This window comes from Ochotona princeps, chromosome 28 (assembly GCF_030435755.1).
Source record: "Ochotona princeps isolate mOchPri1 chromosome 28, mOchPri1.hap1, whole genome shotgun sequence".
Lineage (NCBI taxonomy): Eukaryota > Metazoa > Chordata > Mammalia > Lagomorpha > Ochotonidae > Ochotona > Ochotona princeps.
The window spans coordinates 25,711,686-25,855,864 of NC_080859.1; the positions used below are offsets into that span (position 1 = coordinate 25,711,686).

The 144,179-nt window shown below is 47.8% G+C and overlaps 4 protein-coding genes and 6 pseudogenes across 4 annotated transcripts; 7 read left to right on the forward strand and 3 right to left on the reverse strand.

The window, feature by feature from the left end:
- The first annotated feature begins 6,988 nt into the window (after nucleotides 1-6,988).
- LOC131478169 (olfactory receptor 7A10-like) lies at nucleotides 6,989-7,957 on the forward strand. The gene has a single exon (XM_058656219.1). The coding sequence runs from the start codon at nucleotides 6,989-6,991 to the stop codon at nucleotides 7,955-7,957; it is 969 nt and encodes a 322-aa protein (XP_058512202.1).
- Nucleotides 7,958-13,587: 5,630 nt separating this feature from the next.
- LOC131478170 (olfactory receptor 7A10-like) lies at nucleotides 13,588-16,724 on the reverse strand (annotated as a pseudogene).
- A 1,496-nt stretch (nucleotides 16,725-18,220) lies between these two features.
- Nucleotides 18,221-19,161, forward strand: LOC101520450 (olfactory receptor 7E24-like; annotated as a pseudogene).
- Nucleotides 19,162-19,665: 504 nt separating this feature from the next.
- LOC131478171 (olfactory receptor 7E178-like) lies at nucleotides 19,666-29,175 on the forward strand. Its single transcript, XM_058656220.1, has 3 exons — nucleotides 19,666-19,776; nucleotides 20,015-20,076; nucleotides 28,083-29,175. Exons 1-3 carry the CDS (start codon nucleotides 19,666-19,668, stop codon nucleotides 29,173-29,175), a joined length of 1,266 nt encoding a protein of 421 aa, XP_058512203.1.
- A 5,858-nt stretch (nucleotides 29,176-35,033) lies between these two features.
- On the forward strand, nucleotides 35,034-40,857 carry LOC131478201 (olfactory receptor 7E178-like). The gene is made up of 2 exons (XM_058656346.1): nucleotides 35,034-35,050; nucleotides 39,933-40,857. Exons 1-2 carry the CDS (start codon nucleotides 35,034-35,036, stop codon nucleotides 40,855-40,857), a joined length of 942 nt encoding a protein of 313 aa, XP_058512329.1.
- A 12,663-nt stretch (nucleotides 40,858-53,520) lies between these two features.
- Nucleotides 53,521-54,513, forward strand: LOC131478172 (putative gustatory receptor clone PTE01). Its single transcript, XM_058656221.1, has one exon. The coding sequence runs from the start codon at nucleotides 53,521-53,523 to the stop codon at nucleotides 54,511-54,513; it is 993 nt and encodes a 330-aa protein (XP_058512204.1).
- A 526-nt stretch (nucleotides 54,514-55,039) lies between these two features.
- Nucleotides 55,040-81,148, forward strand: LOC131478173 (splicing regulator ARVCF-like; annotated as a pseudogene).
- A 260-nt stretch (nucleotides 81,149-81,408) lies between these two features.
- Nucleotides 81,409-82,633, reverse strand: LOC131478174 (catechol O-methyltransferase-like; annotated as a pseudogene).
- An 8,510-nt stretch (nucleotides 82,634-91,143) lies between these two features.
- LOC131478176 (catechol O-methyltransferase-like) lies at nucleotides 91,144-93,152 on the forward strand (annotated as a pseudogene).
- A 1,722-nt stretch (nucleotides 93,153-94,874) lies between these two features.
- LOC101516557 (splicing regulator ARVCF-like) lies at nucleotides 94,875-103,395 on the reverse strand (annotated as a pseudogene).
- Nucleotides 103,396-144,179: the final 40,784 nt, after the last annotated feature.

Genomic DNA, 144,179 nt, shown 5'->3' on the forward strand with positions numbered 1-144,179 from the left:
CACAAACAAACAGATACAAGATTCATCTCTGTCTCTTCTTTCTGTAAATATGATCTGTGTTTCCAATAAAATTTTAAAAAATCTTTTTTAAAGGTGCATTGGTGAACATGGGTCAGGAGGAAGAATATACTTGGAAGTATCACTACAGTGAGGTTCAAGAAATCTGCTATTTTACACAAATAAGAGTTTTTTTTTTAAGTATAGCCCATACACAAAAACCATTCTGCAAAATCAGTGCAATGGACCTAAAATAGTCTTTGGATCAGTCATGAACTGCAATATGTAAACTTTCAAAATTAAATGTTGAATTTTCAGTTCTTCATCCTCTGTGGAGTATTTAGTTTGAATGATGAGCAACCACTAACATGTGAAAAACATTAAATATATTTAATATTATTAAAATGTATTAAATATATTAATATTTTAATATATTTAATAATAGTTTTAGTAAACAATGAAACTTCCCATGGTGCCCTTCATCACTCCCTCACTCTCAAAATCCCTCCAACTTGGTTTTCTTACTCCACTGTGATAGTCACACTGAAAGTTGAGACTGGTGGTTCAGGTTGGAAGCTATTCCAGGAAAAAAATAATTCTTCAAATCTTTCTTGATTATGCAGAAGAGAATCACAATGATAACCTATGTTAATGCAGGTACAACCAAGAAGCATGCAAGTCCAGGTAGCCATGAGTGCTACCAAAACACACCAGATCCAATGCCAAACACAAGAAGCAGGGGACTCCTTGTCATGTCCTCCTTGCTGTTGGCATTGATCACTGTATCAGTAAGCAATTTCAGGGTAATGGGCCAGCAGAAAACCAACATTACCGGGGTAAGGAATGTCTGTCTAATAGGTGTATAAGACCAGACAGAGCTTTAGTTATGGCTCTGTGTGAGGACTACAGGTGGGATTTGAAAGTAGACACACTTAACACGACAGGAACCCTGTCTCCACCACACACCCATGATGGGTGATGCCAGGGATATATCAAGATTAGCTTCTCTATCCTAGATTTGGGGGGAAGTGTAGTAGGCCTGTGATACGGTATTAGGAGATTTTGTTTTCAGAGGCAAAAGCACCCACAGGATATGAAATCATGAGATTGGATTTGCCTAATTTTTATGTTGGCATCTTGGGAATAAGAACACTGACAGGACTAAAGTTGCCTTGTTATGCAGAACAGCATCCCATGTGATAATGATGTGCCCATGGGCTGAAGTCCCAGGGGGAATCATGGCTGATGAGCATGAATAACGAGCCATGCACAGCTCTCCTGCCAGCAACTGCTGTCAGGAATCTTGGCTGTCTGGGATTTGGTTGTGTCCAGATCAGGGAGAGATTCTCATTCTCTTCCTGCTGCCTTGATTGAGGAAAGTGTTCACGTCTCCTTGTGGAAGCTCCCACAAATGTTTGTATTTCCACTTAAAGACCTGCCTCTTTGAGACCCCTCCAGGTAAGTCTGAAAGTCCAGCAGAAGCTACAGGAAAAGCTCAGACAATGACAGCCAAGACTATTCACCTGTGGCCACCTGAGAGTCACACTCTGCTAGACTTGGGCCAAGAGAGGGCAGGATGCAGGGAGGCCTGCTTGCCTGCATCAGCGTCTCAGTGAAGTGCTTGTGCCTGAGGATGAAAAGGCAAGTATTAACACAACTCAGCAAGGCAAGCTCACTGTGGACAAGGAAGTAAATGTAACCAAAGCTTGTGGGAACAGGGAATGGGACAGGTCAAAGGGTAGAGGTGTTTCCGAGGACTTGTGCAATGAAGAGCTGTAGAAGCAGGGTGTTGGGTGTGGAGGGCTGTCCAGGGATATGGAAGCAGGTCATTTTTATCTGTGAGATGAGCCTAAGTGATTATGCTCTTAGGTTAATAAGAAAAATCCAGAACAAGACAAACCCTAGCTGCAGAAGCAGTTCCTGTGTCACATGCACTATAGCCTCTTCACTCGTGTGGGAATTTCCCACTCGTGTGGGAATTTCATACAACCAAAATAGCTAATGGGCAAAATCGGGTGCACTCATGAACTTCACCACACATTTCTCAGAGGTGTTCAAAAGTTTATGGAAAAAGCAATATTATGGAACAATGAGACTGTGGATTAAAAAATAACATGTGCTCTTAATTCCATTCTCTGTGAATGATTGAGTACATTTTCATTTTCTTAGATCTGCAGCAGAAGATATTTATGGGTCGGTGAGACACTGCCTGAATTGCAGTTATCTGGGTATGTATGTATGTTTCTGATTGGTGTTTGTGTTTCTGCTACTTGTTGGTGCTTCTGATCTAGTGATGACATCTATTTTTTTTTTATTAACAACAAGTTGGGATTTTAATTAGATGTATTTTACCACAAAGTGAAATAAAATGTAATCAATGTAATACACTTTTTTAATTTTTAATTTTATTTTTATATATTTTTTATTAATTATTTTGCATTATGTGACAGTTTCATAGGCTCTGGGAATCTCCCCACCCCTCCCCATGCCCCTCCCCCCTGGTGGATTCCTCCACCTTGATGCAGTATTACAGTTCAAATTCAATCAAGTTTCTTTTCTTGCAAACGTATACCAAGCATAGAGTCCAGCTACTTATTGTCCAGATGGGTTCAACAGTTTCTTGGGGATACCATTTCTGGTCCGAAGTTAGAGCTGGTAGAATATCATCCCAGTCAGTTAAGAGTCCCAATATAACATCAACAGCAATTTGCAATATTATGGAATTGACATGGTTTTGAGTAACCAGTATGTTTAAAAAAAAAAAAAAAAAAGCAAGTCCTAACCACAACCTATGATTAACTCATTGACATTTCAATTTTAGTTTATATACAGGACCGGCTGCTATATACCTTCAAATGGCTATAAGGTACCATTCAGCTGTCTCGTGTCTATTTCATTTTAGTATTAAGCCATTTGTTGTATTGAAGTATAATTTTGCTGATCTTGACAGATTTTAGGATAATCTAGACTGGCTTGTAACTCTAACAAGATATTTGTCGACATTTAAGGTGCAGAACATTTTTTTTCTTTTTTTGGGGGGAGGGGTGTGCAGGAAAATCCTCAACACCATGGTGAGGAGTGACTAATCTTTGTGTCCCACCCAGCGAGGCATGAGCCAATCCATGCCAGGTCTTTCCTGATGATATCTATTTTGAAAAGTATGTCACTTAAACCTTCATTCTGAAGGCACCTGTTATCATTTGACTGAATATCATGTTTATATTTCATAAGCATGTTTGAATCCTACTATTCATTTATGATGTGAATCTATACTGTTAGACATTATTTCCTTTCACCATTTTATCTACTTTAAATCTTCAAAAAGTAGGAGAATAGGATTGAGCATGGGAGCAATGGTAGCATGTCACTGTGCTCATAAAACTGTGTATATGAAATGCATAAGATTCCATTTCTTTGTATAAAATGAAGCTCAAAGTTGTTAAAAAACTTAAAATTTAAAAAAGTTTTAAAAAATGAATTATAGGGCCCGGCGGCGTGGCCTAGCGGCTAAAGTCCTCGCCTTGAAAGCCCCGGGATCCCATATGGGCGCCGGTTCTAATCCCGGCAGCTCCACTTCCCATCCAGCTCCCTGCTTGTGGCCTGGGAAAGCAGTTGAGGACGGCCCAATGCATTGGGACACTGCACCCTTGTGGGAGACCTGGAAGAGGTTCCAGGTTCCCGGCATCGGATCTGCGCGCATCGGCCCGTTGCGGTTCACTTGGGGAGTGAATCATCGGACGGAAGATCTTCCTCTCTGTCTCTCCTCCTCTGTGTATATCTGGCTGTAATAAAAATGAATAAATCTTAAAAAAAAATGAATTATAACTGCCCCCACTAGGAGGAAACCAAAAACTCAAAAAACCCACCTTCACTGCTGTGTAAAACACCCATCCCTTTCATAGTGTATTTTTTTTTAAGAATTACATTGCATTATGTGACACAGTTTCATAGGCTCTGGGATTCCCCCAACCCCTCCCCGTGCCCTCCCCCCATGGTGGGTCCCTCCAGCTTGTTGCAGTATTACAGTTCAAATTCAGTCAAGATTCTTTCATTGCAAGCATATAGCAAGCATAGAGTCCAGCATCTTATTGTCCAGATACATTCAACAATTTCTTGGGGAGTGTTTTAAAAAGACTCTCTCTGTCCAATGCACATAATCATGTACTTTCTATACAAATACATGAAAATAATCCTTTACACAGCATGAGTTCTTGTCAAAGTCAGGAGGGTTTATTCACTGGAAGATCTTATCTGTGTCTTTCTATATGCTCACCTACATTCATTTTCACTGTAACATCTTCTTTTCTACATTTTGAAACATGTTTTGCCTTTATTTGTCTAACAGAATGAGTGACAGGGAGAAAGTGAGTGCCTCCGTTCAGTCCAACAGCCAGGGTTTGGCCAGGCTGAAGCCAGGAGCCAGGAACTCCATCTGTATCTCCCATGTGGAGGACAGGGATCTAAGCACTGGGGTCAGCTTCCGCTGCCTTCCCAGGAGCCAGGAACTCCATGTGGGTCTCCGCTGTGCATGGCAAGGATGTATGGACTGGGGTCAGCTTCTGCTGCCTTCCCAGGGGCATCCCCAGAGCTGATCTGCAGCAGAACAACTGGGACTCAAACTGAAGCTCTGGTAAGGGATGCCAGCCTTGTCAAAGGCGCTTAGCTTATCACAGACATAATATGTGAGGGGCGGACCCACACAGTTTCTCCAGTTAGAGAGACAACCGTGCTAGACCTTACGAAATATTTCAAACTTTGCTATCTAAATCGTGACACTATTTTTCTATGAAATCAATTTTGTCTTGAATACTCTCCCTTAAATCCTCATTTTATGTTTGTTGTTATGAACCCCACCTGATGTGAGATAATATCCTTGATGTAAAGAAAGAATATTATATATGCATAGAATATCTACATAGGAAGGGAATATTAAATATTTGAAAATTTGTTCAATCTCAAAATATTTTTAAATTAATACTTTTAAAATAAATGAAGCTTGTAAGGAGTTTAAAATAAATAGTCATATTATTAAAAGACAATTATTGATGAAGACAATTATGACATTGAATCTGCTTCATGCCAGAATACTCCATGTCACATATTTTGTTATCAGATAGTCACTAACTGATTTATGAATGTGTGGTTATGTTTAGCTGTTGCTATGCAGTTCATGTCCAAGACTTTCTTTTGTTTAAATCATTTTTGGAGAATATTAATGATTTGATTTTTTTCTCCTGTTCTTGGCACTTCCTTACTCGAATCTGTTTCTATGCTATGCACCCCTATACACTGGACCATGTCAGGATTGAAAGAGAAACAGAACAGGTAAGGTGGCTGCTCATTTGGCCCTTGCAACAGCAAAGGGAATACACTACATGATTTTAAAAAAAAGCCTGAAACATAATGTTTCGAGGGACACATCCAAAGGAGAATGTTATTTCATGTAAAATCAATAGTTACTTTTGAAACAAATGTGTGTAAGAGACTGTGTGTGTTGGAGAAAGATGAAAACTAGGACCAGAGAGTGCTCAATGGGTTTGTGAGACAAGAGACAAAAACCTCAAAATAACAGAATAAAATATCACATCCCTGAAAAAGACAATAAAGGGCTTCCCTCAGCAGCTCCTCACTAATGATGCGACTGGAATGGGTAGAGCGTACTGCTACATGAAGAAGACCATGGCATTCACTACATTCTCATTGGCTTGAAGGAGATGGTAGAAAAACAAGAGTAAGAGACAGTGTGAATTTCCACTAATTTCCTGATGCTCCCACATGCCTTGTGTTTACATGCATAGTACTGTGTGTGTGTGTGTGTGTGTGTGTGTGTGTGTGTATGTGCACATCTGTGGAGGTGGTTAGCAGTGACAGTAACATAAAAAGTGTACCTAGGTTCAACACACAGTCTCGTGCTGGCACTGGTTCAAGGTCATGATTACTGACTTTCTCATGCTGAAAAACCCAAACTGTGCTTTGAAAACTGTTTCACAAGCTTGCTATTTCTCTCACTTGTGGGTAGTTGGCAGTGAGCCATGGATCCCACAGGGCTGTTCAATCCCCAACTATCGATACATGCTACTAAAGCTGTGTTCAGAAACTCATCTCTTATCAGTGTATTTTTGACTTCATCACACTTTTAGGTTAAGATGGGTATATTTTAAGTCAAGAGCACCTGTGTCCTCAAATATCACACACAATAGAGTAGCCAAAACACACAAGTGCAGGTGGAAATAAAGCAGCACCGTTTTTACTTCAAGGGGGGATAAATGTAGTGACATGGGACAGGACTCCCTGCACCTTGAAGTGTCAGGGGGATGAGCCTACTGCCTCCCTTAGTATTGTCTGACTCCTCTTTCTGCATGTCACTATTGCTCATTCCTGTTGTCAGCATCCTCCACAGCGGCTTTGGCCATCTGAAACGAGCCCTCCACAGGGACATTGCATGGCCTGTGTCCCTTGCCAGACACATCATTTCCCAGATGAGGTTGTGCACCTACTAAATGTTCATTGAAATCTTGATCTTTGTCCAAATGCCACATTGTTTACTGGGTTTTTATGCACCTGAGATATGAGTAGTACAACCCCATCTACCCCTCATGTGTTTTTAAAGCTTGTTGCCTTGTTTGCCAGCATACATGCATCAGCATGATGTGATGTGTTGCCTGATTTGTCTTTGCTTACATTTAGTCTTCAAGTCTTCACTGTTAGGGAGGTTTGTTTCTCAGGGCTGCTCACACTGTTGAAATGGTGTGTGAAACATGCTGAGTGGTCAATATTCATTTTCAAGTGCATGAAGGAATCTCATTGTAGCTGCAGGGTGCACAGCCTCATGAGAAAGTGAGGCATATTGGAGAGGACTTCCTTACACTGAGACTTGGGAAATTCTGGAGGGATCCAGACTGATATGAAAAACACAAATGATGGTGTTTCTGCAGGGTAACTATCATTCACTTCTGTCCTGTTTTCTATTCTTTGGAAGTCACATTGGCCAATGGAACCAAGGAACCATACATGGCCTGTGGAATTCCTTCTCCTGGGATTCTCAGAGGACCCAGCAGTGCAGCCTCTCATCTTTGGGCTCTTTCTCTCCATGTACCTGGTCACTGTCAGTGGGAACCTGCTCATCATCCTGGCCATCCTCTCAGACTCTCACCTCCACACACCCATGTATTTCTTCCTGGCCAACCTATCCTTGGTGGACATCGGCTTCACTACCACCACCGTCCCCAAGATACTGGTGAACATCCAGACACAGAGTCAAGCCATCACCTATGCAGGCTGCCTCACACAGATGTTTTTCTTCATAATCTTTGGAGGGCTGGAAAATTTTTTTCTCACCATGATGGCCTATGACAGGTTTGTGGCCATCTGTCACCCCCTGCAGTACACGATCATCATGAATCCCCAGCTCTGTGTGCAGCTCGTTTTATTGTGTTGGACCATCGGCGTCTTGCATGCTTTGTTACACAGCTTGTTGGTGCTGAGGCTGAGCTTCTGCACACACAAGGAAATCCCTCACTTTTTCTGTGAGTTGAATCAGGTGGTCCAAAGAGCCTGTTCTGACACCTTTCTCAATGACCTCATGATGGATTTTGCAGCAGTCCTGCTGTTCTGTGGTCCGTTGGCTGGGATCCTGTACTCCTACTACAAGATCACCTCCTCCGTCCGTGCCATCTCGTCAACTCAGGGCAAGTATAAAGCCTTTTCCACCTGTGCCTCTCACCTTTCTGTTGTCTCCCTATTTTATGGCACAAGCATAGGTGTGTACCTCAGTGCCAGTGCTGCCCCAAGTTCAGCCTCAACTGCAGAAGCCTCAGTGATGTACACAGTGGTCACCCCTATGCTGAATCCCTTCATCTACAGCCTGAGGAATAACGATATCCAGAGAGCTGTGAAAATACCTCTAAGGCTTATCTTCCAAGGGCCAAGTGCAAGTCATACCCACGAATCAGATCTATAAACCTCAGAGCTTGCAGAAGTGCAAGTGAGATCTCCTCTTTCCCCTTCTTGTTTCCTGCAGTTTCACTCCATTTCCACAACTGTATATTTGTTGCTTCTCTTCTGAGGTATTCAGTTCTCTTGGATTTTCACACTTCTCTCCTTGACCATTTTCCACTTTCCCAAGGTCATTTTGAGCTTAACATCAAACCACCTTGATTTCCTTTCTGTGTCATAAAATGATATGTTGTACTTCTCCTATAGTATTAAACTTCATTCACCACATAGGGTGTTTCTGGTAGTCTACATAGCATGAGGGTAGTTCTATACATTCCTGGAGTAATGCAGTTAGAGATACAGTCAAGCATTCACAACCTGTGATGTGGCACAAAAAGTAAAGCCAGAGCCTGACATGAAGATTAAATCTTACTTGCAAGCCCCAGGGTCCATATGGGTTCCAGTTTGTGTTCCAGCTGATCCACTTCCAATCCTGCTCTGTGGTTACAGCCTTGGAAAGCAGCAGAGGATGGCCCAAATCCTTGAGATGCTGCACCAATGGAAGAGACTCAGAAGAATCCTCTGGCTCCTTGGTTTGGATTGGCTCAGCTCTGGCCATTGTGGTCATTTGGGGGAATCAACGAGAGTATGGAAGATTTATCTCCACATTGCTTCTTCTCTTTGTAAATCTGACCTGCCTTCCCAACTAAACTAAATAAATCTTTTTTAAAGAAAGGTCAAGCCCCTGCTGCATAATTCCAGAGTAGTGTTCAGAGTTCTTCTTTGAGTCTCGGTTATTCTCCTTCTCATTTGGTTCCCTACTAAAACGCATGGGAAAGCAACAGAGGATGGAACTACTCCACACATGGGAGTTCTGGATGCCATGTCAAGTCTCTAGGTTCATCTTGGAGAAGGCGCAGCCTTTGCAGCCATTGGGTAATAACCCAATTAATGGAAACATTCTATCTCTCTCTCTCTCTCTGCATGGAGTAAAAATAAACTTATTTCTTATTTCCCTGTTAACTCTCCTTTCTGTTACCTTCTCGGCACACTCACATGTCTTACAGCAGTCCATGACGCATCATTCGATTAGACCATGGTCATATGAAGCTCCGTCTCTCCAGTGTCTCCTTTGCAACCGGGCTCAGTGTTGTCAGGCATTCTTTGCTGACCAAATATGCATGTGGAATGTTGTGTGCAGTGGAGGTTGGATTTTCCCGATAGACTCCTTATGGCTTCAGAGTTAGGGTCTCCCCACAACAAAGCAACATTTTTCTTCATCCATGGAATTACTAGAGAATATTAATTCCTACTCACTTGGGTGGCTGAGGCCCAGCATGATAAGAAGCGCTCATCAACTGGGTCACTCCTTGGTGACTGCAGGTGCTGAGCCTATGCCACATGCTGATGCCGGGAGCTGAGATTTGAATCTGGGTCTCACATGTGAGTGACATGAAGCCTATAACCCCTCACTTGGTGTCTCCCAGGGTGTGCATTAGCAAGATGCTGGGATTAGGTGTGGGAGTGGAGCACATAGTCCAACCCAGGTTCTCTGAAATTTGAGAGAAGCATGGTCTAAAGTGTTATATCATATTTATTTGAAAGTGAGAGTTATGTAGAGGGAAGGAGAGAGGAGATAGAGAGAGAGAAAGAGAGAGAGAGAACCCTGTATCCTCTTGTTTATTCCCCCAAAAGGTTACAGTGATGGGAATTGAGCAAATCTGAAACTAGGAGCCAGGAGCTTCATCCAGGTCTCTCTCATGTGGGAGGCAATCACCTGAGCCCTTGAGTTTCCACTCTGTGCATTCCAGAGTACCCACAGCAGAGATGACAAATTCTAAGTGGAGGGTAGACATGAACCCAAGCATTCCAATGTGGTATTAAGACAAGACAAGGGGTGTCTTCCCTACTGTGACTCAGAGCACCTGATTCAGTGGAGGTATTTAACTAATGTGAGTAGCCTGCCAGTTGCCTGCAGAGGAAATGTGGTTTTGGCAGCATCTATCTACTCACAGAATTGCAGACACTTGGGATGTGTCAGTGGGCAGAATGATTTGGAGTTGAACTTTATATTATTCCAGGGCATCACTTTTCTGTTTTGATTTAAGCTTCTAGTGCATCCTACACATAGGACTCTTCCCATCACCTAAAGCAATAAAAGAAGAATCTCCTCTCTTTTTAAAATTTTCTATAAGCACTTCAACACAGGTGAGTCCAATGGCACATTTTCTACTGCATCCTCAGTATTTCACAAGAGCCAGGATAGCTGTAGGACAGGACAGACTAGGCTGGAGCAACTGTCAGTTCACATGAGAGCCAGGTCTGGGGCTGGGCTAGGTTGTGTTAGGATGGAGCACCCCTGCATGAGCCAGAATGTGTGCCAGCAAATTGAGCTAGCTGCAGTACCTACAAGTGAGAATCAGGATAGGGACAGGCATGTCAGTCTGGGTAGCACCACCACTAGCAAACACATTATCAATTGCTGGGAGAGAGCCTGGTAGGGGAACCTGGAGAATTTGCCTGTTGGGCTGCAGTTCCTGTGATGAGTGTGAGAGCTGTTCCTGGGAGCAGGCTTGACACAATTGGCATACATATGAGCTAGATTTGAGAGCAGCCTGACAGGGTTAGTCCACAGCAAACACTACTACAACTGATAGCCAGGAAAGGTGGAGTTCTGGCAATGTCTGGTGGGTTCTCGTCAGATGAGTTTGTTGTCCACCCTGTCATGGCTTCTCACCACCCCAAGTTCTCCATGTAAACCAGTGGGTGTTCTAGTCCCATAGTGGCAAGTTACTTCATAATCTATGCTGAAATCCAGGTCTTTTTTCACTGTGGTTGGTGTTGTGGCCCATCTTCACATGGCCCATCCTTTCCTGACACTCGTGGACAGCTACTGTGGTCTATCCCAGCCAGTTATTCTTCCTCACACCAGCTTTGACATGGACCAGCAGGCAGTGCGTGTTGCATTTTGTCCCAGACCAGGCCTCCTATGTGGGGAGGTGCCTTGGCCTGATCCAGACATGCCTTCTGATTTTCCTGTATAAACCATTCTATCTCACCTCTTTTCCTACAAGTGCAGTGGTTCATCTTTGGAAGACCCTGAAAGTCATTCCTTTCTGTCAAATTTGCCCTCATTCACTCCCACTCCAATGTGTTCCCTGACCCTTTCTCCAGGGAAGATTAAGTCCCTGTTTCCTGGGGACTATGGTGATGTGTCCCAGCTGAAAGTTCCCCACTTTCTCCACTTATCATTTAAAAAAGAAGAAAGGAAGATAAAAGAATAAGCAAATCTGCTGGCATAGTATGATAGTTAACACAGATTGCCCACCAGCTACTAGCTACTCTTCTCCCAGCACTGTCATAGTTGCCTAGGGACAAGGCAGCCTAGGCAATTATGCTCCATGTCTGGGGGGTATGGCTTCTCCTCTTAGCCCCTCACCCCCCAGAACAGAAAGGAGAAATAGAAAACCTGAAAATAAAGATCACATGCACTTTTCCCTAACCTTTGTCTTACCCAAATCTGATCAACAATGTTAACATTATGTAAAATAAATTATTTACATCATTACAAATTATTTACTTTACAAATAAAGTAAATTATTTGCAACAACAAAGCTATAAACAGAATAGCTTTCATGTATTTTATAAATAAAAATCTAATAATTTTGTCATACATTCCTGCGTCAATCTCCCCTTTCTTCATTGTTTCTTGCAATGTTTATAGTAATTAATTTCAACTATATGATCAGAGTCTTAACGACAAATAAAAAGCAGAAAGACTATTGCTGTAAAGGAGTATAGGTAAGGGTTAATAAAATAATCAAATAACAAGATGCCAATTTCATTGTTTCTTAAATTTTCTTAGTGATGATGTTTACATAGTTGAACAGGGTGGGAAGGGTCCAGGATCAGGGAGTAATGGGTGAGACTCTAGTTTACATATTTTCTTCTTCTTCTCCCTGTAGATGGAAGAGAGAGGCTTACAAGAGGAGACACCATGCCCAGCTTCCAAACCACCATATTGTCCTGGGGATTGGGGAACTGCCACCCAGTGTCATCCCAGGGTCCACTCTGTGGAGTATTTTCTGAGGCTTCTGTTCATGTGTTTTTGGTACTTCTGAGATGTTGTTTGCATTGCCGCTCCGAGGATGAGGAAATCTTTCTGAGTTCGATTTGCTCTCATAGTCCACCTCTGAGTCTCCTTTTGTCCAGAAATTTGCTATCAAGTTGCACTGGAGTAGTTGATCAATTTATTCTTCCCTCTATCCTCAGCAAAGCATTGGGTGCTGTGAACCAGCCCTGCCCTGCGCAACAAATGGTCAGGCCTCACATATTACAGGGGGAGCTGCAGTCCAGTCCCAGAGACCTCCAATGACCACCACAGGACTGGCCCTCAGCTCTGGTTTCTGTGCCTGCCAGCATGTGTAATGGAGTGCTCACCAGTTTCATTCCTATATACTGTGTTTCTTGTTATGTAATCCGTATTAGCTCTCACATATAAGAAAAGAATAAAATATGTGTCTCATTGATGTGGCTGGAATAAAACATCCAAGCCTTTTACTATATTGCTTCTTAAATATATGTTGTCTGAAAAATAAACTAGTAAGCTAAGATGGAGAACATCAAATAGTGTCATATGATATTATCTGAGACAAAATTGTATCATGAGAAAAGTGGGTATTCCAATTCTGCACACTTAACTTCAGGCAATTCAAGGAGCATATGTAATTGTTATTCTAATTAAAATTCCATTTATAGGCATCTATTGCACATATAAAATGAAATACCACACAGGATTAAAAGAACAAACTGTTATCTTTCTTGCAATAAATTTGGAACAACTGGAGAATATTATGCATACTCAAACAGGCCAAACCACATAAAGACATATTTGTATGGTAGTTAAAAGAGAATACAGAAATTATAGACATGAAATATAAAAAAACATCCTATACAATGTAAAGATACACATGGAATTAAAAGTTATTTAGCACATAGAATTCACCTCCCCAACTTCCATTTCTCCAAGAAATATTTCAGTCTTGTATTTCTTTTTTTTTCTTTTTTTTTTTTTTAAAGATTTATTCATTTTATTATAGCCAGATATACACAGAGGGGGAGAGACAGAGAGGAAGATCTTCCGTCCGATGATTCACTCCCCAAGTGAGCCGCAACGGACCGATGCGCGCCGATCCGATGCCGGGAACCTGGAACCTCCTCCGGGTCTCCCACAAGGGTGCAGTGTCCCAATGCATTGGGCCGTCCTCAACTGCTTTCCCAGGCCACAAGCAGGGAGCTGGATGGGAAGTGGAGCTGCCGGGATTAGAACCGGCGCCCATATGGGATCCCGGGGCTTTCAAGGCGAGGACTTTAGCCGCTAGACCACGCCGCCGGGCCCTCAGTCTTGTATTTCTTGAGCAAAGTTGATACTAAGTGTCAGAAAAAAGGAATACTCAGGAAGAAATTGTGAGTGTCCAGAGATAACATACAGTTCAATGCAATGGTTTGGTCATTTGCAGAGTACCCAGAGCAATTGAGTATTATAAAAAATAAAGTCAAGACAGTGAACAAACTAAGCACGCTCTGTTTCCTCTTTTGGTAAAAACATCACAGTGTCTTAGCCTGAGAGTTGAGACATGAAGTCACTGACACTGTTCAGACCCAACACTGTGCATTCCACTTTGCTTTATAGATAAAAAGCCTTTTCATAGCCCTCTTCATGTCTGTGTTCCTCAGGCTGTAGATGAAGGGATTCAGCATGGGGGTGACCACTGTGTACATCACCAAGGCTGCTGCAATTGAGACTGAACTTGGGGCAGCACTGGCACACCTATGCTTGTGCCATAAAATAGGAAGACAGCAGAAAGGTGAGAGGCACAGGTGGAAAAGGCTTTATACTTGTTCTGAACTGACGAGATGGCATGGATGGAGGAGATGATCTTATAGTAGGAGTACAGGATCTCAGCCAGGGAAACAACCAACAATACCTCAGCAATATACATGATGAGGTCATTGAGAAAGGTGTCAGAACAGGCTGTTTGGACCACCTGATTCAACTCACAGAAAAAGTGAGGGATTTCCTTGTGTGTGCAGAAGCTTAGCCTCAGCACCAGTAAGCTCTGCATAATGGCATTCAGGACACCAAGGGTCCAGCACACCAGAACCAGCTGTACCCAGAGCTGGGAGTTCATGATGATTGTGTAGTGCAGGGGGTGACAGATGGCCACAAACTGGTCATAGGCCATCATGGTCAGGAATAAAATTTCTAATCCTATGAAGAATATAAAAAAGTACATCTGTGTGTAGGAGATAGAGGGCTGATTTCCAGAATATACAAATATCTCCAGAGAAATCAAAACACCAGAACAAACAAACTGCTCAAGAAATGGGCACGGGAAATGGGCAGACATTTCACAAAAGAACAAACCCAAATGGCAAACAAGCATATGAAAAAATGTTCAAGTTCCCTGGCAATAAGGGAAATCCAAATGAAGACAACAATGAGGTACCACCTAACTCCAGTAAGGATGGCACACATACATAATACCACCAACACTTGCTGGCAAGGCTGTGGGGAAAAGGGAACCCTTCTCCACTGCTGGTGGGACTGCAGACTTATACAACCTCTATGGGAATCAGTTTGGCGAATACTCAAACAACTGAAAATCAACATACCATATGATCCAGCAATAGCACTCTTAGGGATATATCCAAAACATCTCCTACACAAGAAACCAACACGCACGCCTGTGTTCATAGCAGCACAACCTACAATCGCAAAAACCTGGAAGCAACCAAAATGCCCATCAATAGAAGACTGGATAAGAAAGCTATGGTTCATCTACTCTATGGAATACTACTCAGCTATTAAAAAAAAACAAAATGCAGTTCTTTGTGGTCAAATGGGCCCGACTGGAATCCATCATGCTAAGAGAAATGAACCAATCCCAAAAGGTTAAATACCACATGTTTGCCTTACTCTGAGATGAAAAGATGACAACTTGGAAGATAGTACCTGTATATTGTAATAATAGTGCAATCTCTAACAACCTGTATCCAATGCAATAAGATAACACGATATAATCTATAAACCAACAATTAATGTCAGAATACTTAAGATCTACATCGAAAAACTGTAAAACCTACTATACCCTCAGCACGCTATGTTAACCTGTAATGGGGAGGGAGTGCAGGGAAATCTTTCAGGACCATAAAAAGAGTGAGGAAAAAGTACAATATAGCCTATCAAGATCAAATCTGGTAATTCATAGACAACAGACTCAAAGTGGCACTAAACAACAATAAAACTACTATACCAATGCATGAGGGGGGAATCGGGTGCGATCTTGACAACCTCTTAATAGGAGGTCATGTGCATGGAGCAGGGGGCACTCCAGAGTGGAGCAGGTGGTAAGGAGGAAGCTTGGATCCCAACCACGAAGACTCCCAGACCTTCACCACAAACTATTAATACGAGCAACAAGGACTATATCCCAACTGCCAAGGAGGCCACAGGGAATTGGATGCCCTCGAAGGCTGAGTACTCTGAGGTCACCCACCCCCAACCGGAGCTTCCGCAGGGGATGGAAGAAGTCCAAACACTACCGTGCAGAAACCAACGTCATCGGAAAGACGACCAGAAGCCCTGAGCGGTCCACAGAAACAGAAGAACAATAAATGTCCTTCTGGACCAGGGAGGAGAGCTTTCTCTGGTCCGAGCCTGGCTCCACCTCTGGACCCCAGCCCTCCCTCGCAATGACCATCGGGATTGCTTCGAAAACCCCTTACAGCAAACAATCATACAAACTAAAAAAAAACCCCAAATAAATAGACAAACAACAAAATGTAGAGCTTAAAATCTGACAGGAAAGAGCTGGCGTGGATTGGCTCATGCCTCGCTGGGTCGGACACAGAGATTAGTTACTCCTCACCATGGTGTTGAGGATTTTTCTGCACACGCACCCCCCCAAAAAAAATGTTCTGCACCTTAAATGTCGACAAATATCTTGTTAGAGTTACAAGCCAGTCTAGATTATCCTAAAATCTGTCAAGATCAGCAAAATTATACTTCAACACAACAAATGGCTTAATACTAAAATGAAATAGACACGAGACAGCTGAATGGTGCCTTATAGCCATTTTAAGGTATATAGCAGTCGGTTCTGTATATAAACTAAAATCGAAATGTCAATGAGTTAATCATAGGTTGTGGTTAGGACTTGCTTCTTTTTTTTTTTTTTTTTAACATACTGGTTACTCAAAACCATGTCAATTCCATAATATTGCAAATTGCTGTTGATGTTATATTGGGACTCTTAATTGACTGGGATGATATTCTACCAGCTCTAACTTCAGACCAGAAATGGTCTCCCCAAGAAACTGTTCAACCCATCTGGACAATAAGTAGCTGGACTCTAGGCTTGGTATATGTTTGCAAGGAAAGAATCTTGATTGAATTTGAACTGTAATACTGCATCAAGGTGGAGGAATCCACCAGGGGGGAGGGGCATGGGGAAGGGTGGGGAGATTCCCAGAGCCTATGAAACTGTCACATAATGCAAAATAATTAATAAAAAAATAAAAAAGTACATCTGTGTGATGCAGCCTACATAGCTGATGGCTTGGCTGGGCATCTGGATGTTCACCAGCATCTTGGGGATGGTGGTAGAGGTGAAGCAGACATCCACCAAAGACAGGTTGGAGAGGAAGAAGTACATGGGTGTATGGAGGTGTGGGTCTGAGAAGATGGTGAGGACAATGAGTAGGTTCCCAATGACACAGATCACATACATGGAGGGGAACAAACCAAATATAATAGGCTGCAGTGCTGGGTCCTCTGAGAATCCCAGGAGAAGGAATTCTGAAAGCTGAGTTTGGTTTCTAAGTTTCACGTGGTTTAGATCAGTACCAGGGAGAAGTAGTTGAACCTGAATCATATGCATATGGCTGATGAGAATAAGTTTTAAGCAGTCTCAAAGAGCAGGGTTCTGTAAGCAGGAATAGTGCGGTTTGAGGAAGTTGGATCATTTGTGAGTCTTTCCCTCAAGCCTGAAGGAGAGAGACAATGAGTCCTAGCATTATTTTTGTGCAAAAATAAACCTGGAAATATTATGAACGAGAGCCGAGTCAATTGTCCCATGGACACCAATTTTAAAAATATTTCATATATCAAAACTATAGTTGTACAGTTTGTTTTGAATTCTGTTTTTGTTTTCCAGATGGCAAGTGGATGGGAATTTGTCAGCATTCTGCCATATTGTGACATGTGCAGTTTATCGGTTCAGACATCTATTACATAAAGTCAAATTGGAAAATGCTTGCTGATCTATTTCTTTTTAAATGTGACTTATTGTAATTCATTATTTAAAGTGCTTAAATCCTTTTCTTGATGTAAAAGATCATGTAGATTGGAATTTGGAAGGATGAAGGACATGTGAGTCTAAGGATAATGAAATAACCACTTTCCAATCATCCTTTGTGCTGATCATTCTCTGTACCATTTAAAATGTCCATCTTTTCCTTTTAAAATCTTAGCCGTTCACTTGAAAGACTTTAAGGTATAAAAAGTTCAACAGGTCAGTAAATTTCAAAGAAAATGAGCATTTGGATCAAAAAAAGAGAAAAATGATAGAGATTTTAGAATTTTTATTTTTTTTTACAATTGAGTAAAAATGGGAAAAAATAATTTTAATATGAATGCGTTGTTGCTCCAATCATTGGTTTTAGAGGTCTTGTTAGTTTAGCGTGTGTGCAGAGTCCATTTCCTACATTGTTGCACAAATACCTTGTATTTTTATCATGAATTCCCTTCTAATCAAAGATAGGTTGTTTAAAACACATTCCTACAAATAAATGGAAAAGGAAATAGCTGTGTGCATTTGACTGTGAGCAATGTCATGTTACATATTTTGGCTGTCTCTAAAGCAGGTGTATGTAGAATGTAGATGGAAGGAGGTGAATATCGCAGAAACCAATTATGAAGTGTGCAGGTGATTGACTTTGCCACTATTGAGATTGATGGCAGAGGTGGTAAGCTCACCAACTGTGAAATGAAAGTAGGGGGAGCTTGAAAACTTGAGAGAAGAGCACACCTCTCAGAATCATCAATTTCAAAGTCATGTTGCACCAGGAAAACTTTTAATGCCATTTATTTGAACAATCTTAGACTTAACCATGAGCTACATACATGATGTGCTGAATAGAAAAGATGTAAATTTTCCATGTGACTGATTTTCCTTAAACAAAATTATTTTCTCTCCTTAAAAGGTTCCCAGGCTATATTGAAATGCAAAATCTCACACTTGTCTCAGAATTCCATCTCATGGGCTTCTCAGAAGATCCAGACCTGAGCCCCTCCTGGGGCTGTTCCTCTCCACGTACCTGGTCTCCATGCTTGGGAACATGCTCCTCATCCTGGCTGTCACCTCAAACCCTAATCTGCACACACCCATGTACTTCTTCCTGTATAGCCTATCCTTGGAGGACCTGGGTTTCATCTCCACCACAGTTCCCAAGATAATTGTGGACATCGAGACACATAACACAGTCATCTCCTATGCTGGCTGCCTGACTCAGATGTCTGTGTTTGTCCTCTTTGCTTGCATGGATAATTTGCTCCTGACAGTGATGGCCTATGACCGGTTTGTTTCCATCTGTCACCCCCTGCATTACCAGGTCATCATGAACCCCCGCCGCTGTGGCTTCTTAGTTTCACTGTCCTTTGTGGCCAGCCGTTTGGATGCCCTGGTGCACAGTTTGATGATCTTACAAGTTACCTGCTTCAAGGGAGTGGAGATTTCTAATTTCTTCTGTGATTCTTCTCAACTTCTCAGTCTTTCATGTTTTGCCACATTCAGCAGTGACATAGGTATATATCTTGTTGCCATCATATATGGCTTTGTCCCTATATCAGGGATCCTCTTCTCTTACTCTAAAATTGTCTCTTCAATTCTGAGGGTCCCATCATCAGGTGGAAGGTACAAAGCCTTCTCCACCTGTGGCTCACACCTGACAGTGGTTTGTTTATTTTATGGAACATCGCTTGGAGTATATTTTAGTTCAACTTTCTCACATTCTACCACGAAGTGTGCCTTGGCTTCAATGGTGCACACAGTGATCACCCCCATGCTGAACCCCTTTATCTACAGCCTGAGGAACAGCGACATCAAGAAGGCCATACAGAGTGTCTTCAGCAAAATAGTCAAATCCCCGTCTTTTGCCACGCATTAAGACTTGGTGGGAAAAAGCAGCAGACCTAAACATTGGATCTCCGAAATCTCCTTCCTAAATACCTGATATGTGAGCTTCTTGTTCTCTCCACATTTGTTTCTAAATATTGCTACATTTAATGTAGATTAGTATGGATTTCAAATATATCTTTACAACTGTTTTCCCAAATCCTGTTCAGCTATGGACTTGTCTGTAGTTTATTATTTCTAAGCCAGACATACTGGACAGGGGCCAACTTATTTTGTTAGATTTGTTGAAGTTGTATATCTTTTCATAATGTGCAGTCTACACTTTGAATCTAGCTTAATCTGTAGTTGCTTTCACGGTGGAACCATACACTGATCCTTTTACAGGGAACCACCCCTGGAGGCTAAACAAATCTGAGGTCTGGGTCCAATCACAAGACAATCTGATTTCTTCAAACTGAAAACTGAGATGAGAACGTTGCAGGAAGTTTAAGCAAGTGCTGAAAACGGACAGGTTTTTCCAATTTTAGTGCACGTGATGAATCAGCTTCACCTCATTGCAGCCAGCATTGTTCTTCCGGGCAATTTGATGATCCTTTTATTTGGTGATAGGCTTTTGGATTTCTTGGAGTTGCTGAGCTTTTTGAATGTACGTCTTGCAAGTTTCAGAAGTTTGAAATTGCACTCTTTGCTTCTTCAAGATAGTTCTCTGTCTCTTACTCTCTCTTTAGCCTTATTGCGGATTGGAGCAGAGGAGTGTGGATACCAGGTAGCACTCTCAAGTGGGACTCAGGCATGCCAAGTAGGGACCATGCCAAGGTGCTCTCCCTGTCGGCCTTTGTTGTTGATGGAAATAACACTAATTTTTGTAAAATTTACTTTAACAGCTAAGATCTAAAGCTATGGTCCCAGCATATCCCTGCAAAAAGTATCTCATTTTTGTCATAAGGTATGTGATCACTGAGTACTGGGAAGAGATGACCAAATTTTAGTATTTCTGGCTGACAGTGGTGCACTCTGTATGGAATTTCCAATATCATTTAAACACTGAATTCACACACAGAAAGAGAATGTGGTCAGGATGCTTGTGCCTAGCCTGGGTTGTTAGGCCTTCCTGCACGGTGGGTGCCAGATCTGTGAGCCCTGGGGATGGGGAGGTTTGGCGTGGCATGGTGGCCTTGATCCTTGAACCCACTTATGTGATTGGTGCTAGGGCTCTGAGTCCTGTGGGCGGGGTAGGGTATATCCAGTGAGTTCCAGGTTGCCTGGCCTTGGTCCTTGAGCCTGCCTGTTCAGTGGGTGCTAGGTCCATGAGTTCTGTTTGTGGGGGAGGGTATGTATATCCAATGAGCTCCAGGTTGCCCGACCCTGGTCCTTGAGCCTGCCTGTGCAGTGAATGCTGGGTTCATAAGCCCTCAGTGTTGGGGGTCCTCCAGTGCCCAGGTCACCTGGCCCAGGTGCTGAGCCTTCCTGTGAGGTAGATGCCTGGTCTAGGAGCCCTGGGTGTAGGGTGTTCGGAGAGGCCCATGTCTCTTGACCTGGGTCTTTGGCCCTGTATATTAAAGTTTAATCTACTCAGTGGAGGATATGGCAGTCCACTGGAGCCTGCAGAGGACATCTGGTGCCATAGCAGAAGAAGGACAGCAGAGCAAAATGGACATCTGCCCCAGCCAATGATAATGCAAGAATCTGGGTGAATGGAGATCCTAAGATCAATTGCGTCAGGCAACGGACGTTGAGAGAGTTCCCTCATCCTTCTAACGGCTATCAAAAACATTTGGGCAGAAATCTTGGACCGTGTGCCACATTGGGACACCAGGTTGGTGCTGAGTGGGTGGTCCCCAAGCCCAGGTATTGGGGCAGTTGGAGGTTGGGCATGGCTTCACCCCTTATCTTCTCCCTTCCCCCAGATAATAGGAAGAAGCAATGGAAAAAGTGATCGCACCCATTTTCTCCTAATCAACAATGTAAACAACATTTATTTAAAAGAAGGAAGTGCCATTAATTTTAATGTGACTGTACTTTGTTAAGAGACAAAATGTGTAAGTGAATATTCACTCAAATCAATAAAATGCCATAAGTGCTTTTGAAAAGAAATAAAAAGCTGTGTTTATAGACTAATGAGATGAGAAAAACTGAAAGCGATACTGGATATTTTGGACCAGAAATGTAACCTCTTGATTTTATGATGATTCCAATGCATTGTCACACATAAAAGTCACATATAGAGTTGAAGTTGAAATCCAAAGTTTGAGTTTTAAGCCAAGATCCTGTGTTTGAAAGTCAGCAGCAAGGGAGCACAGGTGAGATACCTTCTGTCTAGAACACAGGGACACTTCCCCATTCCCTCATCTGTCATTGTCAGCCAGTCCTCAGAGACTGGGACACTCTGGACCTACTGGCTAATGAGGAGCTCTGGGTACTGAGCCCCCAGGGTCTTCCAAGTGTAAACAATGAGCCAGCACCTTCAGACCTTGACTTTGCCAGTGGAAATCTGGCAGCTCTGTGCTAAGATAAATACCCCTTTGTGCACCTGCTGGTCAGTAGATCTCCTCTGCAGTCCAGAAAGTTGGAAGATGCCGCTGGGATGTTAGGAGCATCTTTACTTATCATCAAGAAGAAAATGACAGTTGTGAGGTACAAAGGGAGAGGGAATGTTTTAGCTGATGAAGTTGTGAAATTTCATGACCTTGGGTCTCATCACTGTCTCAGTGATGTCACTCTGTCTTGTTCTTTCCTTGACATCAAAATCTTCCCACTGACGCCTCTCTCAGGACAGTGGCAACTGAGCCTGTGTGAACTTCCTTCGCATTCCCAAACATAATCATGATGGTGGTGACGAGGGTGCCAGGAACTCTAGCACCATAAACATTCGCAAGCAGTCTCTAAACTGCTTCATCCTTCTACCGAATACTTCCAAGAGCATTCTTGTATGAGGTAGTCGGGTGGAAGACGAGTTGGACTGCAGACACTGTTGAAGCATGGTCACCTGCCCCCCCACCTACACCTACACCTGACCCTGAGCAATCATTTCTCATTCCTTTCCTCTAGGGAGAGACATTCTGCTCACTGTGCCCTCTATTTGGTTTCTCTGTAGACGACAGTGGGCACCAGCCAGAGTTTAAAGCAGATCTCACTGAAAAAGCTGGCACAGGGTCACATAGAGTCTAGTTCTGTCTTAATCTCATTCTAAGATTTCACCTCAGCTTTCAACTTTTTGTAAGATTTATTTATTTATTTATTTTTATTGGAAAGTCAGATATACAGAGAGGAGGAGGGATAGAGAAGAAGATCCTTAGCCTCATGATTCACTCCCCAAGTGACTGCAATGGCCGGAGCTGAGCCGATATGAAGCCAGGAGCGCGGAGCCTCTTCCAGGTCTCCCAGGCAGGTGCAGGGTCCCAAGGCTTTGGGTCGTCTTCCACTGCTTTCCCAGGCCACAAGCAGGGAGCTGGATGGGAGGTGTGGCTGCCCGGATTAGAACCAGGTCTATATGGGATCCCAGTGCATGCAAAGTGAGGACCTTAGCCGCTAGGTTACTGCACTGGGCGCAGCCTTTAACTTCTTGCACACCTCTTGTAATCACTTCATGTGAAAAAGAAGCATGAATCCTAGCAGTTAGATTCCAATTCTGCTGCAGAAAATTCAGTGAGATTAACAACCAACCCAGATGAATTGATGCTGTGACCTACGGAGCTTTGCTGGAGACTTATGGATGATTTGGGGAGAGTGGAGACCTCTGATGTAACAGGGACAGAGACAATGTCATTTTGAACGAGGTCCGCTGCATGGGCCACACCCATTCAGTGAAGTGGATTCTTATGGTCTGAGAGTATGCAGTCTCAGGTAGGAATATCAATTCTGCAGGGACATATCAACTTCTGGTCATCAATGCACCTTTCTTAGAAAATTTTTGCTGGTAAAATCAAAAATTGATATAATAAAATTGAGATTTTCTTCTTTATATTTCAACTGAATCTTCACACAATTCATTGATAGGCAACTTTCTAACACTGCTTTCTGGTTGCTCTAAGGGCACTTGTTGTCCCTGCCACTGTATGAGAAAGCTTCAAAATGTTCGTGGAAAACAGAAGGAGAATTTTGAGTTAATTCTGATGCAAACAATTTGTTTTTTAAATCCAAGTACAGTCTTTTCGTTCTATATATTTTCCACTTAGGAAAATTTTATACCAAACTATTTTTGGTATTAAATAAACTTATACCTTCATTTCTTCCAGAACCATTTTTAGAGTAAAATTGTTTCCTCATAAATGTGTATTTTGAGGAAGAACGACCCCCTCTGCAGAGCTCCTGAACTGCATGTGTTTCTTACACAGAGGAGGCATCTAAGGACTCTGTGTCACACACTGAGCAGAGCCGTTATTTGCTCATGGTAACTGGCCATGTCCACTGTGGCTCAGTCCTTGATTCTTTTCAGGAACTTTGCCTGGAATCAGAGATGCATGGGAATATGGGACTAGCATGGGCTGGGGTCTCTGAGAAGGACTTAGGGTCCTGTAACTTCTCTGAGAAGGACTTAGGGTCCTGTAACTTCACTGTATGGAGAAGTCTACAGCATGTGACTCCTTTCTGATGAGGATTGAGAAATGATGGCAGAGATATTCACAGAGACAGAAGAGGCAGATGACTCCCCTGCGGTTATAGAGTTGGGCATCATCGCGACTTCCAATCCCCTTTGACAGCAGCTTTCATGAGAAACATGCTCCATGACAAAAATCTATGTTTTTAAAAACTCAGAGCAACAAGATGTTCAAGTTCTAATTTTCCCTGGATGCTAAGCCTGTCACAGATAGGGACTGTTAGTCCTTCTATCCAGAACATAATGCAATCACATAGAGGTAGGAATTTACATGTATGTATGTATGTATGTATGCATGCATGTATGTATTCTCAGTAAATGATACAGAAGTAGAATGTTGATCTGACATCCTTCTTACCACAGTGGCTCCTCCAGGAAGCTAAATGAAATTAACAGTCCCCTCACAACACAAGATTGCCTAGTGAGTTTTCATGATAGGATGGCTACCAGTTACTATGCTATGAGATATTTGATAGTCTAGCAAATAAAATAAAATCATAGAGCAAATAGTGATTGCTTCTTGCTCAGGACAGCAAAGACGGCTAGTAAATAGTAAGACTATGTGTCAACTACTTTTGCCACTAAAAACAATTTGATTAATGTATCTTTGAGAAATCTTTATTTCTGAGACATAGAGAGGAACAGTAATTTTTTTTTAAGATTTATTTTTATTACAAAGTCAGATATACAGAGAGGAGACACAGAGAGGAAGATCTTCCGTCCGATGATTCACTCCGCAAGTGAGCCGCAATGGGCCGGTGCTGCGCCGATCCGATGCCGGGAACCAGGAACCTCTTCCACGTCTCCCACAAGGGTGCAGGGTCCCAATGCATTGGGCCATCCTTGACTGCTTTCCCAGGCCACAAGCAGGGAGCTGGATGGGAAGTGGAGCTGCTGGGATTAGAACCGGCGCCCATATGGGATCCCGGGGCGTTCAAGGCGTGGACTTTAGCCGCTAGGCCACGCCGCCAGGCCCGGAACAGTAATTTTGATCACAGTAATAGACAACAAGTCCAATGAGGGTCTCTCAGTTGATGATGGGACTGTTGAAGCACCTAAAGGTAAAGTGTACACTGAGAGAAAGACTTCAAAGGTCAACGCACACTCATGGGGTGAGCAGCAGTAAGTGTAGCGCACCCCGTAAAAGCACTTAGAACTCATTTTGTGCAACTTGTAAAGAAAACTATTTAGTGCTCTTACATCAATACTGACACAAGGGGTGTATAGTGTGATGCCGTGGGTTCAACCTTAGTTTCAGAAGACAGCATCCCATGTCACATTGTCGGATTCAAGTCTCAACTGCTCCATTTTTGATCCAATTCCTGTTCATATGCACTGGCGGAGACACCATGTTTTGGCTTTTGCTTTCAGTCTGCCACAGTCCCTTGGTTTGTGAACAGTGTAGGGAGTTAACCAGTGCAAAGAGGATGGCTCTTTCTCCTTAGCTGTGAAGAAAAAATGAGAAAGCAATGAACATAATAAAGCACCTTAATTGTCGACAAATGTCTTGTTAGAGTTACAAGTCAGTCTAGATTACCCTAAAATCTGCCAAGATCAGCAAAATTATACTTCAACACAACAAATGGCTTAATACTAAAATGAAATAGACACGAGACAGCTGAATGGTACCTTATAGCCATTTTAAGGTATATAGCAGTCGGTTCTGTATATAAAACTAAAACTGAAATGTCAATGGGCTAATCATAGGTTGTGGTTAAGAATTTGCTTTTTGTTGTTGTTGTTTGTAACACACTGGTTACTCACAACCATGTCAATTCCATAATGTTGCAAATTGCTGTTGATGTTATGTCAGGACTCTTGGTTGAATGGGATGATATTCTGCCAGCTCTAACAACGGACCAGAAATGGTCTCCCCAAGAGACTGTTGAACCCATCTGGACAATAAATAGCTGGACTTTATACTTGGTATATGTTTACAAGGAAAGAATCTTGATTGAATTTGAACTGTAATACTGCATCAAGGTGGAGGAAGCCATCAGGGGGGAGGGGCGTGGGGGGGGATTCCCAGAGCCTGTGAAACTGTAACATAATGCAAAATAATTAATAAAAAAAAAAATCTACAGCTCCATCCTACAATAACTCCCTAAGGTCCATAATCACTGCTTACTTACAGTTGAAGAAACTACTTGCTGTATTTATATTTCATATTTCATGTTTCTGAGATTCTTTGTTTTGCAATTTTTCTTTTACTCCATCATACTCTGAACTATTACTATGAAAAACTAGAGTTGCCTTTGGGCTGCCAAAGTTAGAGAACTGCAATCCATGGATCAGGAGGGATGACATGAAGCACAGAACATTTGGAACTCCATTCTGGATTTGGACCTTCTCTAATTTATGTATGTATAAGAGGGTTAATCATAAAACTGTTTCTCCATAAAAGAGATGAAAAGATGAAATAGCTAAAAAAATTGGAAAATACAGCTCTTACAGCCCAGATAATATGTGAAGATCATGCAGAGCGCTTTAAAGTTTTCATTCATGATTAAAAATCCAGACATTTCTCAGGCCACTATTTCTAAGTAATTGAGTCACAGAATGCTGTAAGGTAACATTTGTGATCTGTGTTTTCATGTGGTTATCTGCAGCTAACGAAACCATATAGGACACAATTTGACAGGCTCTCAAGGAGAGATGTTATATATGAAATGATTTCTTTTTACGTCTTTTTATTAGTATCAGAACAGGTTTTCTGGATCCTATAGGAACATTTCAAGAACACAATTCCACTTACTTCACTCGCCTGCTTCCCCTGACGCACACTGCCTCCCCTCAACAGTATGTGCAAGTCATGACTTTAATCTACTGTATTCCCAGGTTGCATTGGACACTAATCATAACATTTAACATGTAAGACTCAAGAACATGGCCACATCACATTTCCACTTGGCACAAACATAGGCACAAAATGATCATTCTATCCTAAAATGACCATTTCTTTCCTGCACTTTTTTGCATGCTCTACATTAACTGCCACATGACAGATTAAAATGCCTCCTCCTACATGTTTTGTTTTCTAGCTCTGGTTTAGGATCCAACCTCCTGCCAGTGCAGACTGTGTAAGGCAGGGATGATGGCACACACGTTTTGTTCATGCTACCGATGTTGGAGACCTCAATTAAGTTCCAGCTACCAGCCTCTGTGTTGGTCATGACACCAACAACACAGGCATTTGGGAGGAAGGGCTTCTCCTCTTCCCTGACTCTCAAAGGAAAAGAGATAATACAGGGACTTTAGAAAACTGAGAATGACAAGATCCTAACAAAAACAAACAAAACAAACAAAACTCAAACCACAGTATTTTCCTATCCGAAAGAATCAGCTTTAGTGCTTCAATAACACAACCCTAGCTTTTGTAAGAGTTACAAAGAGTCTGAATCAAGCAAACCATTCTCATTGCTGAGAAAAAAATAAAAATAAATCATATTGTTCTCAATTACGTTGAAGTAAAATGTTGCTAACTTTAAAGACAGAAAGGTCACTTTTTACTGTTTTGTTGATAGAGTTGGGTGCATTTGAGTCAGTTTGATGTCATGTTAGGATTAATGTTTTTGGACATTTAATATTATTCAGATGAGTGTCACTAGAGCAGGGGTATATAGAAGGTTTATCGAAAGAGGTTGATGTTGTAGAAACCAGTTGTGTAAGAGAAGCAGGTGAATGGGTTTGCACTGTTGAGACAGATGGCAGAAGTTATACGGTCACCAACCTTGGAACTGAGGTGGTGTTCTTGAAAATGTGGGAATAAACCGTATCTCCAGAAATCATGAATTTCAAAATAATATAGACCAAAAAGACTTTTAATGAAATTTATCCTATCAACCCATGTGTTAGATCCATGATGTCCTAAGCTGAAATTATGTACAGTTTCCATGTGACTGTTAGTATGGTTCAGCTGGCTAACAGCACCCCAAGGTACTTCTAGGGCTAAGATGCAAGTTGGTAGATTGTGACACCTGAAGTGTTTTAAAATCCTTGGCTGTTGGGTGTTTTCTTTTTATTAATATTTTGCATTATGTGACAGTTTCATAGGCTCTGGGAATCCCCCCACCTCTCCCCCTCCCCTCCCCCTGGTGGATTCCTCCACCTTGATGCAGCATTACAGTTCAAATTCAATCAAGATTCTTTCCTTGCAAACATATACCAAGCATGGAGTCCAGCTACTTATTGTCCAGATGGGTTGAACAGTTTCTTGGGGAGACCATTTCTGGTCCGAAGTCAGAGCTGGTATAATATCATCACAGTCAATTAAGAGTCCCAATATAACATCAACAGCAATTTGCAATGTTATGGAATTGACATGGTTTAATGAGAAATTGAAACCCCTGGCTTAGGCCATTGGGTGCTGTAGTTCCTGGAGTGTGGCAGGAGCTGCCGTTGCAAAGCTTGGATAATACAGGCTCATCCTACACTTTTGTCCAGTGTGATCTCTCGCTGTATGCCCATGTGCCTGCTTTCTCTGAAACTAACAATATTTCCTTTTACACAAGGCCCCCAGGCTATATTGAAAGCCAAAATCTCACACCTGTCTCAGAATTTCATCTCATCGGCTTCGCAGACAGCGCTGAACTCAGACGGTCCCTCCTCTTAGGGCTGTTCCTCTCCATGTACCTGGTCACGGTGCTCGGGAACCTGCTCATCATCCTGGCTGTCACCTCTGACTCCCACCTGCACACACCCATGTACTTCTTCCTCTGCAACCTGTCCTTGGCTGATGCAGGGCTCACCTCCACCACAGTTCCCAAGATGATTGTGGGCATCCTCACTCACAGCACAGTCATCTCCTATGCTGGCTGCCTGACTCAGATGTTTGTGTATCTCCTCTTTGCTTGTATGGATGACTTTCTTCTGACAGTGATGGCCTATGACCGGTTTGTCGCCATCTGTCATCCCCTGCATTACCAGGTCATCATGAACTCTCGTTGCTGTGGCATCCTCATTTTGGTGTCCTTTGTGGCCAGTCTTTTGGATTCCCTGCTCCATAATTTGATCGTCTTACAAAGCTCCTGCTTCAAGGGAGTGGAAATTGCTAATTTCTTCTGTGACCCATCTCAGCTTCTCAACCTTACTTGCTCTGACACCTTCAGCAGTGACATAGTCACATACATTGTAAGCATCATGTATGGCTTCCTCCCTATGTCCGGCATCCTCTTCTCTTACTATAAAATTGTGGCCTCCATTCTGAGAATCCCATCTCCAGGTGGCAGGTACAAAACATTCTCCACCTGTGGCTCTCACCTGACAGTCGTTTGCTTATTTTATGGGGCAGGTCTTGGTGTGTATCTCAGTTCTGCTTTCTCACTTTCTGCTGGAAAGGGTGCCTTGGCCTCAGTGGTGTACACCGTGGTCACCCCCATGCTCAATCCCTTTATCTACAGCCTCAGGAACAAGGAAATCCAGAGAGCTATGCTCATGCTCTTCAAATGAATCAATTCATCCCAGTCCTTTTGCCACACATTTGGACTTGGTAGGGACAAGCAGCAGACCTAAACATTAGTTCTTCATAAATTAACCTCCTTAAGCTCTTCATATGTGATGCCCTTGGTTTCCCCATATTTGTGTCTGAAGATTGCTTCTTTTGGTTTGTTTTAACGTAGAGTATTATGTTTTTCTTTTTAAATATGTTTCCTCATCTGCTCTCCTGAGACTCGTTTACCTATAGTCTTCTCTGTGCTTTATTTCTCCAACAGGCATCCTGTTGGACAAGTGACCAACTTATTTTTTTAGATCTTTTACCACTCCATAATTCATATGTCTGTTCCACACACATTTTGAATCTATCCAACTTAAATTATACATGCTTTTAGGGTGGAACCATAACAGTGTGCCTTTTTCAGGAACCACCACTGGTGATTTAACAAATCTCAGGCATGGGGCTCCTCCCAAAAGATTCTGGTTTCTTCAAAACTTTTTGAAGACTGAGATGAGCATTTTTCAGGAACTCTGAGGATTTGCTGGAAACTCCGACAGTTTTTCAGGAGCTTTACCTCATGTGATGAGTCACTTTTCCCACACTGCTGCCAGGACTCTTTTTTTTTTTTCTCTGACTTGGAACAATCTGATTATCATTTGCTTTGGTGATTAACTTTTATTTGGATTTACTTTAATGGAAGTTTGTTGAGCTTTTTGAGTATATATATCTGCTTCCTCATTCAAATTCTGAAGGTTTTGAATTTCACTTTGTGGCTTCCAGGTGGCTCTATGCCTGGCACCCACCCTCAGCCAGCAGGCTGCTGGAAGTTTCAACCCCCAGACCCAAGGTCGCCTCCTCTCCAATCTCCTCCACCATCAATGATGGCAGTGTGTGGGGCCCGGGCCCACCCAGCTGTCCAGACCTCCCCCTTCAGTGTGCTCACCATAAAGGGAGCAGCCTCTGGAACTCGGGCAGGCCCAGCGACAGCTCACCACATGTACACCATGGCTGGAATCAGGACTCTGAGCATGGAGATGCCCTGACCTGGCACCCACCAGCAGCCAGCAGGCCGCTGGAAGTTGCAACCCCCAAACCCCCAGACCCAAGGTCGCCAACTCCTCCAATCCCCTCCACTCCGTAATGATTGCTTCTCAATTTTCTGCTAATTTAAAACTATCCTGAAACAATATGTTAAACATAAATATATAAATGCTAGTGAATAAATTGTTTGAAAAGCCAAAAATTGGCTGACTCTGTATTTTACCTATATAGCTCGCTATTGAACACTCTATGAAAAGTTCTTATATTCTTTTTTGCCAAAAAATGTTTCTATTTATTGTTGATGCTATCCTTGTTTATTCTCCTTTTGTTGCTGCATTTTTCCTGATGACATAGTTAGATTGTGCCATCTTTAAGCTTATTGACCATCTTTTTCTTATAATTCTTTTTATTTTTGAGGACTTTTACATAATTGATTAGGGAGGTAAGGGTCAAGGGCTACAAGAAGTGGATGAGACATTTTTCCACATTTTCTTTTTTTCTTCCCTTGTATGTAGGGGAAGGGATAGAAAAGGAGAGAAGCCACACACAGTCTCCCAAATGCCTCTGTATCTCTGTGGGGGACAGACACCAGAAACTACCCCAAGGTCTCCAATGTGGGGCACTCACTGAGGGTCCTGCCCAACAGGTTTTGATAGTTAAATAGTTTTGCATTACTGCCGATCTCACCACTCCAAGCATGATGAAATCTATTCAGAATCCACCAGCTGACATATTCCAACTTAGAGTCTCCTTTGGCCCAGATAGTTACCGCCAACACTTTGCTATGGCAGTTGATCAATTTCTTCTGTCCTCTGACCTCTGCTGTGGCACAATGTGTTCTCTGCAGACTACAATGAACTGCCATGTCCTCCATGCGCACCTGGATATGCTGTCCAGTGCTCCATGTAAGGCCCAGCAGGCCCAGCTCTGACACATGCATTCCATGGTCAGAGCATAGAAACGACTATTTCCTCCATGGCTGGGGTTCTGAGTGCAGCAATTCAGTTGGGGGAAACCCCATTGAAACTTCGTCTGAGTTGATCCCAGAGTTGATTCTTGTGTGTGCTTGCCAAGAGAGGGTCCAGCACAGTCCATTGCCCCAATCAGCTTAAGTACATGCTGGTGGCTGCAATTGCTGTGTCAGTTCTGTCTCCATCCTGTGTTTCATACAAACCAATGGGTGTTGCAGCCCAGCCAGATCCTGCCCACCACACATTTGGCTCTCATGCAAACCAGTCAGAACAACCTGCATTAACCCACACCAGACATGCCTCCTGTCCTGGATCCCATGCTTGCCAGTTCGTACAGCAGACTAGACCAGTCTGTCCCACAGCCCATTCTGCTCTCACACATATCAATGGGCATTGAAGTCTAGTTCAGCCCAACCAGCCCCACTCTCCAGCCCACAAACATCTACCAGTGGGTGCCACACTCTCTGTCTACCCAGGCCTGCCCCAGTCTTGTTTCTCATGCTCACCAGTTGCAGTGGCAACCCAAGAGTGAGGTGCCCACTGTACCCCTCCTGGGCCCACCACCATTCCCGTATCTTGCACTCTCCAAGTGGTTCTGCAGTTTGACTTGAAAGAATTTGCCCCTCTTCAGGCTGGGGGCATCTCAGGCCAGAGTGTCTCTTGTCTGGATCCCTGATGCCAGCTACTGCGTGCACATGGTGAGCTGTCCCAGGGCCTGCCTGAGCTCTGGGGGCTGCTCCCTTTGAGGTGAGCACGCCGAGAGGGGGAGTCTCTGGGGCTGGGGTGGGCACTGGGCTCACCCACCACCATCATTGGGTGGGGGTTGGGATTGAGGAAGGGCATGACCTTGGGCCTGGGGGCTGGAACTTCCAGCAACCTGCCAGCCACCCGGCCAGGAGCTCTGGAGTTTTGGTTATTTGAATAGCTGCTTAGGTAGCTTAAGGTTGAACCCACTGTGTTTCTGGGATGTGAATCAATCCTAAAGGCTCCCAATGACAGTAACTATTCCTTTGAAGAACTTGTAATCACTGAATAATGCTGAGCACCGAACACCAGTCTATGCAAAAGCTAAGACTCGGGGCTTGTCTAGCAGAATCATATCCTATTACCTGACATGATGATGGATCAGGACACAGGTCATATTAGGCAGGGCCATGACATTAACTAGCACTTGAGAACCATATCCGGGGATAGATTCTGTGAGGGGAGGATGGGCCAAACCCTGCGATAATTCTAGCCCCACTGGTTAGCTCAAGAGTTGGGGTGATGATGGACTAAGCTAGGTGTGACCAAGGAGCCTGCCATCAATCACAGGTAAAGGAACCCACAACAGTCTGGACTGGTCAAGGCAGCAGCACCCAAATGTGCATCCTGAATAGGGTGTGAGGTAGGCTGGGCTGCAATGTTCATCAGTTCATACAAGACCAAATGGAAGGCCAGACTGTGCGGGACACTGGCCTAAAACCCAATGGCATGTATGAGAACTCATTCTGGGATTGAATCAAGTGGAGGAACTTGGGAAACTTACCTGGCGAGTCATAGCTCCGCAGGTGAACATGTGGTCCAGACCTGGGGGTCGGACAAGCTGGGCAAAATAGCTCCAATGGCTGGCTAATATGTCAATTGGTAATGGAATGCGGAGTACTGGGTAGGACTGAGCAAACCTTACCCCACAAGCGAAACTAGAAACCAGGATGCTGAATAGGTCATGCTGAGCTAGGCTCTCACACCTACTGGTCTGCATGAGCCAGGGATGCTAAGCCACAATGTCTAAGGCAGAGGCCAGGACAGGTGAGGGGCTGAGCCAAGCTAAGACAGAGCAACTGCTGGCATGGGCGTGATGTATGACTGGGAACAGGCCCGGTTGGCAGGTAAGGGGACACCCTAACTGGGTTGAGGTTCCCACCAAGCGGAGCATGGGCTGGAATAGGGGCTCTCTTATGATCAGGATACAGTTGTAGTCTCCCCTGGCACAAGTGTAGACTGGGACTGGACGCACCAAGCCGAGCCAGACTCCAACACTGTCTGGTGCTGTGGAGGACCAAGGTAGATGTGGGATGGACTAGGCTAGGTCTCGACCCCTACTGAGCTATGTGTGAGCTGTATGTGGGTATGGACAAACTGTGGCTGGGCTGAAACATCCAACAGCAAGAACAAGTTTGGGTTGAAGGCCAGTCAGGAAAAGCCACTGTCCCTGCTAGAACAGGAGGTGAACTGAGTGGGGCAGGCTCATGGACCTACTGGTATGCGCAAAATCTGGCATTAGGAGAGGTTCTGATGGAGGAGCCTGGGCAACTCCTCTGGCAGGACACAGAGCTGGCACGTAAGCGCAAGAAGCATGATAGAAAACAGCCCAGAACAGGCCATGGAAAGTGTCCCACTGACACACATTTGGCATGGATTGGGGGCAGACCAGGCTGAATCAGTTCATGTTATCCACTGGCAAATCCGAGCACCAGAACAAAGTGTGGGTTGAGCGAGGTTTGGTCGCGACAAAAACCAGTGCACATTATGAAATGCCAGGGTGAGGTTACCTGTACCAGATGTGACTACAGCTCCCAACAAGCACGCGTTTGAACCAGGAAGGGAAGGAGCAGAGCTGGCAGGGGGAATATTGGGGGTTCCCTTGCTGGACAGCTACTCCGACTGGAGAGCATGAGCTGGGACGGGGGCAGACCAGACTAAGCAGGGCCACAACACCTGTGCGCCTCATGTGGACTAGATGAGGGAAAAGCCAGGCTGGGCTGATTGATCCTACTGGTGCAAACAAAATTAGAGTGGGGGACGGTTGTTTGGGCTTAGCCACAGCATCAGCTGGCAGAAGCTGGCAATGGGGGCTAATTCTGCCAAGTCAAACCACAGATCCTCCTGGACAGTGCATAATCCAGGAGTGGGAGAGGGCTGGAAGGGAAATTGTGGGCTCCTCCCTCATCGGTTACAACCCCCACGGGAGGACACAAAAACTAGGCCAAGGGCTGGTGTGGCTAGACAGAGGCACCCAACAATATCCATGAGGGCTGGATAGTTGAGCTGGTTAGATGGAACTAAGCTTTAATACCCATTGACATGTACGAGAGCCAAATGGGATTTGAGACAGACTGAGCTAGTCTGCTACACATACTGGCAAACCAGGGTGGGGTAGGCCAGGTGGGGATTATTGTGGGTCACTCCGACAAGGCTGCAGGCTGCAGATCCCACTGATTTATGCGAGGACTGAGTATTTGCTGGGCAGAACCAGGCTGGACTGCAACACCCATTGGTTCCAGTGGAAGTCGGGGCTGAAAACAGAACCAACCCAGCAATGGCAACCACCAGCTCATCGGGACAATGGGCTGTGCTGGGCCCTGTATTTGTTCATACATACAAGAATCTGGACTGGGAACACCTCAGACAAAGTTTCTTTTGAGATCCCCCAATTGAAGCGCTGGACTTGGAACCCTAACCAAGAAAAAACAGAAGAAAGAACAAGTCAAACAGCCACCACAGGTATATGTTGGCAGCGAAATACTGGGCAAGCAGAGATTCTATGAAGGACTATGTCAATCAGTGGATTCTTCAGTGACCCAATCATGCTTGGAATGGCGAGATTGGCAGCGATTCACAACTGGTGAACTATCAAAACCACTTGAGCAAGACCCTTGGAGCATGCCCCACACCAGGGACCTGGGGTGGGTGGGAAACTGGGTGGGGCTTCTCCCTCAACATCCCTCTTTACCTCAGCTACATGAAGGAAACAATATGGAAACAATAGTCTTGCCCATTTTCCTATAGCTCTTAATCCCTTTTACCCTAATTAACTATGAAAAGATTGCCAAAAATATAATAAAAAAGGAAAAAAAGAATTTGCCCCTCATGCCAGTATGTGCCAGTTAAAACTGTGACAATGCCCAACCAAACCACACCCACTCTGAATTATGCAGACACCAGTAGGAACAGTTAATCCAGCCTGACTTTCCCCTGATCAAGCCTACATGAGGCCAACAAGTGTGGTAGCTCTGCTCAGCCTGGTCTGCCCCCAATATGCACCAAATGTATGCCATTGGGTACCATTACCTGGCCTGGTCAGGGCTGCTCCCTATTGTGGTGCTTGCGCTCACCTGCAGGGATTATGTCCCAAGAGAGGGGTTCCTGAAGCTCTTCCATCAGAACCTCTCCCAATGTCAGATCTCATACCCATTGGTGGGTCCATGGGACAGTCCTACCTACTTAGTCTACCACCTGTCCTAGCAGGAACATTAGCATTTCCTAACTGGCCTTCACCCATTCTGGTTTTTACTATGGGGTGCTACAGCCCAGCCAAGCCTGATCCACAGCTAAACACAGCTCACACATGGCTCAGCAGGGACATAGACCCAGCCCAGTCTATCCTACACCTACCTTGGTTCTTAGGAGCACCAGTAGCTGGGGGATTCAGACACCTGCACCTCTGCCCAGACTTTAAGATGGTTTTTTTCAGTCTGGTTTTTGAAAATAAAATATCTCTACATATCTAAACAGAGTTAGGCACTTTATTTCTGGAGATGAAATCCATTCCTTTAACTTTCCTTATTCCCAAACATCCGTATAGTCCTTATAGTCTCTGCTTAGGAATGAAAAAAAAAAAACTTTCCATTTTCTGAGTAGATTTCACACAGGGAAAGACCCTCACCAAGGGGAAAACCCTCAACACAGATATACAAAATTTGATCCACAGTGACTACAAGCAAACACATAGCAGCAAAGTGAATAACACAGAAAAAAATGTGTAGATTTCTGGATGAACTATCAGAGTCAGGATGACAGAGGAACCCTAGAAATAAGAAATAAGACACAAGAAATAAGAAATAAGAAATAAGAAATAAGAAATAAGACACAAACTGAATGAGTAAGACACACACACCTAAAAATAAAACCCAGGAGTGAGTGGCTTCGCTGACATATTCCACCGGATTTTTAATGAACTTACTACCAATAATTTTTAAATTATCTTTTTTAAAAAGGAAAAGTACTGGATCCCCCCAAAATTCCTTTTATGAGACCATCATCACCTTACTACCAAAAACCAGAGAAATGGACAGCAAAGAGAACCATCAATCAATACCCCTGAGGAACATAGATGCAAAAATTCCCAACAACACCACCAAAATAGGAAGCAAGATTCCTACCACACATCTTACACAAAAAGGAACTAAAAATTGATCATTTTGTGTCCGACACCATCAAATTACTAGCAGGAAACATCTAGAAGGAAAAAAAAATACTAGAAGGCAAAAAAAATACTAGAAGGCAAACAAGAAGGAAACATTAAGGATACTGTTGCCAAGACACAGGCAGCAGGCAAAACTTTTGAGAAGTTCCCAGAAGCAAAGAGAATTAAAGTTAATAACAAGAAGTACAGATGAGGTTTTCCTCTGGAAAGGTTCCAGATACACTTGGTCTCCATTCCCTCTTCACCACTATCACCCAGTCCTTAGAGACTGGGATACTCCAGACCTATGAGCTAATGAGGAGCTCTGAGCACTGAGCCCAAAATATCCTCCAAATGTAAATAATGAGCCAGCACCTTTGGACCTGGACTGGCATTCCGTTCTATGATAACTACCACAGTGAGCCCCTGCACGAGGAGGGCCTGGCCTGAATGTGTCTAATCTCAAGACCTGAGCCATGAATGTGAGGCACCACTGCATGAGGGGAAGAAGTGGAGTAATGGAGTCCTCATCCTGGACCATGCCTCAGCTGAGACTCACTGCAGCCCGGTAGGTCCTGAGAGAGGCTGTTAGAGAGCTCTGGGGATGTCAACAGCATTGTTTTCTCACAGGATGAAAATTTGTAGTTGTGTTACACAGAGGGAAAGCAACCAACACACAATGTCTTGGCTGTTTGTAGTTCTCCAAACAGGCCTGAATAATGTCAAAGTTTTTCTTTCCTCTGTCATCCACAAATCCTCCCATTGGGAGGAAGGCAGCAGCAAACTATGTCTGCAAACACAAGCTTGATCATAAAGATGAGCATGCCAGGAACCAAGACATCATGAAACATGGCTCTGTGATTTCAACAGTTTCCTCCATTGCTCTACATCATGTCAAGTTGTATTTGCACACTTCATCCTTTTCTAGAAGACAAGTTCAAAATTGGTGTTAGGTAGAAGGAGAGGAAGCCACATGTGGACCAGGGGATTGGACTCCAGTCCACGTGGCCAGTCTTGACCTCCAGGAACCCAAGCAATTGTTTCAGACTTCTGTCTTTTCAGGAAGAGTATCCCTGTTCACTGTGCTCTTTCTGGTCCTTCATGGTGCTCCTCAGTGGGAGCAGGAAGTCAAAGATCACAGAACAAGCACAGGGTAGTTCAGGGATGATCTCCCTCTTGTGCTTTCTCAAAGGTTTCACTTCAGCCTTCTGTTTCCTACACTCCTGTAACCACCCCACTGAATCTCCTCTTGCTCCCACTCCCAAAATCTGACACCTGCGCTGGGGTGTCAGATTCCACTCTCACTGTAGGAGCTGGAAAGAGCTTGACAATGGATCCCAAATGTACCTGATGTTTTGATCTGCTGTCTGATAACTGGGAAAGAATGGACATCCTTAATGCAACAGACACAGGAAAATTATACTTTTTTGCATCCTGCCCACTGCACTGTTAATCTCTGTGCTGTGTTGGTGTGGAAGGTCTTCTTGGAATTCTTGACACTAGCCATTGTCATCCACGTTGACTCATTGATGAAATCACATGAAGTGGAGAATGAATTGAAAATAGCAGCTGCCTATGTGGTCTATAAATAATAACAAATGGATCCAAGGTGGACAACACACATTTTAGGCAATGTTATTATTAATTCTTTTTTTTACATCACACAACTGAAATAATCCCTGCCCAGATATTATACTTTCCTATTACTATAGCAGAATTTGGTGCTTTTGTTTTTACAAGAGAGGAATTCAAAGCTGACAGAGACGCAACCTAAAGGATGTGAGATTATTTTGGATTCAACTTTTTTTTATCAATCCATGAACAAACTTTTGATAAGATATCATTTGTATAATTACAAAATCATAGATCCCAATTATTTTTCTGGTGTTGAAATGACTTCATACTTAAAATTCAATTCATCCTAAAACCATGGAGAGTATAAATATACCCTTATAAACATCATCCTAAAACCATGGAGAGTATAAATATACCCTTATAAACATGCATATTCTGATTGTACGGATGCTGTGTTGCACAGAGAAGACATGACAAGTCTCTGTTCCATGTTGAACAAACATTTCTCAGGCTCAGAATAATAACTGACTGTGATGTATGTGACTGCAGCACACCTGGGGCTTTCCTAGTTTTACTTGCACCCTTCTCGGGAATGCACAACAACTCAAGACAATGTGACAACATCACCTTGTGTCTCACGAAGGACACAGAAGTGTTAACATCTACAACAATGCTTTTGTTTTGGTCATTCAGAAACAATGGCAGGAACTGTTTTAGACATGGCCTAACCACAGAAGGAGTGTGCGGTGGGAATCATTTTGCCTGCGATGAGACATTGTAGTGTTAGGCATCACTGCAGCTTCCAGTACTTTGGATCATGGTGTTTTTTTCAATCGAATCGTGTGATTTCCACAAGGATGAAAATCTGTATTAAAAAAAAATAACAAAATGATAATATTAATAAAAATAACCGATGAGGCAAGATATTGAGGTTTCAGACATTCCCTGGATGTTTTACTGTTTTAGAAATGACCATTCCTCTGTTCATAGCCAGTGGAGAATACAAGCATGAACATAAAGAGGTGGAGAGAGTCATACACATTTGATTGAACAACTTTAATGAAAATTGGAAGTTCCTCAAAGACAAGGATAGTAGTTACATATTGAATGATTGTTAAAAGGCATACGTTAAGACACCCACCTCCCACACACAGGAGTGCCTTGATTCATATCTAGGTCTGGGTCTGACTCCAAGTTCCTGCTAATGCAGATGCTGGTAGGACACAGGGATGACTCAGGTTCTTGGATTTCTGCAACATCTGTGGCATTCCTGGATGGCATGCCAAGTCCCAGTTCCATTTAGGTCCAACCACAGACAAGGCAGCTTTGGGGAAGTGTACCAGTAAGTGAGAGCATTTGAGTGAGAGCTTCCATATGCGTAGCAGGAAAGTCAGAAAACAAAGAAGGATTAAGCTTTATTCATCACAATGGCCAAAATATTTCTTGATTGTGAGCTTGCAGCTTTCATTCTGTGTTTAGAAAATAGAATATTTTAGCAGAGAACTTATAAACAGCCCATGTAAAAGCCATGTGTGTGCTCTTAAAATCAAAGTAGATCCATCTGTTAATTAGAACACTTTATTTCCTACAGAGAAAGGAGCTATCTATTCTTTCTTCTTTAAAGGGCTCTTTGCATTTGCCGAGGATGGTCTTGTTTGGTCTAATGCTCTTGGTATTCTGAGACTTCTTAGCAGAGTGTTTGCATAGCATGTGTGACAAAGGAAGTGAAAACACAGCAACCATTCATGAGAATTCTACAAAGATAGAGGTTGTTACCACTGAGGGAAATGGCAGATACAGTTGTGGCCCCAAATGGTTAACACGAGATGGGTCTTCAGATTATCCCATACAACAAAACGGATGGACTTCAAACCAGATTACGCTAAAACAAACACATTTTTAATCCCATATTCCATAATGCTTTGGAAGAACACTTCTATTGCAACCATGACTGTTTCATTAAAAATGTATACAGTTCTATTTTCTCTTCCAGAAGGAGTCCAAGTGGTTCTAAAAGCCAAAATCTCACACATGTTGTCTCAGAATTCCATCTATTGGGCTTCTCCGAGGATCCAGAGATGCAGCCCCTCCTCCTGGGACTGTTCCTCTCCATGTACCTGGTTACAGTGCTCGGGAACCTGCTCATCATCCTGGCTGTCACCTCAGACTCTCACCTGCACACCCCCATGTACTTCTTCCTCTGCAACCTGTCCTTGGCTGACGTGGGGTTCACTTCCACCACAGTTCCCAAGATGATTGTGGGCATCCTCACCCACAGCACAGTCATCTCATATGCTGGCTGCCTGACTCAGATGTCATTCTTCATCATTTTTGGCATCATGGATGACTTCCTTCTGACAGTGATGGCCTATGATCGGTATGTTGCCATCTGTCACCCCCTGCATTATCAGGTCATCATGAACCCCCACTGCTGTGGCCTCCTCATTTTGGTGTGCTTTGTGGTGAGCCTTTTGAATTTTCTGCTGCACAATGTGATAGTATTACCGGTTGCATGCTTCAAGGGAGTGGAAGTTTCCAATTTCTTCTGTGACCCTTCACAACTTCTAAACATTATTTGTTCTGACACAGTCACCCATGACATGGTCATGTACAGTGTCTGTATCCTATATGGCCTCGTCCCTATGTCAGGAATCCTCTTCTCATACTATAAAATATTTTCCTCCATTCTGAGGGCCCCATCTCCAGGTGGCAGGTACAAAGCCTTCTCCACCTGTGGCTCTCACCTGACAGTGGTTTGCTTATTTTATGGAACAGCCCTTGGTGTGTATCTCAGTTCATCCTTCTCACTTTCTCCCAGGAGGTGTGCAGTGGCCTCAGTGGTGTACACTGTGGTCACCCCCATGCTTAATCCCTTTATCTACAGCCTGAGGAACAGGGACATGAAGAAGGCCATGAGGAGGCTCCTCACCAAGGAAGTCTAACCTCAGTCCTTCTGTCTTCCTCTTGGGTTGTAGAAGGATTAAGGATTTGGGTCTAAAAAAACCTTACCTCTCTGATCACATCATACATGAAGCCATCATGGCTTTGTTTTCTGCACATTTTTTTAAAGATTTTTTTTATTTTTATTGGAAAATATATAGAGAAGAGGAGAAACAGAGGAACAGATCTTCCACCTGATGATTCACTCCCCACACAGCCACAATGGCTGGAGCTGTTCTGATCCAAAGCCAGGAGCCAGGAGCTTCTTCCAGGTCTCCAATGTGGGTGCAGGGTCCAAATGCTTTGGGACGTCCTCCACTGCTTTCCCAGGCTGCAAGCAGAGAGCTGGATGGGAAGGGAGGATTAGAATCAGCGCCTATATGGGATCTCGGCACGTCAAAGGTGAGGACTTTACCTGCTAGACTATGGCACCAGGCCCTGTTCTCTGCACATTTTATGTTTAAATGTTGCCTCATTGGTCATTTTTCTTCAATGGATACTCTTAAATACCTTTTGTATTGCATAGCCACTGTGTGCCTGAATCCTGTCATAACTATGGAGCCTTCTGTGCTTTGTGATGGATGATCCACCCATCACAGACAGATGATCAGCTTCTGGTTTTCATCCTGAAGGTCCCCATGCTTTGTTTGATTTCTCTGTACCCCATGCGCATTTGTGTTGGTCTCACTTACTGTGAGAGCTTTCTAGGAGGATGCACATCCCTGCTCTTATGTGGGAACAACTGAGGAGCTTGCAAAGCTGCATCCTGGCTCTCACCACCAGATATTCGGATCTTGCACTTGTGTGAAGATTGAGAGATGGGTTTATAGGGTGCCTCAGTGAATGCCGAGAACTCGGCTGCCCACCTTTTGTTTTCGGGGGGGGGGGGATGATTTCCAGTACTGAGGCATCACTTTTCCCTTGCAGCTTTCGGGGTTCTCTCACTGTGACTATGCACAGCTTGATTATCCCGTATCTTGGGGCTTCTCACTAGATGTATTACAATTATTGCTCGGGGAGCTCCTTGAAGGTACATGACCACACCTTCTTCTAATTGCTGAAGTTTCCCATTGTTATCATTCTTTCTTTTTTTTAATTATTTATTTTTTTAGTTCATTAATTACATTGTATTATATGACACAGTTACATAGGTACTTGGGTTCTCCCCACCCCTCCCAAACCCTCCTCCCATGGTGGATTCCTCCACCTTGTTGCATAACCACAGCTCAAGTTCAGTTGAGATTCCCCCATTGCAAGCGTATGCCAAACATAGAGTCCAGCATCTTATTGTCTAGTCAAGTTCAACGGCTTCTTAGGTATACACTCTCTGGTCTGAAGACAGAGCCAGCAGAGTATCATCCCAGTCAATTAAAAGCTCCAACATACCATCAGCAAAAATTTACATCATTGTGGAATTAATTGACATAGTAATGAGTAACCAATATGTTAAAAGTAAATTCCAGTTCCTAGCCACCTTCTGTGACCACCTCATTGACATTTCAATTTTAGTTTATACACAACATATAACATGTTATACATAACATCATATCATCTTAAATTAAGGCAAACATGTGGTATTTAACCTTTTGGGATTGGCTCATTTCCCTCAGCATTATGGTTTCCAGTTTGGCCCATTTGTCCACAAAGAACTGCATTTTGGTTTTTTTAATAGCTGAGTAGTATTCCATGGAGTAGATGAACCATAGCTTTCTTATCCAATCCTCTGCTGATGGGCATTTTGGTTGTTTCCATGTTTTTGCAATTACTGATTGTGCTGCTATGAACATAGGAGTGCATGTTGGCGAGGTTGCAGGGAAAAGGGAACCCTACTCCACTGCTGGTGGGGCTGCAGGCTGGTACAGCCTCTATGGAAATCAGTATGGAGAATATTCAAACAACTCAAATTCAACATACCGTATGATCCAGCAATAGCACTCCTAGGAATATATCATTCTTTCTTTAGATTAGCTCTCAGACTGTCTTTCTTTTCTTTTTATTTCCCTCTTTTTTAGTGTAGAACTCCTAAAATGTGTATATTAGACTGATTATGGTAGTCTATAATACCTCTGATTCCCTTCTCTTGATCCTTTTTCAGCTGTCCCTTTGATTTCATAGCTTCGATTAAAGAACAAACCTCAGTCTGAATACAGCATATTGATTATTAAAGGACGAGAGAAAGAGAGGTATTCAACCTTTGGAATAAAAGTAATCATATTTTGTGATTTCAATCATTGTGACACAGTTAATGGGGAAATGGGTGAAGAATATATGCTGCTCTTTGTATTGTTAATTCACAATTTTTCTTGTGTAAATTTAAACCTATTCTGAAATAAAATGTTTCAAAGTAAACTCAATTTAAAAAATGACAGGTTGGTACAAGTGTAATGCCCTAGTAGCCAAGTCCTCACCTTGTTACCGCTGGGTTACCATATGGGCACCAGTTAATTTTCTTAGCTACTCCACTTCCCATCCAGCTTCCTGCTTGTGGCTTGGGAAAGCAGTTGAGGATGGCCCAAAGCCCAGGACCTTGAACCTGCATGGGAGACCTGGAAGAAGCTCCTACGTCCTTGCTTTGGATCAAATCAGCACTGGCTTTTGCAGCCATTTGGGAGTGAATCAGCAGATGGAAGATCTTTCTCTTTCCTTCTCTCTGTAAATCTGCCTTCTAATACAAATAAATCATGTAAAAAGCATTCTTTATTCTCCTTGACTGTCTCCAATTGAGCCATTTATTAAATATTTCAAAAAATTTTTATATTATTCAGCTACAATATTTCTGTTTGCTAGTTTAAGCTTTTAGGTCTCTTTATTTTATCAAAAATTTGCTACTGCATTATTTCCCAATTACTCTAAGTTTCTATCTTTGGTGTTACCAGGTTGGGCATCTTTAAGTGGTTATCTTGAGTTGTGGGATAATCAAACAACTCCTCTTCCTTAAGAAAAATGTAATAAATTCTGTCTGGAGATATAAAGTGTTTCTTTGATGGTGTCATATTTCCTTGTTCCAATGCATTCATTTGCTTTCCATTAATATTTGAACATTCATCAAAAATCCTTGTCAAAGTCCTTTGTATAAAAATCATATGACTGGCTAGAGACTGCGTGGGACAGCCAGTTCTTCCCTGGGCTTCAGGGTGTAGGATTTTTGCAGTTGAAGAGGTAGTGCTTATTCTCAGGAGTTCATCTCATTCTCCTCCTAATGTCTTCCTCTGAGAGTGTGATTATATGCCTGTCCCGTTTCTCAGCAGGCCTGATCAGCTAAACACCCAGCATGGTCATCACCATTAGTGCTTCGAGGAAGGCAAATCATTTGTAGGTTTCCCAGAAAGCCCTGAGTACGAGACAGATTGTTAGATGAACTTTTCCACCACATCCTCTCCCTTCCATGAGATGCACTAGCAGTTGAAACTGATCTCCTCCTTCTGCCATGCTCTTTCTGGGACCAAAAGTGCTTGGTGGGAAAAAAAAAAAGCAAAAAATGCATTTTGATACAGTTCTTGGCTTTGCCCTCACCTAGGCCACATGCAATCTTTTCACTGGTCATTTTTCACAAAGGCAAATTGTAGCTAAGCACAACCTCCATGGGGGAAATGAAGACCTGGAGTTTCCTATTCCATTGCTTCGCTGACATCACTATGACTTACAGTATACTTCATTAAAGAATCAGTGATCTGATATACACATGGAAATATCTAAATAAAATACATTCTCATGTGAAATGAACACTTGCTTGAGCAAAGATCAGAGAGCACTTCACTGGGAGCTTCTGATGAATGGTTACACATGTTTGTGACATCAGATAGATTCTGTGGAACCAAACCATGGTTACTCTTTTGGACTCTGTGACCACAGTAACAGCATTGATCAGCAGGGCAGAAACTCAGCAGATACACCACACAGAGATGTGTGCAGCCAACTGGCAGTTCTGCCATGAACTCTGGCTGAGAGTTTGATGGCTGTATGGCTTGTATGATATGCTGGCAAAAAGATGGGTATTCACATAATTTTGTGTGCTTGCAAACCAAAATCAAGAGTCCTTAGTGCCTGGAGTGCTGAAGAACTATTGTGGAAAATGTTGGCCTATACATTCAGTTTATAAGATGTTGGTCCCTAAGGTAAGCATTTGATGCACAAATAAGATGCTATTTGGGATGCTGGAATCATGTATTTTGATGGTTAGTTTTGAGTCTTAGCTGTGCTTCCAATTTCTACTTCTTGCTACTGTGTATCCTGGGATGCCGCAGATGATGGCTCAAGTGTTACTGTCCCTTCCAGCTACATGGGAGCATCCTGGCTGAGTTCTTAGTTCCCAGCTTCACCTGGCTCAGCATTCAGCAGCTATTGTGTGCGTTGGGGGAATGAGCCAGTCCTTTGGCCTTTCTGTCCTCATCTGTATTTGATTTTCAAGAAAAATAGTAATTTTTAAATAAAACTGCTGGTTCCAGTATTCCAGACAGAGTTGTACCTATGTCTTCCATTCCCAGAGCTGGTTATTTTCCTAACAGTCCAGAGGAGAAAGCCATAGCCTTCATTGCTCCTGGGCATGAGATAGCCATAGAAACGCACACCCCAGCCATGCCCAGCAAGAAGGTTTCCCAGCCTAGCAGGTTTTGTGGGATACAGTCTATGCAAATGGCACTGTAGAAAGCAAAGTTTCCTCATGTCCAGGACCAGCAGGAGAGTTGGGGTCCTTATAGTGACTTAATAAAAAATCTCAGTGCAAAAAAAAATTGTAAAACCTTGCTTTCTGGAGGGAATTCTAGAACAATCAGTAAGAATTCCACATTCCTTTAAAAGTTTTTGTTGGAGAATAGTTAAACAGCTCATATTATTTACTGAATCCCAAGGCTAAATGAAGATATTCTTATGTACATAGAGGCTTTCAAAAGTATCAGGAAATTCTAAATTTTTAAAAAAATTAACCCTGTTTTTCTGTTAGCTCTCCATGAACATATCTTAAAAATAGGACGCTGGATTCTCTGTCATCGCTTATACCTGTAATGTCAGGACACACTGATATAGCAGAATGATGGACTTATGACTAAATGAGAAGGACTACACTATTGCAAACTCATGGTGAAAATTAGTGGGTGGGTGAGCTCGGCATTGTGGGAGAGAAGGGAACCCCCGAAACCTATGTAACTTTATCATGTCATTGAAAGCAATAAAAATTTTAAAGGATAAAAAAGAGCACATATGAGGGCTTAATCATTAAATCTACCACCATAAATCTAGCAATCCTAATGGAACTGCATTGTATTTTGGTTGGCCAAAACATTCCAAGTGTTTGAGTCCCTTCACCCACAAGAAAAATCCTGAAGAAGCTCTTGCCTTGAGAATGTGGACTTGTACATCCTAGAAAAATGTAGCCATTTCTGGAGTGAGCAATGGATGAACGATCTCTGTTTCTCTCATGCGCCCCACCATACTACCACCTCTCTCTGTAACTCCATTCTGACTTGATATAATAGACAAATATTAACTATTATTAGCCCATGTATATATGTTTTCAGAATGCTTCTATCAAGGGCAGGCATTTAACGCCATTATTACCGTGCCTCTTGGGATGTTTGAATCCCATATACAGGATTCTGGTTGCAGTACCCGATCTGCTTGTAATCTCCACTTGAAGCTAATGTACTCCTTGGAAAGCAGCAGAAATTGGCTACAATATTTGGGTCTATTCCTTCTGTGTGGAAAACCCAGGTTCTGTTCTCAACATTGGCTCTGGCCTCGCCATCACCTCTGGTTGGGGTCTTTGGTGTGTGGTCCAGCAGATGGCATCTGTGAAATAAAACAATCTAAGAAGGCTGGTTTTATGTTAAAATCTTTGCTTAGTGGAGTGCTAAGCCTGTGATTGGGAAGGGAAACAAAAAGAGATGCAGTGTAAAAATTAAATTAAAAAGAAGGGTGATAGTGGATGTGGAACGTGGACATAGCACAGGTCAGTGGGAATCAACACTATGCCTGTAAATGTATTTTCTAAGTATGTTTTCTTTATGTAAACAAGCTGTTAGAAGGGAAATATGAAGGAGGAGGGAGAGGAGAAATCTGCTATTGCGTTGTGGTAATATTTCACAACTGTGTGTCCATTCTCAAGCTCATGGAATTTGGGAGGCCAAGACCTCCTGTGTGTCTTCTCAACAGTCCCAGAGTGAGAGCCCCAGGTCTCATTGATCACAGAGCATGCACACAGATGGGCCTTCCTTTCCAAGGGAGGTTCTTGCTATGGACAACCATCCCAGTGAGTTTTGTTGGACCCTGAGGCTGAAGGAGGGTGAGTGGAAGCATTAGAGGTCAGCAGGATAGTGGAGATAAATTGTTTCATGTGGAAACCAACAGGTGGTGGAGAGAATTCATTCCTTTCACTCTGGTTCATGCAGAGCAAGTCAGGATATTTACAACACACTTTATAATAGGAACAGCTGAATGATTTTATGTGCATGAAGTCTTTCATATATCAAGGCAAATGCATATCATGATGTTTTCTTTTATTACACTTTCTACAAACTTTTAAAATAAACACATACTACTACTATCGCATGGATGTCAACTATAAGATAAACACTTACGTAAACAGTTTGTTAAGAGACACAACTTACAAGTGGAAATCTATTCAAGTTATTAACAAGCCATATGCTGCTCAGAAATCAACTTCTAATGCAAGCAAGTGCTTTGAAAACAAAACAAACAGAAAATGGCTGTGTGTTGAGTCTGGAAATTTGAGAGAAATTCAAAATGGTATTGTGTTCTTGGGATAGAACATCTAATTCTCTTTCGATTTCATGATTAATCCAATGCATTCACACACACACACACACACACACACACACACACACACACACACGTCCCAGATTGAGTTGAAACTGAAATCCAAAGTTTGAGTTTTAAGCCAAGATGCTGCATTTGCAAGTCAGCAGCAAAGGAGCCTAGGTGAGATGCCTTGTGTCTAGGTCCCAGGGACAATGGCTTTCCACATTCCCTCTTCTAACACTATCAGCCAGTCCTCAGAGACTGGGACACTCTGTACCTACTGGCTAATGAGGAGCTCTGGGCACTGAGCCACCAGCGTCTTCCAAGTGTAAATAATGAGCCAGCACCTTCAGACGTTAACTTTGCCAGTGGAAATCCGGCAGCTTCTTTCTATGATAAACACCCCTGTGAGCACCTGCAGGAGGAGGACATGTTGTGACTCTGTCTCTTCTTCAGTCCAGAGACAAAGATGGGAGGCACCACTTCCTGAAGGGAAGAAGAGGAGCAGCAGAGCCCTCTCAGGGTTACGCCTCACGTGCTTCCTGGTAAATTCTCAGGGAGACAGCAAATGGGTTTGGATGGATCTGTGGAATGTCAGGTGTATTGCTTTGTCATCAACAGGAAGAAAAATCACAGTTGTAAGGACAAAGGGGAGGGATTGCTTTAGCTCGTGAAGTTGTACCGACTTGGTTCTCATCAGTGTCTCAAAGATCTCATTCTGAGATTTTTTTTTCTTTCCTTCCCACTGGCATTTTTTAAAATATTCATTTATTCATTAATTACATTGTATTACATGACACAATTTCATAGGTACTGGGATTCCCCCCCTTCACCCCAAACCCTTCCCCCATGGTGAATTCCTTCACCTTGATGCATAACCACAGCTCAAGTTCCGTTGAGATTCCCTAATTAAAAGCTCACACCATACAGAGTCCAGCATCCCGCTTGTCCAGTTCAAGTTCAACGGCCTCTTAGGGAGGCCCTCTCAGGTTTGAAGGCAGAGCCAGCAGAACGTCACCTCAATCAATTAGAAGCTCCAACATATCTTCAGCAACAGTCCAGGTATGATGAGGTTGGTGCAGAGTCCACTGATTGACATAGTCCATCTTAGAGTTTCCCCTTGTCCAGTTTTCCGCTGGAAGCATATAGCTGAGGTGATTGATTGATCTACTCCATTTTCCATCTTTTCTTGGTTAATGCTTTGATTCCTCCATTTTGTTCAGGGGAATCCCCTAAGAAACTTTGAGGCATTCCCAGTCCAGGCTCCTACATGTACTACTAGTAAGCACAGTGCCCACCACCGTCCATCACTCCAATCAGCTGGTGGTTTTAACCCCTGGGTTGGTTCTATTCTGAGCCCAGACCTCCATTGGAACCAATGAGTATCGCAGCTCTCCCCGGCTCTGCCCATCACACTCTCGTCCCTCACCTAAACCAGTGGGAGGTGTGCTGGTCGGGTGTTGCATTCCCTACTGGCACAGGCCATTTCACCTTGGCATTTTGTGTTTTGTACTGTTTTTTTTTTTTTTTTTGCAACCAAACCTGGCCAGGCCCCCACAGTTTCAGCGCTTGGGCTTGCCAGTGGATGACGTGAACTGACTCGGCCTGGTCTGCCCCAACCTGAGCCAAGTGTACCCACTGGCATTTTCTTAATGACGGTAGCAACTGAGGCTGTATAAACTTCATTCGAATTCCAAAACATAACCGTGAGAATTATGATGAGGCTTTGAGTAATCAGTTTGTGAATTACACTGCCTTATCCTACCATTAATGCTTCAGGGCACAGAAAACATATTCTTTTACTTTGTGTAGAGGAGAAGAGCTCAGCACTTTTGGGTAACTTTCTTGTATCAGGTGGTCAGTTTGAAGGTGAAGCCACTTCTGAAGCAGGTAGTGGGTCCCAGACCCTATTGTAGCATGGCCACCCTACCCTTCTTGTGTCCCAGGGAAACTTTTCAGGAATCTTTCCTTTGGGAAGAGACCTGTTGCTCATTGTGCCCTCTCCTCTGGTTTGCTGGTAGACCACAGTGGGCGGCAGCCAGTGAATCATGACCAAGTTCAAAGCTAACATCACAGAAAGGGCAATCACAGGGTCATACAGGGACAGCCTTCTCTTGACCCTCTATAGGATTTCACTTCAGCCTTCAACTCCTTGCACACCTCCTGAAATCGCTCCGCTTCATGTGAAAAAGTAACACGAATTTGAGGTGTTAGATTCCAATTCTACTGCAGAAAATGCAGGGAGATTAACAAAGGAGCTCAGAGGTACCTGATGTGACCTGTTGGAACTCTGTTAGAAATGTTCTGATGATTGGGCCAAGCAGAGATCACTAATACAGCAGCCCCAGGGACAATGTCTTTTGGAAGTAGGTCTACTCAACTGACCACTCTTATTCTGTGGAGTGGGTTCTCAGGATCTGTGACAGTGGGCACTGCCAGCTAGCAAAACTGATGCCTCAGTGGCCACACTGCTTTGAGTAATGAATGACCTTGTCAAGAAAGATTGCTCTTTGTAACAGATAACTCAAAGATGCAGAAAATATGCTCTAGCTATTGTGATTAGGAGTTTAAAATTCATCTTCATAACATTAATTGAAATATAACCTGGTTAACACTATGCATTCCTATGTATGTACTGGTGCATCTTACTCCGGCCACTGTCTGAGAGAACTTCAAATGTTCACAGACAACAGGAGCAGTTGTTAGGTAATTCTGGTATAAATGTTTTTTTAAATCTACATTCAAACTTTTATAATATTTCCTTTCCACATATAGTTATACTGAAAATAGTTACACCAAGAATGATTTTTGTATTAAATGAAATACACTTTCATCATTCCCAAAGCACTTTTAAGCCAGAGCATGTCCTCACAAATGTGTACTCTGTGTGTTGGGGAAGAGTGACTGTCTCTCACTCCTGCATGTGTGCTTACACAAAGGAGGCATCCAGCGACTATGTCCATACGGAACCAAATGGTTCATGCCTCACGGTAACTGGCCCTAGCCACTGTGGCTTCCACACATTTGCTGCTGTCTTGCCAGTAGCTTAATCCCTTCCAGGAATTTGATGGAATCAGAGATGCATGGGAATATTGGAAGAACATGGGCTGGTGACGCTGAGCAGGACATGAAGCTCCGGTAACTTCACTGATTGGAGTCTACAGCCTAACTCTTCTTGAGGAGTACTGAAAAACGAAGGCAGAGATATTCAGGTGTGCAATAAAAGAAACGAAAGAGGCAGATGTTCTACCTGAGTGAGACATGTCATAAAATTGGGCATCATTGCAGCTTCCAGTCTGCTTTGACCATGGCTTTCATGACAAACTTGCTCTGTCTGTGACAAAATCTATATTTAAAAAATAATAAAAACCACAAGATGTGTGAGTTACAGCTTCTCCCTGATTCTAAGCCTGTGACAGACACGAGATGCTCTGTGTATTTCCAGAAGATGATGACATTACAGAGATGTGGCAAGATTGGCATGCATGTGCGTATCCTAGGTGAATGATCCATGAGTAGCATGCTGATCTCCTTATACCTTTCTCACCACACTGGTTCCGCCATTTGGCAAAATGAAGTCAATATTCCCCTCTCAAGTGAGTTCTCATGAAACGACTGCTACCAAACATTCCACTGCGAGATAATGATTGTTTATCTTAAATGATAGAGAAAGCAGTGATCACTTTTTCCTAGGACAGCAAATACAGCTGGTGTATAGCAAGACGGCATTTTGCAACTAAAAACAATTTCATGAATGATCTTAAAGAAATTTTCATATGTGAGACATGGAGAGGGGAACAGAAATTATGAAGACGTGGTCATAGTGATAGACAAGGCAAATGATGCCCTCCCATTCAGTGATGGGACAGATCAACTGTTTAAATGAGGCTCCAGTGCCTGAGAGAAAGAATGAAAACCAAATGTCAGTGCATACTCCGGCATTTAGCAGTAGTATGTGCAGCACACTTCTTAAAAGGACTATGAACACATTTTCTGTAGCTTGTAAGGAAAACTTTCAGTGCTCTGACATCAGTGCTGACATAAGGGGTGTGTGTCGTGCTGCTATGGATTAGAGCTCAACTTGGGAGATTGCATCCTATGTCACAGTGCCTGTGGCTGCTTGATTATCCCACCCCTGATCCATTCCTATTCTTGTGCACCTTGGCATACACCAGATGTTATTACAAGACATGAGTTCCTGCCATCACGTGGGAGACTTGGCTGCAGGCTGATGTTTCTGGCTTCAGATTTCACCTTGACATGATTAGATATTATGGGCATTTGAGGGAGTGAACCAGTAGATAGAAAATGGCTATTTCTTTCTACCTTTGTAAGAATAATGGACAAGTGGGCCCGGCGGCGTGGCCTAGTGGCTAAAGTCCTCGCCTTGAACGCGCCGGGATCCCATATGGGCGCCAGTTCTAATCCCGGCAGCTCCACTTCCCATCCAGCTCCCTGCTTGTGTCCTGGGAAAGCAGTTGAGGACGGCCCAATGCTTTGGGACTCTGCACCCGTGTGGGAGACCTGGAAGAGGTTCCTGGTTCCTGGCATCGGATCAGTCTGTTGCGGCTCACTTGGGGAGTGAAACAATGGACGGAAGATCTTCCTCTCTGTCTCTCCTCCTCTCTCTGTATATCTGACTTTGTAATAAAAATAAATCTTTAAAAAACAAAAAAAGAATAATGGACAAGTGGTGAAAATAATATAAGATTTACAGGAACTACCTATAATAGCCCCTAAGGTCCATAATTATTGTTCTCCTACAGATGAAGAAATTGCTTGAGTGTGTTTTATGTTATTTGATTTGACGGGCTCTAAAGCTATTATATGCAAAATGACTTATTTTTAAATCTTATGTAAATTTTTCAGTAAAGGGATTTTTTTTTTCATTCTATAGGTATACTTCAAGACAATCCCACATCCTTCTACATTCACAGGATTAATTTGCCACTAATCATAATATTCAACATGGGAAATGCAAGATGATGGCAAGACCTCTTATCAATGAGCATATAAAGAAAGGCTAAAAAAGGAATCCTCGTGTTCCAAGGTGACCCTTTCATTCCTACACATTCTGTGTGCTCTAGATTAGCTGCCACATGGCAGGGAAAACCTATGTGGGTTAGCATGCCTTTTGCTTTCAAGTGGTGGCTAGTGACAGCCTCCTGCCAGGGCTGAGTGTGAGAGGCAGTGAGGATGGTTGCAAACATGCTACCCATATTGGAGACTGGGGTTAAGTTCCTGCTCCCAGCCTCTGTGCTGGGCCTGACAGGGACACTGTAAGCATTTGGTGGAGTCTTCTAGAGGCTAACTCTCAAAAAAAGAACATGGAAGGACTTCGAATAAAAAGATGACACAATGCTGAAAAAAGTAACATAGTCCTATCAAGAACAATCAAGTTTTATGCTTTGATAATGCAATCCTAGCTTTTTAAAGCGTATGTATAAATATTCTATGTCAAGATGATCATTATCAATGATTTTTTTCACTATATATGATGCTGTCATGCAGATGGAAAGGGCACTTCCTATTGCTGTTAACATCCTTGGGTGCATTTCGCTTTGATCAATGGCATGCTAAACCTAACATTCTTATCTTTTAATATTTTTCAGCCAAGCGTTCTAAAACAGGGGCACATAGAATATCAACAGGAGGAGGTGAATATCACAGAAATCAGTTCTGAGGGGTTGCATGTGACTGAGTTTGTGGATGTTGAGCTGGAAATGAGAAGTTGTATGGTCAACAAACATGGAAAAGAGGTGGGTGTCTTGAAAACCTGGGGAAAAAGCATCTCAAAAATTCATGAAATTCAATAGTAATATTGAGTCCAAATCTTTTCCTTTAATTCTATTTATTCTACCAAATTTTAGAGTTGCCCATGTGTTCTATAATTGAAACACAGAACTGAGAAAATGTACAATTCCCATGAGCCTAATTATCCTAAGACTAACACTATTTTCTATTACACACAGTTCCCAGGTTATGCTAAAAGCCAAAATCTCACAAGTGTCTCAGAATTCCACCTCATGGGCTTCTCCGAGGAACCAGAGCTGCAGCCACTCCTCTTAGGGCTGTTCCTCTCCATGTACCTGGTCACAGTGCTCGGGAACCTGCTCATCATCCTGGTTGTCACCTCAGACTCCCACCTGCACACACCCATGTACTTCTTCCTCTGCAACCTGTCCTTGGCTGATGTGGGTGTCATCTCCACTACGGTTCCCAAGATGATTGTGGGCAACCTCACCCACAGCACAGACATATCCTATGCTGGCTGCCTCACTCAGATGTCTTCGTTTCTCCTCTTTGGATGCATGGATGATTTGCTACTGACAGTGATGGCCTATGATCGGTATGTTGCCATCTGTCATCCACTGCATTACCAGGTCATCATGAATTCCCACCGCTGTGGTATCCTACTTTTGCTGTCATTTGTGGCCGGCCTTTCTGAATCCCAGCTCCACAATTTGATCGTCTTACAAAGCTCCTGCTTCAAGGGAGTGGAAATTGCTAATTTCTTCTGTGACCCATCTCAGCTTCTCAACCTTACTTGCTCTGACACCTTCAGCAGTGACATAGTCACTTATATTGTTAGTATCATATATGGTTTCCTCCCTATGTCAGGCATCCTCTTCTCTTACTATAAAATTGCATCCTCCATTCTGAGAATCCCATCTCCAGGTGGCAGGTACAAAACATTCTCCACCTGTGGCTCTCACCTGACAGTCGTTTGCTTATTTTATGGGGCAGGTCTTGGTGTATATCTCAGTTCAGCTTCCTCACTTTCTGCTGGAAAGGATGCCTTGGCCTCAGTGGTGTACACCGTGGTCACCCCCATGCTCAATCCCTTTATCTACAGCCTCAGGAACAAGGAAATCCAGAGAGCTATGCGCATGCTCTTCAAATGAATCAATTCATCCAGGCCCTTTTGCCACACATTTGGACTTGGTAGGGACAAGCAGCAGACCTAAACATTAGTTCTTCATAAATTAACCTCCTTAAACTCTTGATATGTGATGCCCTTGGTTTCCCCATATTTGTGTCTGAAGATTGCTTCTTTTGGTATGTTTTAACGTAGAGTATTACAGTTTTTTGTTAATAAGTCTCTGCAACCGCTCTCCTGAGACTCGTTTACCTATAGACTTCTCCGTGCTTTATTTCTCAAGCAGGCATCCTGTTGGACAAGTGATCAACTTATTTTTTTAGATCTTTTACCTCTCCATAATACATAGGTATGTTGCACACACACAGTTTGAATCTATCTAATTTAATTGGTACATGCTTTTAGGGTGCAACCACAACAAGTGTGCCTTTTTCAGGAACCACCATTGGTGATTTAACAAATCTCAGGCATGGGGCTCCTCCCAAAAGATTCTGATTTCTTCAAACTTTTTGAAGACTGAGATCAGCTCGGGGATCCCAGATATTGTTCCAATGACATTAGATCCTGTGAGGAAGGATCTGGGCATCGTCCTTCCCATGCGGGAGATCCAAAAGGAAGTGGACGACCTCAGAGTTCTTGGCCTACAAGGTCAGTCCAAATCCCCGTGGTCTCCTTGGCAGTTGGGATATAGCCCTTCCATCCAAACAAAGTCAACCTGAGTATAGTACATTAACGTGGATATTCTTATAAGTGTTTCATGTTTAAAAACTAGTGGAAGATGGGTGTGGTTCATGGAGACAGATATTAACAAGGGATATACTAGTAAAATGAGACAGGACAGTATAGGTAACCTTTGTATTACTGCTTCACATTTTTACTGCAAATTTAGAAGTAAAGTGAAAACACATGTTAAAAATAAATATATAAATGCCAGTGAATAAATATTTTGAAAAGACAAAAATTGGCTGGCTTTGTATTTTACCTATAGCTTGCTACCTAACACTCTGAAAAGTTCTACTTTAGCTATATTCATTTTTGCCAAAAAATGTTTCTATGTATAGTTTATGCTATCTTTCTTTATTCTCGTTTTGTTCCTGCATTTTTCCTGATTGCATAATTCAATTGTGCCATCTTTAAGCCTATCGACCATTTTTTAATAATTATTTTTATTTTTGATGACTTTTACATAATTGATTAGGGTGATAAGGGTCAACGGCTACAAGAAGTGGATGAAACATGTTTCCACATATCTTTTCTTCTTTCCTTGTATGTAGGGGAAGGGAGGAGACAAGGAGAATAGCCACACCCAGTCTCCCAAATGCCTCTGTACCCTGGAGTGGGGGACAGCCACCAGAAACTACCCCAAGGTCCCCAATGCGGGCACTCTCTAACGGTCATGCTCAACAGGTTTTGATAGTTGAATAGTTTCGAATTACTGCCGATATTGTCACTCCAAGTATGATGAAACCTATTCAGAATCCACCAGTTGGCATATTCCCACTTAGAGTCTCCATTGGCCCAGATAGTCACTGCCAACACTTTGCTATGGTAGTTGATCAATTTCTTCTGTCCTCTGTCCTCTGTTGTGGCACAATGTGTTCTCTGCAGACTACAATGAACTGCCATGTCCTCCATGTACACTGAGATATGCTGTCCAGTGTTCCATGTAATCACTGAGCAGGCCCAACTCTGACACATGCATTCCATGGCCAGATCATAGAAATGACTATCACCTCCATGGTTGGGTTCTGAGTCCAGCAATTCAGTTGGGGGAATCCCCATAGAAACTTCTTCTGAGTTGATCCCAGAGCTGATTCTCATGAGTGTTTTATCCAAGACACAATCCAGCACAGTCCAACACCAAAATAGGCTTAAGTACACACTGGTGGTTGCAATTGCTGTGTCAGTTCTGTCTCCATCCTGTGTTTCATACAAACCAATGAGTGTTGCAGCCCAGCCAGATCCTGCCCACTACACATCTGGCTTTCATGCAAACAAGTCAGAATGACCTGCATTAACCCCCACAAGGCCCACCCTCTGTCCTGGATCCCATGCTTGCCAGTTCGTACAGCAGACTAGACCAGTCTGTCCCACAGCCCATTCAGTTCTCATACATGTCAATGGGCATTGAAGTCTAGTTCAGCCCAACCAGCCCCACTCTCCAGCCCTCAAACATCTACCAGTGGGTGCCACTCTCTGTCTAGCCAGGCCTGCCTCGGTCTTGTTTCTCATGCTCACCAGTTGCAGTGACAACCCAAGAGTGAGGTGCCCACTGTATCCTTCCTGGGCCCACCACCATTCCCATATCTTGCACTCTCCAGGTGGTTCTGCGGTTTAACTTGACAGAATTTGCCCCTTGTGCCAATATCTGCCAGTTGATGCTGTGACAAAGCCCTACCAATCCACACCCACTTTGAATTATGCATGCTTCAGTAGGAACAGTCAATCCAGCTTGACTTTCCCCTGATCCAGCTCACATGAGAACAACTGCTGTTGTAACTCTGCTCAGCCTGGTCTGCATTCAACATGCACCAAATGTATGCCAGTGGGTACCATTACCTGGCCTGGTCAGGGCTGCTCCCTATTGTGGTTCTTGCACTCACCTGTAGGGATTATATCCCAAGAGAGTAGTTCCTGAAGCTCCTCCATCAGAACCTCTCCCAATGTCAGATCTCATACCCATTGGTGGGTCCATGGGACAGTCCTACCTACTTATTCTACCAATTGTCCTAACAGGAACATTAGCATTTCCTGACTGGCCTTCACCCATTATGGTTTTTACTATAGGATGCTACAGCCCAGCCAAGCCTGGTCCACAACCAGACACAGATCACACATGGCTCAGCAGGGGCAGAGACCCAGCCCAGCCTATGCTACGCCTACCTTGGTTCTTAGGAGCACCATTGGCTGGGAGATTCAGATACCTGCTGGGGCACTGAAGGGTCTACTAACCTTCAGAGAGCCTGAGCGAAGGCAAACCCTAGGCTCCCGTGCTGCTGGGGACCTGTAGGCGAGTTCTGCCCAGCCCCTATGCTAATTGGGGTGTCAGGTTCTCACACAGTTTCAGTTTCCAGAGAATTCTGCTGGGGAAGGTGGAGCACAAGCCGGATCAGGCTCTGTGTGACTCTCTGAGGAAGCCAGTTCTTCGGGGCCCTTTATCCTAGCTGTCCCTGCCTCGCTGGAATCCTATGAGTCCCCGAGTCACCAGCACTGGTGCAAAGACACTTCCAAGGCAGGTCCCGCCCGAGGATGGTCAGCCTGGAGCCTGGGGCAAATTCGCCTCTTGGTCGCTAGAAACTCCCGGGGGGGGGGGTGGTACGAGCAGATCGGGCTGAGGAAGGAGCCCCTAGTTCACACTCCACTGAAGCCTCTGTCCCTCCTGCAGATTATTGCTGTTGCTTGTGGGGATATTCACAAAAGGCAAACTGTCCAGCTCGTTCTGCCTCCTCTGGGTCGGCTGGGTTTCCCACTTGTGCTTCCCCTGCCTGGGGCGACTCACCACATTTGGAGTGGGTCACTGTGTTCCCTGCTTTCTTTCTCTGGATTCCTTCCAAGTTACACGATTCTTCCTGGTTGCTCCATGTTCAGGAAGATTTGCCTCAGCTAGCTGAGCCAGCATAGTAGGCACGGCGAATGTCCGAGCAAAAAGCACCGACACACGGAGACCATGATCATGTTACAAGTGTTGGGAGCCGTCTTCCCAAAGCCTCTTTATTACCATATTATATCCTCTTCCCCCCAAGCCCATTAACAGGACAATAGGACGCCAATGAGTCTGCAAAGGCCAGGTGCTACTGTTGTAGGCACGATTCCTGAGTGCTCAGCTAAAGGAATGTAAATCAACTCCTCAGTCCACAACAGATTCCCTCTTCTGTATTAAAGCAGACTTGAATGCGCCTGTCTTAGGTTGTGGACTCTCAGGTTTTCAGCCTTACCCGTCATCGGGAATCTCCGTAGCATGACAGAGCCCCTGTCTTAGGTGGGTCCATTCCCGGTCCATCTTACCCGTCACTGGCTGCTATTCAATGCGTTGTCTGCTGCAGCTGCTCAAACAATACTTGAGCAGGCTGGCAACCCTGTTCCATGGCTAGGAGTGAATATCAGCTCAGTAGCAATGAGCAAACAGTAGTTCCCGGGCTTGGGAAAACAAAGCACTACACAGGTGAAACATACATAAAAGGCACATTGGGAGAAAAGAGGCCATGATCTTAGGAGTAACTTAGCTCAATAACAATGAGCAGACAGCAGTTCCCAGGCTTGGGAAAACATTTTGCACTTGCACAGATGATACACCAGAAATGCATACAATACAACAGAAAGGCATACAATGGGGTACAGGAGGCCTAGACCAAATCTAACAGCATCTGCTATTTCTTTTCCAGGAAACCAACCCGCAGTCACAGCGTAAGCATGCCCACCTGCTCATGTTCATCAGTAAAGTCCTTTGTTCCATAACTCTGGCAGTTTGTTCTGTGACCTTGTTCACTGTCACCACGGTAGCTGGTCGTGGCGGATGTTGATGTACTGGCTATGATGGTCGCCGTTATGCCAAAGTCTCTTTTATTCTTTATCAGGCCAACATAAGCCTCTCCATCAGTCCCCATAGGCACAGGCAGGATTCAGGGCAGCTGCAGGATAATAACAGAATCACAATTGCCATTCCAGCATACTGTCAGGGTGTACTGGAACTTGGTGTCATTCCTTTCAGAGGCATCTCCTGTACTTAAGAGAGAAGCATAGGGATAACACAAACAAACACAAGCTTCAAATTCAATGAGCTAAGGTTCACTCACAAGAGCGAGTCCTCAAGATCCTCTGCCATAGTGGCGGGAGGAAAAACAAGAGAGAAAAGCCTGTGTTCGTGGTGGGAAGACCATTTTTTAAAGTTTCCTCTCAAAGCTTTTTCTCCAAAAACAAAGAAAATTCCTGGTATCCAAGGTACCTGGCCTTGGGACAAAAGGCCAGAAAGGTGTCACTGGCCAACTTTTTTGGTCCCTTTCAAATGATAAAGAGGCCAATCTGAAGCCCTCCCCCTAAACAATGGCTGGAGACAGAAATGGGCTGAGGCTTCAGGTGGGGAATAGATATGTAAATGTCACCCTTGTCTGTTGGGGAAGTAAGTACCTCATAAGATAAGCATTTGTCCTGGGACAGACATGCTCTGGTGAATCCAAGACGAGGTGGGGAAAATATAAACAAAACAAAAGAAGTTCCAAATCAAAGCATGGATGGATATTTAGAAAGGCTCAATACTTCCTCCCCCATCCCACATGGCTCTCAGAGAACAAAGTCCAAAGCCACCGATAAACTTTGGCTTTGCCATCAGTCAGGGAACACGCTGCAGAACAGCAAAAATACTGTTATACTTATGTAATACATAAAGGCTTGTCCCGTCTATCTTCCAACTCAAATGCCATCATCTTGGCCAGTATCCGAGCTTTCACAAGACTCAGCAGCAGAAGCTTGCCGGACAAGCCTCTCAGGAATCCACCTCGGACCATTTTCATTTTCTGGGAAAACACAAACTGATCGGGCCCGGCGGCGTGGCCTAGCGGCTAAAGTCCTCGCCTTGAACGCCCCAGGATCCCATATGGGCGCCGGTTCTAATCCCGGCAGCTCCACTTCCCATCCAGCTCCCTGCTTGTGGCCTGGGAAAGCAGCCGAGGACGGCCCAAGGCTTTGGGACCCTGCACCAGCGTGGGAGACGTGGAAGAGGCTCCTGGTTCCCTGCTTCGGATCGGCGCGCACCAGCCGTTGCGGCTCACTTGGGGAGTGAAACAATGGACGGAAGATCTTCCTCTCTGTCTCTCCTCCTCTCCGTATATCCAGCTTTCCAATAACAATAAAAATCTTTAAAACAAACAAACAAACAAACAAACAAAAACACAAACTGATTCTCGCCCCCAAATGAGGACGGGATCTGGGCCTAGCCACTTACCAGTCAAGGGGTCCTTCCACATAACATAACCCTTCTGCTTCTGAGACGGATTCCAATGACGATCTGCAGCAGACTGTCCTTCAGCATCCAATGTTAGAAAATTTAAAATAAATAATACAAGATTCAAATGATCTCGGGGAGTGCTATATTCCCCCTTTTTGGTTTTAATAAGGTAATCCTTAATAGTACGGTTGGCACGTTCCACAATACTTTGTCCTTGAGGATTATAAGGAATACCTGTAATTAGTTGTATATGGTGGGAGGCAGCAAAATCATGAAACTTGCTGCTAGTATAGCAAGGACCATTATCAGTTTTGATAACTTTAGGAGTTCCCAAGATGGAAAAACATGCATAGCAATGGGCTAGAGTATGTCTGACTTGTTCTCCTGTTTGAGGAGTAGCTAAAATAAATCCAGAACAAGTATCGATAGTGACATGCACATACTTTAGTGTCCCAAACTCTGGGATGTGTGTCATGTCCATTTGCCAGACATGATTGGGCAACAGTCCTCGGGGATTAACACCATAATGAGGAACAGGCAAAAACTGAGGGCACCATTGCTTCACGATGGTTCTGGCTTGTTCCTTAGTCAGACTAAAGTGCAAACAAAGCGTGTTAGAATTCAAGTGAAATCTAGCATGTGCCTTTTGAGCTTCTTCAAGAGCTGAGGCCACTAATTTGGTGGCTGAATCTGCAGCCGCATTTCCTGAAGTCAAGGGCCCAGGTAAACCTGTATGGGCTCGAATATGAGTCACAAAGAATTTATCTTTGCGGGCCCAAATACAGGCCTGAATTTTAGCAAATAGAGATGCTGCTGTAGAGTGGGAAGAAATTTGGCCCACAGTCTCCAGCACAGGAATGGAAAGGGCAACATATCCACTATCAGAATACAAATTAAAGGGCAGCTCCGTTTGCAGCTTTGTGGAAGATCTGGTAGTGGCTCAGCTCAGACTCGGTAGCAGGCTCCAGTCTCTCAGCCTCAGGTCTTCCCCAAATGAATCAACAGGAGTCAAATTTCGATGCAAACACACAAGTGTGGTTTATTCCAACTCAAGTTTTGGCCTCCAACTGTCACCGATGCAAAGGTCCTTGGTTAAAAGAGCCTGGAGGTAGAAAATCACAGGATTCTTATACAATTCAGGGGAATTCCACAGTCACACTTATGATTGGTTAACTATATCTCAGCCAGTCAGAATTGTAACTATCAATCCCTCATTTACATAGTCTTATCTCTTCAGAGAGACCTTGCCTTAAGGTCACCTTGCCTTAAGGTCACCCAGGTTAACCAGATGGAGTCTCTTAAGTTAATTGGAATTCTGAGGTCTTTCATTCTTTTTCAAAGGAGAGACAGAAAGATATTCTACCTGGGTGTTTTTCTTCAGGCCATGGAGCTGAAATAACTGGTGGCTTCCTTTCATGGGATCCAGGGCCTGGAACTTGCAATGGGGGTTGTTGGAAAGGGTTTGGAAACTCATGCATGTATTTGGGTCCCAGGCTAGTACATGTACCAGAGGACCAGGTCTGGAGTCCAGTGCATGAGCTTGGATCCTGGTGGGCAGACAGAGATCCAGGCCAGCATGCCACCCAACTGGAAGATGGAGCTTGGCAAGCCCATGCACTTCCAGGTATGGGGACTGTGGATTTCTCAGGGAAAGAGTTATAGGGATGTTTGGGAAGAAAACTGTTGATGGAATACTTTACAAGTGAGCATGGCTTCTGGGAGACTTCCACCAATAAGGCCACTGTATTTGCGGGTAAGTGAGGGGGCTGAGAATGGGCAGTTCTGAGGAGGGTACTGGAGGACCCTTTTGGGTCAGACCAGTGCAGCTGTCCATGCATGTCCACCTACCACTACCACTATCAATGGTTGCACATAAAGCTAGGGCTGGAGGGCCTGCCTGGCAGGGCTTGACCACAGTACCTGCCCGTGAGTGTTGGAGCATGGGGTGGAACACATTAGGTTGGACCATGACTCTAACCAGCACACGAGAAAACAGGTTATGTGGGGGATATGTGGGCTCATCCCTGTGGGACTGCAATACCTGCTGGTTTATATGAGAACGGGAGATGGTGATGGTTCAAATTAGGCATGACCATGGAACTCAACACTTATGGGTATTGTGATTGCGAACAACCTGGGTTGGTTCAGGCTGCACCACCTGTACGCACACACAGGAATAGGGTGTGAGGCAGACTGGGCTGCAATATCCATCAGTGCACACGAAGGCTGTGACTAGCAGGTAGACTCCACTGGGAAAGGGCCTTGCACATGATGGTATGTGCGAGATCTGGGTCTGGGAATGGACCTGGTGGGGAAACTCCTCAGGTGGGCTATATCTCCTTCTGATGAGCATGAGATTTGGGGCTGAATGTGGGCCAGACCAGGTCAAGGATCCTGCATTTGTTCGTAGATATGTGGGTTGGTTTGGGGAGCAGACCAGGCGAGGCAAGATGAAACTGTAGCACACAGTGGTATTTGTGGGAGCCAGGGTTGTGGGAGGGTAACCATGCCATACAAGACTATCACACCTACCAGTCTGCATGAAAGCTAGAGGTCGGGGCAGGCTGGACAGGTCTAGGCTACAGCATCTGCCAGTGACAGCTGGGGTGGGGGCAGGCTGGTCAGGTCATAGCATCTCATGGCAAAGACAGGGGTTAGGCCATGGCAGGGTGGATTGAAGAAATCACTGGCATACGTGAAGACCTGTGGCTAGGAGCAGGCTGTGTTGGGAGCTGAGGGGACACCTTGGCTGGGCTTCAATTCCTGCTTGTGAGCATGAAGGCTGGGGTAGAGTGGTGAACTGGGCTGGACATGGCTTTAGGATCCCTTGACATGGATGTGGATTGGCTCTGGGTGTGCCAGAATGAGCTAGGCTTCAGCACCTGCTAGTGATTGCAAGAGCCAGGGTGAATGTAGGACAGGCTAGAATAGATCTCAGCACTTGCTAACCCACATGAGAGCTGGGTCTGGGAGTGGGCCAGGCATGGCTAGGTTGTAGCACACAATGGTAAGAGCAGGAATGGGTATACACCAGTTTGGCAGGGCCACTGTAGTTGCCAGGACAGGCTAGGCCAAGATCTCACCAGTGTGTGTGACATCTGTGACTAGGAGGTGGCCTGATAGAGAAGCTTGGGGAACTCCTCTGTTAGGATGCAGTCCCTGCTTGTGAGTGCAACAACTGAGCCTAGACCAGGCCAGGTTATCATACCTGCTAATACATATATACATGTAGGCCAGGCTGAGCATTTTATAGCATTCACTGGCAGATGTGAGAACCAGGACAGGGTGCAGGAGAGGTTGGGTTGGGCCACAACACCAGTCAGTTCACATTAGTGCTATGACTGGGAGCTGGTTGGGCTGGACTATACTGTAGCACCCACCAGTAGGAGCTGGATTTGGGGACAGGCAGAGCTGAGGGAGGATGCAGCATCCACTGGCAAATGATGAGGTGAGGTAGACTATGTCAGGATGGGCCATGGCACCCACCAGCACACACAACACTCTGGGAAAGGGGAAAGCCCAGTAGGGGCCTTCAGAGGAATTTATGCTGGTCAATACTCCTGCTGGTGAGTATGAGAGCTGGGACTGGGGGCAGATCAGGGTGAGTAGGACTACAACACCCATCAGTCTGCATATAGCCGGGTTAGAGGGAGAGCCAGGCTGGGTTTAATGACTGTATCTACTGGTACATACATCAGCCATAGTAAATGCAAACTGGCTGGGGTTTGAGGAACATTGCTGGGAAATGCTAGGACTGCTGGCAAGTTCTGTTAGGCTTGACTGCAGAACAAAGTGGAAAGTGGAAAGTGCAAGATCCGGGGCTGAGAGTGGACCTAGTAGAGAAACTGTGGGCATGCCTCTGCTGGGCTGCAGTTCCCACTGGTGAGCAGAAGAACTAGGGCTGGGAGTTGGCCTGACTGGACGAGGCAGTAGCACCCACTAGCATAAGTATGGGCTGGATAGTGGAGTCAGTTGGGCTGAGCTAGGCTGAGCTAGGCTGCAGTACCCATGGGTGTGTACGAGAGCTGAATGGGATGCGGGACAGACTAGACCAGTCTGCTGTACATTCTGGCATATGCAGGAACCAGGGCTGGTGGAAGGCCTGGTGGAGTTGATTATGCATTGCTCTGACTGGGCTGCATTTCCAGCTTATGTGCATGAGGTGAGTAGCACTGCGCTGGGCTATAGCATTCATTGGTTTGCATATGAGATGGGGCTGGAGACAGAACTGTCTAAGTGACTGCAACCACCATTGAGATGTGGGTGACAGACTAAGCCAGACCTCCTACTGGCTTCACACACAGGGTGTCTGGAGTCACCTCAGATGAGGTTTCTGTGGGGATCCCACGCAACTGAACCACTGGACTCAAAATCCAACCATAGGGTTAATTGCAGGAGTTGTGGTCTGACCATAGAGTGCAAATGTCAGAACTAGGCAACCTCAGTATCTGAAATCTGTGCAGTGGACAGCTTGCCAAAATGCATATGGAGCACACGACAGGTCACTGAGGCCTGAAGAGGACATTTAATACCATGGAGGGCAGAACAAAATGGACAACAGTCCTGGCCAACCTTCAACAGCAAGTATCTGGGAGACTGGAGACTCTGTGGTGGACTATGTTAGCCAATGGACTTTGGAAAAATTTCCTCAACCTTGGAGCAATGAAATCAATAGCATCTCAGAATTATCAAAGTCACTTAAGCAGTACCCTCAGAACATGCTTCACATCAGGGAGCCTGGGATGACATTGGGTGGATGTCCTCCCATCCCCAGGTGCTGATGTGGTTAGGATGCTTGCTATGGCTTCTCCCCTTCTAACCCTGTTTCCCCCAGACACAGGAAGAATAGAAAGGAAGATTGAAAGCAGTTGTTTCATCCACTTTCCCCCGTTCCTTGACTCTCCTCACCCTAGCTGGTGGTCCACATGGGCATACGTTCTTCTCAGCTATGTGAACATCATCATCATCAAAAAAGAGCAAAGAAAAAAATACATAAAAAGATCTTCCATTTGCTGTTTTACTTCCCAACTGGTTGCAACAAGCATAGCTAAGCCAGTCTGAAGCCAGAAGCCAGGAGCTTCTTCCTGGTCTCTCACAAGGATGCAGGGACCCAAGGTTTTGGGCCTTCCTCCGCTGCTTTCCTAGGCCATAAGTGGGAGCTAGATGGGACGTGGAGCAGCTGGGACACAAACTGGAACCCGTATGGGATTTTGGTACTTGCAATGGGAAGATTAGCCAATTGAATCATTGCACTTGGCCCTTATCATTTTGTGTTTAGGCCATGTGTTTAGCATGGCATATAGACAAGGTTTGCCTAACTATAAATTACAAACATCTCCTACAGTGGTGTTCTGGGAGTTTTTTACCTGGAATTTTTCCATCAATGCTTATGACTTATTTTATCTTATTAATCTATATAAATGACTCAGGTGTGTTAGCTTTTCTTCATTATGAAGAATGCCTGAGGCAGGCCATCAATACAAAGGGAAAAAGGTTATTTTGGCTGGCTAGGACCACCACTGTGTACCTGAGAAAACAGGGTGAGAATGAGCATTATTGCTTTGTTAAAGTTGATCTGATGGAGTAGTTCTCCACCCTTAAGCCAGTACAAAATTAGCTGAACATTTTAGATGGTGTTTTTCTTCAAACTGGAAAACCTCTTTTAATCTTGTTTGCTGAAGTTTAAAACCAGAAATGTACAGTGGGTTTTATTAAAAGCTTTTACCACATCTCTTGAGGCAATAGTTTTTTCTGGTGGAATCATTGTAATAAATAACATTAATTTATGGATGTTAACTTAGACTTTGTGTTTTGGAGATAAGCTCCATTTACTAAATGAGCTATTTTGAAACATTTTATTACAGCAACACATACACAATCACACACAAATGCCCATATCTAAAACATTTACCATTTTAACCATTTTAAATATTTAAGCAATTCAGTGACACGAGTCCAATTTAGTCTATTTACAATTTTCTGTATCTATTACTCCTATCTGGTTTCAGAACTTTTCCATCATCTGAAACAGAAACTGCATGTATTAAGTAACTTTGCCTTTTCTCATGATTAGTAATATAAGATGTCTTCTCATAGCTTTATTGTATATGTGTATTTCTTTATTGGTGAGTTGTCTATTTTAAATCCTTCACCTAATTTTCAATTATGTTTAATGCTACTATGGGTGAGTCACAACAGACCTTTATATGCTCTGAATATTAACTCCCTGGTGAAACATGTGATTTGCAAGTGCTTTCTCCTGCTCTGTGTGCCTGTTGGTAGTTGTAATGGTTGACTACATGGGTCAATGTGACTGGTTAATGGAGTGTCTAGACATTCCATCAAGCATTCTGCTGGGTGTGAGGTTATTTCTGGGTGAGACTTATAGTTGAACTAGCAGTTTGAGGAAAGAAGCCTGCTCTCTGTAACATGAATGAACCTCAATCAACAGAAAAAGTGAATGGAAAAGACTAAGAAAGATCTCTGTCTCATCTTGCAAGGTGCAGGCAGAAAAACTGATTCCAAACACTGAGAGGAACTAGGTACTCCAGAAGCCTGATGTAAGGTTAGATTACAAACACCAACCTCAAGGCAAGGAAGTCAAGAAAGTAGGAACTCCAGGACTAGTGAACCCTGTCTCTGGGCAATGATCAGGTAGCCCCTGCCTGCTCTGTATTCTAGAAAGGACACACACAAGAAGAGCTGCTCTGCTGCCAAACCCACGGTCGAACAGAAGAGGATTCTTGTTATTGCCACAGAGCCAGTGAAGAGGGACAAGAAAAGTGCTACACATGGCTGACCATAATGCCTAGAGATTGGCCTGCTGAAGGTGTTGAGCCATGGTGAGAGGAAGCTGCAGGCCAGCATCATCCCTCCTGGGGATTACAGAGACCAGAGGATGGGTCTGCTGGTACAGCCCAGCTGAGACAGGCAGCATGTGACCCCATCTGTATCCCATGTTCCTCTGCATAGAACCCAACTGTTATCATCTCTTCAATGCAAATGGATGTGTCACGGAGACATCTCCTCAATGCAAATGGATGCCAGTCATTCAGAAATCTCCAAACATCTCCTCAGTGTTTACCCTAGCAAGTGGCTTCAGATACCCATCAGGAAAGTCGGATCTGCGAAAGTCGGATCTGCGACAGAGCAACATGAGATTACAGTGCAGCACTAGGTTGATTCTAAAGCTGTGGGTTCAGATTTCACCAGAACCAAAGCTATTGCGTTGTTCTAGGGCTAGCTGTAGTTTAATTTTGTTCTAACAGATGGAATTTTCCTCACTCATTAGTTAGTATTTTAATCTTAATGAAAACCTAATGTATATGCAGCACAGTAGAAACTCCTACCCAGTTACCTTCACAAAGAAACTGAGAAAACTTTTTGGGCCCAGAGTCGGCCAGTTTTTGAAGTAGAATTTGAAGTATTGCCTCTCCTGGGTTTGATCCATTGGAATGGGAGTAGAATTACACCGCTGGGTGTCCTTGGCTTTCACCTTGTTGAGCAAATATCTTGACAGTTCAGCCTCCATAACTTTATGAGCCAATTCATAACTTTATGATCCAGTAGTAACTATTTTCCTGTCTCCGTCACTGCCTGCTTCTTTTTTTCCTCTCACTTTTCTCTCTCTCATTTTCTCTTTTCCCCCTCCATCCCTAACCTACTCCATTAATATTTCTAAGTGTCTTCAAAATTTGGAGAAAATGTGCATTATGGAACTCTACAAGAATATAAAAATTTCTTGCACCCAAATCAACTCATGCTAACTGGGTGTAATATGGCTGCACAAGATTAGTTTGAGACACTAAGGATAAGAGGACATCAGTTTGGAAAGAGCTCCGATCAGAGCAAAAAACGTTTTGCTGACTTCAAATTAAGATTTGTTAAATTGTAGATGGAACTTGAGTCACAGGAAGATGGTTATTGATGCTGATAGCACATTTATAAATGAGCAATGGGCTAGAGAAATTTAAACATTGCTTGAAACAAATGAAACAAATCACCACAACATATCAATACTTATGGGACACAATCAAGGCAGTGTTAAGACAAAAGTTCATCTCAACCAATGCTTATGTTAAGAAATTGGGCATGCGCCAAGTAAATGAGTGAACCTTACAGCAAAGCAATCCCAAGCGCAGTAGGAAAAAAGAACTAACCAAAAATAAGGGAGGAAACAAACCAAATGGAGACCGAAATAACAATACAGAAGACCAATGAATCAAAGAGCTGATTCTTTGAGAAAATCAACAAAAAGGACTCCCCACTAGCCCAACTAATCAAAAAACACAAGAGAGAAAATATGCATCAATAACATCAGAGACGAAAAAGGAAAAGTAACGAAACATACCTCAGACACACAGAGAATTATTGGGAGCTATTACAAGCAACTACAAGCCAACAAATCAGAAGACCTAGAAGAAAAAGTTTTTTGGACACATGCAATCTGCAAAAGTTGAATCAAGAAGTAATTAATAATCTAAGTAGACCTATAAAACGGACTGAAATTGAACCAGTAACTAATTAAAGCCCTCCCAACCAAGAAAAGTCCTGAACCAGATGGCTTCACTGCTGAATTCAACCAAAGGTTTCAAGAGCAAATTATCCCAATCCTCTACAAGCTTTTTCCAAACAATAGAAAGTGAGGTAATTCTTCCAAACTTTTTCTAGGAAGCCTGTATCACCTTGATACTAAAGCCAGATAGAGACAACAAAAGGAGAACTACCGACTGATTTCCCTGATGAATACAGGTGCAAACATCCTCAACAAAACACAGTCAACAGGATCCAACAGTACATCAAGCAGATCATTCACCCAGACCAGATGGGATTCATCCCATACATGCAGAAATGGTTTAACATTCACAAATCAATTAATATTATTCACCATATCAACAAATTGAAATACAAAAACCATATGATCATCTCAATAGATGCAGAGAAGGCATTTGATAAAACACAACACCACTTCATGCTGAAAGCCTTAAGATAGGTGTAAAAGGAACATTCTACAACACAATCAAAGCAATTTATGAATAACCCAAAGCCAGCATCATACTAAATGGGCAAAGGCTTGAATCCTTTCCACTAGCATCAGGAGCTAGACAAGCATGTCCATTCTCACCACTGCTTTTCAATAGAGTGTTGGAAGTCCTTACCAGAGCTTTTAGGCAAGAAAAATAAATTAAGGGAATTCAAGTTGGAAATGAGGAGTTTCTGTTTGCAGACATAATTCTCTACTTCGAAGTACCAAATATGTGGAAGACCTCTATGGTGAAAACTACAAAACAATTTTAAAAGAAATAGAAGACATCAAAAGATGAAGAACCTTACCCTGTTCCTAGATTGGCGTATTCAACATCATTAAAATGTTCATATTACCATATTCATAATCCCCACACATTCAATATGTTCATATTACCAACCACAAACCCAACAACATTCTTCTCAAAAATAGAAGGTGGAAAAGTTCATCTGGAAACACAAGAGAGCACCAATAGCCAAAGCTATCCTGAAGAATAAAAATCAAGCTGGAGCAAACACAATTTAGACCTCAGGACATACTACAGAGCAGTGATCATCAAAAGTCTCATCCTGGTACAGAAACAGAGAAGATCAATAGAACAGAATAGAAACACCAGAATGGAGACAACACATGTATAGCCAACTAATCTTTGATAAGAAATCTGGAAACAATCCAGGGAAAAATTCTGGTCACTTCAACAAATATTGTTGGGACAATTGGATAGTAGCCTGCGGAGGTAAGAAGCAAGACCCGCACCTGTCACCCTATACAAAAAATCAGCTCTAAATGGATCAAGGACCTAAATCTACACCCAGAACCTATCAGACTATTATAAGAAACGTAGGAAGCACTTGCCAAGATATAGGAAAGTGGACGACTTCTTGGAAAAGACACCAAAAGCCTAGGGAGTCAAAGCCAAAATAAACAAGTGGACTACATCAACTGAGAAGCTTCTATGCAGCAAAGGAAATAATACAGAAAAGAAGCAACCAACTGAATTGGAGAAAATATTTGCACACTACACAACTGGTAGGGGACTAAAATCCAGATTTTACAAAGAGCTTTAGAAACCCAGGAACAGTAAAACAAACAACCCAGTGAAGAAATGGGTGAAGAAAATGAACAGACATTTTTTTCAAAAGAACAGATTCAAATGAATAACAGACATATGAAAAGATGGTCAGGCTCCCTAGCCTCTAGAAAGATACAAATGGGACCCGGCGGCATGGCCTAGCGGCTAAAGTCCTCGCCTTGAACGCCCTGGGATCCCATATGGGCGCCGGTTCTAATCCTGGCAGCTCCACTTCCCACCCAGTTCCCTGCTTGTGACCTGGGAAAGCAGTCGAGGACGTCCCAAAGCTTTGGGACCCTGCACCCATGCAGGAGACCTGCAGAAAGTTCCTGGCTCCTGGCTTCAGATTGGCACAGCACCAGCCATTGTGTTCACTTGGGGAGTGAATCATCTGACGGAGGATCTCCCCCTCTGTCTCTCCTCCTCTCTGTTTATCTGACTTTGTAATAAAAGAAATAAATCTTTTTTTTTATAACAGAGAGAGATACAAATGAAAACACTTAAATAGCAGACTGATGGAATTGTAACTCCTTATGAAGAAATGTACTGTCATGACAATATGGGAAAAATGGATCGGGGGTGGAAATTGTGGGGAGGAGAATCCCGGACTAAACAGAATTGTATGAAAATTTCAAAAATTAAAATTAAAATTAAAAAAAAGTTTAAAAAGAAAACTACATTGAGATTCCAGATAACTTCAGTGAGTTTGGCGTACATTCAGAACTCTATGAATAACACCTGCTGGTGTGAATGTGGGGAGAATGTACCCTCCTTCACTGATGGCAAGAGTGTAGACGAGTGCAACCACTATGGAAATCAGTGTGGAGAGTGCTTAGAGAAATGCAAATAAACCTGCCATATGACCCAACTAACCCACTCCTAGGCCCCCACAACTGCCCAGGGGCTGCTCCCTGCCTGAGTACTTCTAGGCAGAGCTCTACAGACTGGATGAAGACACATGCAACCTGGCCAATGATGACGATGAGGGTGGCCTGGAGCTGGACCCCGACTATGGCACAGCCCCTCGGAGGAGGCCCGAGTGCAGGTGCGGGATGCGTGCCAGGTGAGCACCCTGGCCCTATCCCACCCACCCTGATGGCCAGCAATCACTGCCACCTCCTCCAGGAAGTCCGCGTTCTGCTCCCCCAGTGAAACTGCTCGTGTCGAGTTGGTTAGGCAGGCTTCCATATGATCTAACTTTGGCTCTCGTGAATGCAGGCACACAGGAGGGTGGGTGTTAGACTGAGCAGCCACCTGATGGCTTTGTAGCCAATGAAAGGCTCTGGGGTTCCTAGAGGCTCTGGGATTTCTCTTCCTGGAACCCAAGGACCCTGGGCCTTCCTCTCCTCGCCTCTGTGGAGCCCAAGTTTCTACACCTGCAGAGCAGGCCCCAGTGCCAGTCACCTGATCCCCCTCCTCCAAGCCCTCTTACCCTTCTTAGCTTTCTGGAAAGTGGCTGCAACCCACAGGGATCCCCTTAGAGCCTCAGTACCCTCAACGGGTGTTCCTCTTGGGAGAGCCTTATCTAGGTAGGATCATCTACTTCCCTTCCCCCAGTGCCGTTGCATCCTGGTGCCAGCTGGAGATGGGGGTGTTGCAGGAAGGGGAAGGGATCCAGGAGGCACTATAGGAGTGAGATAGTGACAGGTGGATTTAACTCCAACTCTGTCCTGATTGGTTCTTACCCAGACTGGCTTTTGTACTAGGAGCCAGGGTACAGTTGCCCCTGGCCCCGCCCTGCTCCATCAGAGAGCACCTGGTCCCCAGGAGTAGGTATAAGTAGGTTCATGGGCACCTGCCCACCTGCACAGGACCTACGCAGACATGGCAGAGGATGGCGCAGGTGGTGAGCTGCTGCTAGAGGAGTGGGTCCCGTTCCCTGCAGCGACCACACCCCTGGCCCAGCCCAAGCGGGGCAGACTCAGCAGCCTGGACCAGGTGGCACAATGCTCGCCCTCAGTGGACAGCACTGCAAGGAGCCACGCTGGTGGGACCTGAAGCTGCCTGAGGTGCTGGCCATGCTGCAGCATCCTGTGGACCCCGTGAAGGCCAACGCCGCTGCCTACCTGCAGCCTCTCCTGTGGCTGGGAAGTTGGCAACAATGCTGCCTTCCGGGATTGTAGTAGCATACCAGCCTTGGTGCGCCTGCTGTGGGCCACCCAGGACAATGAGGTCCCGCAGCTTGTCACTGGCAAGTGGCACCTGGCCACACCTGCGTGACCCCAACCCCACATTCCCTAGGAAGAGAGTGGAAAGAGTAGTGGTTTAGCCTGGGAGTGGGGAGGCAGTGGTGAACATCCTGGTGGCCAGGAGTGCGGGTTGCTACGACAGCTTAATCAGGTGGCAGGGTAAGAGAGGTCCCCCAGTCACAGCAGGGCACTGCATACCTCTTTCCTATGCTGCCCCAGTGGCATCACATGACCATCTCTATAAGGCCTTGGGGCCAGAAGACAGCAGGGAGCATCTGCCTTACCACCTCCCTGCCCCACTGCACCCAGTGCTCCTACCGTTCCTCACCCCCAAGCTGGAAGCTGCTGCTCAGTGCCCCTTGTCTCTCTGGCCTGGGTCAGGAGGGCCTCCAATGCCTCTCACAGTCTTCCTGATGCCAACCTGGGCACAAGGAAGGTGGCAGGTTCTGAGTGGCAGGGGGGCTCCCAGGAAGGGGGGGGACTTGGGTCGGCACACAGCCTGCCATCTGTGGCACCCAGAGGCACCCTCTGGAACCTGTGATCATACGAGCCCCTGAAGATGGTCATCATTGACCACGGCCTGCAGACCCTCACTCATGAGGTCATTCAGGCTGGCAGCATGAACCCAACGAAGACTCCAAGCCAAGGACGCTGAGTGGACAACCGTCTTCAAGAACACATTGGCTGCTTGAGGTGTGGGCAGTGCCAACCCACACCCTGCCCACCACCCTAGATGCCTGCTGTCCTTCCAGGCTATGTGTGGGGAGTACTCAGTGTTGTCAGGAATTCCTTGGACCACCTCTGACCCTTCCAATTTACCCCGGAAGCTGCCATCTCCCTGGGGGAGGTGCTAGTCTGTGGCAAAGTCCATTTTGGGGAAGAACACAAGCCCTCCAAGCAAGCCAGGGCTTGAGGGGGTGAGGCTGGAGAAAGCCCCCTGGTGGAGGCTGGGGACTCACCAGTTTGTCCTCCTCTCCATTGGGCCCCCAGGAATGTGGACTAAGACAGCACCAAGACCTGTTGAAGTCCCTGGCAGTGCTGGGGGCTAGTGGATGCACTCCTGCATGCCCTTCAATTGGCAGTGGGCAGGAGGGACACAGATACCAAGGTGGGCAGGACAGAGTGGGGATGGTCTCAAAACCTCCTGCTGAAGGTCTAGGAGCCAGCTGGTGCAGGAGCTGGAACTGAATCTGTCCAGGACAATGTAGAGAAGAATGGCTGTGTGGGTCTGCAGTGTTCTGAATATGCCCCCGCAGAAATGGCCATAGCCCCTCTCTGCCAAGTCTCACTCATCTGGATCTGCTCCCCATTCCCAGGCTTCCCAGGCAGGCTGCGGGCACACTGGCTAGGAGGGTGAGTGTTCCCAAGCCCTGAGGTCCCGCCTCACGCTCACCTCCCCTCTCTTGAACCCTCACAGTCAGTAGAGAACTACGTGTGCATCCTGTGGAACCTGTCGCACCATGTGCACAAGGAGGTGCCTGGAGCTGACAGGTACCAGGAAGCTGAGCCAGGGCCACCAGGCAGCACCGCTACGGGCTTCCAGCGACGGAGGTGGGATGATGCTTCCTTCTTCGGTGGAAAGAAGGCCAAAGGTGAGTGGGTGAGATAGGGTCCTGCCTGTACCAGACAGCACCGCTGCGGGCTTCCAGCAACGGAGGTGGGATGATGCTTCCTTCTTCGGTGGAAAGAAGGCCAAAGGTGAGTGGGTGAGATAGGGTCCTGCCTGGTTATAGCCCCATCCCTCCCATTTCCCAGATGGCAGGCCCTCCAGGGAGCCCAGATAGCAGGCAACTCAAGAGGCTGGAGGACTCTTAGCCAGGAGCCAGGAAGGGGGCAAACGGCCTACGGGGGAAGCCAGGGTGTGAGTTCCAGCCCTGCCCCTATGCAGTGTAGGCCACAGGTGTGGAGGGGGTGGAGGGCAAGGAAGGGCAGAGGAGGAGGACAGGAGGGAGAGTCCGCGATGGGCCCTACCTGTGCTCCCCTCTGGGGAAGGTGTCGCAGGCCTGTCACCTGGCAGAGTACCCCTGGACATGTCCTGTCTTCCTGCCCTGACTTCTGGCCACCACCCCCCAGGCAGCAGCTACTGCTGCAGAGCCTGTTTGCACCTCTGAGCCCTAGCTTTCCCTGGGGTGTTCAGTGTTGCTCCCCGCCACCCTGACCCCAGGGTGTGCGGTGGAGACATAGGGGACACTGGGAGGGTCCCCCACTGAGGCAGCTCTCCTCTCTCCTTTGCTTCCTGTGGCCACCCAGAGGACTGGTTCCATCAAGGTAAGTGACATCTGTGTGTCTGCATGGTCCCTGCCCTCAGCCAGGCTAGAGGGCTCACACTATCACTGACAACTGCAGGGCAGTGAGTACCCAGGAAAGCCACTCAGCCCCCGTCCCCAACTCCCAGGCCCAACACCCTGGCTGCCATCTCCATGCCAACTGGTTGAAGACACACACACACACACACACACACACACACACACACACACACAGGGGCAGAAATGCATTCCCCCACCCGGCAGCTTGGTGAGAGGCCAGCCCAAGGGGCTGCTCCTGCAACCTCGGACTCTAATACATAAGGAAGGCTGGGTCAGCACCGAGAGGGGGCACGTGCAGGGCCCCAGAGATGTCTGATGGCTCCACCAGGAGGCCCCGTGTCTATCTAAATTAAGCTCTGCTCCCTTCTGGGGGAGTTAGGAGCTGTGGCTTGGGTGCCTGGAGGTGGAGGGCTGGGTGCCTGCCAGGAGGGAGCATTCCGCTTGCTCACCAAGTTGTATTCCTGTTTTTCTGTTTATACCCGTTGCTGTCCTGCCCACATGCAGCTGCCCAGGAACCCTAAGGAGTCACATGATGTGCCTCTCAGCATGTGATGCGGGCGCCACAGGCCCTAGGCCTCCTCATGGCTACCACTGCCTTGTCCTCTGGTCCACCTGTCCGCGTGGCACCAGATGGCTGTAAGCAGTGCCTGCCTCCAGATGTGGAGTGCTCTCTGGGGTCTCTGGGCAGGAGAGACCCATCCTGGCATGCTTCTGCCCACCCCACCCCAACCCCAGCCCAGGGTCTACCTCACCTCTAGCCATCCTTCTCTTCTAGGGAAGAATGATGGTGAGACAGACCAGAACTTTGACACACTGGATCTGCCCAAGCGGACAGAAGCCGCCAAAGGTGAGCCAGTGCTGCAGCAAAACCAGTGCCACTGCAGTGGGCCCCAGCTCTATAGGCGATCACAGATGTGAGGTTCCTGAGAGGTCCTTGAGGACCTATGCAGAGTCAGGATCAATGCCATGGGTCAGTTGATTGGGGGTTGCTGGGGAGATAAGTCCTAGAGGGCAGCAGACAGCAGGTGAGAGGTGGGGCTGAAGGACAGTCACCTGGGCTGGGAAGGAGGGGGTGCGGTGCGGCCAGACCCAGGAATGCAGATGGGCTGGGGGCCCTGGGGGTGGGGCGCGGGCGTGGGTGCATCCCCCACCTGTTGAGTTCCTGTGGCTGTGTGCTGTCTACTCAGATCCTGCCTGCCTGAGAAGCTTCCCAGTGGGTGGAGGTGGCCAAGCGACCCCAGTCATTGGGGGAAACAGGGAGTCTAGGGGAAAGGGGTACATCACAGGTAGAGAGGAAGACAGCTTCCTGAGACAGGACAGGCAGGTGTGGAGGGCCGCCTTGGAAGCTCTGCGTGTGCACCATGTGGAGTGCCAGCTGTGGAGGAACCAGGAAGGCGGGCCCAATTGCTAGGGGCGTGGCCCTGGTTGTTCAGTTCTGGCTAGGTAGTGGTGGAGGCAGTCCCTACTTGCATTGCACTCTCAGTTCTTTAGGGATGGAAGGATAGTGGGTCCTGTTGCTAGCAGCTGTGGCTGGTGAGACCCCGCCTCCTGAGTTGGCAAATTTGTTGCCCAGTTCTTCAGTAAGGAGAATCAAAAGAAGGAATAACTTTACCCAAACTGTGACCTCCTGACTGGAGCCTGTTTGCCCCTCTGTGAAATGGGAGCGCTTTGTCCCTGGGGGTGGCCAGAACAAGTGATTCCATTGATAATAAACATTCCGTGTTCCACATGCGTCCCTGACTCTCCCTGTCCACTGGAGCGCCCAATAGGGCATGGGCTGATGGGTGAGGGAGGAGGTCCTGGAGTGACTGCGAACAGCAGGTGCTCTGTGCATGCCCAAACTTTGAGCTGCTGTACCAGCCCGAGGTGGTACGGTTCTACGGTTCTACCTTTTCCTCCTCATGGAGAGCTGAAATTTCGATACCCTGGAGGCAGCCGCAGGAGCCCTGTAGAACCTCAGCGCCGGCAATTGGATGGTGAGATGGGAGGCCTACCCTGGGCACTGCGCAGGCTCAGGACCCCACCGCTGGGCAATAGCAGGAAGGAGGAATGGCCCTTGAACTGCGGGCATGGGGACTACAGTACAACCCAGCTGGTGGGGACAGCCGGGGTTGGGGAGCAAGTCTGCGCTAAGCATTCATCCCCCAACCGCTGCAGTGGGCCCTCTACATCTACACCAAGGTGCACAAGGAGAGCAGGCTCCAGGTGCTGGTGGAGCTGCTGCAAGTCTGAGACGGACAAGGTGGTGCAGGCTGTGGCCAATGCACTGTGGAACCTCTTGCTGGACCGGCACAACAAAGACCTCAATGGTGAGAGGAGCCAGGCAGGCCGGGACGCACAGGGGAGGGGGAGCAGTGGAAGATGGGTGGTTCTGGAGCTCTCCTGGCAGCGTGATGTTCTGGGGCCCTCCTGGCGCTGGCCCTCATCCACCTCCGCGCCACAGGAATGCAATTTTTCCTGTAGCTGCAGGGCAGAGGGGTGTCCTAACACCTGTCTTTGCCTCATGCCTGCCTAGGGAGCTATGCCATGGCAGAGATGGTGCGAAACCTGAGGAATGCACAAGCTGTCCCGCACGCCTGGAGGAAGACACGGTGTTGGCCGTGTTCAGCACCATCTAGATTGTGTCCGACAGTCTGGACAATTGGCGATGGCTCCTACAGGCTCGCGGTGTGCCCTCTTCCCTGGCAGGTGCACAGCATAGACAGGGCTAGCTGGCAGGTGGGCAGGGCTCTGGGCAGGTTAACAGGTGGATGGGATTTTGGGCGGGGCCTGGTGAAGTAGGCGTGGCTAGTGGTCACAGACCCCATCCCAGGCCCACCACAGCCAATGGGTGGGCGAGGAGAAGGCGGCTTCGCACCTGCTGGAGACCCTGTGGAGCTACAAGGACCTGAGTGGGGCCCTGCAGAAGGACGGCTGGACCAAGGCGCGCTTCCAAGTGCGGGCTGCCCTCCCCTCTGCCGTCTCAAGTCCCAGCTGCAGGAGAAGGTGATGCAAGCTCACCCCAGGGTTGTCTCTACCCTGTGCTTTCTCAGTCTTACAGCAACCACAAAGGTGCCTAAGGGAGCGTAGAGTCCCGGGGGCTTCGATGACAGCACACTGCCATTGGTGGTCAAAGTCCAGGGTGCATGAGGCTGACAGGTGGTGAGCTGGTATAGAAGAAAGACTCTGCGTGGCTGGGGGCCTGGATCACTGCTCCCTGGGGATTCTTGGTCACATGCCGCCTGTTTAGGTGCCACTGCAGGGGTGGGGGTGATGCATTGCTGATGGGCAGAGGCCAGGCAGGGGTGATAAGAAGTGGGCAGCAAAGGATGTCCATCCCGTCTTGGCAGCCCACAGCTCACGCATGCTCTCACCCTTGCAGCCAGCAAGAAGGCAGGTAGCTGGGAAGTGATTCCTCTGGACACACTTGGCCCACTGGGTGAGTGCAGGTGCTGTGCGGCTTGTGGGAAGAAGGGTGGGCAGGTGGGATGGGTCGTGGAAAGGAGGGCAGGCAGATGGGAGGCCCTAAGCTGATGCTGGGAAGGCCTGCTGGCTGGACGATCGATGTCCAGTCACAGCCCTACCCCATTTAGGGGTCGGTGGGAGTGTCAACAGCAGGTGCTGGCATGCTCCTACAGTGCCACTCCTTAGTCCTCTCCTCTGCTGTCCCCAGACGGCTGCTACACCACTTGTACCACAGGGAACACAGGGCCTGGGGTACTGACCCAATGGGGTCAGCCTCCAAAAAGAAGTCATTGAAAGTAAGTAATGATTGGCTGCCAGGGAAGGGGCTGGGAGCACCCTCCTCTCCTCAAAAGCATCCAGTTGCAGTCCTGAAGTCCTGAGCCCTGGGCCATTGGGGGCCAGGGAGCACAGTTGAGCTGTCCACCCTTGCTGGGAAGGAGAGCAGGGTCTGGGCTCTGCATGTGTGTGCTAGGCGAGGCCCACCACCTGCCCCCTGCCAGTTCTCCTGGCTTCACGCACAGACCAGTGCACCCGCCAGCTCCGACCAGCTTGGCTCCTCCCTTGGCACTGTGGTAGTGGACACATCCTCAGGCCCATCCCCCAAACTCCCCCCACTAACCTAACTGCTGTGTTCTGCCTCTTAACCCTGCTGCGCTCCAGCCTGCCCACTCACCCACCCGCTGTGCCTGCGTGCCTGCTGCAGCCCAACCCCAGCAGGAAGGTTCCTCCTCCCAGGCCCAGCAGGCAGGCGGTCAGGCTGGTGGACTCCATGGGGGACACTAAGCCTCAGCCTGTTGACTCCTGTGTCCAGCTTGCATGCCTGGTATGTTGTTCTCTGCCCTGGCAGTTCGTCCCACTTGCCCCTTCCTCCTCTGGCTGGGAGCTTCTCGAAATAATTGCTGCTGGCTGCTCTCCCTGTGTGCCCCCGGCAGCACCACTGCTCACTCACCCACACACAAATTTGGCTCAGGGAAGGCCACACCTGGGGCTAAGGGCATGGATCAAGCTGGAAGGGTTCCCCATACACCTGCCAGCTCTGGGCCTGAGGCCCCTGAGGGTCAACCCATACCACCCATGGACCAAGCTGCATCCATCCGGTGTCTCCATTGGTCCCTGGAAGCCAAGCTTGCTTGCCCGCTGTCATGCCCTGTCACTCTCCCAGCCCTGCACACACCTGCAGCTGCAATGCCCTCCTCCCTCTGCCTCTCCCTCCATAGGGCCTGGGCCCAGCCATGGGTTCCTAGGGACTAGATCTCCAGCAACTGGGCTGACCTGAGCAACACCAGCCATGGAGCTTGGAGCCTCCTGGCATCAGGGAGACACCCCCTCCCGCCACGCCACATCCCTGCTTCCCTGCATCACCTGCCCACCCAACTCCCTGACCTGGTGCTGTGTTCCAAAGAGCCACAAGGAAGGGAGCAGGAGAGCAGGCCACCTTAGGAAGGTGAGCCAGGTGGGGCGCAGGAGGCATGTTGGGGTCAAGCGGGAGAGTTGCCCAACGTGTGTGCATGTATATGTTTGCGTGTGTGTGCCTGTGCTTGCGTGCACAGTGTCCCGGGTGGGAGGGGCAGCAGGACTGGCATGGGGGCAGAGCCTGGCAGGGGCCAAAGCTCAGGGAGAGGAGCTGAACTCCAGAGGGGCTGCCCTGGGTGGGGACCCAACACTGCAGGGAAGTCAGACCAAGGGGGCAGGTCTGGCTGGTTTGTTTCCAGTGGAGTGGTGTGGAGGAGCCCTCCTGCCACCCAGGTGTCCGCCTCCCTGGAACCTCTAGGAGTGCCTTCCGGGGCTGGCTTTGGGGTGGCGGCAGGGACTGCTGCTGTTCGATGCCCACTGTTTATGACTATGGAAACAGAAGTAACATTATAACACTAAAGATGAGCATTTAAATGAAACCAACATAAGACTATTCCTACACATCTACATTTTGTGAGAAAATACAAGTTTTTTTTAGAAAAGACCAACACAGCAACTTCAGGCTTCTGTCTCTTGTGGGTTGCTGGCTCCTGTCTGGGCTCTGAAGGCTGGGTGGTGGATGGGATGGCCACACCCACACGCAGGACTGCACCTGCTGTGCCCCACACTGATCCACACTGGGGTCGGTAGCTGTGGCCTCAATCCCAGACTTGGTGTAGCCACAGGTAGGCCCAAGCTTGGACAGGGTTACTCTCTGGGGCTAGTCTGGAAACTAGGTCCTTGTTAAGACTTTGGGGCACAGCAGATTTGGCTGACCACGTGTGTGACAGGTAGGTAATGGGGTCAGGAAGACCTGGTGGACAAGATGGGTTTGAGGGGTCAGAGGAGTTTGGTTACCCACCAGCTGGGCCTCCGGGTCAGGAGGAACCATTTTACCCTAGCACCTGCTAGGGGGCTGGCCATGAAGGCTGGCTTACTGCCTGCCTCGCTTGGGCTTCCTGGGTGGACAGTTGTGCCTAGTGGTGGTGGGGAAGGAAGGGGCTTCAGGTTCCCCTGATCAGGCCACTAGCAATACCCAGGTTCAGGTGGGCTGACCAGGAGTGGCCAGCCAAGGGCCCACCCGGGATATCCAGCACCCAGAAGAGGCAGCAAAAGGGGTGGGATTGCAGCAAGGGAGGCTGAGAAGACTGGGACTAGGCCGCTGTCCTCTACTGAAATATTAGATTTTTCATTTCCACAGTATGCAGTTCGTGTCCAAGGTGATTGCTGATGCCTGGACTGAGTAAAGAGGTTAGAGCTCATTGTGTCAGAGGTGCAGACAGGGCTGGAAAGTGGAGCTGTGGCTGAGGCACTCTGCTGCCACCTGCTGTTAAGAAGCTGGAGGACTTGGGGACAAGGCAAGGTTGCTAGGTGCCCAAAGCTAGAGCCTGGGGAGGCAGCTGTGGCCAGGGCCCAGGCTCTTCAGGCTGTGCCTGGCACTTGAAGGCAGATACCCCAGGCAGCTGCAGCAGAAGCAAGATTGACAGGGGCCAGCTTGGTGGAGGGACCCAGGGCAGGGTGCATGGTTAAGGTCATGCTGGACCACCTGGGCCCACACATATAGCCTTCTCCAGCCCATCCACCACTTGGATGTGTTCCAGCATGGCACTGTAGTGGGTGCACTCGAAGCTGCTACTTCCACCAGGTACAGCAGGAAGTTTGGGGTTCCCAGGCTGATGATGTTGTTGGCCAACATCACAATCCCCTTCCACAGGAAGTTAAGAACTAGGGGCTGGTGTTGGAGCATAGCATGGGAAATCCCTGCCTGCGATGCTGCCACCCCACTTGGGCACTGGCTGCTCCACTTCTGATTAGACTCCCTGTAAATGATCCTGGGAAAGCAGTGGAGAATGTTCCAAGAACTAGAGCACCTGCAGCCACGTGGGACACCTGGATGGTGTCCCACGTGGCTGGGCTCAACTCCAGTCATGGCTGGGCTCACCCTCCAAGGAGCAGTGTGTCCGGCAGGTAGTGGTCCATCCACTGGTCCAGGAACACCATGTCAGGGAGTCCACTTCATGCTGCTGCTTCAGCTGAGGGAGGAGGTCCTGGGATGCTCCCAACAGCATGGTGGTCTGTAACAGTGGCTGTTGATGCCTCCTTGAGCAACAACTGGGCACAGCTGTGGCCTTTTCCACCCTGGGTACCAGCTAGGCATGGCTGCAGCCCTTTCCTCCCTGGGCACCAGCTGGGCACAGCTACAGCCATTTCCTCCCTGGGCACCAACTGAGCATGGCTGCAGCCCATCCTCCCCACCCCCCACTCCAGGCCAGCCTTCCACTCTCCCACTCTTGGGAAGGGACCCTAAATCAATGCCCACATTGGCCATGTGGGTCAGAGAAGCTGCACCTTGTCCTGCAGGCTGGCAAAGTCCAGCATCGGCTGGGTGATGGCAGCAAAGTCAGGGTTGATATCCATGGTGAACAGTCGCCTGCCTGGGGGCAGCAGGTGGGCCATGTGCACAGCCGAGTAGCCACAGTAGCCCCCAGCTCCAGCAGCATGGAGGGGCAGTATTCCCGCATCACTGCATCCACAATGTCTCCTACAAGGGGCAGAGGTAGCAGAGGGTGGTTTGAGCACAGGTGGGGGTGGCAGGTGCCTGACCCAGCTCCCTCTCTCTCTCTCCCCCTCCAGTGGGATCTGCTGCCTACCTCCCCCAACTCCCAGCTCACAGACCCCTGGTTCCACTGTGCACCTTATCCCTGTGTCCTACCATGTTGTCTCTCCTGGTGCCCCCTCAAGGGGGTGTGGGATGACCAGCAAGGGCTGCCCCATCCTCTCCCCTGGGTCCACCCTGGAGTTCAAGGCCAACAGGAGAGCCAGGGAGAACCTGCAAAGTTGGTCCCATGACTCATGCCCAGAGATCAGAAGGAGCCACACCCACCACCTACCACCCACCTAGTACAGGAGCTCCTGAACGCAGGGTGCTGAGAAGCCCCAGAGGCTGATATTGGTGGACACCACAGTGGCCCGTGTTTCCTCTGGGTAGATATGCACTGTCCACTTTATCCGTGTGGACAGTGGTCTGGGTGCAGGCTGGGGCACAGGAGGCCAGTCTGCTGGCTACACAACCTTTGTCCAGGGGGCGGGCTCTGGCCCTGCAGCTGGGCCCACGGAGCTCCAGACCACTCCCTCGCCCTGGCCTGGGTACAGCCACAACCCCAGAGACAAGGTGACAACAGGTTCCCCCAGCCCTGGCCTGAGGAGCCCACCCCTCCCCAGTGACCACGCCCGTGCCCTCTGTCTGCCACCACTCTCACCTTTTTCGTTTTTGGCCCACAATCATGGTTTGCTCCTGCGAGCAGAAGGCGTCGATGGTCCCCACGCTGGGTGTGCTGCTGCATGTGGCGCAGGATGCGGATCTCCTTGCTGTCACCCACGCTGTTGGAAGCAGGTGCAGACAGACAGCAAGGCTGAGTGCTGCTGGTGGTCAGCAGCGGCTGGCACCGCCCACAGGGGGCGGGACCTGGGCTTGAGCCTGGCAGGTTGGGCAGAGCGAAGTGTGGGAGTGGCAGAGTTTGGCGACTAAAAGGGGGTGTGGCGGGGAATGATGGACGGGTGGGGCACACAGGATGGAAAAGGGCATGGAATGGTAGAAGTTCTTTCGGGGCGGGGCGGGGCGGAAAGGGGCGTGGCGCAGACGCTGTCGCTTTTCCCAGTGGAGGAGGTCGGGAGGGGCGGAGTTAGGGAAAGGGGTGTGGCGGGGATTGATGGACGTGTGGCGCCCACAGGGTGGGACAGGCCATGGAGTGGCAGGGCTGGGGAGGGGCAGGGCCAGGGGGCGGGGCCGGGCCTGAGAGGCGGGGCTCCCTGCTACTCCACCTGCTACTCCACCGACCAAGGGCAGCAATGGCCGCCCTGTGGTGCTTGGGGCTGGGGTGACCTGTGACCTTCCAAGCCGGAATCCTGCCCCGGCTGGGCTCCCTGGGCCTCCCCCCAGGGGAAAGGCGTGGGAGCCGGCTCTGCCCTGCATGGATCCGGCTGCGAAGTTGAGGAAGGACCCGGCCGAGGGGAGTGCCCCTGGTGCCAAGGCCAGAGCCCCGCCTGGACCTCCTGAGGCGGCACCTGAGGCCTTGAGGACTCGGAATGAGCTTCCACCCGCGTCCTTCCCACCCCGCCGCCTCCACGCGCCCTTCAGCGACTTTGGACAGATGGGAAGAAGCTTGTTTTGGCGTGGGTTGGTTTATCTGAATGAATGTTCCTGGTAAACTGCGCGTGTGGATTTGCAGGAAACTCACGCAAATCATTGTCTCTAAATTCCATTTGCCGCAGAGTCGTCCCCGCCCCAGACCCGCCATGGCCAAGCCGGGCTCGGGCCACTTGCCTGGAACTCACATCTCTCCCATCCCCATGGTGAGGTCCCGCGAGGGGTGAAGGTCTGTCTAGCCGTGGTGTCCCAGGGTGGGCTTGTAAGGTAGGCAGAGTGGGCTGAGCCCAGCAAGGTGGAGTGCCCAAGGCTGAGTCCCCGAGGGTGGCAGGGGACAGGCTTGTAAGCAGAGCCAGGCCTCTGCCGGCCAGGCCAGCACCTTACACCTCGGATCAGATCCACCAGCCACAATCAGCCCCTTACCTTCCTAAAGTGCCCAGGGCAACAGGGTACAGAACAGAGCTGGACAGGGGACAGAGCTGCACCAGGCATGTACTGGCTGTGGATCCTGGACATGGCCCAAGCACCCACCTCAGACCACTGGGCCAGGCCACCTCTGCCCTACTCCAGCCAGGGAAGACTGGGGCTCCTGATGCCTACTCTACCAGTCCCACCCCCCGTGATCAAGTCTACTGTCCCATGATGGCCAGCATAGCAGCCCCACAACATGGATGGGGTTAGTGGGACCATCGCCTGTCCCTCCTCACCTGAATTTCCAGGTTGAGGGACAGGCAGTGCCCAGGCCAGGCTGAGAGGTGGGGATGTTTTTGCTCCACAGGTTGACTGGCACTCAGTGGAACATTTGAGAATACTTACAATGCGAAAGGATAAATTTTGTCTATTTTACAATTTTTTAAAATGCGGTACAATAACAACAACAACAATAATAATAATATTAAGAAGAAGAAGAAGAAGAAGAAGAAGAAGAAGAAGAAGAAGAAACAGCAAACCCTTTTACTGGACCTCCCAGTTCCAACAAGAATAAGGATAAGGGACAGGCAGTTCCCATGAACATTCGGGGCCCAGGCAAACAAAGGCTCCCCCAAGGACTCTGGAACTCGGGTCATTTCTGGCTGGCCAGTGAGCTCGATGGGGGAGTGTGCCCCTTGGGGACAGAACACCTGTCCACTGTAGCTCCTCCTTGCTAAGGGCCCTCCCACAGTGTGGGCTTAGAGAGGTCAGCAGGAGCCCAGCAGGTTCACGGCCCTGGGTGGGGCAGGCCCTTGGTCAGCTGCCATCCCTGGATGGCTGGGGAGAAGGCGGAGTCTGGGTCAGCTTCCTCTTCCGGAAGCAAAGCAGGTGGAGCGAGCTGCTCCTGTGTCCAGTGGGGCTGGGTATGGCCCTTTGTCCACTCTCCTAGGCACGTGCCAGGAGGAAGGGCAGGTAGGCTGGATCACTGGGTGGGCCGCTGACCCCATGGGGTTAGCAGGTGCCACCAGGCAGGCGTCAGGAGGAGCGGGCCTGAGCAGGGCTCTTGGGGTGCTCAATATCAGCTGGGTCACCCCACAGGGGAAGCCAACCAAGGGTCTACCTGTGGCAACCACCCCTATCACAGGCAGCAGGCAGGGGCAGGTTTGCAGCAGGGGGGGGCTCAGAGACCGAGAATGGACGGAGCTGCCACCCTCTGTTGAAATGTTAGATCTTTAATTTCCCTGGTATGCAGTTGTGTCCAAGGTGCTTAGAGCTGCCCAGACAGTCAAGGGGTTAGAATCCATTCTGTCAGAAGGGCAGAGAGGCTGGGCTGGGAAGTGCAGCTGTGGCTGAGGCACTCTGCTGCCACCTGCTGGCAGGAACCTGGAGGACAGCTTGAGGACAAGGCCAGGACATTTGCAGGTGCAGCTCCTGTGTCTCAGGAGCCCAGAGTCCAGATGGGAGCACCACTGGCTGGGCCCAGGCATCATCCTGCTGGCATCCCTTTCTTCACTCCACAGCTGCCCTGGATCACAGCACTGGGAGGCAGGTGTAGCCAGGGCCCTGGACTTTCAGGCTCTTGGTTCCTTTCCCAGCCATGCACACAGCAGGTGCTCAATAAACACTGGCTGGATGAAAGCCAGGGTCAGCCTCAGGTATGTGGGTTGGGTGGCAGGGTGGGATGGACAGCAGGGCAGCCCAGGGAATGTGGCAGGGTGGGATGGACATCAGGGCAGCCCAGGGAATGTGGAAGGGAATTTGGGAGTGTGGAAATTTCCAACACAGCCATCAGAAAGAAGCTGTGTTGAGAATAAAGCTGTCTTGGGTGGGCATTTGGCATAGCAGTAGGGACTTCTGTGTGCCACGTGGCAGTATCTGGGTTCAATGTGCACCCATGTGGCTTCTGACCCCCAGCTACCGCCTAAGTTACTCCTTGGGAGGCAGCAGGTGCTGCAGCCACCTGCTGAGTGCCTACCACTCACTTGGGAGCCCTGGGTCTGCTAGCCTGGCCCCAGCCCTTACAAGCACTTCAGGAATGAACCAGTGGATTGCACCTAGCCAGCTCTCTCTGCCTTTGGAACACATTTATTTATTTTCAAAAGATTTATTTATAGTTACAGAGAGAGGGGAGAGGAAGAGAGATCCTCCATCTGTTGGTTTATTCCCCAAATTGCTACAATGGTCAGAGCTGGGCTGGTCTCAAGTTGGGAGCCAGGAGTTTGCTCTGGGTCTCCCATGTGGGTACAGGGTCCAAAGGCATTGCTTTCCCAGGCCACAAGCAGGGAGCTGGATGAGAAGTGGAGCAGCTGGGACATGAGCTGGGGCCAAATGGGATGCCTGTGCCACAGGCAGAGGAATAGCTTGCTATGCCACTACACCAGCCCTTAAACAGATTTGTTGTTGCTGTTTTTAAAAAGCAATCTCAACTCCAAAACAGAATCAAGCAAGCAACCCTGGGCATCTCCGGTCTCAGGCAAGAGGGGTTCCTAGTGATGATCCTGGCATTAGTCGCTGTGCAGCCAGTTCCCGGTGTCTCCGGCTTGCTAGTGGGAGAAAATGCAGGGGCCCCTATGCAACTGTGCAAAATACATATTCCTGGGAGGTCAGGCCATCAAGCATGCTCATGAATGCAAGCAGGAAGTGGCATCACGCAAAGCCAAACATATGGAATGTCTCAGGAAAGCAGTTGGAGCTCGTGGCTTCAGTCTGACTCAGCCTTGGCTGATGCAGCCATTCAGAGATACAGCAAGAAATGGAAGATCTCTCTCTTGCTCCCAGCATGTGGCAGCTAAGCCCTGGCGTAGAAGGAGTGGTCCTGTAGCTGCACACCTACATGTCCTCTCCCACTCCCCACCCCACCCACCTGCCCAACAGCAGGTCCGGTCAGTGGTGCTCACCCCACTACCTGGCACCTCTCCCCCCAGGACCCTTCCTCTCATCTACCTGCCCTGACATCAGGCAGCACCTCTGTCACAGCTCCCGCTCCCTGTAGGAGCTCCAGGGCCATGGCCAGTCGACATGCATGGGTCTCAGTGGCCCCTGTGCCAGCAGCCAGCAAGGCCACCTTGGCTGAGCTCACCTCCAGGAGCAGCGTGTCCAGCATGTAGCGCTGCTTTCAGTGGTCCAGGAACACCATGTCCAGGGTGTCCACGTCATGCTGCTGCTTCACCTGAAGGAGGAGGTCCTGGGATGCTCCTCCTGTATGCATCCTCCTGGAATGCAAAGTGGCCTGTAATAACAGTGGCTCTTTGTGCCTCCTTAGGCAACAGCTGGGCACAGCTGCAGCCCTTTCCTCCCTTGGCAGCAACTGGAGCCAGGCTAGCAGACCCAGGGCTCCCAAGTGAGTGGTAGGCACCCAGCAGGTGGCTGCAGCACCTGCTGCCTCCCAAGGAGTAACTTAGGCAGGAGCTGGGGGTCAGAAGCCACATGGGTGCACATTGAACCCAGATACTGCCACGTGGCACACAGAAGTCCCTACTGCTATGCCAAATGCCCACCCAAGACAGCTTTATTCTCAACACAGCTTCTTTCTGATGGCTGTGTCAGGGAAATTTCCACACTCCCAAATTCCCTTCCAAATTCCCCGGGCTGCCCTGATGTCCATCCCACCCTGCCACCCAACCCACACACCTGAGGCTGACCCTGGCTTTCATCCAGCCAGTGTTTATTGAGCACCTGCTGTGTGCATGGCTGGGAAAGGAACCAGGAGCCTGTGGGACAGAAAGGTCTTGTCCTCAGACCCAAACCCTGGCAGGGGGTTGCGGGAAGGGTGGGAGTAGTATTTCTGGTCTGGGGCAGGTTCGCAGGGCATCCAGACTGCCCCCACCCACACCCCGGGGACCATCTCTCTGTCCCCCACAGCAGTGTGGCCTGTTGCAAAAGGGGACGGTGCTGCTGCCTGACAATGTTATCTTCCCGGGGATCCCATACTTCCTGGCACATGTGCATGGCAGCAGCAGCTTCGAGTGCACCCACTACAGCTCATTCCTGGAGTACATGTCAGTGGATGGGCTGGAGAAGGCTATCTGTGTGGGCCCAGGCGGCCTGGTGTGACCTAAACCATGCACCCTTTCCTGGATTCATCTGCCAAGTTGGTCCCTGCCAACCCCGCTTCTGTTGCTGCTACCTGGTATCTGTCTTCAAGTGCCAGGCATACTTAGTGCCTGAAAGTCCCGGGCCCTGGCTACACCTGCCTCCCAGTGCTGTGATCCAGGGCAGCTGTGGAGTGAAGAAAGGGATGCCAGCAGGATGATGCCTGGGTCCAGCCAGTGGTGCTCCCATCTGGACTCTGGGCTCCTGAGACACAGGAGCTGCACCTGCAAATGTCCTGACCTTGTCCTCAAGCTGTCCTCCAGGTTCCTGCCAGCAGGTGGCAGCAGAGTGCCTCAGCCACAGCTGCACTTCCCAGCCCAGCCTCTCTGCCCTTCTGACAGAATGGATTCTAACCCCTTGACTGTCTGGGCAGCTCTAAGCACCTTGGACACAACTGCATACCAGGGAAATTAAAGATCTGACATTTCAGTAGAGCGTGACAGCTTCGTCCATTCTCGGTCTCTGAGCCCCCCCCTGCTGCAAACCTGCCCCTGCCTGCTGCCTGTGATAGGGGTGGTTGCCACAGGTAGACCCTTGGTTGGCTTCCCATGTGGGGTGGACCAGCTGATCTTGAGCACCCCAGGAGCCCTGCTCAGGCCTGCTCCTCCTGACGCCTGCCTGGTGGCACCTGCTAACCCCATGGGGTCAGCGGCCCACCCAGTGATCCAGCCTACATGCCCTTCCTCCTGGCACGTGCCTAGGAGAGTGGACAAAGGGCCATACCCAGCCCCACTGGACACAGGAGCAGCTCGCTCCACCTGCTTTGCTTCCGGAAGAGGAAGTTGACCCAGACTCCGCCTTCTCCCCAGCCATCCAGGGATGGCAGCTGACCAAGGGCCTGCCCCACCCAGGGCCGTGAATCTGCTGGGCTCCTGCTGACCTCTCTATGCCCACACTGCGGGAGGGCCCTTAGCAAGGAGGAGCTACAGTGGACAGGTGTTCTGTCCCCAAGGGGCACACTCCCCCATCGAGCTCACTGGCCAGCCAGAAATGACCCGAGTTCCAGAGCCCTTGGGGGAGCCTTTGTTTGCCTGGGCCCCGAGTGCTCATGGGAACTGCCTGTCCCTTATCCTTATTCTTGTTGGAACTGGGAGGTCCAGTAAAAGAGTTTGCTGTTTTTTGTTATTATTATTATTGTTATTCTACCGCATTTTAAAAATTGTAAAATAGACAAAATTTATCCTTTCGTATTGTAACTATTCTCAAATGTTCCACTGAGGGCCAGTCAACCTGTGGAGCAAAAACATCCCCACCTCTCAGCCTGACCTGGGCATTGCCTGCCCCTCAACCTGGAAAGTCAGGTGAGGAGGGACAGGCGATGGTCCCACTAGCCCCATCCACGTTGTGGGGCTGCCTTGCTGGCCATCATGGGATAGTAGACTTGGCCATGGGGGGTGGGACTGGTATAGAGTAGGCATCAGGAGCCCCAGTCTTCCCTGCCTGGTCGTCTGAGGTGGGTGCTTGGGCCATGTCCAGGATCCACAGCCAGTACATACCTGGTGCAGCTCTGTCCTCCGTCCAGCTCTGTTCTGTACCTTGTTGCCCTGGGCACTTTAGGAAGGTAAAGTGATTGTGGCTGGTGGATCTGATCCGAGGTGTAAGGTGCTGGCCTGGCTGGCGGAGACCTGGCTCTGCTTACAAGCCTGTCCCCTGCCACCCTTGGGGACTCAGCCTTGGGCATTCCACCCTGCTGGGCTCAGCCCACTCTGCCTACCCTACAAGCCCACCCTGGGACACCACGGCTGGACAGACCCTCACCCCTTGCGGGACCTCACCATGGGGGTGGGAGAGAGAAACCGCCCCCCCACACCTGTGAGGTCCAGGCAAGTGGCCCGAGCCCGGCTTGGCCATGGCAGGAAACGGAATTTAGAGACAATGATTTGTGAGTTTCCTGCAAATCCACAGGGGAAGTTTACCAGGAACGCTCATTCAGAAAAACCAACCCACACCAAAACAAGCTTCTTCCCATCTTCCAAAGTCTCTGCAGGGCGCGTGGAGGCGGCGGGGTGTGAAGGACGTGGGCGGAAGCTCATTCTGAGTCCCCAAGGCCTCAGGCGCCAGGTTGGAGGTCCAGGCGGGGCCTTGGTACCAGGTGCGCTCCCCTCGGCCGTGTCCTTCCTCAGCACCGCAGCCGTGCCCGTGTAGGGGAGAGCCGGCTTCCACGCCTTTCCCCGTGGGGAGGCCCATGGAGCCAAGCTGGGGCAGGATTCTGGCCTCAAAGGTCACAGGTCACCCCAGCCCCATGCACCACAGGGCGGCTATTGCTGCCCTTGGGTGGTAAAGAAAGAGCCGGGGACCCCGCCCCTGACCCCGCCCCTAGCCACGCCCCTCCCGAGCCCTGCCACTCCATGGCCTGTCCAGCCCTGTGGGCGCTACAAGTCCATCAATCCCCTCCACGCCCCTTTCCCTAACCACGCCCCTCCCGACCTCCTCCACTGGGAAAAGCCACCCTGTCTGCGCCACGCCCCTTTCCGCCCTGCCCCGCCCCGAACCAACTTCTACCATTCCATACCCTTTTCCATCCTGTGTGCTGCACAGTCCATCATTCCCCGCCACGCCCCCTTTTAGCCACGCCCATGGACACCCAAACTCTGCCACTCCCACACTTCGCTCCGCCCAACCTGCCAGGCTCAAGCCCAGGTCCCGCCCCCTGTGGGCGGTGCCAGCCGCTGCTGACCACCAGCAGCACTCAGCCTTGCTGTCTGTCTGCACCTGCTTCCAACAGCGTGGGTGACAGCAAGGAGATCCGCATCCTGCGCCACATGCAGCAGCACACCCAGCGTGGGGACCATCGACGCCTTCTGCTCGCAGGAGCGAACCATGATTGTGGGCAAAAAAAGAAAGGTGAGAGTGGTGGCAGACAGAGGGCACGGGAGTGGTCACTGGGGAGGGGTGGGGTCCTCAGGCCAGGGATGGGGGGACCTGTTGTCACCTTGTCTCTGGGGTTGTGGCTGCACCCAGGCCGGGGCGAGGGAGTGGTCTGGAGCTCCGTGGGCCCAGCTGCAGGGCCAGAGCCCGCCCCCTGGACAAAGGTTGTGCAGCCAGCAGACTGGCCTCCTGTGCCCCAGCCTGCACCCACACCACTGTCCACACGGATAAAGTGGACAGTGCATGTCTGCCCAGGGAAAACACAGGCCACTATGGTGTCCACCAACATCAGCCTCTGGGGCTTCTCAGCACCCTGCGTTCAGGAGCTCCTGTACTAGGTGGGTGGTGGGTGGTGGGTGTGGCTCCTTCTGATCTCTGGGCATGAGTCATGGGACCAACTTTGCAGGTTCTCCCTGGCTCTCCTGTTGGCCATGAACTCCAGGGTGCACACAGGTGTCTTGCTGCAGGACCCAGGGGAGGGGATGGGGCAGCCCCTGCTGGTCATCCCACACCCCCTTGAGGGGGCACCAGGAGAGACAACATGGTAGGACACAGGGATAAGGTGCACAGTGGAACCAGGGGTCTGTGAGCTGGGAGTTGGGGGAGGCAACAGATCCCACTGCAGGGAGAGAGATAGGGAGCTGGGTCAGGCACCCGCCACCCCCACCTGCCCTCAAGCCACCCTCTGCTACCTCTGCCCCTTGCAGGAGACATTGTGGATGCAGTGATGTGGGAATGCTGCCCAGCTCTGCTGCTGGACCTGGGGGCTACTGTGGCTACTCGGATGTGCACATGGCCCTCCTGCTGCCCCCAGGCAGGTGACTGTTCACCATGGATATCAACCCTGACTTTGCTGCCATCACCCAGCAGATGCTGGACTTTGCCAGCCTGCAGGACAAGGTGCAGCTTCTCTGACCCACATGGCCAATGTGGGCATCGACTTAGGGTCCCTTCCCAAGAGTGGGAGAGTGGGAGGCTGACCTGGAGTGGGGGGTGGGGAGGATGGGCTGCAGCCATGCTCAGTTGGTGCCCAGGGAGGAAATGGCTGTAGCTGTGCCCAGCTGGTGCCCAGGGAGGAAAGGACTGCAGCCATGCCTAGCTGGTACCCAGGGTGGAAAAGGCCACAGCTGTGCCCAGTTGTTGCTCAAGGAGGCATCAACAGCCACTGTTACAGACCACCATGCTGTTGGGAGCATCCCAGGACCTCCTCCCTCAGCTGAAGCAGCAGCATGAAGTGGACTCCCTGACATGGTGTTCCTGGACCAGTGGATGGACCACTACCTGCCGGACACACTGCTCCTTGGAGGGTGAGCCCAGCCATGACTGGAGTTGAGCCCAGCCACGTGGGACACCATCCAGGTGTCCCACGTGGCTGCAGGTGCTCTAGTTCTTGGAACATTCTCCACTGCTTTCCCAGGATCATTTACAGGGAGTCTAATCAGAAGTGGAGCAGCCAGTGCCCAAGTGGGGTGGCAGCATCGCAGGCAGGGATTTCCCATGCTATGCTCCAACACCAGCCCCTAGTTCTTAACTTCCTGTGGAAGGGGATTGTGATGTTGGCCAACAACATCATCAGCCTGGGAACCCCAAACTTCCTGCTGTACCTGGTGGAAGTAGCAGCTTCGAGTGCACCCACTACAGTGCCATGCTGGAACACATCCAAGTGGTGGATGGGCTGGAGAAGGCTATATGTGTGGGCCCAGGTGGTCCAGCATGACCTTAACCATGCACCCTGCCCTGGGTCCCTCCACCAAGCTGGCCCCTGTCAATCTTGCTTCTGCTGCAGCTGCCTGGGGTATCTGCCTTCAAGTGCCAGGCACAGCCTGAAGAGCCTGGGCCCTGGCCACAGCTGCCTCCCCAGGCTCTAGCTTTGGGCACCTAGCAACCTTGCCTTGTCCCCAAGTCCTCCAGCTTCTTAACAGCAGGTGGCAGCAGAGTGCCTCAGCCACAGCTCCACTTTCCAGCCCTGTCTGCACCTCTGACACAATGAACTCTAACCTCTTTACTCAGTCCAGGCATCAGCAATCACCTTGGACACGAACTGCATACTGTGGAAATGAAAAATCTAATATTTCAGTAGAGGACAGCGGCCTAGTCCCAGTCTTCTCAGCCTCCCTTGCTGCAATCCCACCCCTTTTGCTGCCTCTTCTGGGTGCTGGATATCCCGGGTGGGCCCTTGGCTGGCCACTCCTGGGTATTGCTAGTGGCCTGATCAGGGGAACCTGAAGCCTCTTCCTTCCCCACCACCACTAGGCTCAACTGTCCACCCAGGAAGCCCAAGCGAGGCAGGCAGTAAGCCAGCCTTCATGGCCAGCCCCCTAGCAGGTGCTAGGATAAAATGGTTCCTCCTGACCCGGAGGCCCAGCTGGTGGGTAACCAAACTCCTCTGACCCCTCAAACCCACCTTGTCCACCAGGTCTTCCTGACCCCATTACCTACCTGTCACACACGTGGTCAGCCGCCTTTGAGTTGCCCCAATGTCTTAACAGGGACTCAATTTCCAGAGTAGCCCCCAAGAGTAACCCTGTCCAAGCTTGGGCCTACCTGTGGCTACACCAAGTCTGGGATTGAGGTCACAGCTACCGACCCCAGTGTGGATCAGTGTGGGGCACAGCAGGTGCAGTCCTGCGTGTGGGTGTGGCCATCCCATCCACCACCCAGCCTTCAGAGCCCAGACAGGAGCCAGCAACCCACAAGAGACAGAAGCCTGAAGTTGCTGTGTTGGTCTTTTCTAAAAAAAACTTGTTGTGTTTTCTCACAAAATGTAGATGTGTAGGAATAGTCTTATGTTGGTTTCATTTAAATGCTCATCGTTAGTGTTATAATGTTACTTCTGTTTCCAAAGTCATAAACAGTGGGCCTCGAACAGTAGCAGTCCCTGCCGCCACCCCATAGTCAGCCCCGGAAGGCACTCCTAGAAGTTCCAGGGAGGCGGACACCTGGGTGGCAGGAGGGCTCCTCCACACCACTCCACTGGAAACAAACCAGCCAGACCTGCCCCCTTGGTCTGACTTCCCTGCAGTGTTGGGTCCCCACCCAGGGCAGCCGCTCTGGAGTTGAGCTCCTCTCCTTGAGCTCTGGTCCCTGCCTGGCTCTGCCCCCATGCCAGTCCTGCTGCCCCTCCCACCCGGGACACTGCACGCAAGCACAGGCACACACACGCAAACATATACATGTACACACGTTGGGCAGCTCTCCCGCATGACCCCAACAAGCCTCCTGCGTCCAACCTGGCTCACCTTCCTAAGGCGGCCTGCTCTCCTGCTCCCTTCCTTGTGGCTCTTTGGAACACAGCACCGGGTCAGGGAGTTGGGTGGGCAGGAGGTGCAGGGAAGCAGGGATGTGGCGTGGCGGGAGGGGGTGTCTCCCTGATGCCAGGAGGCTCCAAGCTCCATGGCTGGTGTTGCTCAGGTCAGCCCAGTTGCTGGAGATCTAGTCCCTAGGAACCCATGGCTGGGCCCAGGCCCTATGGAGGGAGAGGCAGAGGGAGGAGGGCATTGCAGCTGCAGGTGTGTGCAGGGCTGGGAGAGTGACAGGGCATGACAGCGGGCAAGCAAGCTTGGCTTCCAGGGACCAATGGAGACACCGGATAGATGCAGCTTGGTCCAGGGGTGGCATGAGTTGACCCTCAGGGGCCTCAGGCCCAGAGCTGGCAGGTGTATGGGGGACACTTCCAGCTTGATCTACGCCCTTAGCCCCCAGGTGTGGCCTTCCCTGAGCCAAATTTGTGTGTGGGTGAGTGAGCAGTGGTGCTGCCGGGGGCACACAGGGAGAGCAGCCAGCAGCAATTATTTCGAGAAGCTCCCAGCCAGAGGAGGAAGGGGCAAGTGGGACGAACTGCCAGGGCAGAGAACAACATACCAGGCATGCAAGCTGGACACAGGAGTCAACAGGCTGAGGCTTAGTGTCCCCCACGGAGTCCACCAGCCTGACCGCCTGCCTGCTGGGCCTGGGAGGAGGAACCTTCCTGCCGGGGTTGGGCTGCAGCAGGCACGCAGGCACAGCGGGTGGGTGAGTGGGCAGGCTGGAGCGCAACAGGGTTAAGAGGCAGAACACAGCAGTTAGGTTAGTGGGGGGAGTTTGGGGGATGGGCCTGAGGATGGGTCCACTACCACAGTGCCAAGGGAGGAGCCAAGCTGGTCGGAGCTGGCGGGTGCACTTGTCTGTGCGTGAAGCCAGAACTGGCAGGGGGCAGGTGGTGGGCCTCGCCTAGCACACACATGCAGAGCCCAGACTCTGCTCTCCTTCTCAGCAAGGGTGGACAGCTCAACTGTGCTCCCTGGCCCCCAATGGCCCAGGGCTCAGGACTTCAGGACTGCAACTGGATGCTCTTGAGGAGAGGAGGGTGCTCCCAGCCCCTTCCCTGGCAGCCAATCATTACTTACTTTCAATGACTTCTTTTTGGAGGCTGACCCCATTGGGTCAGTACCCCAGGCCCTGTGTTCCCTGTGGTACAAGTGGTGTAGCAGCCGTCTGGGGACAGCAGAGGAGAGGACTAAGGAGTGGCACTGTAGGAGCATGCCAGCACCTGCTGTTGACACTCCCACCGACCACTAAATGGGGTAGGGCTGTGACTGGACATCGATCGTCCAGCCAGCAGGCCTTCCCAGCATCAGCTTAGGGCCTCCCATCTGCCTGCCCTCCTTTCCACGACCCATCCCACCTGCCCACCCTTCTTCCCACAAGCCGCACAGCACCTGCACTCACCCAGTGGGCCAAGTGTGTCCAGAGGAATCACTTCCCAGCTACCTGCCTTCTTGCTGGCTGCAAGGGTGAGAGCATGCGTGAGCTGTGGGCTGCCAAGACGGGATGGACATCCTTTGCTGCCCACTTCTTGGCACCCCTGCCTGGCCTCTGCCCATCAGCAATGCACCACCCCCACCCCTGCAGTGGCACCTAAGCAGGCGGCACGTGAGCAAGAATCCACAGGGAGCAGTGATCCAGGCCCCTAGCCACGCCGGGTCTTTCTTTTCTACCACCTCACCACCTGTCAGCCTCACGCACCCAGGCCTTTGACCACCAATGGCAGTGTGCTGTCATCGAAGCCCCCCGGGGCTCTGTGCTCCCTTAGGCACCTTTTTGGCTGCTGCTGCAGACTGAGAAAGCACAGTGTAGAGACAATCTCCGGGGTGAGCTTGCATCACCTTCTCCTGCAGCTGGGACTTGAGACGGCAGAGGGGAGGGCAGCCAGCACTTGGAAGGGCACCTTGGTCCAGCCGTCCTTCTGCAGGGCCCCATGCAGCTCCTTTTAGCTCCACAAGGTCTGCAGCACGTGTGATGCTTCCTTCGCCTCCCCAACGATTGGCTGTGGTGGTCCTGGGGTAGGGTCAGCAACCACTAGCCACGCCTCCCTCACCAGGCCCGGCCCAAAATCCCATCCACCTGTTAACCTGCCCAGAGCCCTGCCCACCTGCCAGCTAGCCCTGTCTATGCTGCGCACCTGCCAGGGCAGAGGGCACACCGCGAGCCTGCAGGAACCATCGCCAATTGTCCAGGCTGTTGGACACAATCTCGTGGATGGTGCTGAACACGGCCAACACCGTGTCTTCCTCCAGGCGTGCTCCAGGGTGCGGGACAGCTTGTGCATTGCGCACCTTTAGCACCATCTCTGCCATGGTGTAGCTCCCTAGGTAGGCAGGAGGCAAAGACAGGTGTTAGGACACGCCTCTGCCCTGCAGCTACAGGAAAAATGGCCTTCCTGTGGCGCGGAGGTGGGTGAGGGCCGGCGCCAGGAGGGCCCCAGGACATCACGCTGCCGGGAATGCTCCAGAACTACCCATCTTCCACTGCTGCCCCTTCCCTGTGTGTCCCGGCCTGCCTGGCTCCTCTCTCACCAATGAGATCTTTGTTGTGCAGGTCCAGCGAGAGGATCCGCAGTGCAATGGCCATGATCCGCACCACCTTGTCCGTCTCAGACTGCAGCAGCTCCACCAGCACCTGGAGCCTGCGCTCTTTGCTCACCGTGGCGCAGATGTAGAGGGCCCACTGAGGTGGCTGGGGGATGGGATGCTTAGCGCAGACTTGCTCCCCAACCCCGGCTGTCCCCACCAGCTGGGCTGTGCTGCAGTCCCTATGCCCGCAGTTCAAGGGCCACCCCTCCCTCCTCCTATGGCTCCGTGGTGGGGTCCTGAGCCTGCGCAGTGCCCAGGGCAGGCCTCCCATCTCACCATCCAACTGACGGCTGCGCTGAGGTTCTGCAGGGCTCCTGTGGCTGCCTCCAGGGTACTGAAATTTCAGCTCTCCATGAGGAGGGAGGGATAGAGCCGCACCACCTTGGGCTGGTACAGCAGCTCAAAGCCTGGGAATGCACAGAGCACCTGCTGTCCACAGTCACTCCAGGGCCTCCTCCCTCACCCATCAACCCATCTCCTGTTGGGTGCACCAGTGGACAGGGAGAGCCAGGGATGAATGTGGAACAGGGAATGTTTGTTACCAATGGAATCACTTGTTCTGGCCACCCCCAAGGGCAAAGTGCTCCCATTTCACAGAGGGGCAAATAGGCTCCAGTCAGGAGGCCACGGGTTTGGGTAAAGTTATTCCTTCTTTTGATTCTCCTTAATAAAGAACTGGGCAATAAGCTTGCCAACTCAGGAGGCGGGGTCTCACCAGCCACACCCACTAACAACAGGACTATCCTCCCATCCCTAAGTAGGGACTGCCTCCATCACTACCTAACCAGAACTGAGGAACCAGGGCCAAGCCCCTAGCAATAGGGCCTGCCTCCACCGGTTGATAATAGGAGCTGACAACCAGGGCCACCCCTCTAGCAACAGGGCCCGCCTTCCTGGAACAATCATTCCAGGTTCCCCCACAGCTGGCACTCCACATGGTGCACATGCAGAGCTTCCAAGGCGGTCCTCCATGCCTGCCTGTCCTGTCTCAGGAAACTGTCTTCCTCTCTACCTGTGATGCACCCCTCCCCCTAGATTGTTTCCCACAATGGCTGGGGTCGCTTGGCCACCTGGGAAGCCTCTCAGGCAGGCAGGATCTGAGTAGACAGCACACAGCCACAGGAACTCAACAGGTGGGGGATGTACCCATGTCACGTCCCACCCCGTGGGCCCCCGGCCCATCTGCATTCCTGGGTCTGGCCACAACGCACCGCACCACACCCCGTAGTTCCCAGCCCAGGTGTCTGCCCTTCAGCCCCACTTGTCACCTGCTGTCTGCTGCCCTCTAGGACTTATCTCCCCAGCAATCCACAATCAACTGACCCATGGAATTGATCCTGACTCTGCATATGTCCTCAAGGACCTCTGGGGAACCCCACACCTGTGATCATCTATAGAGCTGGGGCCCACTGCAGTGGCACTGGCTTTGCTGCTGGTCACAGGCTCACCTTTGGCAGCTTCTGTCTGCTTGGGCAGGTCCAGCGTGTCAAAGTTCTGGTCTGTCTCACCATCCTTCTTCCCTGGAAGAGAAGGATGGCTGGAGGTGAGGTGGACCCTGGGCTGGGGTTGGGGTGGGTGCGCAGAAGCATGCCAGGATGGGGGTTTCCTGCCAAGAGACCCCAGAGAGCATCCCGCATCTGGGGGCAGGCACTGTTTGGAGCCGTTTGGAGCCGCATGGGCAGGTGGACCAGAGGGGAAGGCAGTGGTAGCCATGAGGAGGTCTAGGGCCTGTGGTGCCTACATCACATGCTGAGAGGCACGTCATATGACTCCTCAGGGTTCCTGGGCAGCTACGTGTGGGCAGGAGCCCTGCTGGACAGCAATGGGTATAGACAGAAAAACTGCCTGGAATACAACCTGGTGAATTGGAATGTTCCCTCCTGGCAGGTGCCAAGCCCTCCACCTCCAGGCACCCAACCCACAGCTCCTAACTCCTCCAGAAGGGAGCAGAGCTGAACTCAGATAAGCAGGGGCCTCCTGTGGGAGCCATTAGACATCTCTGGGGCCCTGCACGTGCCCCCTCTCGGTGCTGCCCCAGCCTTCTGTATGTAGTAGAGTGAGGTTGCAGGAGCAACTTCTTGGGCTGGCCTCTCACCCAGCTGCTGGGTGGAGGAATGCATTCCTGCCTCAGTGTGTGTGTGTGTGCGTGTGTTTGTGTATGTGTGTGTGTGTCTCCAAGCAGTTGGCATGGAGATGGCAGCCAGGGTGATGGGCCTGGGGGTTGGGGACGGGGGCTGAGTGGCTTTCCTGGGTTCTCATTGCCCTGCGGTTGTCAAGGCAGCGGTAGTGTGAGCCCTCTAACCTGGCTGAGGGCAAGGGACCATGCAGACACACAGATGTCACTTACCTTGATGGAACCAGTCCTCTGGGTGGCCACAGGGAACACAGGAGAGAGGAGAGCTGCCTCAGTGGGGGTATCCTTCCAGTGTCCCCTATGTCTCCACCGCACACCCTGGGTCAGGGTGGCGGGGAGCAAGGTTGAACACCCCAGGGAAAGCTAGGGTTCAGAGGTGCAAACAGGCTCTGCAGCAGTAGCTGCTACCTAGAGGGTGGCGGGCAGAAGTCATGGCAGGAAGATAGGACATGTCCAGGGGTACTCTGCCAGGTGACAGGCCTGTGGAACCTTCCCTAGAGGTGAGCACAGGTAGGGCCCATCGCGGTCTCTCCCTCCTGTCCTCCTCCTCTGCCCTTCCTTGCCCTTCGCCCCCCCAACACACCCATGGCCTACACTGCATAGGGACAGGGCTGGAACTCACACCCTGGCTTTCCCCGTAGGCTGTTTGCCCTCTTCCTGGCTCAGGGTTAAGAGTTCTCCAGCCCCTTGAGTTACCTGCTGCCTGGGCACTCTGGAGGGCCTGCAGTCTGAGGAAGGGGAGGGATGGGGGTGTAACCAAGCAGGACCCTATCTCACCCACTCAGCTTTGGCCTTCTTTCCACTGAAACAGCTGGCATCATCCCGCCTCCATCGCTGGGAGTCCGCAGCAGTTCTACCTGGTGGCCCTGGCTCAGCTTCCTGGTACCTGTCAGCTCCGGGCACCTCCTTGTGCACATGGTGCGACAGGTTCCACAGGATGCACACGTAGTTCTCTACTGACTGTGCAGGTGCAAGAAAGGAGAGGTGAGCATGAGGCAGGGACCTCAGGGCTCGGGGACACTCACCCTCCTAGCCAGTGTGTTCCCAGGCTGCCTGGGAGGCCTGGGAATGGGGAGCAGATCCAGATGAGTGAGAATTGGCAGGGAGGGGCTGTGGCCATTGCTTGGGGGCCATATTCAGAACACTGCAGACCCACACAGCCGTTCTTCTCTACACTGTCCTGGACAGACCCAGTCCCAGCTCCTGCACTGGCTGACTCCTAGACCTTCAGCAGGAGGCTGAGAGCCCATCCCCACTCTGTCCCACCCACCTTGTTGTCCGTGTCCTTCCTACCCACAGCCAATTGAAGAGCATGCAGGAGTGCATCCACTAGCCCCTCGCATTCCCGGAGACTCCACCAAGCCTCAGTGCCGCCTGAGCTCACATTCCTGGGAGGCCAATGGAAAGGAGGACAAACTGGTGAGTCCCCAGCCTCCACCAAGAGGCCTTCTCCTGCCTCACCCATTCCAGCCCTGGCTTGCTTGGAGGGCTTGTGTTCCTCCCCAAAATGAACTTTGCGACAGCCTAGCACCTCTCCCAGAGAGATGGCGGCTTCCGGGGTAAATTGGAAGGGACAGAGGTGGCCCAAGGAATTCCGGACAATGCTTAGTACCCCCTACACATAGTCAGGAAGGACACAAAGACCCAGGGTGGTGGGCGTGGTCTGGGATGGCACTGCCCACACCTCAAGCAGCCAGATGTGCTCTTGAAGACGGTTGTCACTCGTTCTCCCGGAGCCTGGAGTCTTCGTTGGGCTCACGCTCCCAACCTGAATGGGGCACGATGACCTCGTGCGTGAGGGTCTGCAGGCCATGGTGGATGATGACTATCTTCAGGGGCTCATATGATGACAGGTTCCAGAGGGTGCCTGCGGGTGCCACCGATGACTGGCTGTGCGCTGACCCAAGTCCCTGCCCTTCCTGGGAGCCTCCCCTGCCACTCAGAACCTGCCACCTTCCTTGTGCCCAGGTTGGCATCAGGAAGACTGTGAGAGGCATTGGAGGCCCTCCTGACTCAGGCCAGAGAGGCAAGGGGCACTGAGCAGCTTCCAACTTGGGGGTGAGGAATGGTAGAAGCGCTGGGCGAAGTGGGACAGGGAGGTGGGCAAAGCAGATGCCATCTCCTCCCTGCCATCTTCTGGCCCCAGGGCCTTGTAGAGATGGTCATGTGATGCCACTGGGGCAGGGTAGGGAGGAGGCCTGCAGTACCCTGCTGTGACTGGGGGACCTGTCTTACCCTGCCACCTGATTAAGCTGTCCCAGTAGCCCGCACTCCTGGCCACCAGGATGTTCACCACGGCCTCCCCAATCCCAGGCTAAGCCACTACTCTCTCTGTTCTCTTGCTAGGGGATGCGGGGTTGGGGTCAAGCAGATGTGGCCAGGTGCCACTCACCAGTGACGAGCTACGGAACCTCGTTGTCCTGAGTGGCCCGCAGCAGGCATACCAGGGCTGGTGGCCCACAGTCCCGGATGGCAGCCTTGTTGTTTGTGTCCTGGCCATAGGAGAGGTTGCGCAGTGCCCCGCAGGCCCGGCACTGTTCCTCTGCCCTGGGTGGTCCAGCAATGCCAAGAGCAGTGGCACCCCCTGCAGCTGCCATACACGTTGCTTGACATCTTCGTTCTTGAAGCACAGGTGTTGCAGGTAGGCAGCCACATTGGCCTTCATGGGGTGCCGCAGCATGGCCAGCACCTCTGGCAGCTCTGGGTCCTGCCAGCATGGCTCCTTGCGGCACTATCCACTGAGGGCAAGCATTGGATCACCTGGTCCAGGCTGCTGAGTCAGCCCCGTTTGGGCTGGGCCAGAGGTGCGGTCGCTGCAGGGAACCGGGCCCGCTCCTCTAGCAGCAGTAGCTCACCACCGGTGCCATCCTCTGCCATGTCCTCATAGGTCCTGTGCAGGTGGCCAGGTCCCCTTGAACCTCCTGATACCAACTCCTGGGGACCAGGTGCTCTCTGATGGAGCAGGGCTAGGCCAGTGGCACCCGTACCCTGGCTCTTAGTACAAAAGCCAGTCTGGGCAAGAACCAATCAGGGCAGAGTTGGAGCTAAATCCATCTGTCACTCACTCCCTCCAACAGTGCCTCCAGGATCCCTTCCCCTGTCTGAAACACCCCATCTCCGGCTGGCACCAGGATGCAGCAGGGCTGGTGGGAGGGAAGTAGATGACCCTCGCTAGATAAGGCTCTCCCAAGAGGAACACCTGTTGGGGATACTGAGGCTCTCAGGAGGCCCTTGTGGGTTGCAGCCACTTTCCAGGAAGCTAAGAAGGGTAGGAGGGCTTGGAAGAACAGGATCAGGTGACTGGCACTGGGGTCTGCTCTGCGGGTGTAGAAACTTGGGATCCCCAGAGGATACCAGGGGAAGGCCCAGGGTCCTTGGGTTCAAGGAGGAGGAACCCCAGAGCCTCTAGGGTTCAGGCCTCATTGGTTAGAAAGCTGTCAGGTGACTGCTTAGTCTAACACCCACCCTCCTGTGTGCCTGCACTTACAAGAGCCAAAGTCAGGTCACATCCATGCATGACTGACCAACTCAAAACCAGCAATTTCACTGGGGAAGCAGAACACGGACTTCCTGGAGGAGGTGGCAGTGATTGCTGGCAGTCAGGGTGGGTGGGATAGGATCAGGGTGCTCACCTGGCACGCATCCCGCGCCTGTGCCCACACTCAGGCCTCCTCTGAGGGGCTGTGCCACAGTCAGGGTCCAGCTCCAGGCCACCCTCATCATCATTGGCCAGGCTGCGCTTGTCATCCTCCAGGCCTTACGGCTCTGCCTGGAAGCACTCAGGCAGGGAGTGGACCCTGGGCAGTTGTGGGGGCCTACAAGCGGGATAGCTGGGTCATATGGCAGGCTAATTTGCAATTCTCTAAGCACTCTCCACACTGATTTCCATAGTGGTTGTACTCGCCTACACTCTCCATCAGTGAAGGAGGGTACATTCTCCCCACATTCACACCAGCAGGTGTTATTCGTAGAGTTCTGAATGTACACCAAACTCACTGAAGTTAGGTGGAACCTCAATGTGGTTTCCTTTTTTTTAAGTTTTTTTAATTTTTATTTTAATTTTTGAATTTTATCATTCAATTCTGTGTAGTCTGGGATTCTCCTCCGCACAATTTCCACCCCCGATCCATTTTTCCCATATTGTCACGACAGTACATTTCTTCATAAGGAGTTACAATTCCATCAGTGTGCTATTTAAGTGCTTTCATTTGTATCTCTCTAAAGGCTAGGGAACCTGACCATCTATTAATGTCTGTTAGTCATTTTAATCTGTTCTTTTTGAACAAATGTCTGTTCATTTCCTTCACCCATTTCTTCACTGGGTTGTTTGTTTTACTGTTCCTGGGTTTCTGAAGCTCTTTGTAAATTCCGGATTTTAGTCCTCTACCAGTTGTGTAGTGTGCAAATATTTTCTCCAATTCAGTTGGTTGCTTCTTTTCTGTATTATTTCCTTTGCTGCACAGAAGCTTCTCAGCTTGACGTAGTCCACTTCCTTATTTTGGCTTTGATTGCCTAGGCTTTTGGTGTCTTTTCCAAGAAGTCTTCCTCATTCCTATATCTTGGCAAGTGCTTCCTATGTTTTCCTGTAATAGTCTGATGGGTTCTGGGTGTAGATTTAGGTCCTTAATCCATGTAGAGCTGATTTTTGTATATCGTGACAGGTGCGGGTCTTGCTTCCTACCAGGCTACGATCTAACAGCATTTGTTGAAGTGATCAGGATTTTCCGCTGGATTGTTTTCAGATTTCTCATCGAAGATTAGTTGGCTATACATGTGTTGTCTCCCTTCTGATGTTTCTGCTCTGTTCCCTTGATCTTCTCTGTTTCTGTAGCAGGATGAGACTTTTGATGATCACTGCTCTGTAGTATGTCCTGAGGTCTAAATTGTGGTTTCTCCAGCTTGATTTTTATTCTTCAGGATAGCTTTGGCTATTGGTGCTCTCCTGTGTTTCCAGATGAACTTTTCTACCTTCTATTTTTGAGAAGAATGTTGTTGGGACTGTGATTGGTAATATGAACAGATTGAATGTGTGGGGATTATAAATATGGTAATATGGACATTTTGATGATGTTGATCCTGCCAATCCAGGAACAGGGTAAGTTTCACCAACTTTCAATATCTTCTTCTATTTCTCTTTAAAGTGTTTTACAGTTTTTACCATAGAGGTTTTCCACACATTTGGTTCTCCTAAGTAGAAGATTATGTCTGCAACCAGGAATTCCTCATTTCCAACTTGAATTCCTTTAATTTATTTTCCTTGCCTAATAACTCTGGTGAGGTCTTCCAACACTCTGTTGAAAAGCAGTGTTGAGAGTGGACATCCTTGTCCAGTTCGAGATGTTAGCGGAAAGGATTCAAGCCTTTCCCCATTTAATATGATGCTGGCTTTGGGTTTTTCATAAATTGCTTTGATTGTGTTGTAGAATGTTCCTTTCATGCCTATCTTAAGGTTTTCAGCATGAAGTGGTGTTGGGTTTTCTCAAATGCCTTCTCTGCATCTACTGAGATGATCACATGGTTTTTGTGTTTCAAATTGTTGATATGATAAATCACATTTATTGATTTGTGAATGTTAAGCCATCTCTACATGCCAGGGATGAATCTCACGTGGTCTGGGTGAATGATCTGCCTGATGTACTGTTGGATCCTGTTGGCTGTGTTGTTCAGGATCTTTGCATCTGTGTTCATCAGGGAAATCAGTCGGTAATTCTCCTTTTATTGTCTCTATCTGGCTTTAGTATTGAGGTGATATAGGCTTCCTAGAAAAAGTTTGGAAGAATTCCCTCATTTTCGATTGGAAAAACTTGTGGAGAATTGGGATAATTTGGTTTTGAAACCTTTGGTTGAATTCAGCAGTGAAGCCATCTGGTCCAGGACTTTTCTTGGTTGGGAGGCCTTTAATTAATTAATTACTCGTTTCATTTCAGTCCATGTTATAGGTCTATTTAGATTATTAATTACTTCTTGATTCAACATTTGCAGATTGCCTGATTTCTTCTAGGTCTTCTGATTGGTTGGCATGTAGTTGCTTGTAATAGTTCCTAATAATTCTCTGTGTGTCTGAGGTATGGCTTATTAATTTTCCTTTTTTGTCTCTGATGCTAATGATGCGTATTTTCGCTCTTGTATTTTTGGATTATTTGGGCTAGTGGAGAATCTATTTTGTTGCTTTTCTCAAAGAACCAGCTCTTTTATCCATTGGTCTTATGTATTGTTGTTTTGGTCCGTATTTGGTTTATTTCCTCCCTGATTTTGGTTATTTCTTTTTTTCCCTACTGCTCTTGGGATTGCTTTGCTGTTATTTTTCTAGTTTCTTCAACTTTAAGGTTTGCTCATTTACTTGGTGCATGTCCAATTTCTTAACATAAGCATTGATTAAAATGAACTTTCCTCTTAACACTGCCTTGATTTTGTCCCATAAGTTTTTATATGTTATGCTTATGTGTTTCATTTGTTTCAAGCAATGTTTAAATTTCCCCTTTTATTTCCTCTCTAACCCATTGTTCATTTATAAATGTGTTGTAAGCATCAATAACCATCTTCCTATGACTCAAGTTTCATCTAAAATTTAACAAATCTTCTTAACTTGGTGTCAGCAAAATGTTTGTTGCTCTGATAGGAGCTCTTTCCAAACTGATGTCTTCTTATTCTTAGTGTCTCAAACTAGTCTTGTTCAGTCATGTTACACCCAGTTAGCATGAGTTGATTTGGCTGCAAGAAATTTTTATATTCTTGTAGAGTTCCATAATGCACATTTTCTCCAAATTTTGAAGACACTTAGAAATATTAACAGAGGAGGTTAGGGCAGAGGGGGGAAAGAGAAAATGAGAGAAAGAAAAGAGAAAGGAAAAAATGAAGCAGGCAGTGACAGAAACAGGAAAATGGTTACTATTGGCTCATAAAGTTATGAATTGGCTCATAACGTTATGGAGGCTGAACCATCAAGATGTTTACTTAACAAACTAGAAGTCAAGGACACCCAGTGGTGTGATTCTACTCCCCATCCAAATGGATCAAACCCAGGAGCGGCAATACTCCAAATTCTACTTCAAAAACTTGTCAACCCTGGGACCAAAAAGAGACCATTTTCTCAGTTTCTTTGTGAAGGTAACTGGGTAGGAGTTTCTACTGTGCTGCATATGCGTTAGATTCTCATTAAGAATAAAATACTAACTAGTGAGTGAGAAAAATTCCATCTGTTAGAACAAAATTGAACCACAGCTAGCCCTATAGCAATGGAATAGCTTTGGTTTTGGTGAAATCTGAATCCACAGCTTCAGCATCAACCTCGTGCTGCACTGTAATCTCACGTTGCTCTGTTGCAGATCTGACTTTCCTGGTGGGTATCTGCAGCCATTTGCTAGGGTAAACATTGAGTAGATGTTTAGAGATTTCTCCATGACTGGCATCCATTTACATTGAAGAGATGTCTCTGTGACGCATCCATTTGCATAGAAGTGATGAAAACAGTCAGGTGGGTTCTATGTAAAGGAACATGAGATACAGATGGGGTCACATGTTGCCTGTCTCAGCTGGGCTGTTCCAGCAGACCCATCCTCTGGTCTCTGTAGTCCCCAGGCAGGGATGACACTGGCCTGCAGCTTCCTCTCACCATGGCTCAACACCTTCAGCAGGCTAATCTCTAGGCATTATGGTCAGCCATGTGTAGCACCTTTCTCGTCCCTCTTAATTATCTCTGTGGCAGTAACAAGAATCCTCTTCAGTTCGACTTTGGATTTGACAGCAGAGCAGCTCTTGTGTGTGTCCTTTCTAGAATACAGAGCAGGCAGGGGCTACCTGACCATTCCCCAGAGACAGGGTTCATTAGTCCTGGAGTTCCTACTTTCTTGGCTTTCTTGCCATGAGGCTGCCATTTGTAATCTGACCTTACTTCAGCCTTCTGGAGTACCTAGTTCCTCTCAGTGTTTGGAATCAGTTTTTCTGCCTGCGTTTGCAGAAGGAGACAGAGATCTTTCTTAGCCTTTTCTATTCACTTCTGTTAATTGAGGTTCATTCATGTTACAGAGCAGGCTTCTTTCCTCAAACTACTCAACTATGTCTCACCCAGAAATAACCTCACACCCAGCAGAATGCTTGATGGAATGTCTAGACACTCCATTAACCAGCCACGTTGAAGTCAACCATCACAATTACCAACAGGCACACAGAGCAGGAGAAAGCATTTGCAAATCACATGTTAATTGAAAATTAGGTGAAGGATTTAAAATAGACAACTCACCAATAAAAATATACATGTATATTAGAAAGCTATGAGAAGACATCTTTTATCACTAATCATGAGAAAAGGCAAAGTTATTTAATGTATGTAGTTTCTGTTTCAGATGATGGAAAAGTTCTGAAACCAGATAGGCGTAATGGATACACAAAATTGTAAATAGACTAAATTGGACTTGTGTCATTGAATTGCTTAAATATTTAAAATGGCTAAAATGGTAAATGTCTTAGATATGTGCATTTGTGCATGATTGTGTGTGTGTGTGTTGCTGTAATAAAATGTTTCAAAACAGCTCGTTAGGTAAATGGAGCTTATCTCCAAAACACAAAGTTTATTTAACATCCATAAATTAATGTGATTATTACAATGATTCCACCAGAAAAAAATTATTGTCTCAAGAGATGTGGTAAAAAGCTTTTCATAAAACCCACTGTACATTTCTGGTTTTAAAATCTCAGCAAACAAGACTAAAAGAGGTTTTCCAATCTGAAGAAAAGCACCATCTTCGTACCTGCTTAAGGGTGGAGAACTACTTGATTTCCCATCAGATCAACAACAAAGCAATAACGCCCGTTCTCACCCTGTCTTCTCAGGTATACAGTGGTGTGGTCCTAACCAGCCAAAATAACCTTTTCCCTTTGTATTGATGGCCTGCCTCAGGCATTTCTTTATAATGAAGAAAAGCCAACACACCCGAGTCATTTATATAGATTAATAAGACAAAATAAGTCATAGGCATTGATGTAAAAATGTCAGATACAAAACTCCCAAAACACCACTGTAGGAGATGTTTATAGCTTATATAGGCAAACCTTGTGTATATGCCATGCTAAACAATTGGCCTAAACACAAAATGATAGGGGCCCAATGCAACGATTCAATTGGCTAATCTTCCCATTGCAAGTACCAAGATCCCATATAGGTTCCAGTTTGTTTCCCAGCTGTCTCACTTCCCATCTAGCTCCCACTTATGGCCTAGGAAAGCAATGGAGGATGGCTCAAAGTCTTGGGCCCCTGCATCCATCTGAGGGACCAGGAAGAAGCTCCTGGCTTCTGGCTTCAGATTGACTTAGCTCTGTTTGTTGCAACCAGTTAGGAAGTAAAAGAGCAAATGGAAGATCTTTTTACGTATTTTTTTTTAGCTCTTTCTTTATGATGATGATGTTTATATAGCTCAGAATGATGTATGCCCATGTGGACCAACAGCTAGGGAGAGGAGAGTCAAGGAACGGGGGAAAGTGGATAAAACAACTGCTTTCAATCTCCCTTTCTGTTCTTTTTGTGTCTAGGGGAAACAGGGTTAGAAAGGAAGGAGCCATACCAAGAATCCTAACCACATCAGCACCTGGAGATGGGGGACGGCCACCTGATGTCATCCCAGGGTCCTTGTAGTGAAGTATGTTCTGAGGGTACTACTTAAGTGACTTTGATAGTTCTGAGATGCTCCAAGGTCGAGGAAATTTTTCTGAAGTCCATTGGCCGACATAAGTCCACCTCAGAGTTTCCACTCTCCCAGATACTTGCTGTCGAAGCTTGGCCAGGACCATTGTCTATTTTGTTCTGCCCTTCATGATATTAGATGTCCTCTTCAGGCCTCAGTGATCTGTCATATGCCCCATATACATTTTGGCAAGCTGTCCACTGCAAAGATCTCAGATACCGAGGAGGCCCAGTTCTGACATTCACACTTCATGGTCAGAGCACAACTCCTGCAGTTAGCCCTGTGGTTGGATTTTGAGTCCAGTGGCTCAGTTGGGGGGATCCCCACAGAAACCTCATCTGAGTTGACTCCAGACATCCTGTGTGTGCCAGACAGTACGGGATCTGCTTAGTCTGTCACCCACATCACATGGTGGTTGCAGTCACCTAGACAGTTCTGTTCCCAGCCACATCTCATATGCAAATCAATGGATGCTATAGCCCAGCTCAACGCTGCTCACCACATGCACATAAGCAGGAAATGCAGCCCAGTCAGAGCAACCCATAATGAACTCCACCAGGCCTTCTCCAGCCCTGGTTCCTGCACATGCCGCATTGTAAAGCAGACTGGTCCTGTCTGTCCCACATCCCATTCGGCTCTCGTACACACCCATGGGTACTGCAGCCTAGCTCAGCCTAGCTCAGCCCAACTGACTCCACTATCCAGCCCATACTTATGCTAGTGGGTGCTACTGCCTTGTCTAGTCAGGCCAACTCCCAGCCCTAGTTCTCATGCTCACCAGTGGGAACTGCAGCCCAGCAGAGGCATGCCCACAGTTTCTCTACCTGGCCCACTCTCAGCCCCGGATCTTGCACTTTCCACTTCGTTCTGCAGTCAAGCCTAACAGAACCTGCCTGCAGCCCTAGCATTTGGCAGCAATGCTCCTCAAACTCCAGCCAGCCAGCCTACATTTACTATGGCTCATGCATGCAGCAGTAGTTACAATCATTAAACCCAGCCTGGCTCTTCCATTAAACCCAGCCTGGTTCTCCCTCTAACCCGGCTATATGCAGACTAATGGGTATTGTAGCCCTACCCACCCTGATCTGCCCCAGTTCCAGCTCTCACACTCACCAGAAGTACTGACCCAGCATAAATTCTCCTAAAGGCCCCCTACTGGGCTTTCCCCACTCCAGAGCCTTGTGCGTGCTGGTGGGTGCCATGGCCCATCCTGGCATGGTCTACCTCACCTTATCATTTGCCAGTGGATGCTGCATCCTCCCTCAGCTCTGCCTGTCCCCAGATCCAGCTCCTACTGGTGGGTGCTACAGCATAGCACAGCCCACCAGCTCCCAGTCATAGCACTAATGTGAACTGACTGGTGTTGTGGCTCAAATCAACCTCTTCTGCACCCTGTCCTGGTTCTCACATCTGCCAGTGAATGCTATGAAATGACCCAGTCTGGCCCACATGTATATATACTAGCAGGTATGGTAACCTGGCCTGCTCTAGGCTCAGTTCTTGCACTCACCAGCAGGGACTGCATCCTAACAGAGGAGTTCCCCAAGCTCCTCTATCAGGCCACCTCCTAGTCACAGATGTCACACACACTGGTGAGATCTTGGCCCAGCCTAACTTGGCCCACTTCCTGCCCTGGAAACTACAGTGGTCCTGCCCGTCTGGTGTACACCCATTCCAGCTGTTACCATGACGTGCTACCCAGTCATGCCTGGCCCACTCCCAGACCCAGCTCTCCTGTCCTACATTCGCCCTGGCTCTTACAACCACTAGCAGGTGCTGAAGCCTAGCTCAGTCTGGTACACCCAGAGCCAATCCACATCCATGTCAAGGGATCCTAAAGCCATGTCCAGCCCAATACATCACCACCATCCCAGCCTCCATGCTCACAAATGGGAACTGAAGCTTACCCAGGGTGTCCCCTAAGCTCCCCAACACAGCCTGCTCCTAGCCACAGGTCTTCATGTATGCCAGTGATTGCTTCAACCCAGCCTTGCATGGCATAACCCCTGTCTTTGCCATTAGATGCTACAGCATAGCCTGCTCAGCCTGTGCCCACCCCAGCTGTCACTGGTAGATACTGTAGCCTAGAACTGTCCAGTCTGTTCCCACCTCTGGCTTTCATGTAGACTGGTAGGTATGATAGTCTTGCACAGCATGGTCACCCTCCCCCAACCCTGGCTCCCACAAATACCACTGTGTGCTACAGTTTTGTCTGACCCTGCATGGTCTGCCCACCAAACCAACCCACATGCCTGCCAACAAGTGGAGCATCCTTGACCTGGTCTGGCCCACACTCAGCCCCAAATCTCATGCTCATCAAAAGGAGATAGAACCCACCTAAGGAGTTTCCCTATCGGGTCCATTCCCAGACCCAGATCTTGCACATGCCAGCACATGCTAGGCCCTTACCCAGCATAGTCTATCTGCTAGTCACAGCCTTCTTGTGTACGGGTGTATATTGCAGCCCAGTCTGCCTCACACCCTATCCCTGGGTGTGCCTACAGGTGGTACAGCCTGAACCAGCTCAGATTGTTCCCAATGCCAATACTCCTAAGTGTCATGCCTAGTTTGAACCATCACCATCCCCCGTTCTCATGCAAACCAGCAGGTATTGCAGTCCCTCAGGGATGAGCCCACATATCTCTCACAGAATCTGTCCTCACATCCTGTTTTCTCATGTGCTGGTAAGTGTCATAGTCCAGCCTAATATGTTCCACCCCATGCTCCAACACTCACTGGCAGGTACTGTGGTTAAGCCCTGCCAGGCAGGCCCTCCAGCCCTAGCTTTATATGCACTAGTGGGTAGTGATAGGTGGTGGTTAGTGCTAACCAGCAAGCGTGGGCAGCTGCACTGGTCTGACCCAGAAGGGTCCTCCAGTTCCCCTCCTAAAAACTACTCATTCTCAGCCCCCTCACCCGCAAATACAGTGGCCTTATCGGTGGAAGTCTCCCAGAAGTCATTCCTCACTTGTAAGGTATTCCATCAACAGTTCCCATTCCCATACATCCCCATAAGTCCTTCCCTGAGAAATCCACAGTCCCCACACCTGGAAGTGCATGGACTTCTCAAACTCCATCTTCCAGTTGGGTGGTGTGCTGGCCTGGAGCTCTGCCCGCCCACCAGGAACCCAAGTTCATGCACTGGACTCCAGACCTAGTCCTCTGGCACATGTATTAGCCTGGGACCAAAACACATGCATGAGTTTCCAAACCCTTTCCGACAACCTCCATTGCAAGTCCCCAGGCCCTGGATCCCACGGAAGGAAGCCGCCAGTGACTCCTGCTCCATGGCCTGAAGGAAGACACCCAGATGGAATATATTTCTGTCTCTCCTTTGAAAAAGAATGAAAGACCTCAGAATCCTAATTAACTAAAGAGACTCCATCTAGTTAACCTAAGTGACCTTAAGGCAAGATCTCACTGAAGAGACAGGACTATGTAAATGAGGGGTTGATAGTTACAATTCTGACTGGACAAGATATATTTAACCAGTCAGAAGGTCTCCTTCAAATGAGACTCCATGTAAATGAGGGATTGATAGCTACAATTCTGACTGTCTGAGATATAGTTAACCAATCATAAGTGTGACTGTGGAATCCCCCTGGACTGTATAAGAATCCTGTGATTTTCTACCTCCAGGCTCTCTCAATCAAGGACCTCTGCATTGGTGACAGTTGGAGGCCAAAACTCAAATTGGAATGAACTACACTTGTGTGTTTGCATCAAAGTTTGACTCCTGCTGGTTCATTTGGGGAAGACCTGAGGCTGAGAGCCTGGAGCCTGGTGCCGAGCCTGAGCTGAGCCATTGCCAGACCTGCTGCTAAGCTGCAAATGGAGCTGTGACCCTTGAACAATGTCTGACACTGCCCCAGCAGAATCAGGACACGTCCCAGCTGCGTGACTACTTGTCTTCACTGCTGTGATTTGCCGCTTCTGTGACAAGTCACCACTGAGCTGCAGCACAGAGGCAGTAGCGGACCTCAGCCGGTACCCTTGAGTGGCTGTGGTGGCTAGCAGTGAGTGCTGGCTGCCACTCCCTGCCAAAAGCTGGCCTGGGCACAACACCTTCTCTTCGGAAATCTGTCTTTTCAATAAAAAGAAATCTTTAAAATAAATGAAAGAAGCAAAAACAAAATAATAAATTGGATTAAGAAGTTCTATTCTTTGAAACACAGTTGTTAGAGATGTCAGCACAGGTAGGTCTGGAGATCTACACATGAGTATGCACAAAATCTGAGCAGAATGGCAGGAACCCAGGTTGTCATGCCAACAGGTGGTATCGGGAGAACCACACAAGCAAGTGTGAGCCTGGGACAGGTGGACGTGTCCCCAGGCCTCACACCACACCACCAGAAAAGCAGACTCGGGGAACTGTGTGCTCACAGGCATGGGGCATGAAGTGAAGTGGGATATGACAGCTCAGAGAAGTGGGATATGAGGTTATGAATGAGGATCACTAAGGGAGAACGTTACAGGTGAGGATTGACTTCTGGGGGACTTCCAGCAACCAGGATACTGAACTTGCAGGTAAATAAGGTGGTGGGACCTGGTGGTTTGGAAGAGGGAAACCAGAGGACCTTTTTGGGTCAGACCAATGTAACTATCCACAGAGGGAAGCCTGAGCTGGACTTGTTGGTATCAATCACCATTTACCAGCAAACATGAAAGGTAGAACTGTGGTCATGCCTGCAGGGCTTGATCACAGTACCTGCCAGTGAGTGTTGGAGCATGGGGTGGAACACATTAGGCTGGACCATGACACTAACCAGCACATGAGAAAATAGGATCTGAGGACAGATTTTTGTGGGAGATATGTGGGCTCATCCCTGAGGGACTACAATACCTGCTGGTTTGCATGAGAACGGGGGATGGTGATGGTCCAAACTAGGCATGACACTTAGGAGCTTACCAACACTCATGGGAACTGGGGTTGTGAGCAGGCCAGGTTAGCCTAGACTACAGCACCCACAGGCACACCCAAGAATTGGGTGTGGGGGATGGGCCAAAATGAAGCATCCATCAGTACTCACAAAGACCAAGATTGTGGGGATGGACTACGTTGAACAGGGCTTTAGCACTCACTGATATATGTGAGATCTGGTTGTGGGAATGGGCCTGGTAAGGGAACTTGGGGAACTTGCCTACTAAGCTGTAGCTCCTTCTGATGAGCACAAGATTTGGGGCTGAGAGTGGGCCAGACCAAGCAAGGCTATTCCACTTGTCAGCGTGTGTGTGGGCTAGCTTGGGGCATAGACTGGGCAAGGCTGGGCCAAATGTGGCACACCCTGGCATGTGTGGCAGCCAGGACAGGGTGTGGACCATGCCGGACTAGGCTACCACACCCAATGATTTGAATGAGAGCTGAGCATGGGGGCAAGTTGGGCAGGCCAAGGCTGCAGCACCCACCAGCGAGAGTTGGGGTGAGGGTGGGCTGGTACAGGCCATGCTGAAGCATCTGATGACAGGGAGTGGATCATGCTAGGCTGGGTCAGAGCAACCACCACCATGCATATTTGGCTGGGAGCGTATCAGGTTGGGAAACTAAGGGGATTCCCCTGCTGGGCTGCAGTTCCCACTGATGAGCTCAAGAGCCAGCATTGGGGATAGACCAGATTGAACATGCTTACAACATCTTTTGGCAAGTGTGTGGACTGACTCTGTGTGTGCCAGGCTGGGCTAGGCTCCAGTGCCCACTGGTGCTTGCAAGATGAGGTGGGCCAACCCACACCACAGCACCCACTGATCCATAGGAGAGCCAGATCTGGGAGTGAGTCAGGGAGGGTTGGGCTTAAGCACCCACCAGTGAGAGCCAGAACAAGTTTTGGCTGGTTTGACAAGGCCACAGTACCTGCCAGTGAATGAATGTGGCCCAAATTAGGCTGAGCCAATCACACAACAGTGTGCACAAGATCAGCAACTGGAAGCTGGTTTGATAGAGGGGCTTGGGAAACTACACTGTGAAGACACAGTCCCAGCTGGTGAGTGTAAGAGCTAAAGCTAGGGGTAGTCCAGGCCAGGTCGGGCTACAATACCTGTCAGTATACATGTGGGTCAGGTCTGAGGCAGACAGGGCTGAGTTAGTCTGCAACACCCATTGGCAGGTGCAAGAGTCAGGATGGGGTGTGGGACAACCAGGTTGAGCCACAATAGCAGTTCACACTAGGGCAGGGACTAGGACTTGCTGGGCTTAGCTACATTGTAACACCCCTCATCATGAGCTGGGATTCGGGGTAGAGCTAGGATATAGCACCCACTGATGAATTCCAAGGTGAGGCAGGCTATGCCAGATTGGGCTGCAGCACCCATTGGCACATGTAAGACTCTAGGCCGAAGTGAACCAGGAGGGGCTGCAGGGACTCCCCCGATGGGTCATTGCTCCCACTGGTGAGCATGAGAGCTGGGTCTAGAGGTGGTCTGGGCTGGACAAGGCTACAACAATCGCCAGCTTTCATGTAAGCTGGATACTGGAGAAAGCTGGGCTAGGCCAGGCCACTGCATCTGCAAGGGTTAGGATAAATGCTGACCATACAAGCTTTGTTGTAGCATCCACTATCAAGTGCCAGGAGGACAGGTTGCAAGTCCTGTAGGACAGGTTGCAAGTCCTGTCAGACTGGACCGCAGTACTCCCAGGAAAGTGCAAGATCCAGGATGAGGACTAGACCTGGTCAGGAAACTGTGGGCACTCCTCTGCTGGGCTTCAGTTCTCACTGGTATGCATGGGAGCCAGGGCTGGGCATGGACAAGGTGGGAGCATCCATCAGCCTACGTGTGAACTGGTTTGTGGGTGGGGTGGGCTGAGCTGGCTGCAGCATCCATAGATATATATAAGAGCCCAGTTGGGATGTGGCACAGACTCTGCTGCATAGACTAATATGCACAGAAAACCAGGAATGGGGATGGGCCTGATGGGGACTGACGCAACTAGGCTGCAATTCCCAGTGGAGTATACAAGGACCAGGTCAATGGCACACTGGGCTGGACTGGGCCAAACCACTGGTTTACACGGGATATGGGGCTGGGGACAAAACTAACTGGGCAATTACAATAACCAGTGTGTACTGGCTGACATGGGTCATGGACTGAACCAAACCCTGTACTGGCTGACACATGCAAGAGTTAGGTCTGAGTCATCCCAGGTGAGCTTTCTTGGGGGACTCCCCAGCTGGACTCAAAACTGGGCACAGAGAGAATCATAGACTTTGTGACCCAACCTTGAAGTGCATTTGTCCCACCACCTTCTCCCAAACCTCGACCCTCCCCACCCTGTTTGGCGGTCCTCATGGGCCAGCAGTCTTGTCAACTATATAAACAACATTAAAAACTGACATTTAGAAAAAGAAGCACAATTATTAGAAAACACAAATCACAGGATGCAATAAAATATTTTTAAAAACTTATCCCTGTGATAAAGAAATTGCATTCAGAATAAGAATTCTCAAAACTGAATAATAAGAAAACATAATCGTGAAATAGTTAACCACCAAAGAACACACCCAGTGCAAATAACCCCAGTCTCAGTACAAACGGATACAGTTGCATCACTTCAGAGTGGCTGATACTTCAAAGGTTGACCACAGCAGGTGCTGAAGACACAGAACACTAACACAATCGCATATTTCTCATGGAAATGTAACACAGGATAAACATTTTTTTTAAAACCAGACAGGAAACCGTCAGCGTGGATCCACACATACCTTTCTAGGTAGGACACAAAGATTAGTTACTCTTAACTAGGGTATATAAGATTTCTCTGCACACCCCTCCCAAAACGGTTCTGCACCTAAACTGTTGACACATAGTTTGTTAGAGTTATAAGCCAGTTTAGACTATCCTAAAATTTGCCAAGTTCAGTAAAATTATGCTTCAACACTATAAGCTGGTAAATACTAGAATGAAAATAGACATGAGACAGCTGAATAGCACCCTATAGCCATTTTAAGGTGTATAGCAGCCTGTTCTGTGTATAAACTAAAATTGAAATGTCAATGAAATTGTCATAAGATGCGGTTAAGAACTTGCATTTTTTTAACATATTGGTTACTCAATACCATGTCAATTAATTACATAATGTAATAAATTGTTGTTGATGTTGTGTTGGGGCTTTCAATTGATTGGGATGATATTCTGCCAGCTCTACCTTCAGACCAGAGATGATCTCCCCAAGAAACCGTTGAATTTATCTGGACAATAAGATGCTGGACTCTATGCTTGGTATATGCTTGCAATGTAGGAATCTCGACTGAATTTGAACTGTAATACTGCACCAAGATGGAGGAATCTACTATGGTTGGAAGGTATAGGAAGTGGTTGGGGGAATCCCAGAGCCTATGAAACTGTGTCACATAATGAAATGTAATTAATAAAAAAAAAAGAATGTCAAAAATAAAGAAGTAAAAAAAAGATTATCAAAAAATTATGTTAGGAATGCTTAATTGTTGTCTTTGTCTTTTTCTTTCTTTTTTTTTTTTTAAAAGATTTATTTTTATTGGAAAGCCCGATATACAGAGAGGAGGAGAGACAGAGAGGAAGATCTTCCATCCGATGATTCACTCCCCAAGTGAGCCGCAACGGACCAGTGCGAGCCGATCCAATGCTGGGAACCAGGAACCTCTTCCGCGTCTCCCTCTCTGGTGTAGGGTCCCAAAGCTTTGGGCGTCCTCGACTGATTTCCCAGGCCACAATCAGGGAGCTGGATGGGAAGCTGGAGCTCCCGGTTTCAGAACCGGCGCCCATATGGGATCCTGGGGCGTTCAAGGCGAGGACTTTAGCCGCTAGGCCACGCCGCTGGCCCAATTGTTGTCTTTTTCTAAAACTAAATTTGACACTTCACTGAGGAGACAGAATACTCTTCAAAATTTGCAAAATAAATTTTTATTGACACCTTTTCTTCCATCAGAAAAACTAGTAAAGAAGTTCTGGATATGGAAAGTAGAGACAGAGTCACAATTCTAAGAAAGGCTATAGGTGCATAACATTGGAAAGTGTTATAAAAAAAGGAAGATAATGAGTTATTAGTTTTAACATACTGAAAAGAGAAGAAAGTTGATTGAGGAATGATTGTTGCAATTTTTTAGATCCTCTGAACCAACTGCCACACTAGTGACATTATCTCATTTAAGTAGAAAATGTTTCTTCAAATCCTGTTAGACTTACAGAAAAAGATAAAGTGTTGTTTAGACTAATAAAAAATTGTGTAATAAACTTTGGCATACTATAAAAAAAAGTTTAATATGTTTTTAAGAGATTCTTCCATTTGTGAGTCCACTGATTACTCCCCAAAATGTTGCAAATTGCCAGGTTTGGGCCAAGCTGAAGGCAGGAGACGGGAACTCCATCCTAGCCTTGCGCAAGGGTGACAGGGCCAAACACTTGAGCCATCTTCTGCTGCTTTCCCAGGCACATTAGTAGGGAACTGGATCAGAAATGAAACAGTCACCATATAGGATGCTGGCTTCATAAGTAGCAGCCTAACCCACTGTGCCACAACATTGACCACACATAGTCTCTCTCTCTCTCAAGATTTATTTATTTGTGTAAGAAATGTTTACAGAGAGAAAGATAAAAGGATCTTCCATCCACTGGTTCACTCCCCAGATGGTCTCAATGGCTGGAGCTGAGCCAATCTGAAGCCGGGAGCCTGGATCTTCTTCCAGGTTTCCTACATGGGTGCAGGGTCCCAAGGCTTTGGGTCATTCACGACTGCTTTCCCAGGCCACAGACAGGGAGCTGAAAGGGAAGTGGAGCTGCCAGAATATGAACAGGAGCCCATATGGGATCCCTGAACATGCAAGGCGATAACTTTTAGCCACACTGAGCCCACGTGTTTTATTTCTTAAGTGCCTGATTAATTCTGACAAAAAGAGATTGACACCAAATTGGAGCTTTGTTAACTAGAGTCAGAATCAAGTGATAGTGTCATTTGAAGTCAGTTACCTTCGTGTCAGATATGAAAATACATTGAACTTTAAAAATATGATTGGTCCTGAAAATATTTTAGATTTGGCCTCAGCTGGGACACCCATCTCACTCATCAAAGCGCCTGGGTTATGGTCCTGGCTCCACTCCCTATGACAGCTTCCCATTCACCTGCAACCTGGAAAGCAACAAGCATTGGCTCAAGTAGCTGGGTCCCTGTCACCCACATGGAAGATCCAGATTGGATTCCTGGCTGCTGGCTTTGCCATGGCCAAGCTCCAGCTGCTTCAGGCATTTAGGAATGAACCAGTGATCTGTGTGTGTGTGTGTGTGTGTTTATCCCGCTCTGTCAGTAACCTCTATTCTTCAGAGAAGTAATTGAATCTTGGTTTAAAAGGTCCCATCTGTAAGCTTCTGGCTCATGACTTACCTCTGACCCAGTAGGCCTGTACTCGCTCAATCCAATAGATGATGCCCTGCACTGGGCCTGGAATTTCAAGCTCTGGGACCGCTGCAATATCTGGGGTATTTTCAGAGTTTGTTCTTATGATAGGGAAATTCATGCCATTTTCTTCTAAGGCAGGTTTGTCAGCTTCCTCACTTTCCATTTTGATGAAATGCTGAGATTTTGGGGATTTTATTCTATTTCCCCTTTTTCACAGAATCTAGCAGGCAGATGCTAACAATGGTGCCCACTAGGAAGCTAAAGAAAAGTCTTTCCAGGGAGTGGCTTAACCTATTAGCAACCCCATTTGCTAACCACTGACTTAGATCACATTAGAACCACTGTGACCTTTGCCACTCACAGATTCTTTAAGGACCTTGCAATATAGGCCTCAGATTGCCTATGGCGTGAGAGTAGAAGGGTGAAGAGGTTGCGAGGATAGCAAAGAACAGACAACAGCAACACAGAAAGGAGTAGAAGAGATAGCCCTGCTGAAATGAGCTTAAAACCCACATGGTAGAGTTCAGGGCAGAATACATAAAATGTAATTGTTTTATTCTCTTTCTGGGATTTAAGTATTTTCATGTCGGTGATGAAATAACTGCACTTCAACTTCCTCAGCTATCCTGTAACTTTTCTTAGCCATGTGGTAACTTGAATGTTTGGATGAAGATGAAGGTCACTCTCTTTGTTCTTTCCTCTGCTTACACATCTTCCAAATATCCCCCAAAGCTGGGACTCGGCCAAACTCAGGTCAGGAGCTGGGAATCCAATATGGGTCTTCCACATTCATGTGAGGTCTCCCATATTGAATTAGGAACCCAAGCACTACAGCCCAGCCATCACCTGCCTCCTAGGATTTACCTTAGCAAGAAGCTGGACTCAGAAGCTGAGGCAGTACTGGAAGTCAGGCGCTACAGCATGAGAAGACATCTTAAACATTTCTCTAAATACCCACTCCAAAGGATGGCTGTTTTAAGTGATGACAACTAAAAAGTGAACTTTGTCATCTTGCCTGTTTTCCAGTGATGAAAAGAGAGTGGAGATCCTATCTCCAATCTTCATGACAGATCCGTTGCTTGCTAGGTGCCGTAGGAGAAATGAGCTTGTTCTTGGGGGTCAGCTCTCCAGGCAGGCCAGGCAAAGGTGATGATTACTGGGTCTTTTTCTTCCTGATACATTTTAAATCATTGAGGATCTGGAATCAGTGTGAGGTCAGTCAGTCCCATTCTGTGACTGCAATCTGCCCTGGAATCAGCAATTTGTCCTAACAAAGTCACCCCTGAAGCAGGGAGGGTTGGGGGTGACAGGGGAGAGGAAACACTCCTGCATCCCTGGTCTCCTTCACTCCCGGGCCTGCCTGAGTCCTTGATGCCCTGCAAGAGTGCACAGAGAAGTCCTACCCTGCCAGGAACAGCTGAAATCCCGGTTTGCCACTCTAGCCATTTTGCTTCCAAATCCAAGGGAAGGAAGTTGACAGCTGTAATGTCAGGATACAACTGAGAAGCAACCAGCAGCTGTCCTACCCCAGTTCTGCTCAGAGGTGGCCTGCAATGGGGCAGGTGGCAGGTCCTGTCCACAGAGGTGGGGCAGTCCCATACCCACTCTGGAAGTGGACCCAAAAGTGGAAGGGTCTGAAGTGAACACTTGGTACATTTATGGACTGCTGTACTATTGGCTGCTGAAGCACTTGTGCACTCATTAACAGGTGGCCATGCAGCTTGCAGCATGGGCAACAGGCAGTATTAGAAAACCTGGACAATGGGCCCAGTGGCGTGGCCTAGCGGCTAAAGTCCTCGCCTTGAACGCCCCGGGATCCCATATGGGCACCGGTTCTAATCCCGGCAGCTCCACTTCCCATCCAGCTCCCTGCTTGTGGCCTGGGAAAGCAGTCGAGGACGGCCCAAAGCTTTGGAATCCTGCACTCACGTGGGAGATCTGAAGAAGCTCCTGGCTCCTGGCTTTGAATCTGCTAGCCTCTGGCCATTGCGGCTCACTTGGGGAGTGAATCATTGGATGGAAGATTTTCCTCTCAGTCTCGCCTCCTCTCTGTATATCTGAGTTTGCAATAAAAATAAACTAAATCTTAAAAAAAAAAGCAAAGATGGACAAGCCATACTTGGTTCATCCGCTGCTAGGACACAGCAGGCTGGCTTTCCATGGCGATCCCAGAAGATGTTACAAAGGTATTTAAGGGTACCACACCACTGGCATCCAAATGAAGAATTGAAACATTCTTCATTTTGAAATATTTACTAAGGACCTTTAAACATGAATTTGTACAGAATGAGGAGCAATGGCAGGCATTACAGAACAGTGAATTAATCTGCCACCTGTGAGACTGACATCCCATACAAGTGGTGGGCTTCTGATCCAGTTCCCTGCTACTGTCCAGCGAAGGCAGCTGAAGATGACTCAAGTGCTTGGGCCCCTGCAGCCCATTGGAGACCTGGATGGAGTTCCAGGTCCCAGTCTCAATCATCGTGGCTATTTGGGGAGGAAACCAGTAGATAGAAGATTCTCTCTCTTCCCCCTTCTCCCTCATCCCTCAGCCACTCTGATTTTCAAATACATAAAGTGAATTAAAAAAATGTACCAGGGACGTGGCACGGTAGCCTAGCAACTAAAGTCCTTGCCTTGCATGTGCTGGGATCCCCTATGGGGCAGTTTCATAGCCCAGCTATTCCACTTCCCTTCCCAGCTTCCTGCTACTGACCTGGGAAAGCAGTCAAGGATAGCTCAAAGTCATGGAATGCTGCACCCACCTTGGAGACCCAGAGAAGGCTTCTGGCTCCTGGCTTTGGATCAGCTCAGCACTGGACATTAAGGCCACCTAGGGAGTGAAACAGCAGATGGAAGATCTTTGTCTCTGTTATGTTTTTCTCTCTGTATATTTGACTTTCCAATTAAAAAGAAATAAATTTTTAAAAAGTAACAAAAATAAAAATAAAAATAAAAATGATTCACGTCAGTAATTACAGCAGGAAATAGATGTTCCCTACCTGCCCATGTTATGCCCAGGTCCCGGGGGTTGGTTGACCCTTGTCACTACCGCACAGTGTCCTGACACAGTACATTTCAGCAGCATTCATTCACAAGCCTTGGCCTCCACTCTGACATCTCTCCTCACCCTCCATCCTCCTTCCTCCTTCCAGAGTTGCCCACTGAATCCCGGAGCTGCCCTTTAGAGCTGCACCAAATATGTGGTGACAGCATATGAGTGTGTCTCTAGGATCGCCCAGGACGTACACTGAACAACCACATAAGAAAATTAGAATAGACAGAGAACAACAAGGAAAGCTTAGAACCAGACAGGAAATGGTCAGCATGGACTCACATATACCTCACTAGGTAGGACACGGAAATAAGTTACTCCTAACTAGGGTATTGAAGATTTCTCTGCACACCCCTCCTAAAATTGTTCTGTGCCTCAACTGGTGACATATCACTTGTTAAATCTATAAGCCAGTTTGGACTATCCTAAAATCTGCCAGGTTCAGTAAAAATTATGCTTCAATACAATAAACTGCAAAATACTAAAACGAAAATAGACACGAGACAGTTCAATAGTATTCTATAGCCATTTTAAGGTGGATAGAAGCCGGTTGTATATAAGCTAAAATTGAAATGTTAATGAAGTAGTCACAGGATGTAGTTAAGAACTTGTATTTTCTAACATATCAGTCACTCAATACTATGTCAATTACCCCCATTATGTTGTAAACAGTTGTTGATGTTATATTATGGCTTTTAATTGGTCAGAATGATATTCTGCCAGCTCTGCCTTTAGACCAGAGATGGTCTCCCCAATAAACTGCTGAATTGATCTGAACAATAAGATGTTGAACTCCATGCTTGGTATATGCTTGCAATGAAAGAAACAAGACTGGATTTGAACTGTAATACTGCAATAAGGTAGAGTAATCCACTATGAGGGGAGGGCACGGGGAGGGGTTGGGGGAACCTCAGAGCCTATGAAACGACGTCATAAAATGAAATGCAATAAAAAAAAAAAACATCTGAAGGGCAGGTTTCCCACGTCAGTCTCAGGGTGTCTGTTTCAAGTTCTAGCTCTGTTGCCAATCCCAGCTCCCTGGGATTGGAAGGAACCCAGTGCCTGCCACCCCAAGTGGGAAACCCGGCTCCTGACTTCAGTCCAGCACTAGCTGTGCCAGCCTTTCGGGGAAGGAACCAGCAAATGGTGTCTACCTCTGTCGGCCTTCGGAATAAAATGTGTACATTTGCCAAAATAATAAGTAAAATAGAATATTGAAGGAGGAGAGACAGGGAGGATGGAAGAAAAGGGAGAGAGATGAATGCCAGGAAGAAGAAACCCGCTGACATCACAGGCCGATGCTGGGGCTGTGCGACATCCACAAGGCTTGCAGGGTTGATGGCATTTGCGGTCTCTGCGCTGCGGCCTGACCTCAGGTACAGCAAGTGTTCACGAAGGCCAGATGGGCTGAGACACGGGGCGCCTGGTTCAGCAGCAGCCTCGGCCACCCACGCCAGAAACTGGGTTTCCAGAGGCTCCACTTCAGCTTGGTCGCTCTCTCTCTCTCTCCTTCCCTTCCTCCCTACCTACCCTATTTCCCATTTCTTCCCACTCTCCCCTCTTTTCCCACTTTTCACTCCCACCCCCAACCCACCCCCTCTCTCTCTGCATCCTGTTCCCAAGGCCTCACAGAACTGAGCAGCGCTGTCCCCTCACTTGGGAAGCAGTGCACACCGGCCTCCGGAGTCTGCAGCCCGTGAGACCAAAGTGCAGCAAGCAGCTGCTGGGCCAGGATGCGGACCCCTGCCACCATGCCGTGGCCCCCAATGAGGACCCTGCTGGGCACATGGGCACCGGCATCTGGCTGCTTCTGCACGGCCATTCAGGACAGGAAGGGCCTCTGGAGCCACGGTGGTCACGGGGCGCCTACCTGCCCCTCATTCTGACCTGCGGCCCAGGAGAGGTGGCTGCAGCTGTGTGCCCCTCTCCCTGATTTTCTGGGCCTCAGCCCTGCTTTGGGAAGGGAAGGGATAGTGCTGGACAATGGAGGGAGGGACTTAAAAGGCAAGATGCTCACTCTGAAATCCCCTCTGCGACCTCTGCAGGGCAGAAAGCCTTGGGAGCTTGCACTCTGCCTCTCGCTGCCCAGGAATGGCTGCCCATCTTGAGGCTGGTGCAGTCAGCGCCACCAGGAATGCTTGCTCCTAAACCCAGCTGCTCACTTGGCCCTGGCCAGACAGGAGTCGAGTGGGAGTTGACGGGGTACCCACCCAGGCTTCCCACTGTGTGAACCAGAATGGAGGGCGCCCCTCCTCGCTTGCACAATATCAAAGACGAGCAAAAACAGAAAGAACTGGATCATAATCCTACCAGTACTGTTACAACAGTCTATGTGTAATTTTCACATATCTGTGTATTTTACAAACAAAATAAAAAATGGTAACATCTACCTGCTGTTAGTCCTTAACAAAATATCAGGTTTGGGTTTGTTTGTTTTTAATTATTTACATGACAGGGCCTGGAGCAGTACTATAGTGGCTAAAGTTCTCACCCTGCATGCACCCGGATTCCATATGGGTACTGCTCCATTCCCCAGCTGCTCCATTTCCCTTCCAGCTTCCTGCCTGTGGCCTGGGAAAGCAGTCAAGAACAGGGCAAAGCTTTGGGAACCTGCACCTGCATGGCAGATCCAAAAGAGGCTCCTGGTTTCGGATCGGCTCAGCCCTGGCGATTGTGGCCACTTGGGGAGCAAACAAGTGGGCGGAAAAATCTATCTGTCTCTCCTTCTCTCTGTAAATCTGACTTTCCAATTAAAATAAATAAATCCTTTAAAAAATCAAATTGTATTGAAGGAGAGATATAAGAACCAACATTGTGGTGCCTCCAATGCCAGCATCTAAATCAGAGAGCTGATTCAAATCTCAGTTGCTCTACTTGCAATCCTGCTTCATGCTCACATGTTTGGGCAGGCAGCAGAGGACATCCCTGCCACACACGAGAACTCTACATGGAGTTCTGAGCTCTTCGCATAGTCCTGAGTTATGAACAAGAGGATGGAGGATCTGTCTCTGTGGAGTTTCTCTCTTTCTCTGTAACTCTGCCTTTCAAATAAATAATAAAGTTTTTTTTTTTAAGATTTAGAAGAGTTCATTTTTTTAAAAGATTTATTTACTTTATTACAAAGTCAGATATACAGAGAGGAGGAGAGACAGAGAGGAAGATCTTCCATCCAATGATCCACTCCCCAAGTGAGCCGCAACGGGCCGGTGCGCGCTGATTCGAAGCCGGGAACCAGTAACCTCTTCCAATTCTCCCACGTGGGTGCAGGGTCCCAACGCATTGGGCCGTCCTCAACTGCTTTCCCAGGCCACAAGTAGGGAGCTGGATGGGAAGTGGAGCTTCCAGGATTAGAACCGGGGCCCATATGGGATCCTGGGGCGTTCAAGGTGAGGACTTTAGCTGCTAGGCTACGCCACTGGGCCCAGAAGAGTTCACTTTTTCCCCTTAATATCTTTTCCTCATTTTTAGGAACCACTGTCATGTTTTTGCACTCATTGTCGTTTTATAGCATCTATTTTTCCTGGTGCAAAAATAAGCAAACATCTGAGGACACTCCAGAAAGGTCACAGAAAAAGGAATTCAAAGAGAAATCTATTTTGATGCCTCTCCCCTCCACCCCCCAAAAGGAATCTGTGCACGGTTATCCCATGGTATGAGATATCCATGGATGCTGTGAATTTCTCTGACTGCAATATGTTAAACATGGTGAACTCCACATCCATCCTCCAAAGGAATTGTTCTACATGTCCCACAGTGACACCGTGCTATGTCTGCTGCTGCACCAGCTGGCCAGATTACATTCACGTTAGTCTGACAGGTGAAACCCTGGAGCCCCTTCTCGCATGGCTTGGGCTGGAGCCTGGCCATGAGTACTGTTCAAAACTCCACCACGGCTGATTCAGAAGCACAGCCAGGGTTGAAAATCATGTGCAACACACTTGCCCATTTCCACTGCTGCCCCCACGGGTGATCGCAGCAAGACAGCCCACACTGGTATCCTTAATGACTTCCCTCTATTTGTTGATCAATTAGCAGGCTTTTGGTTTTTTGTTTGTAACCTCCCTTTCCTGTTCCTATGGACTTCCAGCTTCCCCCTCCTTGCTGCCACACCCCAAAGTCCCTTCCTCAAAACTCTGGGTAGTCACAGAGCCCTGACCTGTGGCCCCTACTACCCCATCTTATGCAGTTTACACTGATGCCTTTAGGGCAGGGGCTGCATGGGGGTGGTGGGACTCAGGGTCAGGTAGGGGCCAGAGTTGTCCAGTTCTCTGTGACAGTTGGTAGGAGGCTGGTAGCATCCCAGCAAGGGAAGAGGAGGCCTGTCTACTTCAGATCAGAGAACAGGAACTACCCAACCCACAGGCCCCCTGTGTTGGAGTAAGAGGAGGAGTTTTAATCCACAGGAAGCCTCACAGCACATCCCCAAATGTAGCAGGGGGTCACAGAACTGCTGCAGGTGCACAGGGAGACACTGGAGCTGGCGCTGATGGAGGCCGCTCCCTCCCAGCTCCACCACAGAGGACAGAAATGACCTCTCACAGCTGCAGACATCATCCCGAACGGTCAGTCCCCAGCCAGTGTGTGAAACGGGTGAGTCAACACAGGGCCTGGAGGAGGAGGGGGCAGCAAACACTAGGTTGGCACTCAGATGGGACAGCTGGACAAAGGCAGGCTGCTCATCTCAAACAGATGCTGTGGGCAGGGATGAGGCGTGGGCTACAAATCCCACCACCTCCAAAGATGGCCCCATTCCCTTGTGGGGCAGGATTGGGGGAAGAATATTTCCCAGTCAGACTTCTGCAAGGCTCAACCCCAGTGGGCACCCTCAGCTGGTCACCCCATAGAGCCAACCAGCTCCTCCAAACTGACCTGACTTAATGTGCCCCTCTGCGGGAACCCTGGCCTTTATTTCCTTTCTGAGATAATTAAGCAGGATCTGCTAATGAAGCAGGCAGCTTATTGGGTGCTTGGTAACCTTCGCTACCAGGTGCCAATTGGTAGGAGGGAGAGTGAGGTTGGGGGGAAGGGATGTGAAAAGAGGGAGGTAACAGGAAAAGAGAGGTAGGGAGGGAGAAAAGCAAAAAAAGATGGGGGAAGAGGGCAAGAGCTGGAGAGAAAGGAGCCCTTTGCCAGCAGGGGGAGCCAGAAGGAGACACTTGGGGAGAGCAGAGGAGGGCATTACTACCTCCACACCCACCAAGGGTCCTCCCCTCCAGGAAATCCCATGAAGCATGACATGAAGCAAAGTGCCTGGGCCAGACAGGTGTTTGGAAAATGTTGGAGGGGCTGTAAGGAGCCAGCTGCTCCTGCTTGGCTTCTGCTTGAGCCCTGCTAGGCCGATCCCCAGTGTTAACAAGCCTGGCTTAGGGAGCAGGAATTCTGACTGACAGATGTGCCACCAAGTCTCAGTCTCCTCTCCTCTAGTTCCCTCAAGGTCTGCACAGATCATGCTGTGCAACCAAGAATCAATCCTGTTGATAACAGGGCTGCTGACTTCTCAGCAAAGGGGTTTGGCAGGGTGCTGTGTTGCAGGAGTGCAATCACAGGGGATGGGAAGCTTGCAGGGGCAACGGAGGAACTCAGAGAGGTGCAGCTTCACTGTCCCCTCTGTGCAGTTGGATCCTGCTGGGAGTCCTTTCCATTCAGTCTCTCCCTTCAATCTCTCACGCTTGAGGCTGGGGCCTGGAGAGAAAGCATGAAAGAAACCCTGTCTGCCAAGTGAAAAAGAGGCTGGAGGCAGAGGCATGCCAGGGGGCAGGTGAGGGGTACACCAGCTGAGTCATTGCCAGGTAGCCCTCAGACCGGAAAATGCCCTGAAAATGTTGCCATGACCCTTCTTCTTTGGCCCCTGAGGCATTCAGGGACTGGTATTGTCATGGGCCAGCTGGCAGCTGGTGGCAATGTCCAGACCTTACTCACCAAAGCTGGAGCTAAGGGTCAAGGAAGGAGGCACGTTGGGCCCGGCGGCGTGGCCTAGCAGCTAAAGTCCTCGCCTTGAAAGCCCCAGGATCCCATATGGGCGCCGGTTCTAATCCCGGCAGCTCCACTTCCCATCTAGCTCCCTGCTTGTGGCCTGGGAAAGCAGTCGAGGACGGCCCAATGCATTGGGACACTGCACCCGCGTGGGAGACCCGGAAGAGGTTCCTGGTACCCGGCTTCGGATCGGCGCGCACCAGCCCGTTGCGGCTCACTTGGGGAGTGAATCATCGGACGGAAGATCTTCCTCTCTGTCTCTCTTCCTCTCTGTATATCTGGCTGTAATAAAATGAATAAAAATCTTAAAAAAAAAAAAAGGAAGGAGGCACACGTGGAGGTGGAAGCCAGGAAGGGAACTTCCTTGCAATCACACAGTGAGGGCAGAGTCTATTTATGTTGGGTTTAATTAACTCTGCTACCTGGTGCCACTAAAGCAGCAATCATGCTGCAGACGGCACTGATTGGATTGGCAAGAAATTTTATATATAATGTGTCCTGCTATTCTAAAGAAGTGAGTTTCTATTCCTCTTTTCAGTCAAAAGATGTCATGAAAGGTAGCTTAGGCATCAGAATTGATAGTAACATTGTCCTCTATTGCGCCTCTGTGTGTATCTAGTAGCTTGTAAGTGATGATTAGCATTATTTACTTACGCTCTTTATTGCTAAAAGATAATCTATATTATTCCTCTTTCAGTAGATAGGATTTTTACATACTTATAATACTACCATTAGCATAATGGTAGTATACTATTGGTAGTATACTATTATATACTTATAATACTACTGCTGATAATATTAGTTAGTCATAATATCTTCTCAGCCTTTTGGCTAACATCAAGTGTAGTATATTAGTTAATCATAGCTATCCATACAGTAACTTGATCTATATCTATATAGTGCTACATAGAAATATACTCCAAATGAATCTGTCATCATCCCTAGTTTCAGGTAAGAAAATGGAATTGAAAAACTACATTTTTGCAGCATCCAGTGCCAGCCATGATCAAGCCCAGACCTAAAGCTGTGCCATGCTGTTAGTGAGCTGCACGTCTTCATGATTCTGGTCATAAAAATGCTAACCTTACAGTTCAATGATCCCTAGCACACTTTCCCTTAACACTCTGTCCTCAGAAGAACCCAGACTAAATGTGCTTTGATATTACAGGAAGGACATAGACTCAAACACTATTGGAGCCCCTCCTGGGCAGCAAACACCCTCCAGCTTCTTGGGCACTTTTTCTTTTTCATGAGAAAACGCAGGCATCAAGGGCTTAACTGACCATGGTCTCTTGACAAGCCTATCAGGAAAAGGTTCTCATCTCAAAGGGGGTTTGGTAACCTCTCATCTAGGGAAGAGCCTCAATAGTTGAGAGAACAGAAGGGAGAGCAGTAAAAGCTAAACCTCCAGTAAAGTCCTCTAAGGGGCAGTTGTTTGGCATAGCCAAAAGTAGTGATTTGGGACATTTGCATGCCACAACCCAGTGCCTGGAAGGCAAGGGAAGATGGTCCAAACAGTTGGGTCCCTACCACCCTCTTGGGAGATCCAGATGGAACTGAAGGCTTCAGTCTGGCTCAGCCCCAGATTTTATGAGCATTTGGGGAGTAATGAAAGCTCTCTTTCTCAATCTCTCTACTTTTCAAGTTATGGACCTTCTCAAGTCCTTACAGGGTGACTACAATTCATTCAAGAGACATCTTGTTTTATTAGTTTCTAATGCATTGCACTGATACATGTCTTCATATTGGTGTTTATCTTGTGTCTGGGTCATGCTCATGAAGAATTTTTTTTCAAAGTTTCCAAAACTGAATGACCTGTATTGATCATGCCCTGTGCCAATCAGGTATTGATGGCAAGCAGTGCTAAATTGGAGCACCTGTTGAGCACCATGACCTGGCCCTGAACAACCAAGCAGGTCATAATCCTCACTTGTGTCATTCCCCTGCCTAGGATCTCCTGCATCCCCAAGCGTATGCAGTGCAAAGTGCACCTGTATCACGAGCTCTTAGAATCCCAGCCCGGACTAGGAGCCCCAACAGCCTCTGTTGCAGTTTCTTACATGCCTAAGACATCCCCTGTGTGCTACACTAAGGATCCACTGAAACCTCACCCCACCAGACCCAACTGGGAGAACAGACTCCATCTGTAAAGGGAGAATGCCTCCTGATCATGAAAACTTGGATTTGATTAGAGCAGACATCATCAATATGGAAATTGGCTTTTTGGTATGCTAATGTTGATGCAGAAAGATGATCAAGTGGATAGAAGGACCAGGGAATCCTGAGGGCGGAAAGTGGGTAAGAGCTGAGTAAGACATAGGTGGCTCCATCAAGAACCAGAGAGGGCCTAATGCAATAGCCTAGTGGCTAAATCCTTACCTTGAATATGCCGGGAACCCATGTGGAGAGCCAGTTTGTGTCCCAATTGCTCCACTTCCCATCCAGCTCCCTGCTTGTGGCCTCGGAAAACAGTGGAGGATGGCTCAAAGCCTTAGAACCCTGCACCCAAGTGGGAAACCTGGAAGAAGCTCTTGGCTTCTGGCTTAGGATCATCACTTGGGGAGTAAAGTCTCTCCCTTTCTCTGTAAATCTGAATTAAAAAGTAAGCAAGAACCAGAAAAATCTATTCATAGGAGAGCAACTCTTACATTTAGAGATGGGGATGCTTGGAGGAAGAAGAGGTACTGGCCACCTCAGTGTCTGAGTAGAGGAGCTGAGGGTCTCAGTGCTTTTGGGGGACCCTGGAAAAAGCAGGACTGAGTGTTGGCACTAGGACCTTGACAGAGGAGGAATACTTTTTAACATGCAAGTCAGTCGCCTTTTGGTTACTTGAATTTATATACTTGAGAAGCTGAGTTATCTTCTAAAGTGAGATTTTTTTATGACTAGGGTTGTTGGAGGTGCACAGAGCAGGACTGGCAGCCATGTGAGTCTGGTATGGGATGCGGGTTGTGGATGGTGGATTTAGGAGGAAGGAGGGGGATATGGTGAGCCTGAATGCAGGGAGCAGCTGCTGGACTGGACTTCTATAGCCAACCCTTTCCTGATGCAGCTTCCTAGGGAACCTTGGAAGAGATCCACCCCTAGACCCTTTAATTGTACCAAGTCTCCACCCGTAAGAGGCCATTAGCCATTATCCCACCAAAATGTAGGTAACCAAAGTGTCAGCCTTTGGGGGACATTCATACTGCAACAGTGTATGCGTGTGTGTCAAACAGGCTATCTGAATCTGCTTTCACAAGGTAAATTTTCTGAAACCTAAGCATAATACACAATTCCAGCAGAACTACACACACACACACACACACACACACACACTTCCAGGACGTCTCAGTTACTGTGTAATTTTTGTGTGATTATACGTTGAAATGATAGCATTTTGGATATATAGGGTTTAATAAATGTACCAGTAAAGTTAATTTCACTCAAAAATGTGAATGTAGCACCTGAAATGTTTTGATTCCACGTGTTGCTCACATTCTATTTCTATTGGACCTTCCTCTCTAGACATTAAAACCACTGTGAAGAGATCTAACTCTGGCTTCAAGTAGAAATTGGCAATAGCAGAACTAAAGTATGCTGCAAGGAACCCAGGTGGATTGATGGGGGTGAAAGGAGAGACAGGGTGAAGGCCATGCCCATGCAGCTATGCTAAGAATGTACTGCTGGACCCCAAGCATCTCCAGCACAGGGACCTTGTCCTGTGGTTGCTTATTTTCTCAGCCTTCTCGCTGGGCTGTGCTCCAGAACTCATCATGCAGCTGGTGGTGACAGACTTGCATGAGTAGCATTGTGGGTCTTGGAGGCTCAAGTCTGTGTTGGGCTTACAAAATGTTAAGGTTAAAGGTTTTAAGAAAACAGCAGGTTGGACCCCCAAGAGACACTGAAATGAAGTAGGTAAATCCTGCAAGGGAAGGGTGTCTACTTATCTGCTGGAGGCACTCGAGGGACCCTAAGAAGTAGAAGGCGAGTGTGTATTGGTGCAACCACACATGCTGTCACCCTCCCTCCACAACAGCCTCCCAGCTGGACTCCTTCCCCTTCAATCTATCCCAACATGAAGGCCAGAGATACCTGTCCAATCTTGTGATTCCTCAGCTCAAAACCATCAGGGTAGCCTGGCAGTGACAGACAGACTCTAAGGGGTTCTGCACGGCTCCCTGCTATAATCTCCACCGTCTTGGGGACTGGCAAAGCCGGGATTGACTTTTAAAAGAAAGAAGCAGGCAGGCAGGAGGCACAAGACTGTTGCTGATCAGACCCCAGACAGCTGTGAAATGCAGCATTTCCTGTGGGAGGCCAGCCCTCACTGCCTAGAAGAAACATTCCCAAATCAGACCACACACATCCTGTGATTTTTCTCCTGTGGTCAGAGTTCTCTTCCATATCCAGCTCACAGGCAGACCAATGAACACTCTAGCCCTCCTCAGCCTGATCTGACCCTACCCCTCCCCCTGGGGTCCCAACTCTCATGCTCATCAGCAGGAGCAGTGGCCCAGCAGGTGAACTGCTACAGTCTCCCTAGCAGGCTCACCTCAGCCCAAGGTCTTGCATGTGCCAGTGGGTACTGCTGCCTGGTCTGTCATGGCCCACCTTACCCCAACATTTGCCAGCAGGTGCCGTAGCCTGGCTACGCCTAGTCTGCCCGCAGTTCCAGCTCATGCTGGCAGATACTAAAGCTTAGCCCAGCCTGGTCAGCCCCTAGTCCAGCTCTAATGTGAACTTGCTGCTGTTGTGGCCCAACCTGACCTGTCCTGCACCCCATAATGGCTATCACACCTGCCAGTGGGTGCTGTGCACTGGCCCAACATAGCCCACTTCCAAAACTGATCCACACATATGCCAACAGTAACCCAGCCTGGTTTGGGCTGCTCCCAAGTTTGGCTCTCATGCTCACCAGCGGAGACTGTGTCCTAACAGAGGAGTTACTCTAGTTCTTCTATCAGGCCACCTCCCAGTAGCAGATTTCACATGCATCAGTGTTTACTTAGCCTACCTCCTGTCCTGGCAATCATCAGCAGGTACAGCAGAATTGCCTGACTAGCCCACATCCAAACTAGCTTTTACTGGTGGCCCTCTCCCAGATCCATATCTCACATGTGTCAATGAATGCTAACACTTGCTCAGCATAATTCATCTCCACACCTCACCCACCCCTAGACTTGGCTCTCAGGTGGTTTGGCAGATTCCATGACCCAGCTCAACCCATGTTATACGCATAGTGGCTCTCATGAATATCCAGCAGATGCTAAAGCCCAGCCAGGCTGGCACACCCCCAGACCCAGTACACATACATGGCAAGGGAAGCAGCGGCTATGTCCAGCCTAATCTACTCCTCTCTACTCCCCCTCCCCCATTCTGGCTCTCACACTCATCATTGGGAACTGCAGCCTGGCAAGCAAGTCCTCTTAGCTTCCCCCACCAGGCCCACTCCTCGCTACAGATCTTGCACATGTGCATGGTTGCTAAAGCCCAGCCTGACATGGCCCACTCCATCTTGACCCTTGCCATCAGATGCTGCAGCATGGCCTGTACCAGCCCACCTTCACCCCAACTCTCGCTAGTGGGTGCTGCAGCCTTGGCCTGCTCAGCCTGCCCCCATGCTCAGCTCTCATTCAAATCACTGGGTGTGGTAGACTAGTCCGGCATGGTCCACACCCTGTCCTGGCTGCCACACATGCCAGGGTGTGCCACATTTGGCCCAGCCTTGCCCAGTCTATGCCCCAAGCTAGCCCACACACACGCTGACAAGTGGAATAGCCTTGCTTGGTCTGGCCCACTCTCAGCCCCAAATCTTGTGCTCATCAGAAGGAGCTACAGCTTAGTAGGCAAGTTCCCCAAGTTCCCTTACCAGGCCCATTCCCACAACCAGGTCTCACATATATCAGTGAGTGCTAAAGCCCTGTTCAACGTAGTCCATCCCCACAATCTTGGTCTTTGTGAGTACTGATGGATGTTTCATTTTGGCCCATCCCCCACACCCAATTCTTGGATGTGCCTGTGGGTGCTGCAGTCTGGGCTAAACCGGTAACCTCAGTCTCACCCATTAGTGTTAGTGAGTTTCATGATTATGCTTAGCCCAGTTTGCCATCACTCCCAGCTCTCACAAAACCCAGCAATTATTGCGGATCCACATGGTCTGCTACTAGATCCAGTTCTCTCATGTGCCAGTTAGTGTCCTGCCCCAGCCAGGACTCTCTGGATGCAAACATTTTTAGTAACACTAGGATCCTTCATTTTGTCTTTTTAAAAATATGTATTATTTTCATTTGAAAGGCTGATTTACAGAGAAAAGGAGATACATATAGAGAAGGAGTTGGGCTATCTTCCACTGCTCTAAGGCCACAAGCAGGTAGCTGGACGCGAGTTGGAGCAGCCAGGACATGAACTAGCAGCCATAGGGGATGCCAGTGCTTGCTCTCAGATTAGCCAATTGAGCTATGATGCCAGTCCGGGGCAGCACTGTCCATAGACATTGCGCTTTCTCTCTCTCTCTCTCTCTCTCTCTCTCTCTCTCTCTCTTTTTCTCTCTCTCTCTCTATCCTTAGACTGTGACTGGGGATCTCTGCACTGGGAACATGCTCCATACACTGACCACAACCATGGTTCTACTCCAAAACTAACCAGGTGACCTAGAAGAAGTCACTTGACCTCTCAGTCCTGCATGTGAAGTTGAAATCATGATGCCTACCTCCCAGAACTATGTGAGCAGTCAGTTCTGTCAAACAAACACCTCCCTCCTGATCCATTGTGCAAGGCGCTGAGTTCATTGCAGAGTTAAATAATGATGAAATAGATATAGGCAGCTGGAGAAATTGACATTTGAATTAAACTCTATTCAAGCAGAATGAAATATGCTAATGGAGGTATATGCAAATGCAGTTTGGACCAAAGATGATGAACTGTGATTGGGAAGAAGACTGAGGTTTTTCACAGGTGTTTTGTCAAATAAAGCTACAGCAGGCAAACGGCATGGAAAGATGAAGCTAAGGAAGTGATATGAGTGGGCCCGGCACCATGGCCTAATGGCTAAAGTCCTTGTTTTGCACAATGCAGAATCCCATATGGGCATCACACATACGCCACTCAGGTGCAACCCAACGGGTGGGCCAGGTTCCCAGGGGGAGGCCTTTTCAAGCTCCACAAAGCAGCTACAGTTGCCCTGAGGCCCCTCTGGCTGCCTTATTCTACCAGTGACACAAAAATCCACTGAAATCCAACAAGCTCCAGCAAGGCAATGCTTAACAGCACACCATGTCCATCAGCTAGTGACTCTGACTCCAAATATCACGACCACGTGTTGGCCAGACTCCACGCGGGGTCAGGAGGCTCACACACCAAGCACACGAGGGTAGACCCTGTTCTGTGGGCACGGAGCGAGGGGGACTGGTCAGGGACCCCAAAAAGCACATCAGAGGGAAGGACCCTTGGGACTTAGCTTGGAACAGGGCAGAAGAATGACAAGCAGGACACTCACTGTGCTTAGGGCAGGGGCTTCCTGTGGGACTCCAACATGATCCTTAGGGCCGTTGCATCCCCAGCTCCATGGCCGTCTGCACCAACCAGCACCTCAGAAGTGAAGGTGCCAGGCAGATGGCAGCATGGACTGGTCGGGATAGTCTTCCTCCCGTGCAGCTCCATGGCCGTCTGCACGGGCCAACACCTCAGGACTGAAGGCGCCAGGCAGGAAGCAGCGTGGGCTGGTCCGGATCTTCTTCATCCTATGCAGCTCCAGGATCCTCCGGGCCGCTGCCTCCCCAGCTCCATGGCCGTCAGCACTGGCCAGCACCTCAGAACTGCAGGCTCCAGGCAGGAAGCAGCGTGGGCTGCTGCGTATACTCTTCCCGTGCAGTTCCGAGACTGTCTGCACCGGCCAGCAGCACCTCAGGACTGAAGGCGCTAGGGAGGAAGCAGTTTGGGCTAGGAGTGTCCGTTCTGCAGCCAATTGATTGAAACTGCCTGACCAATCAGGACCACAGAGGAGGCGGGACTAACCTTTCCCGCTCACAGTGGTTCACCAATCACAGGAACATACACTAACAGTGGCGAGGTGAGGCTAGGCCAGAGGCACAGAATGGGCACTGGGAAGACCCGTAGGTAGAAAGGTTAGTCCCGCCTTCTCCGTGGTCCGGATTGGTCAGGCAGTTTAAACCAATAGGCTGCAGAACGGAAGTTTCTCACCCTAGCTGCTTCCTGCCTGGTTCAGTTCTGAGTTGCTGGCCGGTGCAGGTGGCCACGGAGCTCCGCAGGAGGAAGACTCTGGACCAGTGTACGCTGCCGTCTGCCTGCCGCCTTCAGCTCTGAGGTGCTTGCTGGTGCAGACGGCCACGGTGCTGCGCAGGAAGAAGACAGAGACTCTCTGGACCAGCGTAAGCTGCCTGCCTGCCTGCCTGCCTGCCTGCCTGGCGCCTTCAGCTCTGAGGTGCTGGCTGGTGCAGACAGCCACGGAGCTGCGCGGGGAGAAGACAGAGACTCTGGACCAGTGTAAGCTGCCTGCCATGCCTGGTGCCCTCAGTTCTGAGGTGCTGGCCGGTGCAGACGGCCACGGAGCTGGGAGGCAACAGCCCTGAGGATCCTAGAGCTGCGCAGGATGAAGAAGATCTGGACCAGCTAACAAGGGAGGTTCCTGCCCTGAGCAGAGTGAGTGTTGCACTTTATTTTATTTGATATTAGGATGGCTACACTGTTTTGTTGTCACTAACTAACTGTTAAGCGTGAAATATTTTATTTCCCTTTGTTTCACTTTCCATCTGTGGTATGTTTGTTGGTAAGGTGTATTATTTGTGCATAGAAAGAGCTGGTTCTTTTCTTCCTCCTCTTCTTTTTCTTCTTATTATTCTTTTCATCCCTTCTATAACTTTTAAATAAAGATTTTAATCCACTTATGTTCAAGGTTATTATTGATAGGTAACAACTTGGTCTTACCATTTTTTGGAAAGTATTCTTTTGTTTACTTTGGATTATCTTTGGAATTTCCTAGGACATTGCATGTATTCATGGTCCTTGATAATAATGACTATCATCTGTTTCTGTGTGTAGCACATCCTTAAGAATCATTTGCAAGTCTGGACATGTGGTGACATTCTTTCCATTTCTGCTTGTTTAGCAAGGTTTTTCTTCACCTTGCTTTATAGATGAGAGCTTTGCAGTACAAAATATTCTGGGTTGACTGTTTCTCTTTTCTCTTTCAAATAAGTATTTATTTATTTATTTGGTGGTGAGCTGGTCCAAAGTAAGGACAACACAAAACAAAGCAAACAAAAACAAGGAACAAATGTAATGATCAGATCTTATCATTTCCTTCTTGTATATATTAAAGTAATATAGTAGCTAAGACAACTGTATTATTCCTGTCTTTCAACCTGTTTATGAATTTTGCATATTTCTCAGTATCCACTTGCAATATACATACTTGGCAAGGCTTTTCACAGTCATTTGCCTTTTCTTATATAGTTTTATGTCTATGTTTATTGTAAGTTTTGGATTGCAAGTTGATTCCGTGTCTTGCCAGGTAAATTCAGACAATGGCCTAAGGCCAAACTTGCCATCAAAACTTTTAAAGATAAACTTTTCTCCATTTCATGCTTGTTAGTTAACTCTTCTCTGTGCGTAAAAATAACTTTATCCCTGAGTGTTGGGGGAAAATACCCTGTCTTTGTGTTTCTTTTTGCACAGTGACCCAAGGAAATCATCTTATGGTGTGGATAGTTTAGCTATAGGATGGATGATTAGAGGAATGGAGTAATCCATCTTTTTGACATACCAGCAATGGAACATCAGTTATTTTGTCTTGGACACAGTTCTCTTTGCTGGAGTGTACTTGATCTGGGTGGGAAGTTTCTGGGTTTCCTCATTGTAACATTAATATCTTTCAAAGTATTTGTCACCATATTTTTACTGTGTATGTCCTTGAATAGCATATAGTTTCATCTAGCTTGCTTATCTAACCTGACAATCTGTTCACTGGTGTTTAGTTTACTTATTTAATAAACTCCATGTCATTTAATTCAAATAGAATGCTAATTAACGAATGCTAGTTAATTTACCATCCTCTTGATTGTTTTATTTTACACAGATATGTTCTTTGTCCCTTTGTTCCTTTTTTTTTTTTTTTTGGCTAGTTTTGATGCACATTTTAACATTTTAGTTTATTTCCATTTTTTTAAAATAAATTTTTATGTCTGCTCTGGGACCTTAATGTGTATCTTAAACATCATTTTTTTATTGTGAATTACCACTTGATTTCTACTGTGTGAAAGTTGCAGCACTATAATCGCGTTAACCCCTGCTGAAACACAAAGGTGTGTGTTTTATTATTTCTCCCCTACGTTATCTGGCTGTTTTCAAGTCGTTTATCTTTGGTATTGAGTGGCTAGCTGAGAGATGTCCAGGTGAAATGTTCTGTGCATGTCTTCTACTGTGAGTGCAGCAATTGTGCCTGTCGAATTTTTTTCACTGATTATTTTTAAAGTTATTATTTTTTCAAATATTTTACTGCTTCTCATTCCTCTTTTAACGTGAGTCCAACTACTCATGTAGTAGAGTTTTGTTTAGTAAGAAGTACCTCATACTATGTTTCATTACTTCAATGTTTTCTTGTTTTTTTTTTTTTTTTTGCTTCATTTGGAAAGCATAAACCTATCTTCAAGTTTACTTATCCATTCTTTAGTTTCTAATATGCTATAAAATTCTACCTGATAAATATTTGATACAACTTTCACAATTCAGGAATGCCTTTTGATTCCTGTTTAGAAATTAAAGATTGAATGTATGTTCTACTGTCTTCTTCTCTTTGCTGTTTCTGTTTTCCTAAAATTTCTTTAATGTTCTCAATAGTAGGCTAAAAAATTTGGGTTTTTTTGTTTTGTTTTGTTTTGTTTTGAGCTTAATTTAGTATCTATGTGACCAGTATGTTTCTTTGCATGGTTATGCCATTGTAAAAAATTATTTTTGACAATTTGCTACAAACTGTAATTTTAAGAAAAATGTAGGTTTTTGAAAGGCAGAGAGAGCAAGAGCAAGAGATCTTCCACCCACTGCTTTTCCTTCTCAGAATTCCTTCTTATAGCTAAGGGAGGGTTAGGCACAGTCTGGGAGCCAGAAACTTAGTGCAGCTCTCCCATGTGAGTGTCAGTACACAAGTTCTTAAGACATTGCCTGCTTCTTCCCCAGGTGCATGCTACTAGGATGTTGGCACTGAAAGCAGTACAGGAGTTTGAATTCAGGCAATCTGATGTGGGATGTGAACATCAGAGCTAACACCTTTCCTGCTGTACCAAATATCCACTTCTACCCTTCTGTCTTTTGAGCATGATTCATAGGTCTTCATATAGTTTCTAAATTTTTGAAATTTTTATTTCCTTTTATTAGTGTGTTTGGGACATATGTGTGTGTGTGTGTGTGTGTGTGTAGGGGGAGGGAAATGAGATGAGAGAGAATGAGATCAATTTCGAGAGTGCATGTGAGAGAGAGGAAGAGAGACCCTCTTCTGTGACCTTTCACATGTCTGTGAGTCATTTGAATATATTCTTTTGAAAAATGCTTGTCCATTTCCTTTGCCCATTTTTAACAAGTAGTTTTTTTCTCTTCCCTGGATTTCTGAAACTCTTTATAAATTCTGGGTATTAGTCCCCTATCACTTGTGTAGGATGCAAAAAATTTCTCCCATTCTGTTGGTTGCTTCTTCACTTTTTAACTTGTTCCCTTTTCTTTACAGAGGTTTTTAGTTTGATGTAGTCTGATTTTTTGATTTTGGCCTTGACTGCCTGTGCTTTTGGCATCTTTTCTGTTTCTGGAAGGTTTATTTTATTTTGTTTTCTTTGACAGTCAGATCTACAGAGAAGAGAAGAGATAGAGAAGAAGATGTTCCATCCATTGATTCACTCCGCAGGTGGCCAAAGACTGGAGCTAAGCCAATCAAAAGCCCAGGAGTCAGAAGACTCTTCTGGATCATTCATGTGAGTACAGGGTCCTAAGACCTTGGTCTGTCCTCCACTGCTTTCCCCAGCCACAAGCAGGGAGCTGGATGGGAAGCAGAGCTGTCAGATTGGATCCAGTGCCCATATGGGATTCAGGTGTGTGCAAGGCGAGGACTTCAGCTACTAAGCTATCATGCCAGGCCCTTGCTGTCTTTTCTAAGAAGTCTTTCCCCATTCCTATTTCTAGGAGAGTGCTTCCTATACTTCCCTTTAACTGTGTGCTGGTTTCTGAGTGCAGATCTCAGTCTTTGATCCATTTAGAGCTGATTTTTGCACAGTGTGACAGTGCGGGTCTTGCTTCTTAATTCTGCAAGCTTCTATCCAGTTGTACCAACAGCATTTGTTGAATGGACCTGGCTTTTTCCCTGGATTGCTTCAGTGTTTTTTTTTTTTTTCCCAAAGTTCTTTTGAGGTATTTCATCAGTCTCTAAATTTTCACATTCTATTGTTGACATGTTCCTTTAGAGGAGTTATGTTGTCTCTTTCTTTCTTGTCTTTCTACGTTTGTAGGCATTTGTGGAAAGAGTTGTTTTTCTCCATTTCTGGTTTTTAAAAATGATTTCATCCATATCAACAGAACAAATGCTGCAGATGTCACAGCACAGTTTCAGAAGCGTCATGATACTTTCCCCATGACCCTCCTGCTGTGTTCTCCTTCCTCCCTCCCAAGTGTTTTCTTTCACAGATTTTTAGAATGGCATACTTTGAGTTCACTTCTCAATCAGGTATACTACTCTCAACAGCTAGAAAATAGAAAACAAAACCAAGATGAGAACCTAATGTTCTTTAGGAGTATAGATAAAGGCTGAATTTTCAATGTCCATCTCACTTCTCCATGTATAAAAAGATTTATTTGCTTTTGTTGGGAAAGCAGATTTGCAGAGAGAAGGAGAGACAGAAAGATCTTCTATCTGCTGATTTGTGAGGCTGTGGAAAACAAGAAACTAAAGTGAAGTTAATGGCAAAAATATGTAGGAGTTAAAAGATAACATTAGGTGTTTATAGAGATGAAGGTCAAGGGATAGCATTAAATAAGGGATAGTTTTAAAGGTTTATTTTATTTTTTTTGAAAAATTTATTTATTATTTTTAATTCATTAATTACTTTGTATTATGTAACACAGTTTCATAGGTACTTGGATTCTCCCCACCCCTCCCCAACCCTACCTCCATGGTGGATTCCTCCACCTTGTTGCATAACCACAGTTCAAGTTCAGTTGAGATTCCCCCATTGTAAGCATATACCAAACATAGAGTCCAGCATCTTTTGTCCAGTCAAGTTCAACGGCTTCTTAGGTGTACCCTCTCTGGTCTGAATACAGAGCCAGCAGAGTATCATCCGGATCAATTAAAAGCTCCAACATACCATCAGCAAAATTTACATCATTATGGAACTAATTGACATAGTAATGAGTAACCAATATGGTAAAAGAAAACGCAAGTTCTAGTCAGATATTCAAAGAGGATGAGAAGCAGAAAGAAAGATCTCCCATGCATTGCTTTATCTCCCATGCAGCCCCAAAGCCTGAAGCAGAGCCAATCTGAAGCCAGGAGCCTGGAGCCTGTTCCTAGTCCCTCATGGGAATGCAGAGTCTCAAGCCTTTGGACCATTCTCCAGTGTTTTCCCAGGGCACAAGCAGGGAGCTGTATGGGAAGCGGGGCTGCCAGGATTAGAAGCGGTGCCCATATGGGATCCTGACGTGTGCCAGGCAAGACTTTATCTGCTAGGCTACTGTGCCAGCCCATGATGTTGGAGAGGGGTAAGGTCAAAAGGTGCCAATATTCAATAAATGTACCCTGTTTTGGTCAAAATATACCTTTTTGTTGAAAATCTAGATTTTCACAGATATTGAGGGACAGATCTTTAAACCTCTGGTTCACTCCCAAAATTTCTGAAAAATGGAGATAGGCTGATCTGAAGCTAGGAGCTAGGAGTTTTTTCTAGGTTTCTCACATGGGCTCTGGGTCCCTAGGTTTTAGGCATTCCTCTATTTCTTTGTCAGGCCTTGAACAAGGAGATCTGTAAGAAGTACAGCCAGAACACCCGTCAATGCCCAAGTGTAGTGTAAGCAATTGAAGGTGAAAGATTAGCTGGTTAAGCCATGATGCCAACCACATCAACCGTCTTTTATTAGACAGAGTATTACTATCACCAAGTGGGTAAAAATCCTGATGCTCTTCACATTAACTATTAATTTTCTGCATCAATTTCAGAAGGTACACAAACATTAAATATCTAAGATGTACTATATGTTTTTCTTTGGAAACTTGCTGTTTTAAAATTTGTTTTTGTTTATTTATTTGAAAGACAAAGCAAGAGAAGCATATACAGCCTTTTCATTCCTCACATGAAAAGTCAGGTCTGGACCAGGCCAGAGCCAGGAGCCTGGAACTCCATTCTGGTGCCCCATGTTGGTGGCAGGGACCAGAGTACTTAGCCATCACCTGCTACCTCCCACTGTGTGCAATGGCAAAAAGCAGGTTCAGAGGTAGAGCTGGGGCTGCATCCAGGCATGCCAGCATGGGATATGGGGATCGCAGTCGGTGGCTTAGTCCTGGCACCACAATTCCTGGCAAACTCCCACTCACACACACACATTTACAGGCACCAGAATGTCTGCCACATTCACATACAGATGTACACACAAAAAAACCTGGCACCACAGTGCCACACACATGCACTGACAACACAATGCCATACACAAACCCTAGCACCACAAGGCTGCTGCAAACACACACACACACCCTGACAACGTAATTCCTGCCACCCACACTCCCTGACACCAAGATACGTGTTCCCCACACATCCAGTAGCAACACAATGCCACACACACACACACACACTGGCCCCATAATGCCAGTCACACACACACATACACCCTGGCATTACAAAGCCTCACACACACACAGCCTGGCACTACAATGCCTTGAACACACACTCACACACCCTGACTCCACAGTGCCCCCACCACACATACACGCTCTGGTTCAACAATGCCTACTACACACAGACACACAAACACCCTGGCACTACAATGCCTGCTCCTCCCCACTTACCCTGAACCACAATGCCACACACACATACACATTCTGGCACCACAATGCCACACACACACAAACACACACAGTAAGCCACACTGACACGAGCACACTCCCTGGCATCACAAGGCCTTGAACACACATACACACACACCCTGGCACAATAATGCCCCAAACTCCCTCACTCTACCTCTCTCTCTCTCTCTCTCTCTCTCTCTCTCTCTCTCTCTCACTCTCACATACACACACACACTCTGGCACCACAATGCCTCGAACATACATACACACACACACAGTTGCGCCACAATGCCTTGAACACACATACCCTGGTTTGACAATGCCTGCTACACAAAGACACACACAAACACCCTGGCATTGCAATGCCGGTCCTCCCCACACACATCCTGGCAACACAATAGCACACAAACATACATACAGTGGCACCACAATGCAGACCACACACACACTCTGGTACCACAATGCATGTTGCACACATACAGACACACACACACATTCACCCTGGCATCACAATGCCTGCTACACACACACACACACACACACACACACAAAACCTGGCACCACAGTGAGTTCTATACACACATGCACACTCAAACATAGACACACACACATCCTGGCAC

What these genes read in the sequence shown, in the direction of transcription:
- LOC131478169 (XM_058656219.1), top strand. Translation starts at nt 6,989, where the DNA reads ATGGAACCAAGGAACCATACATGGCCTGTGGAATTCCTTCTCCTGGGA.
- LOC131478171 (XM_058656220.1), top strand. Translation starts at nt 19,666, where the DNA reads ATGAATCAGCTTCACCTCATTGCAGCCAGCATTGTTCTTCCGGGCAAT. An exon ending in AGTTGCTGAGCTTTTTGAAT is followed by an intron (nt 19,777 to 20,014) that starts GTACGTCTTGCA and finishes TTACTTTAACAG; the next exon opens with CTAAGATCTAAAGCTATGGT. An exon ending in TATCTCATTTTTGTCATAAG is followed by an intron (nt 20,077 to 28,082) that starts GTATGTGATCAC and finishes CCCCTGGCTTAG; the next exon opens with GCCATTGGGTGCTGTAGTTC.
- LOC131478172 (XM_058656221.1), top strand. Translation starts at nt 53,521, where the DNA reads ATGTACAATTCCCATGAGCCTAATTATCCTAAGACTAACACTATTTTC.